The sequence below is a fragment of the Amphiura filiformis genome, chromosome 6 (assembly GCF_039555335.1).
Source record: "Amphiura filiformis chromosome 6, Afil_fr2py, whole genome shotgun sequence".
Lineage (NCBI taxonomy): Eukaryota > Metazoa > Echinodermata > Ophiuroidea > Amphilepidida > Amphiuridae > Amphiura > Amphiura filiformis.
This window is the reverse complement of record NC_092633.1, coordinates 75,511,855-75,616,585: the sequence shown is the minus strand read 5'-3', so window position 1 is coordinate 75,616,585 and position 104,731 is coordinate 75,511,855. Positions and strand designations below refer to the sequence as shown.

General features: G+C 38.9%; 4 protein-coding genes across 5 annotated transcripts; 2 read left to right on the top strand and 2 right to left on the bottom strand.

Moving 5' to 3' along the window:
• The first annotated feature begins 5,977 nt into the window (after window positions 1–5,977).
• On the top strand, window positions 5,978–13,385 carry LOC140156046 (uncharacterized). The gene is made up of 5 exons (XM_072179155.1): window positions 5,978–7,129; window positions 7,693–7,937; window positions 8,451–8,630; window positions 11,985–12,116; window positions 12,860–13,385. The coding sequence occupies exons 1-5, from the start codon at window positions 5,980–5,982 to the stop codon at window positions 13,355–13,357; spliced, it is 2,205 nt and encodes a 734-aa protein (XP_072035256.1). The 5' UTR covers window positions 5,978–5,979; the 3' UTR covers window positions 13,358–13,385.
• Window positions 13,386–23,332: 9,947 nt separating this feature from the next.
• On the bottom strand, window positions 23,333–45,953 carry LOC140156045 (UDP-glucuronic acid decarboxylase 1-like). 2 transcript variants are annotated; one of them, XM_072179152.1, is made up of 14 exons: window positions 45,653–45,953; window positions 44,890–44,935; window positions 44,258–44,306; window positions 39,987–40,030; window positions 39,371–39,418; window positions 36,986–37,046; window positions 35,887–36,067; window positions 34,621–34,785; window positions 33,713–33,834; window positions 32,644–32,807; window positions 31,934–31,994; window positions 26,719–26,776; window positions 25,540–25,643; window positions 23,333–23,709 (listed from the first exon to the last, which is right to left on the bottom strand). In XM_072179152.1, the coding sequence occupies exons 1-14, from the start codon at window positions 45,744–45,746 to the stop codon at window positions 23,608–23,610; spliced, it is 1,299 nt and encodes a 432-aa protein (XP_072035253.1). In that variant the 5' UTR covers window positions 45,747–45,953; the 3' UTR covers window positions 23,333–23,607. The 2 variants fall into 2 exon arrangements, with proteins under 2 accessions (XP_072035253.1, XP_072035254.1); XM_072179153.1 differs by lacking the exon at window positions 39,371–39,418.
• Window positions 45,954–46,247: 294 nt separating this feature from the next.
• Window positions 46,248–91,629, top strand: LOC140156044 (structural maintenance of chromosomes protein 4-like). The gene is given in 26 exon segments (XM_072179151.1): window positions 46,248–46,323; window positions 52,951–53,029; window positions 53,705–53,934; window positions 54,158–54,352; window positions 54,680–54,859; window positions 55,159–55,290; window positions 55,293–55,325; window positions 56,193–56,320; window positions 56,979–57,119; window positions 75,781–75,931; window positions 76,876–77,040; window positions 77,569–77,747; window positions 78,020–78,128; window positions 78,487–78,618; window positions 79,015–79,176; window positions 79,483–79,523; window positions 79,896–80,083; window positions 80,612–80,844; window positions 80,963–81,086; window positions 83,783–83,972; window positions 84,171–84,358; window positions 84,721–84,851; window positions 85,401–85,583; window positions 85,952–86,184; window positions 88,135–88,318; window positions 89,104–91,629. Coding segments are annotated over 25 exon segments (3,864 nt in total). The 5' UTR covers window positions 46,248–46,323; window positions 52,951–52,974; the 3' UTR covers window positions 89,281–91,629.
• A 6,274-nt stretch (window positions 91,630–97,903) lies between these two features.
• Window positions 97,904–102,715, bottom strand: LOC140156042 (uncharacterized). Its single transcript, XM_072179150.1, has one exon. It carries the CDS (start codon window positions 101,277–101,279, stop codon window positions 99,708–99,710), a length of 1,572 nt encoding a protein of 523 aa, XP_072035251.1. The 5' UTR covers window positions 101,280–102,715; the 3' UTR covers window positions 97,904–99,707.
• Window positions 102,716–104,731: the final 2,016 nt, after the last annotated feature.

Here is a 104,731-nt window from a genome sequence, read left to right as displayed (position 1 = left end):
TGATTGCACGAGCATGCAGGATCTTATCCTCGATGTACGGCAGACGCAAGTCCATAGGTGGTAGGGATGGAGCTGATAAAGCTGAAAGTGAGAAAGTTGAAAGTGCAAGCAGCAGTTAGGAACTGAGAACATAAGGCAAATGTTGCTTGTGGTTAGCTGAATGAAAAAACTGAGATATAACAGGGTACTGATAGGGCGCCCTGGTTATGCCAGGGAGCAAAGGCATAGGTACAAGTTTGGATAAGTGTAACTGTAAGTGCACAGTGAATATAAAAGAGTAGGTAGAGAAGGTAACTTACCATGAGGTGTAGCTGGGGGCACTAATTGATAGGGGAATGATGACATCAGTGGACTGGCGGATGGTTGCTGGGCCGCCATTGCCATGGTAGATGGTTGGGTATATGCAGCTTGGAAGGTCGGCTGAGTTTGGCCATACGTGTATGACTGTGCTTGGCCCATCTGCATCGGCTGCTGCTGCCCCGGATGTGGCAAGGGCACAGTGCCATGAGCAGTGCCATTGTTAAAAACCGGTGGGGTCGGTTGTGGGCAGGCCATTTGCATCACCTGTTGCTGCTCCAGGGGTGGTAAGGGGGTCATGCAATGAGTGGTGCTAGTGCTCTGAACTGTTGGGGTTGGTTGAGGGCAGGCCATTTGCATCACCTGTTGCTGCTCCAGGGGTTGTAAGGGGGCCGTGCAATGAGTGGTGCCAGTGCTCTGAACTGTTGGTTGCAGAATTGCATTGGCTGTTGCGGCTGCCTGAAGGGGCGGCTCAGACTGTTGCCCTGATGGTGACGGTAATCGCCGGGTTGATTTTCTTCTCACTGCAGGTGCTACAATGAAGGGAAAAAAAATAGCCTGATAAAATATGTAGTAGCAAGGATATGCCAAAGGTGGACATTTTGGCATAGGTTTAGCATAACTGAACGTGACTAGTAGGTCTGCAAAATTGAACAGTGAGCGTAGGCATAACCGTAAATGATGCACAAGGATATGACATGTACTAGAAGATCTATACGCGAATGGCATAGGTGAAGCCGAATCATACATGAATGCAAGCAGAAATGTAGACACCAACGTAACCGTACACAGGAACAAACAGAACATAAATTATGTACGTCTACAGCAAGATACGGGAATGGCGTAGGCAAAGCCGTACCATTATAAACTGATGTGAACAGCGAGCGAGGCGTAACCGTACTCATACGCGAATGGCGTAGGCGAAGCCGTACCATGTATAGTGAAGTAAGCAGTGAGCGTGGGCGTAACCGTACTCATATGTAAATGGCGTAGGCGAAGCGGAACCATATATACTGAAGAGAATGGTGAGCGTAGGCGTAACCGTACTCATCTGCTGAATGGCGTAGGCGGCCGTACCATGTATAGTGAAGTGAACATGAGCGTAGGCGTAACCGTACTCATACATGACTGGCATAGGCAAAGCCAAACCATTAAACTGAAGTGAACAGTGAGCGTAGGCGTAACCGTACTCATATGAAAATGGCGTAGGCGAAGCCGAACCATATATACTGAAAACTGAAGATGCTAAAAATGGAACAGTCAATAGTGGAATCTCGACAATAGAGGGCGACAAACGTAGGTAGCCAGAGGGGGCTCTGCACTGCTGAACAATAAAGCAAGTTAGCAATACTAACTTTCCCATATATCAACAGGCGCCTGAATGATCATCCGAATTTCTGATCAATTTATTTTTGTTCACGGCAGTGAACATTTCCCCCACTTGAACCCATATCTCATATGCACAGTTTATCCCTTACATACACTGTGTCTTGAATAACTATTGTAGCCAATCAACCTGTTGTTATGAGGCTAGGAAATAATTCCTAATGCCTCACACCCAGGTTTGTATCCCTTTATCTAATCCGGCCCCACATGACGAGGACTTTTTAGCACATCTTATCTTGTATTGAGACAATGGCAGCCAGGACTATTTTTTTTCCTTTTTTCTAAGCATGTTTACTATTGGATTGAGCCATCACATGATTATAATAGGCTTTACTGATTGGTGGGTAAGGTCAATGCTATTGTTTATTTTGTGATAAGGCTGAGCATATTACTGCATATATGAAAAATACACTGCTATTTTGATACAGGTGATTTACTCAATTCCTTCCAACTGACAAAACTTAATTCCTGTTATCTACCCAGTAATGTAAAACTAATGTTTGCTTATCTAAATTGGATCCCAAATAATTATTGGGCCAAGGTTATTATCTGCATGGTAGCCTATATTAATTGAATTTCAATAAGCTATGATAGCGATAATGAGTTTCTTGCTGGATGGAGAGTTATATAGCCAGAGTCAGGATGTAGGAGTCATTATGCCTCAAATCACTAATTTATTGTAAGATCAGTGCAGAGTAGGTTAGATATGAAAATGGAAAGTTAAAGAACAAATTACTATACACCTGATCCGTGAACTGTGTCTTTTTGAAAGACTCTTCTTGTTTGCAATAGCGCCATCTGTAGCTGTTGATAATAACATTTTGGTGGCTACAATAATTATTTATGCTAGATTTATATGGCATTTCTGCGATTTAAGGTAGTTCTTTATGAATTTTTGGATAACGCCTACTGGAATTTTACATTTGAAGGTAACTTTTTATAAATTAAGCCGTATTTGGCTGCATATAAAGCGGGAAACTCAAGCTCGAACTTGATTTCTTCATCGATGATTTCATACATGCATAGTTGCCGAATTCGGCAGGGTTAATACTTTATGGTAATCCTTAGCCTAGTGTGCAATAATTATGAGCCCTGGGGGAGGGTAAAATTAGGGGGTGGGGGCAAGCAATTTTTGGCAAGCCGAGAGGGAGGGGGGGGGCAAGCGATTTTTGGCACACATAGTAAGACATAGTCATAGTGACATACATTACATTCATGGGATGCATGATGCAATGATGAGCCATGATCACGACACGATGATGGGGCGCCTTTTTAATAAAACGCTCTAAAAAGGCTTTGCCTTTGGAAAACAGTACGGAAACGCTGAAATATCCAAATTTTCCTGCTCGCTGCACTCGCAACATACATACATAGACCATTTAAGGTTTGCAAATTGGGGTCCCAAAAATTTGCCATGTTCAGGGGGGGGCAAAGATTTTTTGGCGGGCCGAGAGGGGGCAAGAGATTTTTGGCGGGCCGAGGCGGGGGCAAGCAAGTTTTGGCGAGCCGTTTGGAAATTTTACCCCCCCGGGGGGGCTCATAATTATTGCACAGCCCCTTAGGTTTTGATACGGGGATTGTCCTTTCACTTGAGTTTTGACCTTGTTTGGTATACTTACATACAGACTTACTTACTTATAAGGGTCACTCCATATGAAATCAAGGAGGCTCCCCACCTGACCCCCTCAGATTTGCTTTATATTTTAGTCATATGTTGCACCGGTACAAATATTAAAAACCTGCAAATTTGAGGTCTGTAGCTCTTGAAACAGATTTTTTGTGGCAGCCATTTAAAGTTGGAGTAGGTGGGTCTAAATTTGGACTCAAAAGGTGCCCTTTAAATAAATTTCATCTTTGGGAGTCTGTGCCTTCTTTATATAAAGAAAGAGAGGTCTGAAACTTTGTATACACACTAACTGCATGCCCAATTTGTCAAAAAATAAAAAAATTCTGTAATTGCGTGTTGTGTCACGGGGTCATTAAATATGCAAGAGAAAATGTAATGTTTTGTAAACTGGCAAGTTTAGCCCCCCTAAATTCACATACAATAGTATCCAATCCATTTTTATCTTACGCCAGTAAGGCACTTGAAACTTGATTCTGAGTTTAGCGTCCACCGCCCGCGTTATGAAATTTGTGCCGCGTTTTAGATGTAAAATCTGAAAATAATTCATTATTTTGCAAATTACTACTAAAACCAGAAAGAAAATTTGTTCTGCAAAATTTTTAAACCCCTTTTTATTGTATAGAAAGCCTTGAGAACTATTAGATGAATCCATCTAAATATTTTAGCATTAAAAATATACAGGTTTTTGACCCTTGCTCTATCCAATTAATATTTCAATTATACCTTTGGGATACCAGGGTAGACTAGAAGAGAACCTAGCCAAAACGTTTTTACCAGATGGACATTGTTGATGTTGTAAATAATTTAACTAGGAAAGCCCTAGTTTTGACAAATTGGTGCCAAAAATTTATTTCATAATGTTCTGCATGATTGTTATTTTTGTATAAATGAGTCAATCCTCCCCCCTCCCCCATTTCCCTCTATCCTCCAATGTATATGGAGAGGTTAGTACAAATTGGAGTGAAGAAGACTGGCATGGTATACTTTGGAATACATTTAGTTTGTTTTAAAACTTGAAAAACAAAAAGCAAGATAATTATACTTTTATAAATGTTTATGTGTGTTTCTGACATTATATTGCGACTGGCGATACCCAATTAGAATGAACAAAAGCGCATTTAGCATTGGTAAAAGGCCGCTAATATGAAACCTTGAAAATAATGAATAATGAATAATGAAATTGTTGCCTCATTATGAGCTGAAAAAAATGGGACGCTAAACTCAACATCAAGTTTCAATAGCCTAAAATATATGTTTTTTCTTCTGACATTGGATCCCAAAACCTGTCTTTTTCACCTTCACAGAATGATGGCAGATGAAATGGATAATAGCTCTAAAAAAAGTGAAGGCAGCCTTCAAACCATAGAAATATCTCTTGAGCTACCACACACTAATAGTGCTACTGTGGAAGAAGAAAAGGACAGTGCTATGGAAGAAGCGCATCCTCTTGCAGAAGTGGAAACTGATAATGGGGGAGCCACAAATGAAACGGGTGTTTCTGCAGTGGAAACAAATCCATCAGACCAATTACAGAGCAGTGATGAGAACAAGTGGAAATCAGTCCCAATATTACCGGTAGCTATCACTGTGACTGAAGAGGTGGAAGATGGGACTTCAGTGCCGACCAAACTGTTGATATATCCTGGAAACATAGCGGCAGAGAGTGACCAGGTGGTCGAAGAGGTATTTTGATAAGCTTGTTTGTTTTACCATACCAACTCATTCCATGTGAAACATGAATATGCACCGAAAGAATCCCAAAAAAAGAAATGGTGTTTGGTACAAGTATAAACTCAGTCAGATGATTCTGTAAATGTGAAAAATGACAATTACAATCAATTTATTAATTAGGTAAGCCTGAAAAACAATTGATATGAAATGAACAGATGAAAACTGATCTTCCTTGACAGGTGTTTGGGATCATATACCACATAGGAAGTAAAATTGTAAGGGGCCTAAAGCAGTGAACATTGCCAAACAACATTGGGGTCATGTGCTCCAGACCCATGAAACTCTTGTGTCACATATATCACTCTATATAAAAATCAATTTGCAATTTTCTATCACTGCAGGCCAGGGGTCATAGTAAGTGCTGACAATTAAGTTATGCATAGCCAACCACCTTTAGGAACAAAGGGTGTTTAGTAAGTGTTTGTGGCATCATGGACTGTTTCTACAGTCCATGGTGGCATAACCAGCAAGGGTAGGGGTGCCCACTGCTCCCCTGATTGGAATACTTGTTCCCCTATGAGTTTGTACATGCTTCAATCAGTATTTTGGTATATTTTTTTATAAAATGCTAGAGTTACAGGTCAAGAACTTATACTCTGACCAATGCTTTAAATATGTTGACAGACACCAGGGACTGCCTTTCGAGGAGTGCGAGAGCAATCGCTCTCTACTGCTCTCCTTAAATCTGATATATGTATATATATAGGAGAGTGGATTTTAGCCCACCTAAGTTTACCATTCCTTCTTGCATTCTATTATATTGTAAATGCTCTAAACAGCTCCCTTTGAAGGCCCATAAGAGCTATTTAATGCTCGATTACAAATTACAAAAGACAGACCCTGAGACACAAGTAAACCATTTGTTACTACTTTAGTCTTTGCAGGATATCAACAAACTCAACACTATCTTTGATCTTGTTTCTTATCCATAGGTTACCATGATTACCAATAATGATGCTTCCATCACAAATAAGAATACTGAAAATGAAGAGACAGAAGACTGTGTACCAAATATCTTATTCCATTTAATCCAACAAGATACTGAGCAGCCAAGTAATAGCAAGGAATTAAGTACATTACCTGACCCAGGGGACAAAGATTCACAGTTTTCATGCAACCTGTGTGATTTTGTTTCAAAACACCTACACAACTTAAAAACTCACATGCTGGTGCATAAAAAGCCGACCATCAAAGAATATTTTAAATGTGAGGAATGTGATTACATCACACCATTAAAACACAATCTTAAGACGCATATGAAGAAACATGCTAAATTACAGGACCTCAGCGAGAACGATATCTTTCGATGTAAAGAGTGTGACTATGTGTCTGCGTACAAACACGACCTTCAGACGCATGTGATGAAACATGCCACCGTGAAACCACATCAGTGCGAAGAATGTGACTTTTCAAGTATATACAAGCATAGTTTAATTCACCATGTGGCCTCTAAACATGAAAAGCAACGTCCTTATAAATGCACTGAATGTTCATATAGTTCCGCCAGGAAGCAGGATCTGCAAGTTCACATGGGTAAACACTCAACAGAGAAGCCATTTCAGTGTCAACTCTGTGATTATGGCACACCATTTCGCCAAAGTTTTAAAGCACATATGAATAGACATCTAGGGCATAAAACATTTAAATGCGATCAACCTGACTGCGATTTTGCCACTACGACTCAACAAAATTTAAAATCTCACTTGGCGAGACACAACACCATAAAGCAGCACCAATGCCAGTTTTGCGACTATTCCGCTTCGCACAAGATACAATTAGCGAATCATGAAGCAAAGCACACTGACAACAACAAGATTAAAACGGCAAAGAAATACTCATGCAGCAGTTGCGACTACGAAACATCACATAAATACAGCATGAAAAGACATGAAGAACGACACTCAGAGAATCGTACTATGCCGGAGAAAGTTTTCCATTGCGGTCAGTGCGGTTATCAGACGGGATACAAGAGTAGTCTAAAGCGCCATGTTGCTAAACATTCGGATGTGAAACCATTCAGGTGTGGGCATTGTGAATATTCAGCAGTTAATATGACACAGATGCATGTACATATAGCCAAGCATACAGGTTAGTGCAGGGTTTTAAAAATACACTAAATTTAGAATAAAAAGGTGCTTCTAGGGTTATAATATAAACCAGAAATGAATAAACTTGTTCGCATCTGATGATCCAATCAATAAAATTTCCCACAGCCTGTGATGTGTTACTATTGTGTAACTAAAGGAGGCACTGCCTTAACGCGATATTAACTACACTACAGTCAGTCTACTCTGAAGTACAAAGTACCGACGCGGACGTAAACATTGTGCCTACTTTGAAAGCACGCATACCTGCAACAGAGACGCAGCACTGCGCACTGTGTATGTGCTGTATAAGCACGCATTGTCACTTTGTACTTCAGTGTGGACAAACTGTAGTTTGATTGACAGAAATGTAGAAATGTCGGATGCAACTAGTTTCCAACTTTTATTTTAATAATGGGCCCTTTCTCCTTCTAATGCACATAATATAATGAAAGGCTCTCAAGATAAGCTTTTGAACCAAAGAAGGAGTGGCTGTTTCAAACACCTTTCTGTGTATTAGCATTTCAGTAAGAGCACTAACTCAAACACTTTTTGATTTCTCCACAGGAATAAAGCCTTTTAAATGCAATCAGTGTGAGTATTCAACAGCCAATAAACAACATCTAGTAGGTCACATGTCTAAGCACTCCAATGTAAAGCTCAAATGTCCGCTCTGTGACTTCACCACGGCATGGAGACAACGATTGCGTATACACATCAAGCAACATGAAAAGGCAGCAGCTCTGAACGTGCCAAGACACATGCTGCAGCATCATCAAAGTATGGCTAGGAATCAGGGACAGCTTGTAGAGGTAGGGCACACATCCAGTATTTAGTTCATTTGTTGAGTGTCATTATCTGGGCCACTTTCACAAAGATCTACAACTTCTTGTTGTTGCCCAAAATGCATTGTAAGTTCCAAAACAACTGAGGTTGTACTTCAGCATTTAAGATACATTGCAAATCTTGAGAAATCATTTTGCTCAAGTTTCCAGATTGTGAATAACTGTGGAATTCCTTAAATCCTTATACTCTCTTTACTCTAACCCTTAATCCTAATGATGATCATAACCCTAATCCCAACTTGGTACATGCAAGATGTATGAATACATTCTAGTCCCACAGTTTTCATTCTGCACTTCAATATATAAGAGTATTCTTTAAAATTTATCATCCTCAGTAGAATGCAGTACATTTTACATGCACTAGCGGCAAGCGTTGAACTCGCTACTAACTCTTAGAAGATTTACATAGTGATAACCTGTGTCTCGGCTTTCCAACATCCCTCATTATTTATAATCTTTATATTATTATTCATTGTACAGACACAACAGCAAGGAGTATCTCCTGATGAAGAGTCTGTGCAACACCTCTACCACTTTGAACAGAGTGAAACCAATGAAGCCTTGTCTCAGCTATCCAATGTCATCGCAGCCTATCAAGAACAGGTGCAAGATAGTAGCGGATCAGGAAGTCAGACTCCATCAGAAGGGACAGGAGAACAGGTAGAGCACACAAACCATCAGTTGAATAAAAGAAGGTGGAAATTAAATGCAAAAATTCTAGTGGCAAACATAGATTGCTCTTCTGACGATCACTCAGGGGCATTGAGCATTTTTTTCCAGGGGGAGGTGAATGAAATCAGAGGAGGGGTCATAAATGGGACAATATTCCTAACATTTTGTATTTTTGCCCCAAAATATTGAGATTTTCAATGATTATTGTTCTGGCTGGGGAACAATGGGGAGGTCAAAGACGAGGCCTAATTGGGTGGTCAAAGGTGCCATGCTGCCTTATGGTCAAAGGTGCCGTGCTGCCTTATGGTCATTTTGATTTGATTTGTGAAATCTTTATTGAGGGATTTAAACTACTTCAGTGGCAAGCACTGCTTTCCAAGCAGGCCCTCATACAATGGTATTTACAACATTTTTACAGAATATATACAAAATAACATGATATTTAGTAATTTATACAAAAACATCAATAAGTGTGAAAGAAAATAAATATACCTCAAATACATGAATGATATAAATCTAAAAATACATACAATATAAATAAATGATTATAATTCAGCAGTAGTAATGATGCTTGTCTTGAATTGATGCAAAGACATAGTTTCAAGGTTTACACGACATGATGGTGGCAAATTGTTCCATAAGTTAGCAGCTCTTACAAGAAATGTACGCTTACCACTGTTAGAATTATATTTAGGCACGATCAATGTGTTTGAAGAATGACTCCTTGTAATGTGATCATGAGCATTATGAACAAAGTCAAATTGATTACATAAATATTCAGGACACATATTTTTGATACATTTAAAGGTAAGAATAATCATGTGATTAGACCATCTATCAGAAAGTTTAATCCAATTTAAAGAACTTAACATTTCATCTACTGGTGTTCTGATATCAGCAAAGAGAATTGTTCTAGCTAATCTGTTGTGAAGTACTTGAAGTTGATATTGATTGGTTGCTGAACAATTAGACCAAACACTGCTGGCATAGTCGAAATGTGGAATTACAAGAGCATTAGAGAGCATAACTAAGGTTTTATGAGGAAGGAAATACTTTGCACGCTTTTACAACACCAATTCTCTTGGAAACATTTCCAGATACATAATCAATGTGTGATGACCAAGACATATTACTATCAAACTTAATACCAAGATATTTGAAAACATCAACTCTTTCAATAATTTTGTCATCAAATGTAAGAGTTATGTCATTGTAATGATTAAGTGTATGATTAGTTCCAAAAATCATAAACTTTGTTTTGTCAGTATTTAATGTGAGCTTATTAGCTTTAAACCAGTTAGCTACAGTTTTTAGGTTATATTCAAGTTTCATTTTTAGGTCATCAGCATTTTTTGCTTTACACATAAGAGAAGTGTCATCTGCATACATTACTGTCTTACAAGTTACAACATCAGGTAAACAATTAACAAAAATAGCAGAGGACCTAAGATTGAGCCTTGAGGAATTCCAGTATTATAAGTTTTGAAATCTGACAGAAAAGAATTAACATGCACAGCTTGAGCCCTATTACTTAGGTATGATTTAAACCAACCAAGTTCATTACCCTTAATACCATATTCAGCAAGTTTATTAATTAAAATTTCATGATTTACTGTATCAAAAGCCTTTTTTAAATCCAAAAATATAACTCCTGTTGCAAAACCATTGTCCATATTATTAAGAATATAATCTTGAACATCTAGTAAAGTTGTTGTTGTGGAATGATTGGATCTAAAACCAGATTGAGAATCAGAAAGGATATTTCTACTACAAAGATAATCATATAATTGGTTATGAACAGTTCTTTCAATAATCTTCAAATAATTGGTAAGACAGATATTGGCCTGTAATTGTTTACATTATTCTTATCACCAGATTTAAAAATTGGAGTAACTTTGGCTTTCTTCCACTCATTAGGAAATTTGGAACTGTTTAAAGAAATATTACAAATATGAGCAAGTGCTTTTGACACATAAGGTGCGGCCGCTTTGAGTAGTTTTACATTGAATTTATCTAAACCTGGTGACTTATTATTATCCATATTACATATTTGATTATATACAAAATCATAAGATACAGAAGAGAATCTAAAACTCTCACTATGGTTACATCGAGATATACTACTTTTTCCATCATTACATGGGCAAGTGATATCAACATTATCAAATTGTCTGCTAAGTTCTTCACCTACTGAGGTGAAGAATTGATTAAATGAGTCAGCAGTGTCTTTACCTGTAGCAATATTACCATGACCATTTGAATGAATATTAGGCACAGTTGGTTTATTATTTTTACTTGGAATTACTTTTTTAAGTGTTTTCCATAACTTTTTACTATCATGTACATTATCATTAATTGCCCTTTCAAAGTGCTTCTTCTTCAAATAAAATTTCATATTATTAACTCTATTTCTAACTGACTTAGCCTTTTCCCAATCATCAGGGTCATTTGTTTTATGAGTCTTGGCATACAAATAATCCCTATCCTTACACAATTTAAGAAAATTACTGTCTACCCATTCAGGGAGATGTCCCTTTATACGCTTAGTTTTAAAAGGTGCATGTTTATCACATGCTTCATTAAACAATGATTGCCACTTAGATAAAGCATCATCAACATCATCAATACAGTTTACTTGTTCCCAATCAATATTCTGAATTGTGTTCACAAAGTGTGATTCATCAAAAATTTTGAAATTTCTTGATGTGACAGTTCTTGGAGGTAAGTCAAAGGTGCCGTGCTGCCTTAGCAGCACTCCATTACCTGATGAGTGGTGGCACATTTGGTCTTGTTCATTGAAATGACATACAAATGGGCAAACGATTGAAAACTATGATCTGAAATAGATTCCTACAGGGCCAGTCAATTGAAATAGTTTCTGTTATTTGTGACAGAACGGTTTCTTTTTTCATTCTATTTAGGCAATGGATCAGTGAATTGTTTGGCAAGCGTTAACATGTTCTTTATATCACACATGTTCCTCTCTCAAACAGTGTCACCATCTCTCTCACTCGCTTGCGGCCTTGCATGCTCTTGTCGTCTTATCGCATGTACTTCATAGAGAGAAAGTCTACTCTGTTATTCACTCTCTCCCTCTGGCTCTTTCACACACATTCTCTCCCTCTCTGTTGGTCTTGCTTCACGAAAAATCCACGTAACACCAAGTTACCAGCTTTTAAAGAACTTTTTATGTTAAAACAAAGTCACTTTTGAAATTGAACATTGAATTTGAACAACTTCCCAGGTAAACAAGTTGTAGTAGCATCTGATGTGATATTTGCACATTTGCATTTTTGTGTGCCTTAGTAATGTTTGATAAATGTTTCTTTTTGTTAATTTCAGTCCAGCAGCAATGATATACATATGACAGAGATAAGGGAGGACCAGGTATTGCTGATACCCAACATGGACATAGCACAAACTCAAGTAGTTATCGTTGATGGGGATCAAATACATCCACAAGCTCAAGAACAGGTACTTGCTCTTTAGAAAATTTACTAGTCCCGATTCTAAATTGCTGTATAAGGGGAAATTGTCATGCTCCCTTTTAGCTTGCATGAAATTGAGAAAAATTGAAATGAGTGAAATTAAAAACAAGTTTTTTTATTTTAAATTGGTGTTATGCAAAAACAAATTACAGATGAGAGATGAAATGTTGCAATAGAACTGGATTGATACAAATTTGTCAGGCATCCACTACACCTTCACTGTAAAAATGAAAATGATGTGTTGATTGGGGTTATGTGCAGGGCTTAAAGTACATAGAGCTAAGGGTTATTTCCCCATTCACCCAAATTACACAAAATAGGAGAAACATTTGTCAATGACCATAATGGAAAAAAGTAACACACTAGGGTTACTTTCTGTAGAATTTGTCAGTTCATAATAGCGCTTGTGATAAAAAAAAATGTGTTTTTTTACCTGATTATATGTATGGTGTTAAAGGTTCATATATTTGCTTGATACAGGGATGTAAGTTTTTAGGATTTTTTGATCCAAATTTCCACACTTTTATTTATTTTCAGCCCATTGTACATGTTAAAGCACTGGCATCATTGCCATATTCAAGGTGAAACAAAGTGTGCATCTACATACTTCACTTCTGTGGGTGGATACTAAACATAGATAACAATGCAAAGTCTCTAATTATGTAAAAGAGAATTCATTAATTGTGCAGAAACCAAGTTCACAAATTTTGTCATTACTTTTCATTGTAGTTGCAGTTTATAATTGATGGGCATAACAAGCCGGTCCTCAAGTCTGCTGTTCAGAAGATTGTTTCAACACATCCAAAAGCCACTACCAGTACTGAAATTGAGATTGACGTCACAGGTTTGCACAGTCAGGTTATTTCAGCTGAAGTTGAACATCCTTTAGTGGCTGGAAGTGAACAGACTTTAATTGCTGATGGTGAACAACATACTATAATTGCTGATGGTGAACAGACTATAATTGCTGATGGTGTACAGACATTAATGGTGGAAGGTGAACAAACTTTGGTTGCAAATGAGAAAAGTGATTTCCAGGAGCAAAATATAGAAATGAGTACTGATTCAATGGAGATTGAAACAAGTGAAGTTGTTACTGGTGGAGCAGTGGCAACTGAGCAAGTTTTAGAATCAATTGATCATGAACAGACTTTAACTACAAGTATAGAAATCAGTAACAATGAAATACCTGAAGTGGCAAGTACTACATCTGTAACTGAAAGTTAAGGGCTGGGGTATGAGCGTTTGGACAGTATTTATTTTGGGACATCAGAGCACATCAGACATATCGAATTGCATTCTGAATACGAAGAATGTCATTCTGATATCAAATAATTTTGATTTTTGAAATTAGCAATTTAATACACATTTTATGGCAAATCATTAAAATTGATATTTTTGATATTTAACAGTACTTGAAGTAAACTTTATAAATCTGATGATTTATACTTAAAGTGTATGTAGGTGGGATGAAAACCGACGATCAATTGAAAATTTTGACCTTCATTATTGAAGATATGGATTTTTTCCCAAAACACCAAAAAAATTAGGTCTTTTTGGGAAAAAATCCATATCTTCAATATGAAAGGTCAAAATTTTCAATTGACCGTCGGCTTTTCCTCCCTGCTACATACACTTTAAGAATATATCATTAGATTTATATAATTTACTTCGAGGACTGTTATATATCAAAATTTGAAAAATATCAAATTTTTATAATTTGTCATAAAATTTGTATTATATTGTGATTTTCAAAAATGAAAATTATTTGATATCAGAAAGACATGCTTCAGATTCAGAATGCAATTCGATAGGTCCGAGGTGCTCTCATGTCCCACAAAAATACTGTCGAAACGCAATAAACGCCATTTTAGATCCCTTAATGAATTGTGATGTTTAGAGGACATTGCTGTTAAATTTATATTTTCTTCTTGTGAAGTACATGAGATGTAAAATGTGAGCTGCAAGAATATGCAGATTCTTAAAAACTGGTCTTGCAACTGAAGCTTATAATATACATTTCATCTTGTCAAAACCAAAAGTTATTTACTGACCTGATAGTTTTGACCATCTTGGGCGATAGGCCATCGTCAGAGTGATGTTTTTTTTCAACTTCTGTTTACCAACAGAGGGCGCATCAGCGCCCAGAAGTGGGTCTTATACGTGACTCTGTTGGTTAACAAAAGTTGGAGAGAAAAACATCACTCTGAAGATGGTCGAAACTGTCAGGTCAGAAAATAATTTTTGGTTTTGTCAAGATGAAATGTATATTATGAGTTTCTACAAACCTAATGAACCTCTTCAAGAATATAACTGAAGCTTAATTAATCAAATACTTAACAAAGTTTGCATAAACTATTTTGAAATCTTGAAATTGTTTTGTATTAAAAAACTTGGTCGAGTTTTGCCAAAGTTTAAAAAAAAATTATAATAACGGTTAGTTAATGAAATAAAAGTAAGTGAAATTTAGCAATGCGACCAGGTTTATTTACCCAGTCTACTTACACTTCAAATCTGTGTAATTGTAAGCACTGGTATATAGGACTAATTGGGCTTAAGCCAGATGGCTAATACTAGCAAACCTGACCACTAGCCGTGCTTTGAGAAACCGGCCCTTGGTCTCGATCTCAAAAGTAGGTCAGCTGACACGTTGTGGGAACTGCTCACATTGGATAATTCCAGTTAAAATCCATACATGACCTCCACACAGGAATTGTGAATTCCAAATGGGGATACCTGAATGGGTGACTTCATTTGAAATCTATATTCCCAGTGTGGGATATTATCATTATTATATTAAGGTTATTTTTATATTTAAAATTGTCAAATATTAGCCTAAATTTAGTTGGAAACATTCATTTGTACAACACTGGGTAGTTGACTGCATTCAAAGATGTTTTACTTTAGTAAAACCTAGATACGCTTATGCGTATACTGATGCATGGCCCTGAACGTAACCGTCCTGGCTGAAATCCAGAAATGACGTCATTTGTTCTGGTGCTGTCACTTCCGGGTAATGCAGGAGGAAGAACATGCCTTTTGCAAACAAAATGGCCGACAAGTCCCGCCCCCTTTCCAGCGAAAATACAGCTTATTTAGCCAATGTGAACATGGGGTCATCGCCAGAAATATTTTCCTATCATATTGGACTAACACGTCAGGTATATGGTATTTCACAATATAACAGTAATAGAAAGAAAAGTGGAAGTGTTTGTTTGTCGGATCTTTGACGAAACGACCAGTTCTAATGATGTCACTGTGTAAACAACGTGGCGGTATTAATAATTAATTAGGTAATACCAAATATGGAAACCTCCAAAAGTATGCTAATTTGAAGTTCAACGAATCAGAATACGATCCGCTACCTCCAAAACTATGCAAATGAGTTGAAGGAGGTTACGTGAACATGTAGAGTATTTCTTCTCTTGTTTATAGTAGACCTCTGTGACTGCATTAAACATCTCCCATTTTATTTTGGAATCTGAAAAAAAAGTTGCTGGGAGCTTATTTTGGACATGGTATTCATACATAATGGAGGCATACTTAATTACTTATATACACTGCTTCCTAATTTTTTGTCACTTTTTGTATTATATTTAATTATTTATAATTGAAAAAGTTATGATTTGAGTCTTTTGCTTTGGCTATATGTATATAATGGATAATGAATTTGATATGAAAATAAAGTCAGAATGACTTGCTTTGTATCTATTGTGCAATTTGGCAACATTATTTTGTGTATTTAATTCGCTGTCGTAGTGTACGTTGGTAACCATTGGTTACTGCTCCAAGCCTGGGCTCATACACTTGTTCCGAATTTTGATATGCCATAGGCTTTGTGTTGTGATCATTTCGATCAGTGGTTTGTAAGAAAGAAAGCGTGATCCAGTTGACCTAGCAACAGTCATATTCTAACGTGCACTACGGCAGCGAATATAGATACAAGATAAATGAAGCGTAAACAAGCGGAAAGCCTTTACAACCATTGAAATATAATACCTGAACACAGTGGTAGAAATAAGGTGGGTCATCGGGTTATATAGGTTGAAGTCTGACCTTAATTGGCAACATCTGCAGATCAAATTCAGACTTTTTGTGTACAGAAGAGCCACACCTGTACATGTAGCTCACAGTCAACTTTACGAATTGGGTGTTAATCCCAGACTGTTCCCAACCCATCCCGGTGTTCAAATGGACCCTGACAAAATAAGCTTAACAAGAGGCGTTCTTGGGTTATCCACTAGGGTTCTTAATCCAAACAATTCAAATCAAAACAGCATTTATCAATCAAAAAAAAATGTGCCAATCCTGATTTAGATAAAAAATGTGTGCAGTTTGTGAATTGCATACTTCCGTGTGGGCATGTACCCCTATGACACTACGGCACTGGCACAAGAAACGGTGTACACGCTGAGATTCCTTCCTTATTCTACATTAATTATTTTTGAGGCAAAACTCAACAACAACAACAGATTTGATCTTTTAGAGTAATTTTATTTTTTTTATTCAAATCACAAGAATACAAAGTAATTATGCATCTAAATGTTCCCTGGAAATCTATGCTCAAAACTGCACATGAAACCAAACAAAAATTCATTCAAAATATAAATAAAACATTTAAGCATAGACTTTCTTCTCACAAGCTTATAAAACACACAATTAGAAGAGGCAAAATAAGTGTTTTTTCATCTTACCCCATTTCTTGAACTTGTTTTTTACCTCCTAAAATGCATCACATGAGTTGCTGTCTGATCATAAATGCATAAAAAAAACCCTTTTCACTCATTTTAGGTCACACACGTATACAGGTGTATTCCCAGGGGTGTATTTCTCAAATGGGCTATTCCAGTAGAAATCCATACACCCCCTATAGAAGACATAGCTTTAATCTTTCTACACAGAGAGAGTGTATTTCAAATGGGGTTACCAGTATAGGCAACTCCATTTGAAATCTACACCCCCTGTTATGTCTTCCATAGAGGGTATATGGATTTCAACTGCAATAACCCACTGGTCTTTCTACCAGCACCAGTTTCGTAGCGTAGCTACAAAATACAACCATTCTAAAGGACCCTACAGACTTTTTAGTGGATGTAGAATAATTCGATGTAATATATATCTACATTATTTAATCTATTCCCATTTTATTTTCAGTCATGTGTAAGTTCTAATGGATGTTTGATGACGTAAAATCAATATGTTTCTACCAGATATTCTACGTAACATATAAATTGATTTTACATCATCAAACATTTGTTAGAACATTAGTGGGAATAGAATGGGAATAGATTAGATAAGGTAGATACATTATATCAAATATTCTATGTCGAATACATGGAATCTGTAGGGGTCTTAAGCATAAATCAATTCTTTTTAACTATTACACACTTTCATCAACAACGTTGTTGTTTACTTTTCCACACCTATCAACATACTAATTATGAGTTGACAAAAAAACTAAGAAAAAGTTGCAAATACTACATATGTAATATACGGTGGGGTTATGAAACAAAAGTTCCTGTATGAAATTGGAAACAGCACAAATTAACAAACACTGTGTCTGGAGTAGAACAAGAAAATTATATACCCACCACTGAAAGTGAATATGAGCATGTGGAAAAGTTAATTGACTTCCAGAACTACTTAAACTGAACAACAGAGAGAAAATATCAGTATTGCTATCTACTACATCAAAATGCCTTTCGTTCAACATGTCTCCTTCCCATTCAGCAAGTTTTAACAATTATATAGACGACATATTGACTGAATTTGACTAATGTCTACAAAATTAGACAAATTTAAATAAAAAATATCATACTGCTTTTTGAAAGGGGTAACCTGTCCATTTCAAAAATTGGAAGTCGTTTACGAAACGAGTTGTTTCTGAAGTCCACAATCCATACCACATCCATACCAGACCTGCTGGTTAAGTGGTATGAAAGCATGCACCTGTTGTGGCGGGGAGCTTTGACATATCAACAGTAAAAGTACAATTTCAAGCAATCAATTTTTCATGCTTCTATAATTATGTGTCACCTGTTTTTCAATTGGCAATTGTGAACTTCCTTACATAGACCTACACACAAAATGAATGTATTTGCAATTTGTTATTTGGGGTGCAGCTACTTTAGGAGGGTGAAAGTAAATGTTGTATGAAAATTCAAACACTTATATATGTGATGTGAGCTGTGAAAACTCTTCACATGTTGCATTATCCAATTTTGTTTTATAAAGATAATAAAGGCTAAAACTCTCAAACTGTTTCTTTATGTTTTTCAATCCTTGGCTCATAACTTTTGATGTTAAAGGCACAGGTACAAAATGAAAACAGCTTTTTTGTCTACAAAACTCACAAAATTAAAAATGTCACCATGTGAGGCATTGTCACAGATCACATCACACATAGTATCTGTATGATTCCATGATGTGAAATATCACTGAGCTGCTTTGCATGATACATATGTGCACAATTAAATTTATCAATGTAAATACAAAATCATAGTGCAATGTCATCACACTTAACATATTTGATAGTTTCCATATAAGCAGTATGCCAGTATGAACCCTGTACATTTAAACTTAATTTACTTAATTATGAAAGACTTGGAAATTGTTCATGTTGAATATTTTACAAATAAGGAAGCTAACAAAGTCTGTACACTGGACCCCATTCTCCTACAATACCTAAACGGATTGTAATTATAGAATATAAGGCTCTTGAAACTTGATTTCCTGTTTCCCGTTACCTGTGTGCGTTATGAAATATCGCCCACGTTTGTGAACCAAGAATCACAAAAAAATTAATTATTTGGTAAAATTGTATTTACAATATGTTTTCTAAATATTTTGAGTGTTCTTGAAAGTGAAGATGGGCCGCAACATCGTTTTGGAAGCAGGGGATGAACAACTCAGTCTTCGGTTTCATGCAAAAAGGGTGGGATGGGGTTTGACTTTGAGTTCAAAAGAGTGCTTTCACATTTTAAAAGGGTTGGAATTTAAACCCCACTGAACCAGAGGATGTTTCTGACCTTTGTATGTCTGGCTTTTGTACACATGTGGCATAGTTGACTATACCTTGCATTGGGATTGTGTGCAAATATCTGGTGTTTTCATCCTTTTATTTAACATTCAAAACATCGAGACTTATGAATAAAATTAATACAGTGGGACAATATGAATGTTTCCTGTAAGAAAATCAAATATAAGTTATAAGTCTCAACTATTACATCGTTGGCTGCAGTTTTAAAATTACCATTTTGTGTGTGTGGCAATGGGGACTTTGCCTTTAAAATTAGGTTATATTGATCAAATTTCCCAATCATAGTGCATTGTAGGAATGCCTTTAAGCCTCCTCTGCCACTGAACACTGTGGCCTACATATATATACATAAATGTACATGTATGGGTGGCGCCAAAAAAATTGCCTCATTAGGAGCTGAAAATAAAGTGACTGCAAACAAGGAAATCAAGTTTCAAGGGCCTAAAACAGAGACCAATGTGACACTGAACACAGAGCCAAGGGAATATCTTCCCATTGCACTTAGTTCAATGCATAATAACTGCACTTCTTTTCCGTTGTGATCATTGTTACAGAAGTGGACAATTTGGTCCTGAGATACCAAGAGATGTAACAATGGTAATTGGGTAAGATACAATTCCTGAACATTGGCCTGAGTATTTTATTTGAGCCTGATCATATTCGGACTTGAGTGTGTCTCCACACTGAGTGACTGCTTAAACAAACAAATCCCTTCTTTAAAAATGTGAAATACCTTGTCTGCTTTGAAAATTTCACAATCCCTCCCAAAAATATTTTTATATTATACTCATTTTTTGTTCGGAAATCAAGATATTTCCAGAAAGGTACTCTGGGTACCAAGTTCTTCAGCTAACCATTTCGGAGCCTACAACCTCAACCATGTTTGCATAAGGCACTGCCCTATTGTTTTTCCAATTACATTCTAGCAGTCGGACATCAGGGCACATTCTTCCCATTGCACACAATTCAGGTTGCGCATATAGCAATCAGGTTGGTAAAGTAGGCAGTGACACACAGCCAGACTGCACACACACACATACTGGTATATTGGGTAATTTTTCTCCATTGTGGGATGTCAGCACAAAATGACCCAATATAAAGGAAGCTAACAGTCTAACTTCCAGTCTGCTTTGTTAAAATAAGCAACATGTTGAACAATGAACTTGTTACGATATCAAACATCAAAATCTTCAAATTATAAGAGCAGGATACAGTTTACCACAGTATCACTTACTTCTAACCTATAATTAGTCAGTTTACTTCAAATAACTTGTACACAAACAAATTATATCAAATTTAACTCGCATTGTAATCAATCCAATTATATACATATTGTTCAATCAGAAAATTTGATAAAAAAATGCTAATATAAAAACAATTACATGATATGCTGTAAAAGCGGACATTTTCAGGTGATTTCATGACACATTCATTTGAAACATTTTAGGTAAATTTCTAGTTTGACAGGCAATAAATTTCAACTTTTCAGACTTACAAAATAAATTCCCTTCTCCAGTTGTATTGTATTTTGTGCAAGCTCATAAAAGTTAATCAAAATAATAAAGAGAGAAAACATCCACTTTTACAGCTTTCTCTAGATACTTAACCTAAGTCTCACCTAAAATGAGAATTCTATACCTGGATACTTACAATAATCAAAATAATCAAATATTGTTATTTGATTGCTCCATGACCTTCCAGTATTTACAATAATGTATCAAGGTATCCAAATCTCAATTTAAATCATTCTATTTGAAGGTAACAAAATTACAAAATATTTGAAAAATTTTGCAAACATACTTTGAATATTTTTTGAATTTTTGCAACAAAATGTCACTCAAAATCAACATTTTTTTCGTATTGTTTAGTTCTTAATCATAAGTCATTAAATATCATTCACTTGATTCGCTGCACAGAATATTAATTATATTAATACTATGGACATCCAAGTGAGCATTGTACCAAAATATACATTATAGCAATCATTTTGTGCAATGTATCCAAAAGTCTCTGGAATTTTTTCAGGTTTATAATCTTTTAAATTATATAAGCCCGAGTATTTGTAAGAATTAAACTTTATCTAATTGTATAGATTCTAGTTAAAATTGGAGTGACATAATAGCCATTTACAAAATGAGCAATATAATGTATACAAATCCTACCAAATATTTCAAATAATTATGTTGTAGAATTCATTGTAAAGATTGAGCTAATTTCAGGGCTTATAATGGTGTGAAATGAAAAAGAGACTTTTGGACACATTGCATAAGCTTCACACATTTCTATGTATGTCTATTATAATTTTCAGCAAGGTTCTTCAACCCCGGTCTTCAGCGGTCTGCAGTTTTGGCACTGTTTACGGCGTAAAGTGGGGTTCTGATCATCACATTGGCACTTTATTCGCTGGTCAAGCTGTGTAGCATCGTGTGACCTAGTTCTTTTTACGCGATAATCAGAAAGAGCAGACACCGCTGAAAGAATTTGCTGAATATTATAAAAACATTTGTTTGGAAGACAATTTTTTCAATTTGTGCATGTATTCATCAAATACACTGATTCTGCTCACAGCAAATAAATAACAAATTTTGCTGTTTGAAATAATATATACAAAACAATGATCAACTATTGACAATAGTACCCTTTTAGAACATATGATTGAGAGCATACAAGAATTGATTAGATTATTAGAACAGGGAGTGAATCTTTAAATAATTTGAACAAATTCTTACAAATGGAATGATAGAGAATTATTATACAACACTGTGAACTGCTTTTCTTGCATTATTTTCTAAGATTTGACATGTCTGTCTTATTCATTCATATTTTCATATTCATTCATATTTTATTTTCATCAATCATCAACATCAATATACAAGTGATACTAATAGCTCAACAAAGTAATAAAATTAAATGTAAACAAGAGTCATTGGTATAAATAAATATCAATACATTTAGGCAGTAACAATTAAATCAATATAATTAAGTTAGAATAGCATTACTATGTATGATTGACCAAAATACACTTTAAATGCATAGTGATATTACGATCGTGCTTGTGGTAGTTTATTACGGAAATACACACTGCAATGGCAATTGATTTTGAAGTACTTCTACGATGATAAGCGCCTTACAACGGATAAGCTGGCTCTCTACAAACATGCTCAGTGAATAATACAATACATACTATCAACTATAACATAGTAATACATGATTGTTTCTATGGTGTGTCTTGGGCTGGCCAAAGTAATCAGCAAATTCCTGTCTAGTAAATCACTGCAAGTTTTTTCCTTCATTTTTGTTAGTCTGAGTTGCCTATTAAAGTGGATATTAGATGTCTTGCAATTTAATTTAAATTATGCATCTTTCTGAAATGTTGTTCTTAACATTAGAAAGTCTTCTGGCTGTTTTTTGATCATATTTGTGAGTTGGCGTGTACAATTCTTGAGTTGGATGAACACATAACAAAAACAATGATAACTAGTATGCCTGGAATCAGGAAGCTCTTGGCATTTGGAATGAAATCTTGCAATTTGGTGGGAAAGTTCGCTTCCTCAAATTAAAATATACATAAGATATTGTTGGAAAAATTACTACCTCTGTGGGGAACTAAGCTTACATTTTTATAACCAGTTTTTTTTTATATACATGTAGGTCAGATTCCATTGCAGCTTCTAATGTACCCCTCTAATACCACAAAAATGATAATATATGGATGAGCCAAAGTCAACCATATGAGCTATGTACTATTCTACATGATAAAATTTAAAATTTGAAAACACTGCAATCAATATGGAATCAGGCTCAGCCGAGTCAGAGATATGGAAGATTATATGTTTTCAAAGTATTTTTTCTCTCTGGTCTGCACTAGGGTAAACACATATCATCAAACCCATGATGATACGGGCAAAACTATGTTGACTTGTCAGTGAATTGACAACAGCAGATCCATGGCGTATATCTCTCTTAAAGCCCAGGAAACCAACAAATACAAATTCGGATAGGAACTCTGTGCCCTCATTAGATAGTAAACAAGAAAACCATATTGCTTGTTTTTACTGCAAATTGCCATGAGATTGTGCTCCTTTTACTTGTTTCCATAATAAATTAAGTAACAGACAATCTGTGACAAAATGAACAAGTATAATTAATAAATACTCAACACCTGAGCATAAGAACCTGCACCTCTCACAGGCATTATACTCTGATCAGCTCGTAATAGACGAGACTCATAACATCGTGGATTGATATAGAATGGCATACACACAGCTGGGCACAGCACCTACCCGAACTGTGTATTGTGCGACTGACATGCCTATTATGAGCTGAGCATAGTATAAGTCATAAAACTTGATAACCCCCACTTTACCTAAACCATTACACACCATAATAATATCAAAATATACATATTTGATTGTACTTATGCAGGTATATTCATATATCATAACTGGATACTTCTTTGTTCTTTCTTCTGTTGATTAGCTAGTGTTAGTTCCCGTTGAAAGTAATCTATTGTTTTGCCAAGACCTATATCCAGAGGCACCTGCAGTGACAAATAAATTATAATAATAATATTAAGTATTTGCAATCATCTATGAGTGGTATGAATTTTAATTAATTACTTTTTTAACTTTTTACCAAAAAGTTCAGAAACAAAATCAGAACAAATCACTTGGCTTTTGAAAGACTTGTACTACATTTTAATCCCCTTTTTTATGAGGTTCTAATAAAATCACAACAAATCAGGAATCAATTTGCTTTTAAATGACTTTTGTTCATCTGGATTTTTATCTTCATTTTGTAACTGGTGTGAGAAGTTATTTCTACTTCATTTCCTTTCTTTCGCCAACTTTTCAATTAAAATATGGTTCAACGACAGTACATATCCACATGCAATTTCTAGTAAATTGTGCATGAACATAGTCCATTCACAGTTGGGCAATAGCTTCAGGATGAAGGTATGAGAACACAGTTTCTTCCATAACCCTCACACACATACAAATGATTGGTCCGCAGACTCAGCACTATGGATGCTTGTTGAGGGCAAGGCGGACTGGCAGTACAGGCTCAGACTCATAATTGAAGGTTGCAGGTTCGAACCCTGGTCGTGGTGATATCGTATTGTGCCCTCAACACAGGCTCTTAACCTCCATTGTCCCTCACCACCCAGTTGTATAAATGGGTACCAGCATAATATAGTACTGGGAAGGTAAAACAGACTCACTGTGCAGGATGCGTGGTGAACACCCTACAACAAATTCAGGGGAGTCTGGCCCAACCATCAAGGAAAAAGATGTGGGCATTTCAGCATGTGAACATTGCTGCAACATGACTTTACCTAATGGATCCTTGGCATACACCCTCATATCAAGGACTATACTTGACACCCGGTCCCCGCACTCCGCGCATCCGCGGGTATTCATGCTCGTCGAAAATTTCGCGAAATAAGGGGTGTTTTCAGATGAAGAAACGCGATTCATGAAACACACAAAAAAGGGGTGTTTTTAAACCACATGTTCATGAAATTGAAAAAAAAGGGTATTTTCATCAAGCAGCCTACGCGTTTCTGCCAGAAAAGGGTATATTATAAATATCGTTCGCATTTTAGCGAAAATAGGGGTAATGTCGACGGGCAAATAATTCACGAAATCGCTAAAAAAGGGGTGTGTTTTCCCTAAAAACTTCGCGAAATGAGATGCAAAAGGGGGTGTTTTTTTTTTTCACCGACAAGCATGAATACCCGCGGATGTGCAGAGTGCGGGGACCGGGACTTGACAGGGGTCACTGCCTGACAGGGGATATAAATTCTTTAACTGCAGTAAACCTGGACACTTTGTAGTACCCTTAAATGTATTTTCACATTATCAGCAGTTCATAATTATAATAAAGATAAATCTAGTGTGTGTCCATGTTTGGCAGCAAAGACCAAAGGATGCACACCCACACACCCCTACTGGTACTCATATTCACCAGCAAATGAGGATGCATAATACCAACACACCCCCCCCTGTACACCCCCACACACACCCCCTGTCTGTGTTTGCCTCCAAACGTGGACATTGTGTTTTGCTATCTAACCGAGGACGTGTGTATGATGTTTTCATCGCCTAACCGTGGACTAAAATGGCGGATTTTTTGTGTGTATAGTAAAAAAACGGAATTTTAGGCATCATCCTTCGGTCCGTAGTTTTTACACGCGTGGTCCTCGGTTTCAGGCAAATAGCGTTTAAAGCATCTAGCATGCATTTGAGGTCTTTTGCAGCAGTTTGAGACCGAGGACAGTCCTCGGTTGGAAGTAGGTCCACAGTTTAGGGTGAAAAATCTTGTGTGTGTCCTCGTTTGTCGGCAAACACGTACGCACCCCAATTCTTACCCTTGGTTCCCATCTTAGTAACTGTTTTGCTTTGGTGATGTCTGGTTTTCTTCTTTGTGGATCATCTTCAGCTGCTTTGACATTGATTATCTTGCTAGTACCACCTGAATGGTAAAAATGATATTATTTAAAGACCTTAGTTTAAATCTAGCTATATGTGGAAGTAAAGAAAAGGGTAATCCTTTATGGTTAATGTGTCCGAGGTTGAAAAAACAAAAATATGTGCACTGGTGATAATTTTTATCATTTTCCACCTGGGGGCACATTATTTACAATGAAGAATACTCAAAGCTGTTATTTTTTTTATTATACTATGCAAACAATCATGATTTAAAGAGATACTAACAAGTTTTTGACCAAATTGAAGTTGTTTATATCTATCAAAGGGATTAAAAATACCCCACTCATCCAGATGTACAGTGCAGTCCTCTTTATATGGGTTGATTCCTCCCTAGAATTGGGCACTCTCATGGTTCCTTTTCCAACAAAGCAAATGTACCACAGGAAAAACTGATACCGGTATGTATAAATCTGGATTATAATACTCTGATTCACCTCAAATTTGGTAGTGTCGTCAAAGCTTTTTCACAGTTGCGCCAAGCATGCTGACTAACCTCCCTGGTATAGGTTCTCTCAACTTGTCTAATTAGGGGCAATTTAGAAGTAATTATTTCAAATCATTTCCAAACACTTCTTTGGTAAAATAAATAATAAATTTTGGATTTATAAAGCGCCTTTCTCCAGATCTTAGAGGACTCAAAGCGCTGTAATTTCGCTGCAATGGTGAATCATCACAATCAGATCGCATCAACTAGGTTGCTGCCGAGCAGGCGCACACCTATCCGCATTTAGATTGTAACATCCACCAATTATCTGTGCAGCTCCCCAAATTCCACTGGGTGAAGGAAGTTTTGATAACCAAACAACTAATCACCGATTTTTTGCGATACAGGAGGAAACCGGAGATCCCGGAGAAAACCTGCGAGAAGCGAGCATGGAATCGGGATAAACCAAGTGCACATGAGTCCTTGGGCGGGCCGGGCTTGAACCCGGGACCTCAGTGGTGCAAAGCGAGGAACTACCGCTGTGCTAACTCGCCCTCCAGATGAAAAAGTAAATGAGTTGATAAATTTTGCTTAAAAAGTAAATGAGTTGATTAATTTTGCTTAAAATACCTACCTATTCTTTCTCTGATGAGTTCAGCAAATTCCATAATTGAGTGTTCATCTGGATTACCCTGCACATACAAAAGAATCAAAATCAAAATTGTAGGTGACAAATGTATCATACATTTGAGTTTTTGTTACTATTCATGTGTGAGCTCCCCCCATACTGGCATAGCTTGGCATCTGCGGTTATTAGCGAGCCTATAATACAAGATCTAAAGGCATTTTACATCTAGAAACACGTATAGGAACTGTGGACATCCCATGATTTATGTGTGTCCACTGTTGTACAGAGATTTCTCATGTGTATCCTTGTTTGTCAGTGTTTACAAACACAAGGGTTGGGATTCCGAAAGGTGGTTTAACTTAAGCCGGTGCTAACTTAAACCTGGGTCTAACTAGTCCCGGCTTAAGCCTAAACCTAGGTTTAAGTTATTTTACGATTCGAAAGCTCGGACTAGTTAGACCTGGGTTTAAACCTAGGTTTAAACTTAGACCTGGTTTCGTAGCCGCATAGTTATAACTGTGGTGTATTCTATTATGCATATACACGGAACTTTGTGCATGGGTATGATGTTCCAATTTATTTGGAGGCTATAATAGGCATTTGCGTAGGAAATTGTAGGGCCTAGAGTTGTTATCTTTTCATGTTTCTGAGTTTATTGATGAAAATGATATTTTTTCAAACCAAATACGGAGATCTAGAATCCACGAAAGCTCAGTCTTAATTTACTAGCGAATTTCTGCAGGTTTATTAACAACACTCACGTTGTATTTAGGCCTATAGGCCTAACAGTGATTAAGCTGAAATGGTATTTTTTAAATTTCATTTGTTGATTTTGCACGTATAGTAGGCCTACCGGTGCAATAATTAAGAAGCCTGGGGGAGGGTAAAATGAGGGGGGGCTGTTTTGGCAAGCCAATGAAGAGCAAGCACATTTTACCCAGCTATTTTTGCACACATTTACGGGGCACCTTTTAATAAAACGGTTTAAAAAAGGCTTATCCGGCAAAGAGTATGAAAAAATTGCAAAAGGGTTCCCAAGGGATGGGAGGGGGGAGCGAGACAAGCAATTTTAGCAGGCTGAAAGGGGCAAGCAATTTTTGGCAAGCTGTGAGGGGCATTCAAAGTGGCACGCCGTTTGGAAATTTCCGCCATTTACGGAATACCCTCCGTTGATTCCGTTGGTTACAACGATCGTGGGGGCATCACGGTTTTCTCTAGCTCTTTTACGGACAGCAGGCATAAAATAGCTATAATTACGAATATTAAAACAAAACACTGACCTATAATAATAATAAAAAGTGCAAACTATGTAGCATATATTTTATTTTATTATTATAATGTTATACATGATACATAATCCATCACTTCAAATAATGAGGAAGTAATTTCCATTTTTTAACCACCTTGTACATTAAAGAAAACTAGAAATGATTGAATTCGTTTCATGTACGGTAACATAGACGTTTGTTGTTAAGATTATGTTAGGCATACTGTCATGTCATGTCTTGTCATGGGCGTCGAGACGTTCTGAAAATGGAGGAGGGGACACGGATGTGAAAAGGTATGTCAGCGCCGCACGTATGAGAGGGATGTGCCTTCAGAAATTGAAAAAAAAGAGCAAAATGAAGTCCAAATTTTGACGTCATTTGGTGGACTACATTATTTTTGGTTATTTTAGTGCAGATCTCAAAACGGCCACTACCCGGTACTATTTTTGTGCTTGCGTTAATTAGGGGGCCTACTCACAAAAACAACAACAACAACAAAACCCAAACATTTATTTGTGACTTTTTGATTAAGTTACCAAAATGTGAGGGGGACATAGGCCTACTCGGACATTTGATATTATTATTATATGCCCCCCTCCAGGATTGATGCCCATGCTTGTTTCATATAGGAAAAGTAATGAAGATATATAAGGCCTACATGACATTCAGCAAGGTAAAAAGTTTTCACACTTGTGATTGTAGGCTACTGCTCATCGATCCTGTAGTCCAAACTTTGACGGCCAGTGGATCTCAGCCGGGGATCACGGTTACTTCATCATGTAGATTGTTGAAGTTCTGTAATGAAAGAAAGAAAAAAATAGACACTTATAGTTAAAATATAAATGAGACCTATATTCAAATCTTGTCTTTAAAGGTGGGTGACCTGATTGACAGCCTCACCCCCCCCCCCTCCACACACACCCGCACACTCTCGAATTTGAAATTTCACTACTAAGTATTTGTGACAATCAAGTCTAAAGATTTGTACGAAGTCTAATTTCAATGTATGCATTCTAATTTTTGGAAAAAGCATATTTTATTTTTATAACCAATCATTTCATTAAAGTAACACAAAAAAGTGAAAATTAGAGCAAAATTGCGGCATATATGGCCTAGGCCTACTCGTGATTTTGAATGCTAAGACTTGTTTCAGTCTTTGCTTTATTCGCTTTTTGTTTCAAGAAATTAGTACAATAGTGAACAAATGAATGATTACGATTGACATATGTGTGATGCGATCAAGCAAAATCAGTCGGAACTCAGAAATATAAAATTTTCAGTTTCTTATAGGATAGTAAAAAGCATTTACAAAGCTGTATTTTGCAGAAAACCCTATTGAAATTGAACAACCAGTTCCGAAGGTATGAGCAACTAAAGAGTTTCTAAAACAATAGGAAACAAAAGCAAATATTTTCTTTCTTTGGCTATATCTCAAAATCAATATCTCCGAGTTCCGACTGATTTTGCTTGATCGCATCACATATATCGAGGGTTGACAAACAGAAGGCTTTAACTCAAAAAGTGCCTTTTTGAGAAAAATGAGTAAAATAATATTTTTGCATTGAGATGTGACTAAGTATTATTGTGCTATAGATGCAATAGGAAGTTGAATTGAGTTAAGGCTTATGATTTTAAGAATCTGTGGGTATTACAGATAATTTTGGTACCAAAATCTCAACATGGCCAAAAGTGAGTTAAGGCCTTCTGTTTGTCAACCCTCGATATGTTTCATTTGTACAACTTAGTAATGTTTTTTAATCCAAAAAAATCAGTGCTTTATTCTTACCAAAATCACCTGAAGTTATGGTGCATGGGAATCATCCGTAGGCCTATCACTCTGATTAGAAAACATTCCTCTTGATATGACATTGACAGTTTGACCTGTAAACGGAAAAAACAAAGCATAACATTTTATTTGTCACAGTTAATCAGTCGCAGTTTCATACAAAAATTGGCAATTCAATAATGTATAAAAATTTACTTAGTGATGGTTTCATCTAAGTTTATTCTTGTTGTAAAAATTTACTTAGTAATATTTAGGCCTACATGATTATGATGGTATCTCAAAATCATACTTCATAAAATTAATCAGTCACAGGAATGATGAGCAGTCTATTTTATATAGGCATATACCTGATAATATGCCTGTTTGACCAAACTTTCACAATACCCTGATAAATACCCTAGCACGAGTCAGACAAAATAACAAACGTAGATTTCATATTAAAATAATCAATTAGGTGGAGCTTCAACTTCAAGTTCAATAATAAGCCTGGAACAGCCTGAGTCCAAGCCTAGCCAGCCTGTAATCATAGGGCCTGTCAACACATATGCACTATAAAATGGTACAGACTGGTATAACTTAAGGCTAGGCCAGGGTCTAGGATGTTCCATTACCAGGCTTATTGTTGAACTTGAAGCCTGGTCTATTTATATTTACATGAACAAAATCCCTACATCTTGAAGAACATAGGCCTACGGAAAATATCTATCTAGTAGGTACCGGTACTGATAATTGTGCAGTTTTTGCATAGGCTATACAGCCTATGATAGCTAGCCTAGCCCTAGGCTAGCCAGCTAGGACCATCATGACCAGGGCCGCGATGGGGTAGGCTTAAACGTTCTACACCGGCTTCTGACATCATGACTAACTCCTGAGTCCTCATGTATCTTCATTTCAAGCTAGAACTCAATGGGGAAAAAGCCCTGAATTCGATAAATAAGGGAATATTGAAAAAGATTTGTCCGAGCTTCGTTTGCTGATAAAAATCCACAAAGCCTCGGCTAGGGTATTTAGGCCTACATGTAATTTGTTAAGCCTAGCCTAATCGATTCCTATTAAAGCTTGACTAAAAACAATACCACAGCCTAAAATCGTCACCAATAATGAGTGAAGATAGTGGTATAAAACAGTATTAATATGTCACGAATAAGCCAACGTTTCTTACCTTCACTGTCATGACGCGTCCTATGCTACTGTGCCGTGAGTACCGGGTGTCGATATGACTGTCACTGCCGTGTACATTGCACTGCCACTGCCGTGTATTGCACTGCTACTGCCATGTCCATGATTACAGCTGTGTACAAGCTTGGCCGATCACCTCCGCTTTCAAACTCTGGTCACAACTCTTCTCTATTCATTAGGGAACATAATCCTTTTATTATGACTTCCAAAAATTGGTTCTGTGGCACAATTTTCCAGTTGCAAATGCCACGAAGTGCAGTGGTCCGCTTCCGTAACAAGCAGGCTTCCGTGGTTGGCATGCAGATAAATGCACTTAAACCTGGACTTAAACCTACCCCCTGCCAAGTTTAAGTTAAACCCGGCTTTTGCGACTTTAGTACTCAGCTTTAGACCCAGGTTTAACTTAAACCAGCTACGGGAAAGCGCAAACTTAGGTTTAAACCTAGGTTTAAACCTGGGTTTAGCTAAACCTAGGTTTAAACCACCTTTCGGAATCCCAGCCAAGGACGCTTGGAACAATATTTTATCCACATAACAAGGACCAAAATGCCAGATTTTGAAAAAGTATCCTCCCAACCACATGAAAAAGTTCCAAGCACATATCCCTGAAATCACAGCCAAATGCATGTGTACACACATTTAAGTGGAACACATTAACTGAAACTATCATAACAGGAAATCATTAACAAGAACTAATACCTTTTTTCTTTTAAAAAGACACATCATACCAAGCAATAGCAAGGAGTATTGAGTTTTTTTGTTACGTAACTTCCGTTGGTTATCAGAAAGGCGATTACCGATATCTGATCAATAAGTGGCATACCCCAGCATCAAATCCCAACCAACCAGTTGACTTGAATGAATGCTGGCAATTAAACAACTTCTACCAGTCTTTGATCACTACTGATATTTTAATTGCATGGTACGAGTGCTAGTGGGCAAAGAAAGTTCAGTTTTCCCATCTGGGTCTTTAAAATTAAATACTTACAATGTTAACTGGGCTGGATACATTGCTATTCATTAGAGCTATTAGACCATCCACCAAGTCACTGTAATGAGACAAATTCAAAATTGACATAACTTGTTAAAATTTAACTCAGAAATATAAATGACTTGAATGGGTGCTCAGCCAAACACTGGTGCAATTATGGAATGATAGTAAAAACACTTTCAGATCTTTCAGATGGTGCATGCACATTAAAATTATTCATTAACGAAACCACCTAACTGCTACACATGCCATGTCTTCTGCAGGTATTAAGTTAATTATTTAGCTCTATTGGTGCAAAAAAATCAGCCTATAAGATGGTTTCCGACATTGTTGTTTCCAACATCAATTCTTCCGACTTTCAGATAGTGCATTTTTTATTAATGGATGGAAATGTGGGAATGCAGACATCCCACATTTTCAGGTTTATTAACTTCGAAATGCAGGACAGTCAATAGGTCTGCTGATACTCCTTTTAAGGAAATGTTTGATACATAACCGTTTAAAGTGACATGCAGTGGGTGTCAGTGTGTGCACAAATTTTCATCATTTGGTATACTGATATGTTACTACACATGTTTCCACTTACGCTTATATAGCCAAATTTTAGTAAACTTCAAAAGTTAAGAGAATCTGAAAAGGCTTTCAGAAAGGTGAGGAAGTTTTCACCACTACTTTAAAACAAGTTGATCCATTTGTGATTCTCCTACCTGACATATTGGAAGGATCTGGATTGCTTGCCAGTCCCATAAATAGTAATATCTTGATTCTGTAGTGTTTGTAGTATAAAGTTGCTGACAACACGCCCATCATTCATGTGCATACGAGGTCCAAATGTGTTGAAAATTCTTGCCACTCGTACTTCTACTTTTTCCTGTTAAAAATAAAAAGGTTGTTATAACATTAATACTTTACTGTATGATTACTGTGCAGAGATCTGTTTAAATTATCGCTAAATCAGAACAATTGGTAGTTTGTACTTCATCATATACTTTATGATTGTGATGGATCTACTTTGACAAGTTGGAATTTGGTTAAAAGCACATCAATTCTGTCAAAAGGAAAGTGGAACAGAGTGGATGGCAACTGTTCACAGAAGAAAGGACCGAATGGTGGAATTTGAAATTGTCATAAGGATTGGGTGTTCAAAGGATAGGCCAGCTCTGAGTCTACAATGGACTTCATGGGACATTAGCTTGGAAAATATTTCAGAAAGTTATTAGCAACTTTATATTCAACAAGAAGAAGACTGGCAGATAAGTGACCATTGTAAATCATTGTAATTCACTGATTATATGCACTATATGAAAGAACATTGGCCAATCATATTACACGTTTTTAAAAAAAATAATTCAATGTTGTTGGTGTGATTTAATGAATTACGGTGAAAGCTCAAGGATGTGTGGTGTTTGATGTTCAATGCTTGGGGAGCAGTGTAGCACACTGGTTAAGGTCTTTGCCTTTGGTGCAAGAGGTCATCTGGTAAAGGCGGGGCAGATGACCCATGATAAAAGAGTTAATTACAGTTGGTTCCGATCAGGGTAACAAGCCCGATTGTTGACTACACTTGACTGTCCTGTAAAATTTGCCCCAACCAGCTATCTATGGCGACCCACTTCGTTCACCAGGTCACTTATGCCTGGCCGAAGATTCGTCAGCGTTATCACCTAGATTTCAGCTGTTAATGCCTAGATATACTCGACATAAAAAAAATGCCATGTTATTAAATCACAATGGAGATATAAACTAACATACAGGAGCAAGCTTCACAAAACTCACTTGTTTTTCATATGCATAGCACATGGTTTCTGCCACTCTCTTGCCTTCATCATAGCATGCTCTAGGTCCTATTGGATTCACATGACCCCAATATTCCTCCTTTTGTGGATGCTCCTCTGGATCTGTCGGCATACAATCAAAGTATGGTGAGATATAATCTTCACAGCAATTATCATTTATTTCCAGCTCCAGTGACACCTCATTAATTTCCATGGATCTTTTGTTGCATTGCTTTGAAACATCAATATAAGCCTAACAGAACAGGGCTGTTACTGTTAGCAGTGCTAGTTTCCATGCCTCTCCAGTGAACATTGGCCCAATCTTAATATTCATGAGGTGTCACTGGCATTGGAACAGATAAGGCCAAATTTTATTTGGCCTTGTGATATCAAAAAATATTTTACATATGCGGGCGCGAGCTTTGAAACAAACCTGTTTTCTTTTTTGGCCTAATAGACAAATGTGACATGATTAAGAGAAAATAATCTAATGTCGAAAATAGTTAATTTTATATATATTTTTTTACATTAGTTACTAGTCCTTCAAAAATGCTACATTTTAGGCTCTCCAGCAGTTACTCAAGACACACATTTGAATCATACTCCAGTTCTTTGAGTCTCAAATTCTGACAAGTATAGCTCTTTAGCACAAACTTGGAAACACTTTAGGCTCCACAGCCTATAAATTGGCCCAACAATGAAAAATGTTGAAATTTCAATTCATCAAGCCCCTATTTTGCTCGAAAATCAGTTCTTAGTTCCCAAAATTTGGCACTTCAGTGCTGCACACCCATACCAAAAATATAAGTTGAGTACCTCCAGCATAAATCCTGGGTGATGATTACAAAACATTAGAAAAAATAGAACAAGAGTTATCAGAACACCTGTTCCATTGTGATCTGCATTTACCTCCATACACTTCTGATGTTGAAGCCAGTAATAATCTAGCATGAGTACGTTTTGCTAATCCCAGCATGTTGAGAGTTCCTAGTGAGCTTGTTTTGATGGTCTTGATAGGGTTGTACATGTAATGTGGTGGAGATGCTGGACACGCCAAGTGGTATATCTGGTCCACTGTAATGAAACAAATGGCAATGACTTGAGAATAACTGCTGTCATGGTCCACCTCAAGCTAAGAGATATGGGTTAGGTTTAGGTTATAGGGATAAGATAAATTTTAGGGTTAGGTTTTATGGTTACAATACTATGTGATATGACCTGGTCCATGGAGGCCAAAGGAGGCATTTTTAACAATTGAGTTACTATTATAATTCATTATTACCTTATACAAACATTAGGCTATCATATACTGAAAACACCAATGGTGTAGCATACTTGGTTCATAAGAAGTTTTGTAATATCTAATTTCTTATGTACTTTTTTGTTTTTTACTCCCTATTTTTGCCTTAACCTCAATTTCAAATTTGCCGCCTTTGGTCTCCATGGACCAGATCGTGTCACATATTAGGATTTAATGTAGGTTTAGGTTTAGGATTCTGGTAGGGTAGCAACCATTTTTATAAATTGACCCGAACAAACTATGTTATTGCTATGTCAACAAGGTTATGTCATGAGGTCAATATATATGCATCATGAAGAGGTGTTAGAAATAAGCTGTGCCTGATCAAATGCTTGTGAAAGGGCACAGCGATTTTTATATTAAGGGCCCGAAATAAGCATGAGATATAGTAATTGTGATTTGTGCATACTGATGAATACCAGACAACTCTAAACCCTAACCTGTCAAGTGTCCTGTGGGAACCTATCACACTAAGGGAGTGTTCATAAATACTTTGGTAGGGGTTGGAAAATATAGGGGGTCAAAAATTGGCATGCATGCAGTTGGATGCAGCAACTATGCTACAGGTAAATTAAGTAATTCTTGGCCAAACTCGAATGTACTTGTTGCATCCATGTAGCGTACTAAGCATGTACGCAATGTAAGGTGTGTGCATGCTATCTTCTTTACCGCGCTATGTGTTTATCTCGGAGCCACTAGCGTTTGGAGTGTTCAAACTTGGCCAAGTATTACCTAATTTACCCGTAGTTGTACTTGACGAAATGTGTGACTACCACACAATTTTTTGTGAATGTACATACAGTAACAACAACCAAATAATTTACGCCTAACAGACCAACTTATGTGAGGTCAATCTATATTACAAAACAACAAACCTTCAATCAGAAGAGGCTCTACAACATCATGATTTATGAGCTCAAAGTTTGGATGGCCTATCCAATGTTCCACATTGCGCTTGCGTCCGGTGAAGAAATTATCAACCACTGTGACTTCATGACCATCCATCATCAGCTGATCTGTCAGGTGTGAACCTACAAAGCCTGCGCCACCTGTAATCTGAATAGGTAGGACACACAAAATATTATTTAGGGATTCAATCATGTTTCACTGTTGTTCATCACCATTTAACAATGATGTGTCTGCATTTACTTCTTACAAGAACAGTACCATAACATACAAAGGACAGATCGTGTTACTCTATATCAATGGAATTTCAGATGCACTACGAAGAAATTTCCAGAAATTTGGCAAAAGGGTAGCATTTACGAGGACACTGTGCCAATTTTTAGTGGCACCAAAAGACAAAACTGAGAAAAAGGATGTCACTGGTCCAGTGTATCTGATTCCTTGCCATGGACAGACCACAAGAAGAACCTGCCAGGAATCATACATCGGAGAGACTGAACATTCTCTCAAGACCAGTTTTCTTGAACATAGACGTCCTAGCACAACTTTGTCCGAGGTTGTCAATATTGAGTCACTGGGCCATCACGTTGACCTGGACAAAGTCCAAATCTTGGATAGGGAATCCCTATGGTTTGAGAGAGGTGTTAAGGAAGCCATACACATCAGGGCCAACCAACCATCTCTGAACAAAGATGGAGAGCGCTGAAAGTTATCAAAGGTCTATGAACAAATATTTTTGTATTGAGATCAAGAGATTTTCTTTCTATATATATGTAAATTGTGTACTTGTTTTGTTCTTGAGAATACCACTATTATGTTTTGCTGTCCAATAAATTGTATTATATTATACAAAGTATTGCATATAATACTTATGCATTTCATTGTAGGTTCATGTTTTAATAATTCTTTACTTCAACGCAACATGGTGTCTTTGCAGCCCAGACCAGTAAGAGTGCAATACATATGATAACAATACATCATTTGTCTTTGAGATCGATCACAATTTTCTGTGAAAAGAGAACATGTATGGCCGGCTCCAATGGCAGGATCCTATCTACACATTCTTACCAATATTCTTTTGCGGGCCATTTCTGGCAGGTATTTCACATCTGGATACTTCTTGATAGTTCTGAAATATAAATATTGAAAAGTGTGAGTTAGGCCTTTAGGCCAAAAAAAATAAAAGATTCGTCTAAAAACTCACAAGTGGTTTGAAAACAAATGCGAAATGCAATTTTTTTTTTCTATTCCCGACTTGTTATTTTTATAGTATTTTGGGAAACAAAATCTGATTTTCGCCGAATTTTTCCGGAAAAAACTATTTTTGCATTTCTTTTTTTTTTTCAAATCATGTGATTTTACAAATGCGCGCGCAAGTTTTTTTACAATCCTTTTTTTTTTTTGCCTTATAATTGAAATACAGCTTTTTCCTTAATTTCTGTGGTCTGATACTGATAAAAAACTAAAAATGATGGAAATATCTTGTGATATTTTGATGCATTTTTAAACATTTAAGCTACCAGATTTGAAATATAAAGTTCTTTTGATTGTGTAACATAAATGTAATTTACATAACCGAGGCTTTATATGATGACATTTCATATATAGAAACCCCTTGCAAAAACAATGTTTAGTTTCAACACTGATATCTTGAAATTACACATGATTTACTGTACACATTTCCATAGGAAAAAGCACTTTTTCTTTCACAGCCTAATATCCGCTCTTTAACCATTATTTCTATTTTGCCCTCTGGCCAAAACAAGCCTGTGAAAATTACTGCAGGACCACCGATAACTGTATGTACGTTACACTGTTCCTGTGAAATTTAGTGATCAAAAGTCTACAAGCTGGATTCCAGACTGACTTCAACATCAATCCATCCCTGCTATTTCATGTTGTTGATTAGTGAAGTCTTAGAAAGAAAGTGTCACAAATATGTGGACCAGTTTAACATCAAAATATTCAAACTATTAAACATGATGATGTATTATGTATCATTTTTACAACTAAAAATTGTGGCTTTTCTTCTAACACTGATCATTTTCCAAAATAATATAGTTGCATCAAGACTAATAACACTATATGAGTTTGCTACAAGGGGCCTTGACCAGTGTTCCTGCTAAAGATATATGACGCCTGATTCAGTGATTGGTACAAGGACCAGAAGCAAATGATAGCAAGTGTATGTTATGTGTGGTTGTACTTTTGACCATGTGATGTAAGTTGATTCATATAACAACCAATGTACAATGATTATATGGTATGTACAAGAATTTCCCTCTTAATATCATGTTGTTTCCACTCGATCAACTAGATACCTACTCTGGTCTACATGTATATGACCTATCTCTAAATGCTACAGTCTCTTTAATTTTGTTCACATGCATTTATATGAAATGATATGTTCTTTATCATGATAAGCTTGAACTTTGAAATACTATGTTTTCCATGAACCCACAAAACATTGTCTTGCAAATCCTATATGACCATATGCCCATGAATAATTGCTACTATATTGTGTCATGGCTATAGATAAAGCATGAACTGTGAAATGGATTTGATCATCCTACATGCTCCACCAGGAAAAAATAACTGAGGGTGCCCTGTGCATTAATTTGCCTTGCTGCCCCCTGCCCCAAAAATGTGTGATTATTTAGCATGTCATTGCCTTGGTGCTCTAGCATGCTGTAGCCAAACTGCCTGCGTGCCATTGCAAAAGTGAAAACCAATGTTTTTACATTTAGTCCAGAAAACCCTTGTACAAGAATATACTGTGAAGTTCTGCAAAATATCATTTCCGGAAAAAAAAAATGACAGTGACAAATGCTGACTGGAATAAACTATTGCAATATATAAGCAAGCACCAAAAAGTAACAATCACCAACAACCAGATCAATACCCATCATTTTGTGTATGTACCCCCTTACAAACCCAGAAAAATACAGCACTATTATATTATGTTGTTGTTTTTTTGCATTTAAACAATATTATCAAATAACCCTGTATTACCAAATGAAATGAAATCCTAATCCTTTAGTTAGTATTAACTGGAGTCATATTTTAATATTTTTCCACTTTTTGGAATTATGGACCAAAAACATGTGTTTTTGTTTATGCTGTGACAATCCCAGCCCAAAGACTTGTATAAAGGCCAATTTTAGGTTAGACATTTTTATACACATTTTTTGACCCATTTTCTCACAAATTCTAAATACCTTACATTTTGACTTTTATTGCTATTAACTAAAGGATTAGAATTTAGCTATGTTTCATTTGACAAAACAGAAAAATACTTTGGAAAAAACAAATTAGTGCCAATTTTTCCACTACAACCCGTTATCCGAGAGAGCTTCTTCTATTAATGTTATGACACAGATGGACATGACAAGGTTATGCTACCATTATAGATGATAAATGACCTCATGATATTGACTGTCATGATCTGCTTACCTATAAACATTCAATAGAGACTGTGTGTTGTTGACCTGAGAATCAATTCTTTATGAATATGCACAGAAAAACACTATCAGATTTTGCCCATTTTAACAAATATACTGCAACACAGTCCCAACTTTTAAAACTGGGCTAAATTTCTCCTCAACACACTTAATCATATTTACATGTCCATTAAACCTTTTCAGGTGGACCTTTTACAAAAAAACGCTGATCATGATCGTGCATGACCATCAAAAGATATTCAAGCAATCAATTTCTGGATATTTTAACGAATATTTGACCCTGCTGTGGGCACCGGGTTAAATAAGTTGTGTCAGGAAGGAAGAAAGGAAGGAAGGAAGGAAGGAAGGAAGGAAGGAAGGAAGGAACAACTAAGGAAGGAGGGAGATGAAGAGAAAAGTTGTTTTTTTCCACCCGATTTTGAACAACTGACCCCTCAGGTGTGGAGGATGCCTATCCTATTATATGTAGTCTAAATGGATTGCGCAATCGAATCACATGGGCCAGATGCACAGGCTTGCAACCATTTTGTGCTGTATTGCTTGGTATAGTCTAGAAGCATTAGGATTTTACCATTTGGTAACAACTGTGATAATATTTCTATACTTACTGTCTTTCTATATCACCCAGGCGTTCCTCAAGGGGATCTAAAGCCTACAAAGAGAAAGCAAGTAAAAGATACAGTTAATTTAATAAAGGCTTATTACTATCCACTATATTACTAAATACCAGGTGTCGAATGTAAAAATTAATATTGTTATATATTTTTAGTATACAAAAATCCTAAATTTGCATAATTTGTTGGTAAATAATATAATTATTTGTCACAGCTATTACCGTAACCACCCGGGTATAAGCCCACCTTCAGGTATAAGCCCACCCCCTATTTTTCAAAGCATTCTGGGAACAAGGGTGCACTCGGCTATAAGCCCAGTACTAAATTTTAGCCAAGTTCTTAAATCAAATCAGTGCTTTTCTCTCACATTTAAGAACAAATATAAAAAATATCAGTTGATAATTAACATTCCACCCTTAGAAATTTAAGAAATTGACATAGATGATAGAAATTACTGGTACATTGGGCATATACAAATGGGGATGATTTTTCTTATTTCTAAATTCAAGTACTAGCCCCTCCCCGGTTATAAGCCCACCCCCATTTTTGAAGTGAAATCTGCCATCTAGGGGGGTGGGCTTATACCCGAGTGGTTACGGTAATAGTATTATAGCTAAGGCCTACCTTCAGAAGTAAATATAAAATACTATATGTTTTTCAAAATGTATCAGATTTTATCTATAGACAAACCTGACATTGAGCCACGCCTGTATTTTTGGTACACATGAACTTGATGAATATTGTGTGGATACAGTATGCAGTCAAGCATGTGTGCATGCACTAGTCACAACATTCTATTTCTATAGCAAATTTGTTTTGTGGTTTTTAAAATATATTACACATATTGTACAAATGTGGTACTAATGATAGTACAGCTCTGCAAAAAGTGAGTCAGTGGATGTGCAGTCATGTTATACATGTACATGCATGTAGGCCTACATGTATATTGTATATGGGCCATGTTAGAAAATTAAGGACTACATTTAATTAAAATAATTTGCAAAACATGTTTATCATTCAACCGTGATATGGCCATGGGTTTAATTTTTTAATGAAACTGTATCACACTTTGAAAACTGGAGATTCCAATTTGTGTTCAAAACATGACATTGTCTCAAAAATCATACATACACATGTACAAGTTTCCCAGTGTTAAGATTTTTTTATTTTTGTTTTCAAATATCCCCCTCCCCCTTCATTACTGGAAAGGGGGTATCCTTTCTTAAATTGCTCAAGAGTTTCTGCAATGATAAAAATGTTTAGTGGCCTGCTTTGTAAATAAAGTCCTTGAATAAAATTCAACTTGTTCTGCACAATAGCATTTGAACCCTTGTATTTTTATGCATACCCCCTGGGGTTCTATCAAATAGGCCTACATATGTGACCCATCACATCGAAACAGACTACTTCACGGCTAGCTTCATTGGCAGATAACAATGAAAGAAGATGGAAAAATATAAAGAAAAGAAAAAGAATTCTGAGCTTGTTTTGCCTCCTAAAACATTTTTACTGTATCTGATTTCAACAAGTAAGGTGTCATTTCAAGCTAAAAAGCAGCAGTTTATCCTAGAATTTAAATCTCCATTTTCATTTCTGCCGCGAGGTGGTCTGTTTCGATGTGATGGGTCATATGTTGTTATTTAGTACCGTACCAAAGAATAGCTATGGTCTCTTGCAGTGTGACTGTGGGTGGTTTGGGGTTGAACCCACCCAACATTGAACCCCAGTGAGTTGGATTACTAACTCAACACCCAAAAGATAATTTCAACCCCCTAACCCTCCCAATACCCCATGTAATATTGAAAATTAATTGGCATAATGAACACAAAATGTCACTTTTATTTTGGTAAAAATTAGTGCAAAATTTTGATAACAAATGCAAAATTTCATGTACTTTTGGGCAAAAATAGTGTACAATTGACAATATCACGCACAAAATGATGCCCACCAGAAAATCAGACAATCTCTACTAACTTGACTTCAGATAACCTAGAAATGACCTTCTACCTGTGTGATACATATTGCCTATTGGTTCCAACACGATTCATTTATACAATGGGATAAATGTGTGTGAAAATATCACTAAAAGAAAGAAAACCTATAAAACCATTGAACACAATTCATATGCCAAAATCTTCCAGGGTCATTCATTTAAATCTACAGACTCTCATAAATTATCTCCAAACTCAAATTTTAAAATTTTACTACTAATTTTAAAATACAACAACAACAAACATACAAAAGCAGTTTAAAATATATAATAACAAGGTCATGGCAAAAAAGGTTTGGGTGTGTAAATTCAAAAACCTGGGTGTGTAAATTTAAGATTTGTGTGCAAAGTGTAGGCCATGTGGGGGTGGGGGTGGGTGTGTATTACAAAGTTAGGTGTGCAAAACACTTCCTACACAGCTGACTGCATAAGCCCTTGACACCCCCCCACACACACACAAAATAAACAAACAACCAAGTAAATATCAAATAAATAAATATATGGTCAATTCCAAGCAACCTCGCCCAAATTGTCAAAATTTAAAAATCAAGTCAAGTATGTGATTTTGGTCTCATATTGTAGCTAAAAAGCTATATTTTCTGAAAACATACTTTTTTAGGAGGAAATGGTGTCCATTGTTAGAAAAACATCCTAATTTGCATACATTTGCATATTCTTGACTGGTAAAAGCAGCAAAACTAAAAACACAGCAACTGCTCTGTACTGTAAAATTTTGGAAACAAATTATGCATGTGAATATAAAGTTTATAAGTAGCTCAAAATATAAACACCAGAAATGTTCAAATTTTATAACGTGTAGCTTCGTCAGCATTGTTTGAGTACCAATTTTATGATTAAAAGCATCATTCCGCAACGCAAAAGTATCATTTATTACCAGTGCAATTTTAAAATAAGGTTGATTTTCATTGAAACTAGAATGCAAAGCAAATTTATTCATCCCTATCCAATGACCCAAAAATAATTTTCAAAAAGTCTAATTTATGGCGGTAACGACCAATTAAAGTTGCATCATTCATAGCGTTGCTATGGAATGATGCATAATTCATAATGCGCCCGTTTGAAAATATTCACAATTTTGGGTTAGAACTTTCTGAAATGCATGCACAGAATTATCTTTACAGTAATTGATGTTTCAGCATTGCCTGAACCATTGTAAGTGACATAACTCCACAAAACCCCTGCATCATTCCATAACGCCATAAGGATTCATGGATTGCAAGGATTTTTTCTTTAAATTTACGATAAAATAAAAACAGTGATGATTATTTCTTGATAGATGGTGATAGTTGTTATGTTACATCCTATGGCTAACACCCAGTGCTAAATTTCACTTCCAAGAATTTTAGACTAGCAAAATGTTGACATAATTTTAGTTTCAAAATGTGACCATGCAACACAAGTTATCTGATTTTAAAAAATCGGTGATAAATATTTTTGGATAAATATTGATATTTGTCAGCTAACATAAGTAGCCAAGTATATAAGACACAATTTACTCAAATTTATTGATCTATTTATTTTTATTTTCAAACATGGACTGCTTTTCATTTTCTATGGGATTTTACACACAGCATCATTCCGCAACGCTCCTTGCATCATTCCGCAACATGACCTAGTGTCGGAAAATTTGGCATAAAGAGACGATGCCCAAATTTTTTTTAAATCGATACTGACAATTGTCAGTTTACATCCTAAGCTTTAGATTAAGTGGCAAATTTAATATCTCAGATTACTAAACTCACAGAGTTTGTCAAAAATGTCTTAGTGCAAAAAATACTGGTCCCGTGTGCATCATTCCGCAACGCGAACTTTGCATATGCAAATTAGGAAATTAGGGTGGTTTGGAAAAGTTTCTCCTACCTTAATCATTCCCTAACCAAAAATAATTTAACATTATGCTATTCACCTTGTGCTGTTAATACATATTTGGCTGCTGCATCAAAAAGAAATTCGTACAAAGGCAGTTTGCATCATTCCGCAACGCTTGGAATTGCCCATATATAAATAATTTTAAAAATTATTAATAAATAAAAAATAAATTAACAAATTAATAAAAATAAATATTATTTTCAACTTGAAAATTAATTAATAAAAATAAATATTATTTTCAACAGACCAATTAAACTTGAGTTGAGTCTCCCTGGTTTTGTTTTAACATTTGAAAATATAAAAATAATACTTATTTTTTATTCGACTGGGAAGATCATAATTAAACTTTTTTCATCCACTTTTATTTCACCTGCCATCCACATACCTTTCGTATTTCTGCTTGTATAGCTGAATCTTCTGCTTGCTTGGCCCATCTGGATTAAAAAGTTAGAAAGTGTTTTAAAAAACCAATTAACAAACAACAACACAATAAAACAATATGATTGAATCAATTTGACACATTGTACCCTTCTCCTGGCCTGATGATTGGATTCAATCACATTTGGTGTTTTTTTCTTAAAGGCATGATCTCATTTTTCATGTTCTGTCTTCTATCTTGGATTGAGGCCTACCGCTAAAACAATGATTCCAAATTTTGAGTTGTATTGCTCCAGTGGTTTTGATATATGTGAAGTAAAAATGTGTATAACAATGCCCCATTATAGTACATCTCCGGTGTGGTTACCACAAATCACTACCTTTTTGTTCACACCATTTAAACCTGACTGAGACTAGTCTCAGATTTTAACAAATAAATATCTTGGCTGTTAAATTTCACTATAGGGCAATGAGAAAAATATGAGCTTTCTTCTGATATCAAATCTCAGTTTTGACTTTTGATGAAGTAAAAAAATCAAAAATGGGGCATGAAGCTGTCGATCGGTAACAAGGACCTAATCTAATTTGTACAATGTAGTCATTTAATTTTTTTAAAGCTAGCTATCAAGTAGGGTTCACCTTTTTTCCTCCTCTTCATTTCCTGTACCACGTCCACAAAAGATGGCTGTGTGAAAGAGGAAAAAGAACAACCAAAATACAAATTTATACTATTAAAATTCAGAAAATTTTGAGCTGGTGTCTAGTGAAGAGTAATATTGTACATTTAGTGCAAATCAATGTAATCAAAATTGTGAAATTCAAATTCAAGCAATTTTTTCAAGGTTCCATTTGAACACATTACAATGCAAAGGGTCAAAGGCGGCAAATTTGAAACTGAGATAAAGGTAAAAATATAGAACAAAAAAACAATAAAATACATAAGAAAATAGACATCAAAAATAATCATAACTTTTAATAGAACCAAGTATGCTAGACCTTTGGTGTTTCCAGTAAATGATAGTCTATTTTATGTATAGGCCTAATCATAATGTAAAAATTAACTGAATTTTCAAAAATGCCTCCTTCAGAGTCCTTTGAGTTTGACCCCATGGACCAGATCGTTTCCTTGACTTATTCTTTACTTTTAATTTTCTATGTAAAATAAGTGTTGTGGTTGGGCTTATTTGGCTGACTGGCAAATATGTTTAATACCAGTAACTAAAGTTTGCCTTTTGTACCTGGGTGGCAACCAACCAAAAAACAATGAAAAAAAAAAATCTAGATCACACAAAAAAAACCAACATAATGCTAGCAGGCTGATTTCTTACAAGCTTCAATTTTAATATCCAGGTTTATACTAGATGATGTACTACATGTATAAGGTTTACAAATTTGTACTGACCTATAATAAGCACTAACGTCAAGCCAAACGCCAAAACCATCCGGTACCTTCTCACGACCATCTTTGCAAAATTCCACGTCAATCTAAATGACATGGGATCGAATGGTTTTGATTGAGTCTACAAAATTAATAGATCAATACAATAGCATGTATAACACACCACCAACGTTAATCCTGGGAGTGGTTGTAATATCAAATAAAGAACCACAAAAGCAAATAAAAGCGATTAGTCCTTAACAGCATTTCAGTAAATACATCATGTAATAGCTGTTTTGTTTTCGGCTACTCATGTGTGTTTTTGCCCTTTTGCTAGCAAGAAGAGAAAATGTAAATATGACCTTTGACCCCAAGGACAAAACGTCAAAAATGTTTTTTGATAATTAGATTTTTAGCTGTATATTTATATTTTCAGTACCGTAAAACTATAAAAAAAATATTTATTTATGAAAAGATGTATTAAATAAGGCAATAATACATTTAAGTTGCTATGATTTAAAATGCAATAAAAGCCATTTGAAAACAGAGTGACAAAGGATCAATTGCAAAAATATGACCAATCAAAAAGCTCGTTTCATAACCCGGCGCCGTTTTTAATGAATGACAACATTGATTGCCGTGCAGTATTTTGAGGTGTAAAATAGTTGGATTTTGAAGATCGTGAGTATAAATTTGTAAGTTTAATCAAGTTTTCATATACGTTAATATGTTGTTCATTAAGCTGTGTTGTTAGATTTGTTATATTGATATCTGTTTTCAATCTAAACTGGGCGATCCTGACTTTTAGACCACCCGAGCTATATAAGGTACAAATTGCAAATTTATCATATTAAACTTTTGCAACAAGGTTAAACATGTTCTCAACTGTACAAACATACCTTTTATTCCATCGAACAAGCTTTATTTTGTTCCAAAATTCACGTTTTGTAGCTATTTTTGACGTAAAAGAGCTGGTAACAAAACCGGTGATGCCAGCTCCGAAGTTTTCGCATAGCACAAGCGCTTGATGTACGCTCGTTTTGACGGTAATTTACGCTAGCGTATCATGCATTTTCAAGCGCGGTTGACATCGTTTTACTGCGTGACGCAATTCTGCAAATTTACATTGTTGTTTATTCAAGATGGCGAATTTCTCGAAAAACGTGATGGAACTGATGCATTTTACCCCGAAATTTCCCTCATTACTCAAAGCCCTGCCCACTTTCACAATATTTTAGCTTCTTGGATATCATCGGAAATATAGATTAGTAATATTAGGTAGGTCACTGTATTTTTAAAGATTTTTTTAGATGATTTTTACGATGAAAAAATTGACGTTTTAAGCTTCTTTTCAAAAAGTGGTTTTAGCTTGTTAAAAAACGGGTAAAAATCGTTTTCAGCTTGTTGGATATTGTTGCTAAATAGTTTAAAGCTTGACTCCTTAGATGAAACTTTTAGTTTAAGCTTGTTAGAATATTAAACCTTGATGAAATAGTAATATTTTAGCCCTATATAGCGCGGGTGGTCTAAAAGTCAGGATCCCTAAACTGAGTAAAAAATCTGCCTAAGCACACAGACTCACAGTCGTGCATTTAATGATTTATGGCCATTGCAATCACTCGGTCATGATTGACAGTCTGAATGACAATGTATCGTGTGTGTGAATGTGACAGTGGCAGTGCATCTAGCTCAGTTTCTCATTTTTCTGCATGTTCACAGGCCATGCAGGCAAACCTTATAGGGTGTCCAGCCAGTGCACAGACCACTCCATTGTTTAGTCCGAATAATCAGACCCAGAACAAAATATTAATTTCTGACATCTGAACTGTTTCCATATGAAATCTTGATGGCAAATTGGACAATAGAAGCACATGGTTCTACGTGACAGCTTTTTAATCCCTATTCATGTTACGTGAATCACGCTATTGTTGACCTATTGTATCCTTCTGATACTTGAGTGTTTGGACAAGCGGAACGGTCTTTTGTCTACCTCTCTGTTTGTAAACAAACCAGGAGGTCGAAATCGTCCTCCTCGCCGAATACAAAAGTTGGCGATCTTTTCTTTTAGACCACCCGAGTTAAATAAGGTTAAAATAACGAATTTATCAAATTAAACTTTCGCATCAAGGTTTAAACATGTTCTTAGCTATACAAACATACCTTTTATTTTATCGAACAAGCTTTATTTTGTTCCAAAATCCGTGTTTTTATCGCAATTTTTGACGTAAAAGAGCTGAATGCAAAACCGGTGATGCAAACTTTAAAACTTTCGCGTAGCATGAGCGCTTGATGTACGCTCGTTTTGACAGTGATTTACGCTCGCGTATCAAGCATTTTCAAGCGCGTTTGACAGTATTTTACTGCATGGCGCAATTTTGCATTTATTCAAGATGGCGAATTTCTCGAAAAACACGATGTATTTTTCTTTAAAAAATTCCCTCATTTCACAAATTCATTGTCATTTTCCACTCATCTAATCATGTTTTCATGTGACGGAAGTGATGCTGAATTTATGAAGGTATGTTTTTTGCATTTCCAATAATTTTTGAATTATTTTTTGAGACAAAAACTTCCGAGCAGAATAGCCGTTTTCACTTGTTTTCAAAAAGTTGTTTTAACCTTGATTTTTACCCCATAATTTCCCTCATTTATCGAAGCCCTGCCCTCCTTCCAATACATTAAACCTTGACTTCAAAGTGTTTGGCAACTGTTTAACCTTGATGCAAAAGTAAAACTTGATGCAAAAGTAATAATTTAGTCCCTATATAGCGAGGGTGGTCTAAAAGAAAAGATCGCCCAAAAGTCAGCGTAATAGTACGGCACTGTCCATTGTTTAGGTATCCCAGGCAAACCTTAGTTAACACATTTGCTAGTCAGCCAAATTGAGTGAATTCGCCGAAAATGTCAACAATGGAATGCATATTGATATATTTACATAGAAATTTAAAACAACTGGCGCTGGCGAAGAAGGAAACCTACATAAATATGTTTTCTATACTTCACTTGACCCAAATATATGATTTTTTATGGTGATAAGACAATCGCACATGGAATCTTAGAGGGATTTTGATAGCAGTTCTATTAAAAAAAGCTGCTATCAAAAGTATCATAATAATGAGACGCCGATCTAGAAACAAAAAAATGCCGTTTTGGGGAATTTTGCTAGCTGAATCTTTTTGATGAAAGTCAATCTTTGACAAGATGTAACTTTGCTACGGAAAGTGCTATGAAAAAACGGTTTTCAGTTTTGGCTTTGTTTACTCAAGGGCCGGTCAAGGCCAAAAAAGGGCTTTAATTTGATATGTAAAATGATGCAGTTTGATGGCAAATTTAAATTCACCTTGCATACCTACATTGTTTTCCATGCACACATAGTTCACCATGTAAACTTGTAACTTGTTGTATGGCTCAAAATTCGGAGCGCTCGTCAATATTAAACTTGTTTACTGTCATTGCGTATTTTGAAACGGTTGACGTTTTAATGATCCCCGATTCCCGGTCAATATTTTAGCTGTGTCAGTGCATGACGCCGCGCTGGTGGGTACCAGCCAAACTTCAGGGAAAAAAACATGATCGCCGATAACGATGTGATTACACACAAGATATTTCTTGCCAAAATTTGACCATTTCTAGGCAGGTTGACCCTACTTTGTCTGCGTTATGTGAAAAAGGACAGTCTTAAGTATAAGTGCCACGCTTTTGATGTTTTGGGAGACTGTGAGGGATTTCAATTAAGTTAACTGAGGACGGAGCCTATTCTTGTTGACTGTGTATTATTCCTTCAACACGCTGCCGTACGGGGACAGTCTTCTTATACGATGGACAGATAGTATCAGTTTAAATGTGAATGAGGACACCTCTGAAAAACAGTGCTTGCACTGATGGGGTTTCCCCTAGACGTTCGCCTTTCGTATCTCTTTCCTTGTTGGAAAGGTATAACGTTGAGGAGATAGGAACATGTACAGAAGATCCGGGACCTACTCTGCCATGTTTGGCCAAGGATTCTCGAGTACTAATATACTATAGGATAAGCCACTCGTTTGCGCAAATGAAGTCAGTCATTCAGCCTATGCGCCTTCATGCATGTGATGGCCTAGCTGGCCCCGATGCGTGTAGGAGTGTATAACCTGTGGAAGAGATGATGCAATGTTTACGCTCATCGTTTCCAAAAAAAATTAAATGGCGAAAAATCGGCGAACATTTGGTCGAATCTTTCCATTACTATCATATCGTGAAAAACCAAATAGCTGAGGAGTTAGCTCAATATGCTAGGAAAATATTCTCTTCGATGACCCCATGACGAGACTGGCTAAATAAGCTGTATTTTTGCTGGAAAGGGTCCGAATAATTGGCAGTCGATGGGCGCCATCTTGGAAAATAGCTCGAAATAGACTTCCTCGACAGTCGCTCAAGATTAGAACTGAGATCTGGAACTAAATTAACCAATCAAATCTTGCGCACTCAAATGACCTAGCAACTGTCAATCAAATACAGGATAAGTCCTTTTGAACAATAAAGCAGTCTTGCGTATCATAGCCGTTCACAAGTACGTAAGATTTAGGCTGCGCACTCAAATGCATAGCAACCGGCATAGCAACCGTCAATCACTGTCACTCAAACTGCCGGCGAAGTGACTTCACTTTTTATACAGGGATTGAATACGAGTGTCACGGCCCTGGTTTGGCTGAGTAACGGTACATGAACACGGTCTTTTGTGCCTATATGTAAATTAGTCATTGTGTAAAGCTGTGTTTATACCCAGACTGAATCATTGTCGCTAACTACACAAGTTATGTGTGCAATTTTAGAGAACGTTGACCGACAGAGGGTGTCAATATAGGCCTACGTGTCGCTTTTGATAAACAGCGAATCATGCGCATGCTCAGCAGGCAAATACGACAGCGATTTAGTACACTGACCATGCGTGCGATTCAGGTTTCTCCAAAAGCGATTCGAGTATAAATGCATCTTTAGAAATGACCGGCGATTGTGTGTTCTCAAGTGGGTTTTATCATGTTAATTAGTGACCTCGATCAAGCATTGAAATGCTGTCATTTTTTGTACTGGATCGCTCAAGCATCTCCAACAAATTTTTCAATGTAAGTGCCTCTGGCCCTAGTAGAAGTAAAAACGGATACTATGGCCAGAGTTCTAGGGCTAGTTTCCCCAGGCAAAATAAGAACTAATAAAATAAAATAAAATAATACGCAATACATGTAAATGCCCCTCACTGTGTACGGTACTATGGTTGCTGGGTCGATAATGGTATCGCCCAACAGACGGTTACAAGTATAAGCAGACAGAGTGGTGGAGTATGAGAAAAGGTATCATGGTGGTAGAGGTAGTGGATAGGGTGATGGTGGTGGAGCAGTGGGGTAGGGGTAGAGTGGCAGGGTAGATATGTGGGGTAGGATGGTGGAGTGCTGGGGTAGGGTGTGGGGTGGTGAGTTCTGGCAGCGGCATGATAGTATTAGGGGTGGATGAGGGTGGTAGCCTGGGTAGGGTGGTGTGGTAGTGGGGTAGGGTAGTGGGGATGGTAGGTTTAGTGAGGCCAGTGGTGTCAGGGTGTGGTATAGTGATTTAAGGGTGGTGGTGGTAAGTTTAAGGTGGTGGGGTAGGTTCATGAGGGTAGTGGGGTAAGGGTGGAGCAGGGTAGGATAGGGTGTGGTGGGGTAAGGGTGGTTGTGGCAAGGGTGTCCCTATTCACCCCGTATTAGGTGACATTTACCTGAAAAATATTTTTTTTAAATTGTTATAAAATAAAAATTCCTGTCAGAATTACTAAATAATCTTTTAGAGAAAGTTGTAGGACCTAACAGGTTACAGGTCCTGGTGAAATTCCAGCTCATTTTCTAAAATAGTGGCCGTGGAGCAGGAAAAGTTTTGACAACCCCATTTTTTAGAACCTTTTTTAGATAATTTTATTTTGGACACCCAGTATCCTAAATTTATTCTTTCACATCTGCTGATGCGCTGAACCATTTTCTAAACACTGCTCTTTCAATCTGTGGGGGGAAAAAGTGTTAACCAAATGTGAAAAAATGAGATCCCATTTTCGGCCTTTACGGACGATCTTTGACTTTGTAAGCCAGAAGTAAAAAAGCAAGTGAATTAGAATTTTTTGTTTTGGCCTTGTTTTAGTAAACCCTCAAGACACCTTCATACCAATATGAGCAAAATCTTGGAGGGGAATGGAGGTATGGTGCCAAAATTATTGAATTGGGCTGAAATGACTCATTATAATAGTGGTGGGTTAAGGAATCCTGGTGCTTCAAATGCTTAGGGAACAGGCTTATTTATTGCAGTATGATCTCCTGAGCATTTTGACACCATTTTCATCCAAATCGGCCAAAAAATGAGTTGGTGCCGGCCAAAACAAGTATTTGGACAGGGGGGGTCTGTGGGGGGTCTGAAAATCAATATTTTTGACAATAATCATTATTATATGCCTAATTCTGTTAAAGTTGATGCTGATTTGTATGTAATTGATGTCTAGAATTCCATTTATGAAAGTTTCATCAAAATTGGAGTTGTTGTTTTCTTAAAATGGCTGTTTTACTTCCAAATCTGGATGTGAGGGCGCTTTGCATAAAACATGCAAACGATCTTTCAAGCGGAAATTTAAATGATGTATGTATGAAGATAATCATAGTTAGTACCTGCTCAAGAAATTTGAGCGGTTTACATAGTACGGTTTGATTTTGGCAGCCATTTGAATATTTCATAGAATGCTCCCATTGAACTGTACAGGGGTCAATGCACTTTAAAATGTGTACGTTTCAATGGAAGGCTTCCTGAGAATACGAAAAATGGTACCACGGTCAAACGAAAAGCAATACAATGCCCAAATTTCTTGAGGATATACCACATGTGATTATCTTTAAACTGGCATCATTAAAATTTCTTGTGAAAAGAATGTGTGCGTGTTTTATGCAAAGCGCCCTCACATCCATATTTGAACGTAAAACACCCATTTTAAGAAAACGACAACTCCAATTTTTATGCAACTTTCATAAATGGAATTCTAGACATCAATTACATACAAATCAGCACCAACTTTAACAGAATTAGCCATATAATAATGATTATTGTTGAAAATATTGATTTTCAGACCCCCCTCACAGACCCCCCTGTCCAAATACTTGTTTTGGCCGGCACCAACTCATTTTTTGGCCGATTTGGATGAAAATGGTGTCAAAATGCTCAGGAGATCATACTTCATCAAATAAGCCTGTTCCCTAAGAAATATGAAACATCACCCTTTTTAAAAGGCTGTTTAACCTACCCCTAATTATAAATTTGTTATGTTTTGTTTTTACTAGGCAAAATACGTCTGAACTTGAAGTATGTCCACAGAAGATATGGAGATCGATCCAGGAAAGCTGGCTCAAGATAACAAAGGTTAGTTCAATCTGTACTCACTACTGTAGTGTTCACCATTGATTGCAAAACCAACATCTTGAAGATTGTTTCTGCATTTATAAGTTTAAGTAATTCGCATTTGTTGTTCTCAGAACTTTCTCTTTTTACTCATACCGTAAAATTCCGTCTACAAGCATATATATGCCTCTAAACGAGTTTTTTTTGACACAAGAGACAAGAGGCAGACACTCTCAACAAAAACGTTATTTGGAGTTTGAACAACTATATTACTGATAAAGGCGGCTGTACAAACATGTATATTTGTAAGACCAATCTATTGCAATGTTTTTGAGAAGGGTATTGGCCTTTCATATCTTTCGTTAAAAAAACATCGTTTAGAGGCATATATGCTTCTAGATGGAATTCTACAGTATTTCTACATAAATTTCACAAGATATTGTTTTACACGAGAGTAGAATATATACAGCACAGTTACATGATTGTTGCATAATGTTTTAAAAATTTAAGTGACTACAACTTTTGCAAATTTAACATGCAACTATGATGTCACTATTAAACATTTTTAGAAATACTTGGGGGCGTTTAGAAATATGATATCCTAATCTTAATATATGCTGTGGGAATATTTGACATCTTTAGGCATGAACTCCCTAAACATCTTTTGTTTTTTAATTTGCCTGTATCATTACAAAGAAAATGAGCCAGTTCCAGCTAATGGCACACCAGTCAAAACAGAAGCACCAGAGAAACTACTCAATGGCGACAATGATAATCACAACAGCAGTGTGACCTCGTCACAGAATAGTAGTATGAACAAGCCTAGCAGCCCAGCTCCAGCAGCACCAAGACTGATGATCACAAAAATTGTCACAGAAAACTTCAAATCTTATGCGGGGACGGTCTCTCTTGGACCATTTCACAAGGTAAGTAATAATTATCAAACAATATTTTATGAGATATCACATTAATTGTGGTAGCACATTACTAGTTCAAAATATACAACAGAGCAGAATGTTACAAACTTGACCAACTTTGTGTCTTTGCAAAAAATAATGTCCCCTAGTTGCTGAAACATGTAAATTCATGTATTTCTTGTGATGATGATAAAATAGTTAATAATTTCATTATTTCTTCTTCAATCAACAGAGTTTCTCTTGTATCATCGGACCAAACGGTAGTGGCAAATCCAATGTGATAGATGCTATGCTGTTTGTGTTTGGATACCGTGCTGCCAAAATCCGCTCTAAGAAACTGTCTGTTCTTATTCACAAGTCTGAGAATCACAAAGACCTGACAAGTTGCACTGTAGCTGTTCACTTCCAGAAGATAATTGACACAGGGGTAAGTAGCGGTAGGATAAAGATTCATGCCTGTGTTTACAGGTTGGAGTGGAGTGACTGTCTCTCTTTCAAAGCAACTTGGGGCCAGATGCCCCTGTGTATAATGTTGCTGTGGGGGTTCTGCCACTCCTCCTGCACAACAAGTCTACTTACTTTCCCAGCTTTTCTTTAAGCTAGTAACCATTCACACTTGGGTGAAGTGAAGCAAATGGGAAGAGTGCCTTGCCCAAGGACACAACAAGTTGGTGTGATGGGATTCAAACTTACTTACTTAGTTTTTTCTATTCCATGTCATATTATTTATCTCCCCACCAATGTTTTATTGTAGTTGGGTGATATGGACTTTAAGGTCATACCAAATTCAGAGTTCTACATATCACGTACTGCAAACAAAGACAGCAGTAGTAGTTACTACATCGATGGTCGCAAATCCAACTTCAAAGATGTCACCACCAGACTGAAAGAGTGTGGAGTAGACCTGGATCACAACAGGTTTCTTATACTTCAGGTGAGTGATTTATTGAGGCTTTGCATTCTTTGATATCAGTTGACTTCAGAGAAAGTATTCAAACTACAATCTCTGGCAGAGAAGAACAGCACTTGTTTACATTTTGAGAACGTAAACATGGAAGTGGGGTTCTGATTGGATTGGCGGATTCACGTGTCGGACAATCATAACAAGAAACCGGCAGAGCATCGCTCTTGAAGCAACTTTGTAAATCTGAGCTGTCCGCTGTTGACTTTGATAATAACAACAAATTTAATTGAATGTTGCAAATTCTGTACCATATGTTTTTGTTTTATCAGGGTGAGGTAGAACAGATAGCGATGATGAAACCCAAATCACCCAATGAACATGAAGAAGGCATGCTGGAATACCTAGAAGACATTATTGGCAGTAATACCTACAAAGAACCTATTGACGAGATGTCAAAGAAGAGGTGGAGGAACTTAATGAGCAAAGAGGAGAAAAGGTATGCTTAGTTGACATCCTATAAACTAAACTAGTTTTGTCAGGTAGGGAGGTGCTCGACATGTTATTTTGACCCACTGTTAGTTTTGTTACAGGTGGGGGGAGAGCGATGAGGGACAGCTATGAAACTAAAACTAATAACGTTTATAGGACTTCATCAAGCTTTTGGACTGTTCCCTATTTCCATCCTGGATCAAATCAATTACTGCATACTACCCGTTGTGCATGCTCATCTTCCAGGATTTACTAATTTTTCTTAATAAATGCAGATTCCTTGTTGCTAGAGAGATTGGACACAATAATGCACTGGCGCTGAATGGTGATGCATCCATTGAACTTCACGCTGTGGGGTTTGTGTTTTAAGCACAGCAACATCTCAGCTGGTGTGCATTATTGAATTCAATTTCTCTCTAAACAAATGATGTGCATTTGTGCCCGTCCACCACAAACTGGTCGTAAAGTCGGCATTTTTCATTTTGAGATACAATCAAAAACAGTATATGGATTTCTATGTAAAATATATTAGGAATTTTACCTTTGATGAACCATAACTTCACTTTCAGATGTCCGATGAAGCTGGTTGAGGTGTCATTTTAAAGCTGAAAATGCATTCTTTCGCAATCTGTAATAAACAGAAAATGGTCTAGGGCCGACTTTACTACCACTTTGTGGTGGATGGTCACATTTATGTATAAATACAGCATTTACTGAACTTGGTGCCCTCACTAATTAGTCATTACAACTTGTGTACATGACATTAAATTTAAACCTGTAAGAACATTTGAAGAAAACTTCTTAACTTCAAGATGCTGTGTGCACATATTAGCAAAAACATTGACCATCTTTTGTTTAATTTCTTATCTTTTAGCTGAGTCGTGTGAAGGCCACAGAAGCAGAGATGGAACAGTTAGAGAAGCCTATGAAAGAAGCACAAGAATTCTTGAAAATGGAAAATGAAATCGCCAAGAAAAAACATCTCTTATACAACAAGTACATGTAAGTATATGGTGCAGAATATGCACCAGTAGGTAATTGAATCAAAAAGCATCATATATGATTTCATTTGAACAATACCAAAAATTTGACTCACTTTTGACGGTTTCGCCTATCCTGGTTGGTAGGCATCATCAGCCAGGAGAGGATCATACACATGACTAAGGAAATGACCCCCTCGTCTCTGTTCATGACATTGGGTGCTCGTCTTCTGATCCAAATCTTCTTGTATTTGCATCACACTCCTTACCAAGGATTTTAGCATTGTCCCAGTTGATGACATGGTTTTCTTGTAACGCATGGTCCCCAATGGCTGACTTAGACTGCTCGCTCGCCGATTGCTTGCAGGATTGCCGAGTGTAGTTTGTTTTGGCTCCTCTCCTGGCTGATAAAACACCCTCTTCAGTCAGGATAGGTCCAACCGGAAGTAAGGATCTACAACCATCATTCTGATGATGCCTACTGACCATGATATATGTAAAACCGTCAAAAGTGAGTCAAATGTTTGGTTTTGTTCAAATGAAATCATTTATAATGTTTATCAACAAACCTGATGAATCTATTTACTGATGAATCAAAAAGCACTAACTCTGATACAGTACAAGTTCAGAAACAGTGTGACTTAAACTTACAATGGTACTATATAACTTGTTAATTTCAGCACGGAGTGTACAGATTTGGAAAAGAAAGCCGAAGAGAAGCGTGCAGGAGTGGAGGAGAGTTTGAATAAGATGAAAGAAGAATTGGCTGCACTGGTTCAAGAGAACAAAGAGAAGGGGAAAGAACATAAAAAGATATTCAAGTAAGAAACAATCAATTTGTATGTCTGTGTTTTTAATATCTTGTATTTGTTAGAGTTCCCAATAACACATTACACTATTATCTGTGGCGGGGATTTTAATGTGATGTTGAATTATCATCTTGACAGAAGCGGGGGTAACCTGCACCAAAAAGCCTGTGTTGTTGATGCCGTTTTGAATTTAATGGATCAGTTAAACCTTAATGATATCTGGCGGGTTCGAAACCCAAATCTTAGAAAATATACTTGGCGCCAACGAAATCCCTTAATTCAGAGTAGACTTGATTACTGGTTTATTTCCGAGAACTTACAAGATTGGGTTAAAAAGTGTGATATTTGCCCTGCAATTAATACTGATCATTCTTCAATTCATCTTAATTTGGAACCTAATGATAATAATAATCATGGCCCTTACGTACTGGAAATTTAATGATTCTTTATGTGATGATGTTAAGTTTATTGGTGAGTTAAGAGATAAAAGATCAGAATGGATTGAAAAGTATAGTGATGTGACTGATCAAAGAATCCTTTGGGAGTTAATGAAGTATGAGATTAGTTGTTATACACAGTTGTACAGTAAAATTAAAGTTAAAGAAAGAAATTGTAAGGTTAATGACTTGGAAAAGAAGCTCAAACAGGCTGAAGATATACTTAATACTAATCCTAGTGATGAAGCAAATACTAATTGGGAGAAGTTGAAATCTGATCTTGATGATCATTATGAGTATGTAACCCAAGGAGTAGTTGTAAGATCTAGAGCAGACTGGTTGGAAAAAGGGGAGAAAAATAGTAAGTTCTTTCTCAATCTGGAAAAGTCAAATAAAAGCAAAAGCACCATCAGATGCGTGCTAAGTGAAGACGGTACAGAATGTGTAGATGAAAAGAATAGACTCAGTACACCGGTCGATCTTACCGTTTCCGATGTTGATTAAGATACTTCTTGCATCGATCCCGAGATGCGGAAAACCAATAGTCATTTTGTCCCACATAAATGAATAAATAACAAAAACCCCGATCCCCGGTGGACTCACCCAAAAGGTGACGTCACACCATATGATCGCCCTTATCCTCCTTGGTCTCCGACTGACACAGACGCGTGCCTATCGATTGTTCATAGCACTGTGTATCAATTTCTCGACCAAAGCGAGATATACGGTTGTAGTTTCACACCTTAGGTAAAACCAAACCGGTATTGTTCGGCTGAGGATAGTTTTGGCGGCATTTTCTGGCGAAAAAGTGACAAAAAACGATCCAAAACTTAGCTACATATCGTGCCTCCGTTTGTATACGGGACACACGAGCAATTCAAAATGGCCGCTCGTTGCCGCCATTCATTTTGTTTCCCACGTAAAACAACCATTGCAGCCTGTAAGTTACAATAGATGTTTGTACATACACATAGTATTTCATGTACGGTAGGATATTGTTGCTATGTTAGGGTGATTACTCTATCGTTATGTCTTCATTACCGTCCAATAAAGGCGAGTTAATCAGATATTCATACGGTGGGGATTGGTAGGGACCCGTCTGACATTTTAGTAATAAAGTTAGCCAGTCCTTACTTTACCACTAACGTTAGCGACCAGCCTCCGTGCTCAGGTTTGCTTACTGGGCTTGAGTCGCGTGTTATGGGGGGTAGTGCCCCTCCCTTTCTCCTCGCTTCGCCTCGGCCCTGTCGGGCTTGCCCTTCCCTGGTGACGGAGCGGGACCCACACCCGCTCTGTTTCACCCACAGGGAGTGCTCACGATCTTCTAGATGTCTTTCTTTTGCTTAGGACTCTCCGAGTTCCAGCTTGACGATTGGGATAGGCTCCGTCATCGCCATAAGACGAAGAAGAAATCTACCAAGGGCACTGGTAAGGTCGATCGGTGGATTCTGCTGTGACAGCCCCTATGGGTCATGGCAGGTCTGCTTAAGGGGCTCCGGTCCCCGGACAAGCAGGCGGTTCCTTCGAGGACTGCTAAGCGCGTCCAAAGGCTCAGCAGCCAGCGAAAGCACTGACTATACGTCGGAGCAAAGTAGCAGGCAGCAGAGCGGTAACCACCAGCGAAAACCCTAGCGGGTTTTGCAGCAGGAGGATACCAGTCGATCGGTAGATTCTGCTGTGACAGCCCCTATGGGTCATGGCAGGTCTGCTTAAGGGGCTCCGGTCCCGGACAAGCAAGCGGTTCCTTCGGGACTGCTAAGCGCGTCCAAAGGCTCAGCAGCCAGCGAAAGCACTGACTATACGTCCGGAGCAAAGTAGCAGGCAGCAGAGCGGTAACCACCAGCGAAAACCCTAGCGGGTTTTGTAGCAGGAGGATACCAGTCCTCTAGCGAAAATCCTCACGGGTTTTTAGCAGGAGGACACCCGTCTGTTGCAGGCATATCTACGGGCTCAAACAGCCACAGTAGTAGCCAGCGACGGGCAGCATGCAAGGTACCCGGGCTTGCCTGGGTTGAACCCTAGCATGCATGGGTTCAACAGAGAGACGATACCGCTAAACGCTGTGGGTGTAGTCTTAGCAGAACCAACTGGGGTTGTCACACGGCAGCGTTCCATGGCGGGACCGCCGAGTGATACCCTGGGCCCTAGAATAGCTGCTGGCTGTCCACAGGGACTGGCTGGCGATTATTCAGGGGTTGGGCTCGCAGTCTCTCACGGGACAGCGACCCAGGTGCATTCGGTGGCAGCTACAAAGACGAGCTACGGCTTGACTTCAGTGGTAGCCGCTATGCACCCGCCCATAGCTGCCGTGAGTGGTCCGCCACACACAGCGACCTTGGGCGAAGCTCTAGAGGGTACAGTAAGTAGCTTGAACAGCCTAGCTGATCAACAACCCACTTATGTCCTCGAGAGCCAGCGGAGCGTGGGTGATCCATTACCGTCAATGGGTCAATTACCCTCTCTTGATCGATCACTGTCAAATCAACAGGGCATAGCTCCATTGATTGGCGCTGCCTATTCAGGTGGCGAGGTGATTGATCGGGGTATCTGCGCTCAGCTACCCGTGGTACTAGGCAAGCTCCCTCTAGCCAAGGGACAGCCGGTATAGCGGGTACCCATACACATCGGCTTGATCCCCTTGCGGGGAACGCAGTGAGGCATGGGTACAGTGGTACACAGCCGGGAGCCCTCCGGGCAGCTGCGGGCACGCTACACAACCGGGAACCCTCACGGGTACCCATGCTAGTACCGCGCCGGTACCACGCCAGCACACAGCTTGATCCCCCAAACAGGGAACGCAGGGTGGCGAGGGTACAGCGGTCCACAGTTGGGAACCCTCACGGGTACCCACGCTGATACCGCACCGGTACCGCAGCACTCGCTTTAGTCGCCACAGTCTCTGTGGCAACAAGGGGCGGTGCTGGTACTGCAGTACCATGGGGTTACCCTGGTGGCGGATCCTTTCAGGGTCAGCTGCCGGCTGGGTAGGCCCCGTGGTACCGGCCGCGGGGTGTTTCTTCCACGGCCTAGCACCGTGGCAAGTGTCGCCTAGCGATGGCCACGCAGTACCAACATCAGCTGTTGACCAGGCCAGCCGGCATGGGGCTAACCCAGATCTTGATCAGGGTAGGCCCGTGCTGCTAAGCGCTAGGACGACGGCTGCGAGAGCATCTTGCGGACCCAGTGGTGCCATGGCGGATACCTCAGGGTCTTGCGGAGTACTCCCTCTTCTGCTGGCAGGTAGTCGGCGAGCCACACGGTGGTTATGCCTTCTTACCCGCTTTCAGATGCCCGTCCTCAGTTACCGTCATCATCGGAGCATGATCACGGATACTGTGGGCGAGGAAAGGAGTCGGAAGCTGAGTCCGGTAGTGACATCACTACAATCTCCTTCCCCGCTGCCCGCGAGGGGAGCAACAGCACTGATCTTCCTCCGGACACCCCCTAAGGGGAGTCCATGGAGGAGGACCAGGGATCCTTTCAGTAGGATGCTCAGCTGCTGCTTCCTCACAGGGGACGCCTGCACTCTCATTCCCGGCAAACCTCACGGGTAGATATCGTGGGGCTGTCGAGCTCAGTAGAGCTATGGCGCCGTGCTTGCACGCTTCCTCTGCGTGTAACGCGGGAGGACCACGGACCTACCTGAGGGGATCCGAGAGGGACCCAGATGTCGTCAAGCGTGTCACGCTCAGACAACATCTGAGCTCTTCCAGCGAGGTGAGCCTATTAGCGTGCTAACAGCTAGCCTCAACGAGAGCTCCATGGGCCTAGCCCATAGGGTGTCCACTCAGCGCCGGGGAGGGGCCTGCCACTCCAATCGCTCAGCGATGGAAAGGCAGGGTCCTTTTTCTCTTTGGATGCTTCTGCGCTACGGTGGAGGACCGTGCAAAGAAGCTACCAGGAGCACTCTGAAGAGGTCGGAAACTGCCCTTACCATGCGTAGGAGCTCCGACTTCTGCAGGCCTTGCACTACCAACAGTACCAGAGCCCACTACCTCTGCAGCACCCATTTCTGGGAGGCGCAAGGGTAGCACAGGAACAGCTGGCAAGCCCGAAGAAGAGCAAGCGCTCTTCCAAGGGAAGCTAGGCAGAGCATTCCTGGGGGCTCAGCGGTTTTTCCACAGGGGATCTCCCAGTGGATCACCGCTTATGGCTTTCACCCAGAGGTGGGAAACCATCTCTTTGGCGCCTGGGTATGGTCAGTGGTGAGTGGGGGTTACAGACTGGCAACCCAGTCTCCCCACATTCGCCTGCACATTTCAGAGGTCCACAGTAGTGCCGTCAGCCGGCCCCCAGCGTCGGGCACTACTGACAGGGGATCACACAGCTTCTCACGGCGGGCGATTGTCCCGGTCTACCCCTGTTCTACGGGTGATCTTGGAGCCATTGGCTCCAAGGAAGACCGGCGACGGAGCCCCATCCGGAACCGCAGGCTGTTGAACACGTTCTTCAGGCCCAAGAGGTTCAGAATGGGGACTCTCGCCTCGGTGCTAGCCTGCCCCATCAGGGGCATGGGAACAACATCGCTAGATCTCTCGGACGCCTATCTGCATATGCCAATCGCCTCTCAAGATCGGAGGCATCTGCGCTTCTAGGTACAGGATCAAAATTACCAGTTTTGATACCGCCATCCGCCTGTCCATCTCTCCCAGGGTGTTTAACACTCTTGGTCAGAGCGGTGGCAGCGTACCTGAAGCACAGGGGTGTCAACATCAGTTGCTACCTGGACGTTTGGCTCATATACGGACGCACTCCACTGAAGACTACGGTCTAATGGGGTTGATAGTCCGTGGGGTGCGGGACCCTGGATTTTTGATCAGCTCAAAAAGTCCAGCGTGGTCCCGACGCAGAACACCACTATTTGTAGGGGCCCAGATCACCCTCACGGAGGGGTTCGCGGTGCTCTCACCCGAGCGGGTGACGAACATGGTGCGGTGTGCCTGACTCTTGGCCGAGTCTCGGGCAAAACCCGCTGTGGCATGGATGAAGGTGGTAGGCCTAATGGCCAGTATGGTAGACCTCGTACTGTACTGCCGTTTCTCGTTAGGCTTACCCAACTACACCTTCTAGCCTGCTTGCAGGCCCAGTCGTCACCCAATATCCCTCGCGGTTCCGTTGTCGGAGATCGCGCGAGAGGAACTCTGGTGGTGGACCCATCAGCCCAATTTGACCCAGGGAGTCAGGTTCCTGCACCCCCGGTATGTCACGTAGTGACGACCATAGCGTCAAAACGGGGCTGGGGGGTCCACATCCACGGAGACTCCGTCTCGGGCCTATGGGGGCCATAGAGACAGAGTTTCACATCAACCTCCCTCGTTTACGAGGAGGTGATCGTGGAATCACATACCGTTGTCCTGACGGATAACACAACCGTGGTAGCCTACCCCAACAGACAAGGGGACTCCGGGCCACCACGATTGAGCCTGCATGCACGACACCTGATAGGGTGGTGCAAGTTCAGGCAGATTACGATGAGAGCGATACACATCGCGGGCGTCACCAGCATCCTCGCGCACAATCTGTCACGAGGAAGGGTGTCGGGACCAGCAGAATGGTCCCTTGCTCCGCAGGGGTCGCTCAGGCGATCTTTAAGGGGATGTACCACCCTCGAAAGATCTGTTCGCATCTCATCGCAATCATCCACTGCCGGTGTACTGCTCAAGGGTCGCGGACCCCAAGCATTCACCGTGGGCGCTCTGTCCATAGACTGGGGAGGATGACAGCTTATGCAGTCCCTCCGATCTCACTACTCATGAGGGTGGTGGCCAAGATCGGGTGGTAAGACTGCATTGTCATTCTGCTAGCGGCAAGGCAGCTGGCACTCCCCGAGTACCAGATCTACTCCAGATGCCCGGAGCGGAGGTACCCAGTCTATCACTAGAGCACCTGCAGTTAGCTGCATGGCCCTTACCAGGGAACACGCAGCGGAGGGATACTTTTCATCAGAAGCTGTTTTTCTCATCGCCGGGGCTAGACGGAAGTCTACCCTCCGTGCACGTATAGCCAGAGTCTGGCTCCATACTACGCTTGGTGCAATGAGACAAATAGCTCTCCCGCTAGAGCCTCGGTGCTGCTAGTTCCGGAGTTTCTGACAGAAAAGTTCCAAGCAAGACTTCAGCGGGCCACTGGGGCCAGCTATAAGTCAGCTGTCCTCTCCATTCACCGAGGTTTCGAGGCGGTCGACTATCATAGCCGATGGTTACCTTATTAGTCTACGCCTCGACGGTATGTTCAACGAGTGTCTACCAAAAGGAAAGTGATCCTCCTAAGGGATCCCAACACAGTCTTAGATTACTTTAAGGTCACCCTTTTGACCTTCCGTCAAAAGCGGCGCTTAAATACGTAACTCTCAAGATGGCTTTCGGTTTGGCGTTGGCTTCGGGACGGCGGTGCTGAGTTGCACACGGTCTCGAGGTTAGCTTCCGTGTTCACAAACACTGGAGCGACACTGTTTCGGCGCTCTGTTCTCGTGACTCTGAGCGGGCGCGGTGCATACCGACATTCGTCCCTCTCAATCCCCAGGGTTGGGCAAGGTTCGGCTGAAGCCAAAGATAGGCTGGGGTGTCCGATAAGGCGCTGCAGCACTATTTCTTCCGAACACAAGCCTTGCGAGGACTCACGACCGCATTCATCACCCTTACAGAGCCTTTCGGTCCAGCCGCTGTCGCAATGGCTGGTCCAGGTGTTAGTGGGGTCCGGGGGATCGCGAAGGTTTCGCGTCCCACGACCCACTCGACACGAGCTATCTCATCATCTTGGGTATACCGTTCGGTTGTCCCTTGAGGAGATCTAGCAGGCGGTGTCCCGGAAGCCACCTTCGCCCTTCTCTCGATACTTCCGTTTACGTTAGTAATCAGAGGCGGGCGGGAGGTTTACCGGGACATTGTTCGGCGATCATAATACGGTGGTGTCGGGTACCAGGTTTTCAGACTATACAGAATACTCAGCATGGTAAGAACCAGTGTCGCTATTCTTAACCACCAAACTTATTAAGTAAGGAGGTTTATGTCTGTGATCGCGTGGTCTTTTTGTTTCCCGACCGTTGGGGAAAATATTTTCTGACCTCGCGAAAACCATCGTTACCGCTCCCGATCCCTGATCAGATGCTGACCAATCTTGTACCTCCATCCGTCGGTTACTTGCTAGATCGATCTTTCAGATGTTGATGCATGAAGTATCTTAATCAACATCGGAAACAGTAAGAGAGACCGTGTACTGAGTCTAGTCCCAAACAGAAATGTTTGGTAGACTCATAACAGGTGCGATCTTACCTTTCCGATGTTGATTATCCCGACCCCGCCACCCCTACAAGTTTGGTCCGGTAGGGGATCCCAAGTCGGATAAGGGGCGATCATATGGTGTGACGTCACCTTTTGGGTGAGTCCACCGGGGATCGGGGTTTTTGTTATTTATTCATTTATGTGGGACAAAATGACTATTGGTTTTTCCGCATCTCGGGATCGATGCAAGAAGTATCTTAATCAACATCGGAAAGGTAAGATCGCACCGGTTATGAGTCTACCAAACATTTCTGTTTGGGACTATTTTGAATGAGATTAAACATTTTTACTCTACTTTATACTCATCTAAAGAAGTTGATCTTGACTCGCCATCATCTCAACGTTTTTTTAATGATTCAATTCCCAAATTGTCAAATGATGACCAAAAGAGCTGTGAAGGTGAGCTCACGATCGAGGAATGTTATAAAATACTTAGCAGTATGAAAAATGGCAAGTCACCTGGTAATGATGGTCTCACAGTTCTATTTTATAAAACTTTTGGGTTGAATTTGGATGTTTCCTAGTTGACTGCTTGAACGCATGAAGTTATAATTTGGGTGAATTAACAAATTCTCAAAAACAAGGTGTCATAACATTAATTTTGAAAAAAAATAAAGACAAACGTAAGGTGGAGAATTATAGACCCATTACTTTGCTTAATGTGGATTTGAAAATTGGGTCAAAAGTCATTGCCGAAAGGATTGTTAAGGTTTCTCCAAAATTAATCGGCTGTAACCAATCTGCTTTTGTCCCTGGTAGATATATAATATTGGGGATGCTGTAAGAACTGTGGCTGATATTTTATATTTTACTAAAGAAAGAGACATCCCTGGAATTTTACTGTGTATAGATTTTGAAAAGGCATATGATTCAATAGATCATAAATTTATGCAACATGTAATGAAAAAGTTTAATTTTGGAAGTTCTATTCAGAAATGGATTGATACTTTTTTTTATTATTTCACAAGTTGTGTTATGAATAATGGTTTGTCGACCGGGTATTTCCCCATTAATCGTGGTCTTAGACAGGGTGATCCCTGAGCTGTCAGCTCTTTAATTTGGCCATTGAAGTCCTTTGTATTCAGATGAATAATAATGAGGACATTGTGGGCATTCAAATCGATCCTAGCGATCGAGGTACACAGGTGAAAATGTCTTGTTATGCAGATGATATGTGTCTATTTGTTAAGGATATTGATTCAGTTAAATGTACTATGAAAGTGTTACGGGAGTTTCAGTCATGTTCTGGTTTAAAAGTAAATAATAATAAGACCGAAGCAATGTGGATCGGAAGTGTCAGGGATAATAAAAACAAACCGCTGGATGTACAGTGGACTAAGACTGTAAAAATCTTAGGAATTTACTTTGCATATGAGGAAAAAGAGGTGATAAATCTGAACTACAATGATAGAATAAGATCTCTGGAATGTACATTAAATTTATGGAAACAGAGAGATTTAACAGCAATTGGCAAAATCTTGGTGATTAAAACATTTGGTTTATCAAAACTTCTCTATACTTCAGCAATGATTGGTATGCCATTAAGTATTCAAAAGAAGGTTAATGATATTATTTACAAGTTCATCTGGAATGGCCCAGATAAAATAAAACGGTCTGTTTTGTGTAGAGAATTAGATGAAGGTGGTTTGAAAATGGTTGACTTACAAGCAAAAATCAAAACACAATCTGTTATGTGGCTTAAGAGACTAATTATGCCAAACAAATCTGGTTGGAAAAGTATCTTAATATTTTATCTAAGAAACCTGGGTGGCACAGGTATTCTGGAGTGTAATTTTGATTTTCTAACACTATCAGGAATTATTCCCCATTCTATTTGAATGCATTCAAATTATGGTCAAAGTTTAATTCAGGTGAGCCAAAAATGCTATCGAGGTTTGCAAACAAGTGATTTGGAATAATAAGCGTATTCTGATTGGTAAAAAGTCGATGTACTACTCTAAGTTTGAGGAAGCAGGCTTCCATACAATTTACGATTTCATTGATGGCAAAGGCAATTTTAAGAATTTTGCTAACAGGATGGGTGATAACTATAATAGAATTGATGTGCTTAAATGGTTTGGACTGATTAATGCAATTCCAAAAAGTTGGCGTGACATGATTAAGTAAGGAGGGGACGACCCTTCCAGAGGACTTAGGCATAGTGATCAACTTATCGAGAGGAAGTGTTCCACTTCTGAAACTGAAGTCCAGGGATGTTTATAAGTCATATATTGATAGCATTAAAACTGATCCTGTTAGCCAATTTTCATTAAAAAGAGTTTATAATATGACCGAAGCGAATGTTGCGAGTTGTATTTAATGCCTTTCAGAGCTACGCTAGATGTGAAATTAAGATGGCTTCAGTACAGAATTACTCATAACATTTTGCCAACTAATGACTGGCTGTGCAAAGTTGGTTTGGTTGACAATGATAAATGTGTCTTTTGTAAAACAGAGAAGGAAACCATTGTACATCTTTTTGGTAGTTGTAATATTGTGAACTCTTTCTGGCAAAGTATTCAGACTTATTTTGATTTCATACCTGAGTTCGATGAATTTAGTAAAGTATTTGGTTTACTGGATACAAATGTTAATTACTGGGCAGGTATTAATCAAATTATGCTCATTGCTAGAAGATATATTTACAAGTGTAGATGTGAGCAGTCTAAGCTATCTTTTAATGGTTTCAAAAATATTGTTGTTGATACCTTGAAGCTTGAACATTTTGTGCACAAAGAAAATTGAAGTTGGATTTACATTTTAAAAAGTGGGATCCCTTTCTCAGCTTGTTGTAGTGCATGATATCTGGGATATCTCAGACTCAGTACACCGGTCGATCTTACCGTTTCCGATGTTGATTAAGATACTTCTTGCATCGATCCGAGATGCGGAAAAACCAATAGTCATTTTGTCCCACATAAATGAATAAATAACAAAAACCCGATCCCCGGTGGACTCACCCAAAAGGTGACGTCACACCATATGATCGTCCCTTATCCTCCTTGGTCTCCGACTGACACAGACGTGCCTATCGATTGTTCATAGCACTGTGTATCAATTTCTCGACCAAGGCGAGATATACGCGTGTAGTTTCACACCTTAGGTAAAACCAAACCGGTATTGTTCGGCTGAGGATAGTTTTGACGGCATTTTCTGGCGAAAAAGTGACAAAAAAGCGATCCAAAACTTAGCTACATATCGTGCCTCCGTTTGTATCACGGGACACACGAGCAATTCAAAATGGCCGCTCGTTGGCGCCATTCATTTTGTTTCCCACGTAAAACAACCATTGCAGCCTGTAAGTTACAATAGATGTTTGTACATACACATTGTATTTCATGTACGGTAGGTTATTGTTGCTATGTTAGGGTGATTACTCTATCGTTATGTCTTCATTACCGTCCAATAAAGACGAGTTAATCAGATATTCATACGGTGGGGATTGGTAGGGACCCGTCTGACTTTTTAGTAATAAAGTTAGCCAGTCCTTACTTTACCACTAACGTTAGCGACCAGCCTCCGTGCTCAGGTTTGCTTACTGGGCTTGAGTCGGCGTGTTGGGGGGGTGAGTGCCCCCTCCCTTTCTCCTCGCCGCCTCGGCCCTGTCGGGCTTGCCCTTCCCTGGTGACGGAGCGGGACCCACACCCGCTCTGTTTCACCCACAGGGAGTGCTCACGATCTTCTAGATGTCTTTCTTTTGCTTAGGACTCTCCGAGTTCCAGCTTGACGATTGGGATAGGCTCCCCCATCGCCATAAGACGAAGAAGAAATCTACCAAGGGCACTGGTAAGGTCGATCGGTGGATTCTGCTGTGACAGCCCCTATGGGTCATGGCAGGTCTGCTTAAGGGGCTCCGGTCCCGGACAAGCAGGCGGTTCCTTCGAGGACTGCTAAGCGCGTCCAAAGGCTCAGCAGCCAGCGAAAGCTCTGACTATACGTCGGAGCAAAGTAGCAGGCAGCAGAGCGGTAACCACCAGCGAAAACCCTAGCGGGTTTTGCAGCAGGAGGATACCAGTCGATACGGTAGATTCTGCTGTGACAGCCCCTATGGGTCATGGCAGGTCTGCTTAAGGGGCTCCGGTCCCCGGACAAGCAGGCGGTTCCTTCGGGACTGCTAAGCGTCCAAAGGCTCAGCAGCCAGCGAAAGCACTGACTATACGTCGGAGCAAAGTAGCAGGCAGCAGAGCGGTAACCACCAGCGAAAACCCTAGCGGGTTTTGTAGCAGGAGGATACCAGTCCTCTAGCGAAAATCCTCACGGGTTTTTAGCAGGAGGACACCCGTCTGTTGCAGGCATATCTACGGGCTCAAACAGCCACAGTAGTAGCCAGCGACGGGCAGCATGCAAGGGTACCCCGGGCTTGCCTGGGTTGAACCCTAGCATGCATGGGTTCAGCAGAGACGATACCGCGGCTAACGCTGTGGGTGTAGTCTTAGCAGAACCAACTGGGGTCGTCACACGGCAGCGTTCCATGGCGGGACCGCCGAGTGATACCCTGGGCCATAGAATAGCTGCTGGCTGTCCACAGGGACTGGCTGGCGATTATTCAGGGGTTGGGCTCGCAGTCTCTCACGGGACAGCGACCCAGGTGCATTCGGTGGCAGCTACAAAGTCGAGCTACGGCTTGACTTCAGTGGTAGCCGCTATGCACCCGCCCATAGCTGCCGTGAGTGGTCCGCCACACACAGCGACCTTGGGCGAAGCTCTAGAGGGTACAGTAAGTAGCTTGAACAGCCTAGCTGATCAACAACCCACTTATGTCCTCGAGAGCCAGCGGAGCGTGGGTGATCCATTACCGTCAATGGGTCAATTACCCTCTCTTGATCGATCACTGTCAAATCAACAGGGCATAGCTCCATTGATTGACGCTGCCTATTCAGGTGGCGAGGTGATTGATCGGGGTATGCACGCTCAGCTACCCGTGGTACTAGGCAAGCTCCCTCTAGCCAAGGGACAGCCGGTATAGCGGGGGTACCCATACACACGGCTTGATCCCCTTGCGGGGAACGCAGTGAGGCATGGGTACAGTGGTACACAGCCGGAGCCCTCACGGGCACCTACGCTGGAACCACGCGCATACAGCGGTACACAACCGGAACCCTCACGGGTACCCATGCTAGTACCGGCGCCGGTACCACGCCAGCACACAGCTTGATCCCCAAACAGGGAACGCGGTGTGGCGAGGGTACAGCGGTCCACAGTTGGGAACCCTCACGGTACCCACGCTGATACCGCACCGGTACCGCAGCACCGCCTTTAGTCGCCACAGTCTCTGTGGCAACAAGGGGCGGTGCTGGTACTGCAGTACCATGGGGTTACCCTGGTGGCGGATCCTTTCAGGGTCAGCTGCCGGCTGGGTATGCCCGTGGTACCCGCCGCAGGTGTTTCTTCCACGGCCTAGCACCGTGGCAAGTGTCGCCTAGCGATGGCCCCGCAGTACCAACATCAGCTGTTGACCAGGCCAGCCGGCATGGGGCTAACCCAGATCTTGATCAGGGTAGGCCCCGTGCTGCTAGCGCTAGGACGGCGGCTGCGAGAGCATGCGGACCCAGTGGTGCCATGGCGGATACCTCAGGGTCTTGCGGGAGTACTCCCTCTTCTGCTGGCAGGTAGTCGGCGAGCCACACAGTGGTTATGCCTTCTTACCCGCTTTCAGATGCCCGTCCTCAGTTACCGTCATCATCGGAGCATGATCACGGATACTGTGGGCGAGGAAAGGAGTCGGAAGCTGAGTCCGGTAGTGACATCACTACAATCTCCTGCCCCCGCTGCCCCGCGAGGGGAGCAACAGCACTGATCTTCCTCCGGACACCCCCTAAGGGGAGTCCATGGAGGAGGACCAGGGATCCTTTCAGTAGGATGCTCAGCTGCTGCTTCCTCGCAGGGGACGCCTGCACTCTCATTCCCGGCAAACCTCACGGGTAGATATCGTGGGGCTGTCGAGCTCAGTAGAGCTATGGCGCCGCGTGCTTGCACGCTTCCTCTCTGCGTGTAACGCGGGAGGACCACGGGACCTAACTGAGAGGATCCGAGAGGGACCCAGATGTCGTCAAGCGTATCACGCTCAGACAACATCTGAGCTCTTCCATGAGGTGAGCCTATTAGCGGTGCTAACAGCTAGCCTCAACGAGAGCTCCATGGGCCTAGCCCATAGGGTGTCCACGCAGCGCCGGGGGGGGGGGCCTGCCACTCCAATCGCTCAACGCGATGGAAAGGCAGGGTCCTTTTTCTCTTTGGATGCTTCTGCGCTACGGTGGAGGACCGTGCAAAGAAGCTACCAACGGGAGCACTCTGAAGAGGTCGGAAACTGCCCTTACCATGGGTAGGAGCTCCGACTTCAGCAGGCCGTGCACCTCCAACAGTCCCCGAGCCCACTACCTCTGCAGCACCCATTTCTGGGAGGCGCAAGGGTAGCACAGGAACAGCTGGCAAGCCCCGAAGAAGAGCAAGCGCTCTTCCAAGGGAAGCTAGGCAGAGCATCCCTGGGGGGCTCAGCGGCTTTTCCACAGGGGATCTCCCAGTGGACGACCGCTTCTGGCTTTCACCCAGAGGTGGGAAACCATCTCTTTGAGCGCCTGGGTATGGTCAGTGGTGAGTGGGGGTTACAGACTGGCAACCCAGTCTCCCCACATTCGTCTGCACATTTCAGAGGTCCACAGTAGTGCCGTCAGACGGCCCCCAGCGTCGGGCACTACTGACAGGGATCACACAGCTTCTCACGGCGGGCGATTGTCCCGTCTACCCCCGTTCTACGGGTGATCTTGGAGCCATTGGCTCCAAGGAAGACCGGCGACGGGAGCCCCATCCGGAACCGCAGGCTGTTGAACACGTTCTTCAGGCCCAAGAGGTTCAGAATGGGGACTCTCGCCTCGGTGCTAGCCTGCCCCATCAGGGGCATGGGAACAACATCGCTAGATCTCTCGGACGCCTATCTGCATATGCCAATCGCCTCTCAAGATCGGAGGCATCTGCGCTTCTAGGTACAGGATCAAAATTACCAGTTTTGATACCGGCCATCCGCCTGTCCATCTCTCCCAGGGTGTTTAACACTCTTGGTCAGAGCGGTGGCAGCGTACCTGAAGCACAGGGGTGTCAACATCAGTTGCTACCTGGACGTTTGGCTCATATACGGACGCACTCCACTGAAGACTACGGGTCTCATGGGGTTGATAGTCCGTGGGTGCGGGACCCTGGATTTTTGATCAGCTCAAAAAGTCCAGCGTGGTCCCGACGCAGACACCACTATTTGTAGGGGCCCAGATCACCCTCACGGAGGGGTTCGCGGTGCTCTCACCCGAGCGGGTGATTTAACATGGTGCGGTGTGCCTGACTCTTGGCCGAGTCTCGGGCAAAACCCGCTGTGGCATGGATGAAGGTGGTAGGCCTAATGGCCAGTATGGTAGACCTCGTACTGTACTGCCGCTTCTACGTTAGGCTTACCCAACTACACCTTCTAGCCTGCTTGCAGGCCCAGTCGTCTCCGAATATCCCTCGCGGTTCCGTTGTCGGAGATCGCGCGAGAGAACTCTGGTGGTGGACCCATCAGCCCAATTTGACCCAGGGTGTCAGGTTTCCTGCACCCCGGTATGTCACGTAGTGACGACCATAGCGCAAAAGCGGGGCTGGGGGTCCACATCCACGGAGACTCCGTCTCGGGCCTATGGGGGCCATAGAGACAGAGTTTCACATCAACCTCCCTCGCTTACGAGGAGGTGATCGTGGAATCACATACCGTTGTCCTGACGGATAACACAACCGTGGTAGCCTACCCCAACAGACAAGGGGACTCCGGGCCACCACGATTGAGCCTGCATGCACGACACCTGATAGGGTGGTGCAAGTTCAGGCAGATTACGATGAGAGCGATACACATCGCGGGCGTCACCAGCATCCTCGCGCACAATCTGTCACGAGGAAGGGTGTCGGGACCAGCAGAATGGTCCCTTGCTCCGCAGGTCGCTCAGACGATCTTCAAGGGGATGTACCACCCCTCGAAAGATCTGTTCGCATCTCATCGCAATCATCCACTGCCGGTGTACTGCTCAAGGGTCGCGGACCCCAAGCATTCACCGTGGGCGCTCTGTCCATAGACTGGGGAGGATGACAGCTTATGCAGTCCCTCCGATCTCACTACTCATGAGGGTGGTGGCCAAGATCGGGTGGGAAGACTGCATTGTCATTCTGCTAGCGGCAAGGCCGCTGGCACTCCCAGTACCAGATCTACTCCGGATGCCCGGAGCGGAGGTACCAGTCTATCACTAGAGCACCTGCAGTTAGCTGCATGGCCCTTACCAGGGAACACGCAGCGGAGGGATAGTTTTGATCAGAAGCTGTTTTTCTCATCGCCGGGGCTAGACGGAAGTCTACCCTCCGTGCGTATAGCCAGAGTCTGGCTCCATACTACGCTTGGTGCAATGAGACAAATAGCTCTCCGCTTAGAGCCTCTGTGCTGCTAGTTCCGGAGTTTCTGACAGAAAAGTTCCAAGCAAGACTTCAGCGGGCCACTGGGGCTAGCTATAAGTCAGCTGTCCTCTCCATTCACCGAGGTTTCGAGACGAGGTCGACTATCATAGCCGATGGTTACCTTATTAGTCTACGCCTCGGCGGTATGTTCAGCGAGTGTCTACCAAAAAGGAAAGTGATCCTCCTAAGGGATCCCAACACAGTCTTAGATTACTTTAAGGGTCACCCTTTTGACCTTCCGTCAAAAGCGACGCTTAAATACGTAACTCTCAAGATGGCTTTCCGGTTTGGCGTTGGCTTCGGACGGCGGTGCTGAGTTGCACACGGTCTCGAGGTTAGCTTCCGTGTTCACAAACACTGGAGCGACACTGTTTCGGGCGCTCTGTTCTCGTGACTCTGAACGGGCGCGGTGCATACCGACATTCGTCCCTCTCCAATCCCCAGGGTTGGGCAAGGTTCGGCTGAAGCCAAAGATAGGCTGGGGTGTCCGATAAGGCGCTGCAGCACTATTTCTTCCGAACACAAGCCTTGCGAGGGACTCACGACCGCATTCATCACCCTTACAGAGCCTTTCGGTCCAGCCGCTATCGCAATGGCTGGTCCAGGTGTTGGTGGGGTGCGGGGGATCGCGAAGGTTTCGCGTCCCACGACCCACTCGACACGAGCTATCTCATCATCTTGGGTATACCGTTCGGTTGTCCCTTGAGGAGATCTAGCAGGCGGTGTCCCGGAAGCCACCTTCGCCCTTCTCTACGATACTTCCGCTTACGTTAGTAATCAGAGACGGGCGGGAGGTTTACCGGGACATTGTTCGGCGATCATAATACGGTGGTGTCGGGTACCAGGTTTTCAGACTATACAGAATACTCAGCATGGTAAGAACCAGTGTCGCTATTCTTAACCACCAAACTTATTAAGTAAGGAGGTTTATATCTGTGATCGCGTGGTCTTTTTTGTTTCCCGACCGTTGGGGGAAAATATTTTCTGACCTCGCGAAAACCATCGCTACCGCTCCCGATCCCTGATCAGATGCTGACCAATCTTGTACCTCCATCCGTCGGTTACTTGCTAGATCGATCTTTCAGATGTTGATGCAAGAAGTATCTTAATCAACATCGAAGCGGTAAGATCGACCGGTGTACTGAGTCTAGTCCCAAACAGAAATGTTTGGTAGACTCATAACCGGTCGCGATCTTACCTTTCCGATGTTGATTATCCCGACCCCGCCACCCCTACAAGTTTGGTCCGGTAGGGGATCCCAAGTCGGATAAGGGGCGATCATATGGTGTGGCGTCACCTTTTGGGTGAGTCCACCGGGGATCGGGGTTTTTGTTATTTATTCATTTATGTGGGACAAAATGACTATTGGTTTTTTCCGCATCTCGGGATCGATGCAAGAAGTATCTTAATCAACATCGGAAAGGTAAGATCGCACCGGTTATGAGTCTACCAAACATTTCTGTTTGGGACTAGTTTGCCCTTATTGCATTTTATGTATACGATTGAGGTGGTACTGCACCACTGGCCAATTTGATGCCTATTTTTGCATTTTTCTACAAATTTGTTTGAGAGGAATGCAAGGATGGTCACGGTTTTGTCAGAAGGTGTGGTACCGCCTTAAATCCTTTATTCCATAAAAGTGTACTAGAATTTGTTTGTTGAAAATTCATTTTAATTTCATGACCCCATTTATATGCTTGTCTGGAACTTGTTGTGATGCATTATATCTTGGATATTTTAGTAGCCTTTATTGTATTGTATATTATGTATACCGTTACGGTGGTGCTGCACCCCTGGCTAATTTTGTGCCTATTTTTGCATTTTTTCTCCAAATTTGTTGAGAGGAATGCAAGGATGGTCACGGGTTTGTAAGGGGGTGTGGTGCCGACTTAAATCCTTAACTCCATAAAAGTGTACTGGAATAGAATATTGTATTGTTTTATATTACCCCCTGGAACTTATCTGTATTGTATATTCTTTTTGTATATTCTTTTTTGTGCTTGTATTATTATTGTACTGTTTTTATTTGCAACGCATGAAATGATTTAAATAAAAGCCCGATTTCGGGCATGAAATACAAAAAAAAAAAATAACACATTACAGATAAGGAATTTTATATTGATATACAGAGTATAGCATAACATTGAGACTTGATAAAACTCTACAATATTATAATCATAAAAGTTGATATAAAAATTGTTATTTTATCTACAGTGTCTTGGGAATAAAATTTTTAGTAGCAGATATCCTATTGACTCCATGAAATTTAACAGATCTGCTGCACACTTGTATGTATTGTGTCAATGAGCCTGAACACAGTCAGGTTGAAAATAATGGGAGAGAATCAAAAGATTCTTGCAAAAGTCTTCCCAAAATGCAATGGAGTCTGGCAGTAGGCAACCACTACATAATTGTCAAATGTTGACATTGCTACTTGACTTGCCAATAACCATATGTATTGTCATCATAACCATTGTGTTGTTTCTTACTCAGACAATATGAAAAGCTGACTGAGATTGCAGAGGAGAAGAAGGCTGACTTTGCCAAATTTGAGCAGGAAGATGTCAAGTGTCGAGAAGATCTCAAACATACTAAAGAGAGGCAAAAGAAGCTTGTCAAGAATCTGGAGAAAGAGCGAGCCAAGGTCAGATTATATTTAGGATCTGTTCACAATGGGCAGTACAGTGTTTTTCTTAGAAGTATCAAAGAGGAGTGCATTACTTGTGATTTCCTGAATTACTTTGCGTATTAGTATTCCTTAGCCATGGGCAGATTCTAAAGCATACATGTTGTTTGATGACATGGATTCACTAAATTTTCATGCTCGCAAATATTTCTCTTTCCTATATATATGTTATATAGGTTTTTAAAGAAAATTAAATCAATTTTGCAAAACTTACATGCCAAAAAAAATTGTGATTTTGTTTTGTTTTTCCGAATCACAAATATTTTGTGTCATTAGAATATTGTGCTTTACAGTTTTTTCCTATTACGCCAAATGAAGGTACAAAACGGTAGTGATGCATATAGTGCACTATACCAAACTCAACAGGTCCTTATGGTCCCAATACTAGAAATCATTTAGCAACCATCGTGGACTTCCAGCTAAGATGTGCACTTGTAGACAAACCACAATTCACCTATTCAGTAAATTAATCCCATTAACCCTGATGACGTATCATCGATGCGAACATCTTTACTGCTCAATTCATTGATCAATAAGAGTATAATTTGGTTCATCTCAAGTTTGGTAGTGACGTATGTGCGTATTTCCTGTGTAGCAGTATCAAATCGTGTGTGTAAAGTTAACGCCCTAAGTGTGCACGCACACGTGCATGAGTGTTTTGTTGGCATGCTTGCAGCGCAACCGCAAAGAAGCATTGACGTCACTACCAAACTTGAGGTGAACCAAATTATAGTAGAGATATGCATATCCATAATACGTCATCAGGGGTAAATACGCAAAGGCTTATGGAATTTACCAAAAAACCTGTCCCTGAGTTTTACACAGGTACACATTATACATCAAAGTCTAGTGCCTTCATTGATTACTCAAGCTCACTTGACTTGTTCAATTTCTATTTTCAGTTGGAAGAACTTCGTTTGGTGCCTGCTGACAGTGAGAAAGAAATTATCGAGATGGAAGCAAAGAAGAAAGAATTTGAAGAGAAAGTGAAGATTGAAGAGGAAAAGATGACTGAAATCATGGCTTCCCTTAAATCAGAGACACAAGACTTGCAGAAAGACAAAGATGTAAGTAGCAGTTTTCTCCGTTTTTTACAAACTCTTGGTAATTGTGTTTTTAAATGTAGAGAATGAAGCTAAAGGAAGGAGTACAACTTGGTCAGGGAAAAAATAACCCAAGACACCTTGGTTGCCCTTTGCCTTGGTGCACTCCCCATTCAATGATACTACTTATATAAATTACAGATGATCTTTACAGAAACAAGCAGAAGATAGTGAAAATATTTTGAGCGCTATCCTTAGCATAGTAGGGAGGTAGAATGCATGCCCATGAATCTTGGTTAGCAGCGACGTAGCTTGCGACACCATCACGGCATCTTCGTTCAGTGTAGTGTTTACAATCCTCCGGTCACATGACCACCCGATCATTTGTATTGACTACTTGAAACACTAATACTGCTTGGAGATAACGGCTAAGGTTAAATAAAGGTGTTGACCTTTATTTGCTCCATATAGTGATCCTTTTTGTGCTCCATGCAGTGTACTTTTATGTGCTCCAAACAGTTAATAACCTGTTGCATTGTCTATTTCACCCAGGTAAAAGAGGAGGAACTGATGGGGATGCAGAAGAGTGTCAATGATGCCAAATCTAAGAAAGCCTTAGCTGAATCTGAACTAGGTCTAGCTCAACAGAAACAACAGCAAGCCAAGACTAAACTAGCTAAGGCCAAGACAGACTTGGAAAAGGCTACTGCTCTGCTGGCAGAAAGAAAAATGTAAGTACAATACTATAATAAAGAGGATTTTTTAATATGTAGTGTATGATATTAGTATGTAATATATCCTATGATTAATTTCCCAAAACTTCTGAATCACAAAACTTTCATACTCTCTTGAAAGAGGTGATTATACCTTGAAGGGAATTCAGTGGCAATGCATGTGTCGAGCTTTGATTCAGGTTGTGAAATTTTAAATAGGTATCCCGACTGAGATATGCTCAATCAAGAAACTAATTACTTGTCTTGTAAACAATATTAATATTACATAGCTCTATTGTGGACTTGGAGAAAGGCATTCCAGAAGCTGAGTCTCGGTTAAAGAAAGCTCAACAAGAACTCACGGTTGTCAGGGAGCAGGAGGCAAAATCATCAGAGCAGGTAAATTAAATGTTGATAAGAATCCTTATGTCAGTTATATAATGAAGAGTTTCTCACAAGACTGATATTTTTTATTTAGCTTTCAAATGTAAGGATTACAAATCCCATACATGTGTGTTTGGGATGTATCAGAGACTATTGTCATTTTAAAAATACTCCCCAAGAAAGTAAATTTGGGTCATGAAAATGTACAAAAGTTTAGTTTCAGTTTTTCTCTGACTTTTTAACCATGTTGATGCTGTGTCAGAGATTAATTAATATCAGATCAATACATTGTTTAAGTATATATGTAGAATATAGAATATTTATTTGAACTCTTTTATTTAGATCTATAACAATCTCTTCTTTTTTCTTGCAGCTTCGAGAAATGGTCAGCAAAGTGGAAGATGCACGCAGCTCACTTACATCTGCAAGAGATCGTGGTGCCCTCATTGATGGATTGATGGAACAAAAACGCACTGGAAAGATCCCTGGGATATATGGCAGACTGGTAAGTATACAAATGATATGCTAAAATTAAACATTTTACTACTTCAAGATATGTGTTTCAAAGCATGTTGGGTGTAATTGCATAATATAGTCATGGTAGATAGAAGTATCTCTATCAACCCTATTGTTTCAGATTTGGAATGGGTCGGAAAGCGAAATACAAATCTTTTTTAGGCCTAATGCTAACCTTTTGAGAGTAGACTAGATTCTGCAATTACACTGCAAGTTGTTAAGACATTGTGAATGCTATGAGAAACTTGCTTATAAACCAATATCTATGGAAAACCCCAAAATTATTGTTCTACATTATGTGCGCAACTTTTAAAGCCATTTGTTGTTGATATTTTGTGCTTGTGTTCATATCTAACTTTATACTATATTGTCCATTTGAATGCAGGGTGACCTAGGCGCTATTGATGAGAAGTATGATGTAGCCATCTCTACAGCTTGTGGTGCCTTAGATTATATTGTTGTAGACAACATTGATGTCGCTGAGAAGTGTGTCCAGTTTCTGAGGGAAAACAACATTGGAGTGGCAACTTTTATTGCTCTTGATAAGGTAGGTGCAGGGCTTAGTATTGGGACAGTATAATCTTGTTTCTGATGCTTTATGTCATAGGTCATTTCTTCAAAAGGCTGCATTAGGAGGAAGAACCCTTTGAAATGACATTTTTGTTGTTGTTGTTGGAAAATTGTACTTTCATAGATCTAAAAGTGACACATGTCTAACATTGTGTGTAACACTGGATCCGGGTCATGCTTAAGTTACCTTGTAACATCAACATGTGTTTCCATATGTATATCTAAATACTTTGTCATGAATGCTACTGTTTATTCATCTATTGTATCACTCTTTCATTTACAGATGAAAGTACATGAGAAGAATGCAAACTCAAAAATAACAACGTAAGTTTCTTTAGATTTTATGTTTCATTTGTGTATCACTTTTGAAACTTTTGAATATGAAATGCTAGTGGTTTAACTTTCACAATCACTAGATTCCATATTACAATCACTAGATTCCAAACACTCTTTGATGGTTTTGGGAGTCAACTAATGCCCAGAATAGGGAAAAGATCAATGATGGAAAAAGTATTATTGACCTCTCATGCTGTCCCAATTAGCCGTGTAACTAATAAACACTCCTGGGTTTATTCCAACTCTGGAATTGTAAGTGTGAATCGGATAAGAATTTCACCAGCAAGTTTTGTTTTAAAATGTGCATGATAAATATTTTACTACCTCCTTGATCCATTGATAACATTTTTTGTGTTTCAGCCCAGAGAATGTGCCTCGTCTGTTTGACCTGGTGCGTGTCAAGGAAGACAAATTCAAAGCTGCTTTCTACTATGCTTTGGGTAACACCCTGGTAGCCAAGGATCTTGATCAAGCCACTAGGATAGCATTACAAGGAAAGACAAGACACAGGGTGGTGTCTCTGTTAGGACAGCTTATTGAGTCATCAGGTAAGTCTTGTACTTTTTGATCCAAGTGATGTTGCTTGTTACAATAGGTACATTGAAGAAATTGCTGCCTACCAGCCGGATCCATTTTGCAAATTAATTCATCAAGTTTCAGAAATGAATTTAAACAAAAAGGCAACAACAAAGGATGTCATTAGGATGTATTTTGTGGAATTTAAAATACTTTAATAAATTTGCAAAAACTTGTCATCTGTAAGTGCAACAAGCCTCAAGTGGTGATCTTGCACAATTGGTATCAATACAAAAGTACAGGTGATACATTACTCTTCAAGATGCTCAAATGATTGAATGTAAAGAGAGGTGAATTATAAATAAAATACTGGAATAATTTACGAATTTTGCGAATTTTCATCCAATCTCATTGGACTTCATCTGGCAACTGCAAAGATGCTCCGGTATTGATCATAATCGGATTGAATGTAAACCCAGGCCTGTAAACTGGGCGTTTTTGTTTGTTTGTTTTTTCGTCACCTTTGCCCAATTTCATACCTTCACTTTATCCACTTTCAGGTACCATGAGTGGTGGAGGTAAATCAGTAGCTAAGGGACGCATGGGATGTGCCATCAAGGTAGACATCACCCCAGGACAGTTTGCCAAGATGGAAGACGACTTATCCAAGAAGCGTGGAGAAACAAATCAATTGAGGGAGCGTCTTAGCACGTTGGAAGGAGAAGTACATGGATTGGAGAAACAAGTGGCATCTATGAAAATTACCATTAAGAAACACAACATGGACATTCAGGTGAGCAAGATTACAAATTATAATTGACTAAGCCAAATTATGTGTATTTCTTACTTGTTTATTTATCCTGATATGAGAAAGATAAGATAATTAACCATGCCTATGATTTCTATTTCAGGCCAAAGCTGAGCAAGAAGTTAGTTTAAAGGAACAAATCAAGGAGTTAGAGTCGGAGGTTAAACAGGTTATGCAAGAAGTTGATATGGATGCATTGCAGAAAAATGCCACCAAATTCTCAAAAGGTAAATTTTTGAGATTTTTTTTCAGATTGTTAATTAATTCAAGGGTTTAATTATGACTAGAATAGCCATTTATTATGGATTCACACAAAACAAATAGGCAAATATTGATTTAGCTTGACTTTAAACCACTTGTATGACACACTTATCACTTGCAGAGAATCTGTTGATATTCAAAAATGTGCTTGATTCTTTTGTCATCAGCAATTTGAAGCCCAGACTATGGTTTGTTACCCATTAAATGGCAGTAGCCGCAGTATTATACTTAGCAGTTGCAATGATCATAGTGTATTGGCTACATTTTAACATCGATATTCTCTGTTAGAAAAGTGTCCAACTGATGTTAAGTAGCATTCATACATACTCACGATATAACGACGTTTCTGATTGGATTTGGACCCTTTTTTGCTGGTCATAAATTCTGTTTATGACCAGTACGCAGGGCATAAACAAGCTGCGTTGGAACCCAATTAACTCGATCCATGATTTGCTTGTGTTGCGTACACGCGCATGTCACCGCGCCCATCTCACACTGAGCACAAAAGATGAACGCGCTGACATCCGGCCGTTGACCTCTAGCCCAGCTGCTTCCTGCAATTAGGCCTACTCATTTTCTCCCAATTTTGAAGGAAAACGGTATGGAAATGTTATTTAAAGGAGGATTTTGTGATCCTAGCATCCTCTTTTTATGACATTTTTCAGTAGATATCCACGAAAAAAGCTTATTTCCAAAATTTCAGTTGATTCCGATTTTGCGTTTGCGAGTTATGCATGATTATGTGTATTACACTTCTCCATAGACAATGTGTTGTAATTTCGTTCTGGTGCACCAGAACGAAATTCAAATTTGGCGATATTTTTGCTAAACGAAATAATCTGCAAGAAATATTTGGTACATAAACATTATGTAGCCAGAGGTATCCAGTGGTGTAAAAATCTCAACTTTTTTTTGGAAAAGTGGGGGGATGAGGCTGTGGATCACGAAATGCCCCTTTAAACTTGTAAACCCTTATTATTTTCAATTTGTAATGGATTGCTAACAATGTTCAGAATGTTGGGTATATGTATGAAAGGGGTTCATTCATAGGATTGAGGGCATGATCGTTGATTTATGCGCTCGCCTCTCGCCTGGGGCATAAACAACGATCATGCCCTCAATCCTATGAATGAACCCCTAGGTCGCTGACATAATATTGCACTTTGACCAAGGCTTTTGGAATATTTTGGCTAGCAAACTTGCGTACAATCACTGGTAGCTTTTGCTTGTATGATCACCAGCTCTTTTTCCCTCAATTGCTGTAAATGATGATACAACCATAACAATCTTAAGAAGGCTTATACCACTCTTCACCCTGATGTGCCAGTGACATCAACCTGTTGAGGCAGCTATTTTGTGTGTGCATCTATGCAGTGTCTTTAATCAGCGCTTTAAGCGAACGCTGGTGATTTTAAGTTGAGCCTCGATGAAATATGCAGTGGTGACGTCACTGCCACATCAGGGTGAAAAATGGTGTAGTAACATACATGACAAAGGGTTACATGAAACTACCACATTACATTTTTGTTCATGCGGCTGTGTACTCTAGACATTGTTTCTTTCGCGAAATTGAGCTTTTTTGAAATGCATTTACTTTGTTATGTTTTTTATAAATACAAGGAAAGAAAATCCAGATTTGTGTAACTCCAACTGCTCTATTTTATGGATTTTATATCACTATTTCACTGTTTCCGCAATTTAAAAGGAAAGAAAATCTTTGTTGTACCATCGGGGTATACGCGCGCAACAACGCATCGCGTTTTGTAGACGCGCAATTTGTTAACGCACAGATACGCTACACATATAGCAACGCTTATCTGCATGCTTGCGGCGCGATCTTATGGAAGCACCACGGAAGCACTGATTTCATAAAAACCTAGCGGTCAAATGGCTCCGCTTTAGCTGATAAAATGTGAATTTTTTCAAGATCTTTCCCCAAATTTAAACATCAAGATATGAATAGATTTCGCCCAAACTTCTCAAGGGGCTGTGGATTTACCCGATGTTCACGCAATGTAAGGTAGAAAAACGAGAACTGCCGCATTCTCCTGTGAGCTTCGATCAAAGTGCAAAATGTGATCACTTTGAACTTCAACGGCCTTTATTTCAATGTTCATTTTCTCGGTAAAATGACGATTTAGGTACACGATAACTCAATAAATACAGCATCTATAGGTAAGCAATTATGCTCATCATAAAAAGTATGATCGACTTAAGAAACGGTTTTCTCATTTTTTTATATTTTGGTCTATTTCCGATTTTGGGCATCATTTTGTGCAAATAGGCGTTTGTGAATTTTAAAAGTTCATTTTGATGCCTTATATGGTCAATATCTCAAAAAATAAGGCCAATATCAAAAACTAAAAAAACCGTTTTTGGAATGGTGTTTCAAGATTGAGAAAAAATAAAACGAAAATTTTTGGAAAGAGTGTTTCTTTGTTATGATGTACCGAACAAAATTGCCAAAAACTCACTTTTTGTGATTTTCTTCATAATTGTTGTTTTTACACCAAATCTGTATTTATATTAAGATTCATTGCGTGAATAATTACAAAGTTATGGCACTTTTACTACATGCATGTCTGAGAGTACACAGCTGCCTTAAGTGCTGATTTATTGTCTACCAAGTAATTTTCACTCTACCCACTTTTATCATTGCTAGAATATGCCAAGGTAGCAGAGGCTGCCTCTAAGGTGGAGGCCGAGGTGAAGAAACTCCATGATCAGATCATGGAGATTGGTAGCAGTAAGATGAAAAGTCAACAATCCAAGCTGGATAAAGTCAACATGGAGGTTGATAAAGCTATAGGGGCGATTACTAAAGCTAAAGTGGCCATCAAAAATGCTGAGAGGTATGTGTGTAGGTCTTACTGTTTTTCTTTATAGAAATGTTATGAAGCAATTGAGTACAGCCAAATAGGAAAGTCAAGCACACAAGATACACAACCTCAGATCAATAATTTATACAATGTAATTGGTATGGCTTTTCACTTTAAAAAAAATTTAAACTCAAATTAATGTTCTTGTTCATAATCATTTGTGTAATACAGGAACATGAAGAGGGCAGAAGACAATGTTACTACCATGGAGAAAGAAGAGAAAGAAAATGCAGAGGCACTGGAAAAGATTGAGATAGAATTCAAACGTCTTGAAGATGATGCCACCAAAGTGCTTGAGGCATACAAGGAGGCAGAACTCCAGATGCAGGACATGGAAGGACAACTGGAAGAAAGCAAAGGTAAGAATTGCAGATGATAACTTGCCTAGACACATTGTAGTAAATGTGCAAGGCCAGGCTGCTAGTAACATTGAATGTATCTCAAATTGTAGAACAGTGTTATGTTCATAAAAGTGGCAACCTATATCAGGTCAACAAGGGTAGTTGGAGACTTACATTAGTATGCTGCCCTCTGTGTATACAACTGTCTGAATTTTGTGATCAATTCATTGATACCTTGAGTAGTTTTGAAATTGAAAGTACTCTGCTGAAAATATTGCTTCACATTAACTTGTGAATGAAGAATTGTTCTTGACTACAACAGACAAGTGGAAACTAACTTAAATATTTGGATTCTTCCCTTCATGTTATTTTTCACTCAGCTGCCTTGGCTAAATTACAACAGACTGAGACGGAGACAAAGAGCAAGCAGGTGGAAGTGAAACATGAGCTGGAAGGATACGAGGCTAAAGTGAAAGAAAACCAACATAAAACTAGACATTGGAAGAAAGAGGTGAGATCAAAACTGTTGCAACCTACAGTTATTGATAGGGTCCTTTACTTGGATCCTTTCATGTCTGGGTCACCAAAAGTGATAAAGCTTGTTTGGTGAATGTGGTGCTGGTATCTTGTGAGGGCTTTTAACTACACTCACCAAAAAATTGCAAGAAAATTCTATTATCAGGTGCAGGTAAAATATAACCGGAGGCACCGAAGGCCTTGGGTACCCATTTGTTGTGCCCCCAACCCAAAAACAAAATCTGTAGCTTGGGATACATTCTTTAGAATCTTGATGCCCTAGCATGCTTTAGCCGAATTATCTAGCTGCCCTCAAAAAAACCAAAATAAACTTTTACCCTGCAGGTACAACTAGTTTGTTTAGTTTGAAAATGTGCTATGATTTGTTTCACATGAATATTTGAGTACCATCTATTGTTAGGGATGTTCCATTAAAGTGGGTGAAAGAAAATCGCTACGGCATATTATGATAACTCAAATACCACCCATTGATATCGCTCTACAAATGCTAATTAACAAGTTTTTTATTCTCGTTCGCATCCAGCTTGACAAGCTTACCCTGCACACCATAGATAGGGAAAATCCAGAGAAGTTACCCGAGTCTTACAGCGAGGATGAAATCAATGCTGGCAGCACTGATGATGTACAATATGAAATCACTGTACAGGAGGAGACACTGGCCAAGATGAATCCTAACCTAGCTGCTATACAACAATATAAAAAGAAGGCAAGTTTATCTATTTATCTTTATTTGTAGAATTTGGTGACCTTGGTGAAGTTTATTGAAATTGAGGTTTGTGAGGTTGCAAATTAACTGTTCAGTACCCAAAATAGGCTGAATAACCCTATCCCCATGCAAGTGGTTGAAACCTAGAAATCTGCCTAGATGATTGCAGCAAATGGCCACTGGGCAAATTGATACTAGTAATTTTCAAAATTGCCTCTTTTAAGCCTGATTGGATCAGATCGTGTCAAATATCAAAATGTTTTCAAAACTTGTTTCTGATTACAATTAGCGCAGTGAGTTGCATTGTAGCAGGTCGGGTGTATTTTATTGCTTCCAGAAATTATTCCTTCATTTATTTCATCCCACAGGAAGAAGCTTATCTGGCTCGTGTTGCAGAATACGATGAGCTGACTGAGAACCGTAACCAACAGAGACGTCAATTGGAGGACATGCGTAAGCAGCGTCTGGACATGTTCATGAAAGGCTTTGGTACTATCAATGAATACTTAAAGGAGATGTATCAAATGATTACACTGGGTGGTGATGCTGAGTTGGAGTTGGTGGATAGCTTGGATCCATTCTCTGAAGGAATTGTATTCAGGTAAGTTGTATCTTGATAGTCACATGGAAACAGCCAAGTGCTGTGTAATATATTTAAGTAATATCTTTTATATTAATTAGGCTGATACATTGTAGTAGGTATGTCACAGTGGCTGCACAATAATTCTGCTACACTGTGCATGCAAGCATAACAGTGAATTGAAAAGGGCGCGCTTCAAATTTGGCCAATTTTAGAAAACATCCATGTCGATAAATGAATTTCTTCATATGCTTCATTTATCCAAATTGTTTGAATTTTTAATATATGGTGTGTGAAGCCTTCCGAGGCTACCATCGGGTCCCCCAAATTAAAAATTGTTTTGTTTAAGAACTACTGCCTGTTTTTATGGATTTTTGAAGATCGCTCATAAATCAGTAAATATAGGCCTACTGAAGTAAAGGAACTACCACCATTTAGCTGAAATACTAATCTTTCTTAGCATGTAAATTAATTCCGTCGACAACAAATGAAACACTTCCCTAAAACCAGTTGAAGCAAAACATTAATCAATGTTTTTTTTAGGGAGTAATTTTCCAAACCATAATAGCTCTAAGCCATTGTGTGTGTCCAAGGCCATACTATTTTTGTATACGCGGTACAGGAAAATTGCTGTTCATTTTACCGATTATCCTCCCATGTTAATCCAGATGACAAAATGTTAATTTAAAGTCTCATTGCAACTGAATTTTAATTTTTACTTTTCGGACTTGGCTTTGAGTAATGGTGAGACATACCATGTTTACAGTAAAAATGAAAATTATATTCCAGACACCGTCAAAATGTCAAACTATTAATTTTTTTGTATTGTTTTTAAATAATTAACTGCAGTTCATTTATTCAACCTCGTAACAGGATCATACTTAAAAGATTTATGATGAATGAACAGACGCTCATTAAATATTGAAAAAAAACCAAAATTACTCATGCCTAATTTGCATAATAATATCATAAATACATAATTAGCTGTAATTACCTAATTTGCATAATTAATTACTTTTTGTGTATTTTTGTCATCAATTGAAAGAACTTTGTATACATATGTGTGCAAAAAAAACCGCACCTTTATATCATGTACGGTTTTCTATTGGCATCAATTTTGCATATTAATAAGCTGAACTTAGTCATTTTTTGAGATTTAATTTGTCTGCAGATTGGCGAAATGGCTAAAATTGTATATTTGATTAATTTATTATAATTATTCAATGATGGATTTTTTAATATTATTTTCTGTAACGAAGTCAGGAAAGATAGGCATTTAACATGTGCTATTTAAATTAATGCTGTTTTTCCAAGCAAGCGTCCAAATAAACCTTCAAAATCTCGAAATGTGCCAATTTTGTCATTACAGCCATTTGTGGCAGGATTTCATTCCATCTACGAGCATCTTTAAATTGACATTACATCACAATGCATTGACCGATTTCAATTCTGTTTTTTGTTTTTTTTTTCTTTAATAAAGCTTAATAATGTAGGAACATTAAATAACGCGTTTCTGCTGCGATTATTTTTGAGGTGATATACCTAATTGTAGAGTCATATTAAATTGTAAGATAAGAAAAGCATGGTTGTAACCAGAAGCAACATTTGAGTATTAAGAGTTGATTGACCAATAAGTGGGTTAACTATGGAACCTCATTTAGAATTCAAAACTTTTCAGTGATTTCATGGTACCATATGTTTTTGGTAACATTTTGCTAACAACCTGTTTCGTGGAACTTTGATGCTGTAATGGTGTACACATATTGAGGGAATTGAGTGGTGGGCAGCAACACTAAATTACTGATTAGTGTTTGGTAGCATTAGTCAGTGCCACGCAGCACTGCCCACTGCAGCCCACCATAGCTACAACCCCGGAAAAGAAATGTAGTGGAGTACGTTTATCCATATGAATATCCGTAAAATTGCAATGGATGTAATTTTGATTTTGTTTTGTTTTTCTTTCATCAACAGCGTTCGGCCACCAAAGAAGAGTTGGAAAAATATCTGCAACCTTTCAGGAGGTGAAAAGACTCTGAGTTCCCTGTCATTGGTGTTTGCTCTGCATCAGTTTAAACCAACACCTCTCTATGTCATGGATGAGATTGATGCTGCCTTGGACTTCAAGAATGTCTCCATTGTTGGACATTATATCAAGGTGGGTTTCAGTTACCTGTCTTAATCAAATATTTTAATACAAATGTTTTTCTCAAGAAATTTATTTTATCGTGGAAATTTATGGTTATGAATCAAAGCAGACACCTGTGAAAATCAAGACATGTATGTTAATATATTGTAAGTCATTTAGCCATTTGCGCAATGGATGACAAAAGCAACATGAAAACTTGGTTGAGAGCGTCCCACCAGTGTTGTAGCTGCATACTGGCATAAGGAGCATTCCCTCCCCATTGAAGTGAAAAATTCCATTGAAAACATTCGAGAAAATTTGACAGGTTGTCGCTACCACTACGGCCCCACATCATTCCACAACAACTCTGGAACTTTGCTGCTTAGAAGCGCACACCCTAGACATTCCACAATTGACCTTCACAGCCAGGATCAGCTCTTTGAGTTTTGTATGGGTTACATTACAATTAAATTTTTCATGAGAGCTTACTAAACCGGCACAGGCGTTCGAACCTGCAACCTCTCGCACCATAGTCGAATGCCCTATCGATTGAGCTAACTTGACAGCTTGAAAGCAAAGCAAATGCAAAGCAAAGACCATCTTGACTGAAAAGCAGAGAGTGCCCCACAATCATGTTCAATGCCCCCAATTAATGACTTATGTTACCTCTCTGCTTGCAAGACTGTTTGTTTTGTATTTTCTTTGTTTTTCCTTAATTTTTAATAATTTTTAAAAAAATGTAAAATTTGACATATGGTTACTATGTTTTTTGATCTGTTATTGTAACAAATACTTTTCTTATATTTTGCCCGTAGGAGCGTACCAAAAATGCTCAGTTTGTTGTAATCTCACTGCGTAACAACATGTTTGAGTTGGCAGACAGGCTGGTTGGTATCTACAAAACAGACAACTGCTCCAAAACAGTGGCTATCAACCCCAAGAAACTTCTTGCTGAAAGCCAACTTGAAGCAAACTGTGAGAGTAAAACATAAATTATTGGTATTATTAGTTATTTAAATTATGAATTATGATTTCTGACTTAAGTCAGCATTTATTCCATCGATATATGATGGTAACAGTGAGTACCGTATTGGATGTAATTAGCGGCGAAGCACCCCTGTACACTCTTCTAACCTGCTTCTGTTTAAACACCCCATATTGTGCACTTTAAGCATGTATTTGTGTTCAAAATTGTTTACTAAATTACAAGAACCTGATCTTGACATTGAATTTCAATGGCTGTAATTCACATTTCACATCATTGTTTTACATTAAAAAAACCCTTACAAATTGAAGTACAGAATGTAGGACATAATAAGCGGCCTGTTGACATGACTTTGTTAAGTGCCTGGGGCTCTTATTACATCAAATACGATAGCAAGAATGTGCATTCGCAGAAATGCGTAATTTTGCAACAGACATTGGGAATGGTTGAATACCATAAATATGATTTGATTTTCAAAGTTGCTGCATTTGGCTCAAGTGGATCATAATTGTATCAGAGTTTATCTTTTCTAGCAGTCCTTTCAAAATATCTATTGGGTAAAAAGAGTATGCCAATATGATTGAGTAGTATCGATCACTATACACCCAAATAGAAGCAACTCTGAAAGTGCTACATGTGACTGCACTGGGGTTATTCCCCTGGGTCTGTCATTGGGGTGGGGCACGAACATGTAGTACAAAAAGGTTAATCTTCATCTTCTGTATAAGAATCATAGCCACATATTTGAGAAAATGAAATCTACTATTCTGGCGTCTGGCACTACATAATTATATTGCCACTGGTTGTTGTGGAAAAATTCCCATGAGTCTGTTAGTGGGGTGTGGCTTCAACATTTATGCTAATATACGATTCCACTCGGAGCGAATACCTTGTAATCTGGCTATATTGCCTATGGTATTTACCAAGTGTTCAGAATAATTTGCCATCGCAGTGAATACATCATACTTTAGTGACTTCTTCACGCTTGGTTTGCACACCTGTTAGTTACCCATTGACTTTATGCTGTGATCATTTTGATTGTGGTTCCGAACACAGATAGTGTGAACCAGTTGACCTGGCTATCAATTTTGACATCACACTACGATGGTGAAGAGAGCACACTGCCCCTGTCATTCAATGTACAGTTGATAATCATATTTAACAAGGATGCCAGTGTTGACACACTGCTATTCTCTCCCATCTGTGTTCACAATTGTCAAGCATGATAGTTTGTATGAAAGAGCTACAACAACAAACAGTGAGGAAAGCAATTCACAGAGCTGCCAACTCTCCCCCTTTTCACAGGAGACTCCCTACTTTTAAACCTTCAGAACCCTTAATTTTTGGTCATCTCCTGAAAAGGAAATGGTTTCGTCCATTAAGATGTACACATTTTGACAAATCTCCCTGATTGCAACAGGAAATCTCCCTTTTTTCAAGATTCAAATGTTGGCAGCTCTGAATTCAGGATGTAACATAATTCTATTTTATGATTGTATAATATTCAGTGTTTATAGAAATATTCACGATGAGGTAAATATTTTTTTGTAAAGAATGTAAATATGGTGAAATAAGAGGTGTGAGAGCATTGGGCTATCCTAGTTGAAATCCATTCACAGTTAGGAAGACATGACCTTAATCTCCCACACAGGGGTGTAGATTTCAATGGAGTTGCCATTCAGGTAATCCCATTTGAAATTCATATTCCCTATGTGGAAGAGTAAGTTTATATCTTTCATGTGGGGTGATTTCAACTGGAATAGTATCAGGGATAACAATTGTTGCCAGGCTTCTGACATTTTTTGAACAAAAGCCCACTTTTGTAATAATACTTTACTGCACATGTTCATCAGGACTGTTATTGAAGATTATTTAAAACGGATAATTCATAATTCTAGTCCAGCAAACCAGCATCTGTGGATGTTTTGGATTCTACCAGACACAAAGAAAATGGTATTGGTGTCTGGTAGACTCTGAAACATCCATAAAGTGAGTGTAATTTTACTGGACTGGAATTGTGAATTTTTGATGAATATTTGTAATATTACTGTTTTAGGAAATGTTCAATGCATATTTGATATTGCATTAAGGTTGCTCATATATATTGAGGACATTTTTGTCAATATACTAGACAAAATAAAGGGGCCATTTTTATTACATTCTGTTTGTTTTTTCTATGAAATGAAAAAAAAATCAACTTTATTGCAAGAATAAAGTGAAAGTAAATGATATAATCATGTGATAGATAAAGCAAGCTTTGTCTTTGTAAATAGCTGTAGAGCAGCCTTAAATATCTGATGTAAATATGAAGGCTTGAATTTATTACAAACTGGGAATAAATTGTATATTACAAAAATATTGGATTTCATTTGTGATTTATTTAATTGATGATTCTATTGTGCATTAAAACTTGCATTTCATTTCCCAAATTGTTTATGTGCAAGTTTATCTGTATGTATAGACCTGTTTATCAAACCATCCAGGGGCTTCCATGTAACTTTCCAAATGGCTTTCATTTAGGGTTGCACGCCTACAGCGGTAGTCACAGCTTCTGACAGCGACTTGGTGATAGTCTACTGACGACTATCAGTTATGTCCTCAAGTAACCTGAAGCAAGACAAGTATAATAAATGGCGCACTGGTCAGGCTGCAAAATAACTGAAGGCACCGAAGACAATTGCCTTCGGATTTTCCAGCATAACCATCTTCTTGTACAGGGTCTCGGCAAGGATTTTTGTTATTGGTTGCACTTTTTTGCTCAAATCATTAAATGTAGCTTTGTTTGGGGATTTGCTCTGCCTTAAGGGGGTACTACACCCCTAGCCAATTTTTTGCTTATTTTTGCGTTTTTCTCAAAAATTATAGCGCATTGGTGACAAGTAAGATATGTATATTATAGGGGCAAGGACTACAACTACTGCACTGAAAATTCGGCAAGTAGTTATTGATTTATTGATCAAATATTGGTTTTCCCTCATTTTTGACTGTAACTCCACAACTGTTGTCTGTGCTGAAATAAAATTTCCAGTGTAGCAGTTGTAGTCCTTGCCCTTATAATATACATATCTTACTCGTCACCAATGCTCTATAATTTTTGAGAAAAATGCAAAAATAGGCACAAAATTGGGCAGGGGTGTAGTACCCCCTTAACGCGGCTGTGTACTCTGGATGTTGTTTCTTTTGCAAAATTGAGCTTTTTTGATATGTATGTACTTTGTTATGTTTGTTATAAATACATTACAAGGAAAGAAAATCCAGATTTGAAAACTCCCACTGCATTTTGTGGAATTTATTTCACTCGTGTTCGCAATTTAAAAGGAAAGAAAATCTTTGTTGTACCAGCGTCCAGCAGGGTACATGCGTGAAACAATGCATGGCGTTGCGTAGTCGTGCAGTTTGTTAATGCATAGATACGCTACGCATACACGACTCTTATCTCAATGCGCGGCGCGTCCTATGGAAGCACTAATTTCACAAAAACCTAGTGGTCAAATGGCTCTGTTTTAGCTGATAAAATGTGGGTTTTTTTTTCAAGTTCTTACGCCCGACTCAAATGCAAAGTTATGAATGGATTTCGCTCAACTTCTCAAAGGGCTGTGGATTTACCTGATGTTCACGTAATGTGAGGTAAAAAATTGAGAACTGCCGCATTCTCCTGTGAGCTTCCATCAAAGTGCAAAATGTGTCCGCTTTAAACTTCAACGGCCAGTATTTCAATGTTCATTTTCTCGGTAGAATGACTATTTAGGTACACGGTAAGCAATTATGCTCATCGTAAAAATCAAGATCGAATCAAGAAACCAATTTCTCATTTTTTTATATTTTGGTCCATTTCAGATTTTAGGCATCATTTTGTGCAGATAAGCGTTAGTGGAATATAAACAGTTCATTTTGATGCCTTATAATGGTCAATATTTTTGGAATGGAGTCTCAAGATTTTAGAAACAAACAAAACAAATTTTTGGAAAGTGTTTTGTTTTCTTATGATGTACCAAACAAAAATTGCCAAAAATTCATTTTTTGTGATTTTCTTCAGAATTGTCCTGTGTGGGTTAATCATTGGGCTATTCCAGCTGAATAATTTCACCAGAGTAAATGAAATGTTAAGATTCCTCAACCAAGGACAGATTATAAGAAGCATAGTTTAACATATAGAGGTGCAATCATCTGGAACAATTTAGATGAAACTATTCAAAAATATAGGACCTTAGGCCTATTAAGAAGTAGAAGTATCACAGACAGCTATACAGTGCTCGATACCAATAAATGGTAGAGCTATTTTAAAATATAAACACAGATATTATTACATTTCACTACACAGTGTTTCACGCAAAGGCGATCTTCAGGTGAATGAATGAAAAACACGATGATCAAGGGCCTTTCCAAATCAAAAACTCCGTAACCTAGCAATGAAATATAAAGCGTACAGCAAAACCTTAGGCCTACATATTTTCAAAAATAATGCTAAAAAGTGTATAATCCATAATCCATACACCCCAGTGCAGGCGGCGGATGACATGATCGAGCCGGCAACTTGTGAAACCGCCCGGCCGTATGGCATTTTCCAATATACTCTGTTAGTTTTGTGGGGTTCATTATCGAACCCCAACGGTTTTAGCTTGTATTTATATTATTTATCAACATAGGCCTATTTGTTTGTGATAATTCAAGCGTTTTAAAATTTCAAAATAATCCCATTCAATTACATGGTTGACGATGAAAATTTACTGAATTTAGAGAATGCAATGCGGCTACCACCTGCCCCAGTGGAAGACATGACCTTAATCTTAAATACAGTCAGTATCCCTGGCAGTACCAAGTAAACAATTTTATCAATGTCCTTGGAATTCTAAGAAGTACTTTATGCTTTCCCTATTGAAATGAATATTTAATAATATTCTTTCTGAACCCAAAACTGGGTCAAAATCAGCCCTAAAGAGTTTGTTTTGCTATAAGGCTCCTTTCACAATTTCCTTGACATTGATCAGCTGAGCATTGTATGCAAATAACAGTCTATATTGATAACTTATGGTATTGCACAAGTAAAGATAAGAAATAGTGCTATAAGAAGTTCCAACTACCAATATTCACTTAAAGGGCAAAAACTTGTCGGAATATCATTGACAAGACAGCAGCATTGTATGCAAATTGCAAATAAATAACCAGTGCAGATAACTTGTGGTTAAATATGGCAGAGATAGGAAATAATGTCAACCTTAGATTTCCTTTCCTGTCAACAAAACAAGTCTTGTTTATGAGGAATGGTCACTGTGTGTAGAGATTACCAAAAGTATTAAATTGCCTGTGTACTCTCAGAAATGCATTAATTAAAAGTCATTTAACTGCTTGATTCTCAATGCAAGATATATAAGGGTGTACTTGTTGGAAAGGAACTTAGTCAAGGAATGTAATACATAGATTTGAGGTCAAAAGAACCAGGAAAAATCCAAAATTGGCCTTATATTATCTGTTCAACAGTCAAAAAATAAGGTCAATAACCAGAAAATGAAAAACATTCCTGGAATGGATTTAAAAAAAAAAAAAGACTTGTATGTATACTTTTATAATATTTCTTGCTTGAGTCATTGATTAAAAGCACAATTAATTTCATGCATTTCAGAGTGTATACCCCCAACAGAATTTTATCATAATGAAAAAAGAGAACAAAGTGGAAATAAATAATGAAATATAGAAGTAACAAGAATGATAATTAAAAAAAAACACATCCATTTAAAACTACGCTACTTCAGCTGATTGTGTTTGGGTCTTGTCAAGATAGCTTATTGACCCTTTTCAGCGTCACCCTGCAAAACTGGACTTAAAGTAGTATTTACTCACTAAATTACAGGGGATGAGATTAATGAGGTAATTTATTAATTTGATAATTGGCATACTTCCAATGACATTTCCTCTGCCAGGTCATTTATTTAATTTGATCTTGATGTGCATTTTGAGGTGATTAACTAGCAAAGATTTACACATTTTTCATTTAGTTAATTCCAGGAGGGGGGGCACTTAACACAAATGACCACACAGGTATGCTCCCCCGGAAAAAAAAACCTGTTATTGAATTGTGTATAGCTCCTAAAGAACCCTGAATTTTGCCAAAAAGGTGCTAAAACGCCCCTGATTTTCGATAATTTCAGCTCTAAAGACTTCGAAATTGCTCATTCCTTACCATTCTTGGGATTTTTAGGAGATTTTCAACAAGAAAGCCAAAAGAAAAGATGGTTACTCCACTAACTCCAGCATGTAATCAAACATAAAATTTAGGATTAGCTTAGGCTTTTTTTACACGACATTACAAGAAGGATCAACCAAAGAGACCACTGGTGTTGACTGTTTGTCCCGGCCATTTGCTGCTCCGAAAGAGAAAGACCTCCTTTTACCGGTACGCTGTTAGTTACCAAAGACCCACCATCTCCGAATCCATGGAGCATGCCCGCCAGAAAATTGACATCTGCTAATTAGATCTGCTACTCTCATCATTCTATTATTCTAAATTCTTCTTTTTAAGTACCATTTTATTTTAACCCTTGAACTTCAGAAAATGCAAGTGCAATATATTTTACTTCGCGGATGTTAATGAAATTCTTGTTTGTTTTGTTCATAAACTATTGAAATAAGCCATGTATGTCTACAGCAGGACAGTTCAAGTTGTGCCACCTTGTTAAATGTTGCAATGCATATGGGAAAGTAGTATTTTGTCTCTGGTAAGGTCCTGGGCGTGTGTCCATGTAGGGAATTTGGGTGCTCTACTGCTCTCATGGGCCCCCAGTTTTTCCCAAAACTCTAATCAGTCTAAAAGGCAAGTTTAGCCCCCATTTTAGCTGCTCAGTCCCCTGGGCTCAGTCCCTCATGCCGGTCGGAGGGTTTTCTAGATATCACTGTTTCCATTAATACAAATGATACAATATATTTTCACAAAATTGCACTTGTTGTGGCAAATAAAATGATAACTTTCTGAGACGAAATAGCTATATAACTTTGGAAGACATGTGGTGGAATGACACTGATACATTTTTTTCAACTTGGTGGTATTGAACAAAATGTGTTTTTTTTGGTTTGTTTGTTTCTGAGCGTACTTTTGATTGTTTTCTCCAAGTACATCTTGGTATTGTTTTTTTTTAAATAGTAAAATTGTACCAAGGTCTGTGCCATGCCAAAACCATATAATCTATGATTTCTTGAGTGACCCGGATACTTTGTTTTTGAGCAAATGAATTGAATTTTATCAATCTATAATACAATTTATCATTCAGACAAGGTCTGCTTGTATAAATGCATCAATAACTATTGACTGCAGATGGTGTATTTATTGCACTCTAACAATAGATTGGGCGAAGTATGTTGAAGTATTTCAGCCTTCAGAATTTATGGTCATGATATTAAATCCTGATAATCAATGAGGTTGAGTCTTGAAAATCTTTCTGATCAGAAATTCAGCTTTCATAATTTTAGACTTCATATCGACAATATATGTGACGTGTCATGTCAAAAGCAGACACTTTTGGGTAGGTTATAAATTTTGAGGTTTTTACATATCTTAAATATAGAGATATTTTGCTCCACAACGCCGTTTTCCCCAATGAAACCGGACATTCCTAAGCGAAGATATTGAGTTCGTAAGTTATGGTATTATAAAATTGGAAATTGAGATATCGGCCTTTAAAAATTTTGTTGACAATGTTGAGAGTAGGAATTACCTTGAAAAATGTCTCCAAAAATACAAGATGCCAGTTATATTTGGGTCTGAAACTATCAGACAATATTTTTAACATTAATAACATCACAAATTCGCAACAAACCAAAATTGTGAAAAAATCACCCCGGGCAGATTTTTGGCTATTTTTCCATTTACGATCCTGCCCAAAAGTGACTGCTTTTGACATGACACGTCACATAATATAAACTGAGCTCAAAAAGAAACTTATAATTTTTTACAATTGTGAATCACAAGGTCATATCTTAAAATACTGTCAATCAAAATGAACCAAAATTGCACACAGGATTACCTTAATACTCTACTCAAAACACATGTCAGTAACCAAGCAGTTGTCCAACTGACACAACAGCAACACTGTCATTGGACAGCTTCCTGGACTTCCTTCACTTTCACAGCCCAACATTTGGCACCCAGGACAAAAAATCTGTGAGAATGCACACAAGATCCTTGCACAGATGATAAAACGGTGCTGCTTTCTGCTTTTCTTACACTTTTTTCATGAAACAGGGCTGGGCTGTGAATGTGGTCCAGGAAGCTGTCCCATGTCAGTGCATTTTGCTGTTGTGTCAGTTGGATAACTGCTTGGTTACTGACATGTGTTAAGAGTAGAGTATTGCAGTAAATCTGTGTGTGATTTTGGTTCAATTTGATGGACAGGATTTCAAGATATGACCTTGTGAAAAATTATAAGCTTCTTTTTGAGCTCAGTTTATATATATATATATATATATATAACTGTAGGCCTACATTTTGTCAGTGCTGAATGATCAACTTCTAACTGCAACTGCAGTCATGGCAGTGAAATAAGAACTCAAGTCTTCAGGAACACTTCTATTTCTCATATAACATAATTATTATTACATCAATGTGTTATAACAAAACATCCATGTTAACATTGCATATATCTTTCATACATTTATACTATAATTAATGTACATATTGAACAATACACAAAACCATATTCGACCTATTGGCGCCCCTCTCCTCCTCTAAGCGCCCCCACAGAATAGTTTGAGTGTCACCTGTCTACCCCCCGTATGATTTTGAATTTTGAATTCCCCTATTAAGTTTCATTTCATCATGCACGCCCCAAACACGGCTGACTTAAGTGCCCGGGCACCAATTAAGTCGATTATGGTACATAATTCTACAAAAATCGAAGATAACTCGAAATAAAATGTAGCCTACATGTATTATTAATATTAGTAATTTAGTGTGCTGCAGGCAAAGCCTGTTGTTTTAATTTGATATTAGCAGTACGTTTATTTAATACATAATATCATTGTGAAAATCTAAATCTACTAACCATGTTAACCTTTAGAATAATGTTTTTATAACGTAATACAAAGCCTCACCACTAAATGTTTTTGAATCTTAACGTTTTATACCCTTTAAACACAACACTTGGATCGTTTTCTAGCAACCAATCTACTTGTGTTTATTACAACTTAATTTTTACAATTTAGGGAAACATTGTATGTAGACTATAAAAAGAATGATCAACTCTTATAATTAACTCCTCACGAATGAATAGAATCTTTTCACATTTGACAAGTATGACTATTCGCGATGGGGACATAACAGATTTCTCTTCAAAATTAACAGATTTCTCTTTAAAATGAATCGGATTTTCTCATAAAAATGACAAGAAACTCATCAAATTTGATATATTGCCTTGTCATTTAAAAAAAAATGAATAAGTTCCTGTAAGAAATTAAAAGGTTATGATCAAAAATGACCAAAAAATTAAATTTGAATAGTTTGTCTTCTCCGAGCAGGATTTAACAGAACATTTTAAAATTGAAATGGATAATCTTGTCAAAATAATGAGTTGGAGATCTTTTCCATTTCAATAGTTAGGCCCTACTTGTGAAAATAAAACGGACATGATTCATGATGATAAGATTGTCGATTCAAAGTGCTGATAATGTATCAAAATGAAAAATACCTCATCAAAACGATAATCAGTGCGTGATCAGAAATAAACAAGAAGGGATTCTATTCAAAAAAATTAAAAATTGTAAAATTAGAGAGCACATACCTAAATATAAGTGTATAGCCACCAAACGATAAACATAATTATAATTATTACCGAAAACGATTAATTGTCGGGTTCCGGTTATATAGAGGGTATATAAAGGGTTTTAATAACTTTTTTTCATATAATTTGTGAAAACCTGCTGCAAAGCATTCTAATAAAAAGTGTTGCTAATTTTCCCAAAAATATTTTCAATAAAATTTTGACATTTTAAAAATGTTGATGTACTGTTTTTCATATAAAACGTTTGCTTGCAAGACCTTCACATACCCACCTAATACCCCTAATTTTAAATGTTCAACATTTAGACCAAAACCAGAACATGTCTGTAACGTTTTTAAAAACAGTTTTGCGTTTGTTGGGTAGACAGGTTTACGTATCTCTATATTGTACATACTTATTATACCATATAATTAATTATATATTCAAATCTAAATCTCGATATAGCAAGAGAAGTATCATTATTTAGGAGGCAAGAGCTTAACATCAGATTCAACGTAAAATTGCGATAAAGGATAGAACTTTTTTTTAAATTTTTCATTTATGTACATATCCCGTCGGAATTCCCAGCCAAGGCCAATTTCCGTCATTCCGAACTGACTTCACTACGTGTATCAAGTGGGGTGTACCTCCATTCCGATCCTTGGTCCCAACACGCCATTTGGCTATATTAATTGTACCGTATCAGTTCAGCAGGTGGACGTTTAGGGGTAAGCCTATGTTTGTTCTCCATACGCTGCATTATCTTATTGAACTCACGTTCACCGCTTCGCATGCCTCCTACAACATACCCACTGTACAAATCATCGGTGGCTTCCCCACCAAAATGAACTCGACCAACGGACGCTTGCAACTGCTTCATCATCTCCGAAGTTAAATCAACAGGACGCACAGAAAATGCGCCCATTTGAAGTTGATTTTTAGACCAATTGGTTACGTACACCTCCGTGGGTTGAAGGATCTCATCTGCGGTTGAGTAGAGTTTCTTCATAACGGACCAGATTTCTGATTTGGTCTCATCTAGGGACTGTTGTTCCACGCGTTGCGCTTCATCGCCGACCAAGAAACCAACAAGTACGTTTGTTCCTGTTGGTAAAAGTCCTTTGGCTTCCAGGTTAAGAAAACACGGGAAGTATCCACGACGATCGCTCACGTGAAGAATCCATTCTTCATTACCCCAAAATTTCTGCGGGAATTTTACAAACACTTTTGTGAACATTCCCATTTGATTAGCCTCAACAACGTTGGTTTTCCATTCTGGAAGTGATGGAAGAAAGTCAACTAATTTATGTTGTAGGACTCCCAAACTGAACGTGCTCAACACATAATCCGCACAATATATCGACCCATCTGCGCATGTCACGTAAACTTCCTTGCCATTTGATTGGTCGATAGTGTGAACGCGTTTGTTGAGAATCAAGCGACACGATTTAGTAAGATAATTGATTATCTCAGAGAAGATGGATTTGAATCCGCGTTGATCCAACACAAACCACCCATCTGTGTTGTCTAATGAGACCGTAGATTTAAGGGAAGTTGTTTCGGGTGGATCATGCCACTCAAAATCACACATAAACCATTCTAATGCCTTGTCCAAATTATTATCTGGATTCCAACCTTTCATAGTAAGGGCTTTTCTCTGTGAAATATCGGGTCTACTTTCATCAATTAACTTAGCTCCATATTCTAGAGCCTTGTCCATTACATTTGTCAGTGTGCCCACACGCCCTTTCAATTGTTCTGTTGGAATTGTTTTTTCATGACTCTCTTTAGCAACCATGCTATCTGTGTTTGTTACGTGCGTTTTTAACCCTATATTTTTCACGATATTTAATAATTGTTGGCACACGGGGTGAACCCAATTTGCGCCTGTTTCCACGCGTACTCCAGCAAATTCAATATCATGCACGCGACCCCCTGGATGCGTAGCGCCTTCTAACACCAAAAAATCATCAAAACCGTTTTTGAGAAAACATTGAGCTGCCCAAAGTCCAGCAGCTCCAGCGCCTAAAATCAACACTTTCGCTCTTTTCACTCTCAATATATCATCAGCGGTTGCAGATAATATATTGTAGTTTCCATGGTTACCATCATTAACTCTCTCGCCTCTTCCTCTGTTCATACTCTCATTCACAGGTTGCGCAGGAGCGATGTGAGCACCAATGTGTGCTACAGCATAAATAATGAAAAGGGTCGCGACTACATGGAATAAAGATTCATCATCCGTCGCCGCAGTTTCCATTTTGCAAATGATTGGCCTTGGCCGCGAATTCCTAGAAAAGAAATTTCTATTTTGTATAATTATTATTTATGTCGCTCGGTAATAATATATTTTTAATTAAAAAAAACACAATTAATTCTATATTATCTATATATTATACAGGCATCGATGCGTGCATGTTGCATTCTCGCATCGCTGCATTATGCCCATTGCTTTAACATGTTGAATTCTTCATGTTCCTAGGCACATATCATAGTTCTGAACCTATGTAGTTTCATATAATGTTTAGTTCTATAACTATCTTCAGATTTATCATAATCTAAGGATTCATCAATGAGATAAAATGAAGCTGCACATATCGCAGCTGGTACTGGAACATCAAAATCGGCCATCGGGTGGCGATGTGACGCACAGCAACTATCAAATCGTAGTTTTTGCAACTGTTTTAGTCTTCTTTTACAATGCATACACTCTGTGTACAATTTGGGATATGCCACCATCTGTAAGCAGATGAAACACAAGTTACAAAAAGTGGGTATTTTATTGATGAATTAATCAACACAGAGGTCAGTTGGATTTATAATTGACCCAATCGTCCACTCAGCCGGAACTGTGTCAGGAACGCAACAGATTCAGAGAAACACAATCGCTTTGTTGCTTTGTAGATTTGTAAGGTCAAATATAATTATCTCAATATGAGCTTCAAGATCACAACAGGAAGCACACAAGAGGCAGCAAAACAATAGTCATATGCACAGAAATATGCGTAATATTTGGTGTAGTTTAAAACGTACACATCCAAGTCCTCAAGCAAGGCAAGAATAACAAGTTTCTTTGATATGAAAAAATTATCCAAGTTCTGGCACTTCCACCACAATTCCTTCTGCCTCTTCGAGTTGTGTGAATAAAAACAAGTCAATTGTTCATATATCATTAACGGTCAACACACAATGTACGATATGTCGATACTGAAAGTCATGTCACTGTGTAGGCCTATATAGTCAGTATAAAAATCGTTGAATAGTTAATGCTATTTGTACAGCACCTTGCGGGAGTATAAAGCCATCGTATGCGCAGTAAACTCGCCGGGTTTTACTTGAAAATGAGATTCGACAGACATTCTCAATGAAGTAAAATATCCGTGATGAAAAGCAAGAGTCAATACACCTGCAGATTCATAGGTTGTCAAATACGTCGCATAAAATTATGATGAGCTGAAGCGATATGGCTGACGTGATGTCTTGGCAAAATATATAGCTCCAAACTGCTGTTTTCCCTGTAAAAACTGAAGGTTAAGGTGCATTAATTTTACACGCACAATATAAACTGATAAATAGCGATAAGATGAAAATGTTGAGATTATTCGCAAGATGTCTGAGCGATAGCTGTATAACAGAACACAATATTTAGCTGGTCGGTTTGGAGGCTATTCTGACAGCGCAATGTTTGTACCGCCCTGCTAAGCCTTTGTTGTGATAGGGTTGCTAAATTTATGGACATGAGTAGCGCCCAAATTGCATTACGTTTACGAAACAATTTCCAAGTATACATGCCGTTTATTATTATGTGTTTGTATACACATCAAACGTTTGAGCTCATCTACGCCATAATTTGTGTCTAATTTGTTTTCTTTGATTTCCAGACTTGCTCAATATATCAAAACCTTCCAATTGGGCGTTAAATCAAACTACAAAACAATCAGCTGTGAGTCAGCTGATCGTTCCACTTGGCTACAAGCAGAGCTAGCTACGCTACACAACAAGGACATTTAATTTATAAGAGCGCAGCCGCAGTCTAGTCGCAGCAAGGAAAATTGTGCTCATTCAATTTTCACTATATTATTTTATTGTTATTTATTTATATTTTCCAGCAATGATAATGCTAAAATCTCCTTAGGCTAGTGTCCATTTTAACATTCTTTTCAATTTTAGATGTAATATTTAACGTATTCCGAATGTGAAAAAAAATGAACGCGAAAATTTGAAGTTCCTAAAATTCTGAGACGAAAAATGAAAATAAAAAAATAATTAGATAATTACTGTTCTCTAATTTATGCATGGAAGTTGATTATGTCAGCGGGCAAATAAGTTGATTGATCATTAGGCCAAGTAACAAAAATAACATGTATATCGTCCCCGCCCTCAGCGATTTTTGGGAATTTTCAAATATTTTTGTTATTTTTCCTATTTGCTCCCTTACTTTATTTCTAAAATTGTTGTGATGAAAAGATGCATGTTCAGAAGTTCTTGGTTATCATTTATAAACACATTGCAAACACTTTCTTCAAGCTAGGGGTAGGGCTTTGGGGAAATAACAAAAATATCTGGGACCTCCACGATTTGATGATGTGTTGACAAACACTTTGCAATTGCAATTTTACACAGAAATGAATGGTAAAGAAATAACACAAAATAACAAATAATAAGAACCTCCCTCACCGATATTTGAAAAAGTCCGGACGATATACAGGCAGGCTTCAGGAAAGGCTTTTCAATCATGGATCACATCCACACCATCATTCAACTAAAGGAGAAATGCCAGGAGTATAACATTACGCTCTGCGTAGCTTTTATAGATTACGAGAAGGCATTTGATTCTGTTGAAACCAATTCAGTTCTGATTGCACTTAAAGAACAAGGAATCAACAATGCATACCTGAAGATCTTCAAAGATATCTACTCAGATTGCTACAACACAGTCAAAATGCACAAAGACAGTGACAGAATTATGATAAAGAAGGGCGTGCGTCAGGGGGACACTATCTCACCGAAGCTTTTTATATACTAGTAGTCCAGAAGTTCCAATTTCATAAAAATGGGAAGAATTATAGTCCGTAACGTTCCACAGGTCTTCTGATGCGAAGCGGGTAACGGCGTTCATCGCCTTGTGGTTGAATTTGAGGCTGATAAACCAAGACTCTCGAAGGAGAATTAAAGCCGGGTGGCAAGCTTTTGGAAGATACAGCACCATCATGAAAGGCAATCTTCCAATATGCCTTAAACGAAAGGTCTACAACCAATGCATCCTCCCAGCTATTTCATATGGGGCAGAATCATGGACTTTAACTATGTTAACATCAAAAATGGAAAGAAAACTAGCAGCAGCCCAGCACAACATGGAAAGAAGCATATTAAACATCACCTACAAGGACAGGAAAACCAACAAATGGATCAGGGAGCAGACCCAAGTTCAAGATATCTTGGAAACCATCAAAAGCAGAAAATGGACCTGGGCCGGCCATATCAGCCGCAGACAAGACAATCGTTGGAGCTCAACACTCCGACACATTGGACACCTTATGGGAGGAAGCGAAATAGAGGACGCCAACGGAAGCGATGGAGGGACGAGCTGCAAAACTACTGGGGAGAAGTGAACTGGTACCAACAAGCACAAAACAGAGACACATGGAGACATCATGCTGAGGCCTTCATCCTGCAGTGGATAATGGCTGAAAAAGTAAAAGTAAAAAAGGA

Excerpts from the sequence above, each read along its gene's own strand:
- LOC140156042 (XM_072179150.1), bottom strand. The coding sequence starts at position 101,279 with ATGGAAACTGCGGCGACGGATGATGAATCTTTATTCCATGTAGTCGCG.
- LOC140156045 (XM_072179152.1), bottom strand. The coding sequence starts at position 45,746 with ATGTCATTTAGATTGACGTGGAATTTTGCAAAGATGGTCGTGAGAAGG. Across the intron at positions 39,419-39,986 it reads CTGGGTGATATAGAAAGACA|AATTGATTCTCAGGTCAACA; the intron begins GTAAGTATAGAA and ends ATATTCATAAAG. Across the intron at positions 32,808-33,712 it reads GCTATGCATATGAAAAACAA|GAAAAAGTAGAAGTACGAGT; the intron begins GTGAGTTTTGTG and ends TATTTTTAACAG.
- LOC140156046 (XM_072179155.1), top strand. The coding sequence starts at position 5,980 with ATGATTACCAATAATGATGCTTCCATCACAAATAAGAATACTGAAAAT. Across the intron at positions 7,938-8,450 it reads ATCAGGGACAGCTTGTAGAG|ACACAACAGCAAGGAGTATC; the intron begins GTAGGGCACACA and ends TTCATTGTACAG. Across the intron at positions 12,117-12,859 it reads ATCCACAAGCTCAAGAACAG|TTGCAGTTTATAATTGATGG; the intron begins GTACTTGCTCTT and ends TTTTCATTGTAG.